The sequence below is a fragment of the Cryptomeria japonica genome, chromosome 11, assembly GCF_030272615.1.
Source record: "Cryptomeria japonica chromosome 11, Sugi_1.0, whole genome shotgun sequence".
In the NCBI taxonomy this organism is placed as follows: Eukaryota; Viridiplantae; Streptophyta; class Pinopsida; order Cupressales; family Cupressaceae; genus Cryptomeria; species Cryptomeria japonica.
The window spans coordinates 41,217,727-41,361,905 of record NC_081415.1 but is presented as its reverse complement, the minus strand read 5'-3'; the positions used below and the strand labels follow the sequence as shown (position 1 = coordinate 41,361,905).

The 144,179-nt window shown below is 36.1% G+C and overlaps 2 protein-coding genes across 5 annotated transcripts; both read right to left on the bottom strand.

Annotated features, from left to right (window-relative positions):
* Positions 1–54,548: 54,548 nt before the first annotated feature.
* On the bottom strand, positions 54,549–119,296 carry LOC131076795 (uncharacterized). 4 transcript variants are annotated; one of them, XM_058014125.2, is made up of 5 exons: positions 118,737–119,291; positions 117,989–118,057; positions 117,773–117,910; positions 63,115–63,327; positions 54,549–55,058 (listed from the first exon to the last, which is right to left on the bottom strand). In XM_058014125.2, the coding sequence occupies exons 1-5, from the start codon at positions 118,940–118,942 to the stop codon at positions 54,905–54,907; spliced, it is 780 nt and encodes a 259-aa protein (XP_057870108.2). In that variant the 5' UTR covers positions 118,943–119,291; the 3' UTR covers positions 54,549–54,904. The 4 variants fall into 4 exon arrangements, 3 of the variants coding, with proteins under 3 accessions (XP_057870108.2, XP_057870107.2, XP_057870109.2); XR_009113488.2 differs by lacking the exon at positions 54,549–55,058 and adding exons at positions 100,975–101,170; positions 101,456–101,781 and having other exon boundaries at positions 62,905–63,327; positions 117,796–118,057; positions 118,737–119,296; XM_058014124.2 differs by having other exon boundaries at positions 117,773–118,057; positions 118,737–119,290.
* Positions 119,297–129,849: 10,553 nt separating this feature from the next.
* LOC131076797 (AP-1 complex subunit mu-2) lies at positions 129,850–138,181 on the bottom strand. The gene is made up of 11 exons (XM_058014128.2): positions 137,932–138,181; positions 134,453–134,599; positions 134,091–134,153; positions 133,760–133,936; positions 133,565–133,668; positions 131,622–131,729; positions 131,376–131,472; positions 131,164–131,261; positions 130,826–130,967; positions 130,589–130,711; positions 129,850–130,138 (listed from the first exon to the last, which is right to left on the bottom strand). Exons 1-11 carry the CDS (start codon positions 138,163–138,165, stop codon positions 130,040–130,042), a joined length of 1,392 nt encoding a protein of 463 aa, XP_057870111.1. The 5' UTR covers positions 138,166–138,181; the 3' UTR covers positions 129,850–130,039.
* Positions 138,182–144,179: the final 5,998 nt, after the last annotated feature.

Sequence of the window (144,179 nt, the reverse complement as noted above, 5' to 3'; positions counted from 1 at the left end):
ATTAATTAAATAAATAAAGATTTATTTAATTAATAGAAGAAGTAGGATAATTAAATAAATAAAAATATTTATTTAATTTAGGAAAAGGATAATTTAAATAAATAAATGTATTTATTTAAATGAGAAATAAGGCTAGAAGAGGATAAATGAATTAATTAAATAAATAAAGATTTATTTAATTAATAGAAGAATTAGGCTTAGATAATTAAATAAATAAAATATTTATTTAATTAGACATGACAATTTTGGGTGTCTACATTTTGCCCCTCTTTGAGACAATGCGGCTTGTCGCGTTGTTTCAAAGAAGATAAGATGAACTGATACAGAGTTGCCCCAGTATGGGAATGATATGCCCCCTCGAGAGATTGGATGAAAATGTCTGAAAAGATTGCAGACAATCTCTCGATAAGAAAGAAAGGCTAGAATGGAATGGTCGGATAAAGTGACAAAGTCATGGGATAATGAAGACTGACTCAGGAAATGAAGGCGAGGGCTAGGGTAGGCTATAAGATAGACCGCGAGGGAAATACATCCTTATTGTCATCTACACATCCACAAGAGCATAGTGCAGAGCAAAAATAAAGCAGCAACAGTCAGCAGCGATGGCTTTTGTTCACAGATTCGACCGTGTTCGTCGATTCTAGAGGCCAGCGGAGGCAGGAGAGCCGGTGAGTACCACAAAACCTCCTCGTACTTTGATGCATTTATTGTTGTCATTAATGCATACTAGGTAATCTAATAAATGTGCGTTTATGTCAGGAAAGCGTGTTTGCATTTGAAAAGTATGAATTTGCATCTTCTAGGTCAAATTGGCAATTCTGTGATGAACATACGTTGTCGATTGGATAAGCTGCTGAGAGGATACACTCAAGCAGGTCCTCTAGGAAGACTAGGATAGATCAAGGCACTTTGTGATGAACACTGAGTACCAAGATAGAGTACTTTGTGATGAACAGGGAGTACTTAAAGTATGAGCAGCACTTTGTGATAAACAGGGAGTGCAAATGTGAGGAGCACTTTGTGATGAACAGGGAGTGCCAAACACGTAGTACTTTGTGATGAACAGGGAGTACCACTAGGATAGAAGCAACACTTTGTGATGAACAGTGAGTGTCACTAGGATAGATAGCCATATGCATTTAGATAAAAAGTAGCACTTTGTGATAAACAGTGAATGCCACTATGACTGACACGATTGATTTGCTTGACTGCAGGAGTATTTGACTATGTTGGAGTCACGGGAGAGATTCCCATCGACTCAGAGGTTGCGTCCTGAGTTGACAGCCGAGGACCAAGCTGCAATTGAGGTTATGGGTCTGTGACATATTCTGTATGTGCCTAAGTTTCAGGCGAACATGGGACTGCTAACTGCACTGGCGGAGAGATGGCACTCTGAGACTTGCACATTCCATTTGCTGATGGGGGAGATGACAGTCACCTTGGAGGATGTATACAGGATTATGCGGATACCAATTGATGGGGAGCTGATTTTGCACTACCAATAGTGTTGGCAGGAGTTATCAATGAGTTCCTCTGTATCAGTTTTGTACCATTTTGTATAATGATGTAGACACCTGCGGGTGATTGTAGCCATATGATTTTGACATCATTGTATCATGACACTTTATATATATATATATGAGATGATTCATCTTTGCGGCAGCTATATGCATGCATACCTATGTGATGTATGTTTCTATGTGATGCTTATGATATGGATGTCAATATGTATATGATGCAATGCAATATTTTTGTTCTTTTATGTTTTATATGTGTATGCATGATGCAAATGTGAATGTATGTGACGCAGATGAATATGATAATGTAAGTGTAAATTGTGCTAACAGGTGTTGTGTGCAGGATGTGATGCAATTGTGATATCTATATGTATGTGTGAAATGCTTATATGTGGTAATGCAGGTGCAGCTACATGAAATGCAAATGTTTTTGGTGTGTCATTATACTCAGTCATGTGATAGCAGGCTATGCGGACTCAAGAGAGACGATGGAAGTCAATCAAGAAAGGGGGATGAAAGATAGAAGATATGAACGTGAAAGAGCTTCTTGTGCATTATCATCATTGAGCTTTATTATGGCAAGTAGGTTATGACAATCGAGGCATATGTTTAACCCAGAAAGTCATTGTACCCGTTTGCATGGAGATAAGACAGTCACAAACAAGGAATGCCCCAGTTCACACTAGACTCACAGTGTCCTCATATCCTTGGACAAGTCATAGCATTACTAAAAGACAATCCACAGACAGCAAATACAAATAGGTGACGATACCCCATCCTCGCCTTTCTAGTCAAAGACATCCTGGAGATATAATCTCTAGTCAGAGACATCCTGGAAAAGCTAAAAGACATGTCACCAAAAAGATAAAATCAAAAGAAAACCAAGACTCAACACCAACATCCACTGTAATCCTCACGTTTAGTGTCTCTTGTCACTTGTTTAAGTCGAATTTGATTGTGGTCACAATGTTTACTTTCACAAAAAGGATAGATAGCACTGAACCATATGTTGTCTGAGTCTATTGAAAGATTTGATTTGTTGAAGCCCATTGTTGCTGCTGTGTCTCATCTGAAACTGACTGAATCTATGAAACTGATACTTTATTGTGGAGAAGATGAAACTTTATTGCGGACTGGTGATGCAGATGTTGTTTTATTGCGGATTGTGTGCGGATAGACTGAAGGAAGTTGGAAGAAACTGTACTCCTCGAAACATGTGATGTTCTTAGTTCCACACCCATCACTAGACATAGGATTTGCCTTAGCCGTGCAAATAGGATCTGATTTATTATGGATGGAAAGGGAGGTGAAAAGGGAGGTTTATTATGAATGGCTAACTAATCTTGGGTAGATCAATAACAAGCCATGGTGGGAATGGGTAAGTTTATTATGAACGAATAGGTTGTGAGTGTGTGCAAAGTGAAAGGATGAAAGAGAATCCTGAAGGAGGGAGGAGCAATGTCTCTACGCATGGCGCTGGTGATCCAGTTTTCACCACGGTACTTGCCTAGGGCGCCACCGAAGTGGTTTTCACCATTGGACGAAATTATTTCTCTTTACTTTTTTTGATTTTTCAATGTTTTTTGTGTCACAAGGCGCCTGTTTGCCAGGTTTTCACCAAGTAACAATTTTTTTTGTTTTATAATTTTTTTTTTGTATTTTTGAAATTTTTGATTTTTTTGTATTTTTGAAATTTTTTATTTTTTTTATTTTTTGAATTAGGATACTCTGAAGAGCTATGTGTAGAACCTGCGAAGGTGCATGCTGTTGATAGGATCCTCCAAAGGTTCACCCTCTGTAGTTGAGAGCTGATATGCCCCAGACCCATATGCTGCTGTAATGATGTAAGGACCAAGCCAATTTGGTTCGAACTTGCCCTTCTTCTCTCTGTCTTGCTGATTTTTGGGATTTTCTCTAAGAACCAAGTCACCTACCTCAAATGTATGAGGCTTGACTTTGTGATTGTAGCTGCATTATTCCTTGACTGAATGATGTGTAGCTTGAGTGACTGTCTTCCTTGATAAAGGAATTGAGATATAATTACTAGTGTGTGGACTACACAAGCCCGTATGCGTGTCACCTGAAGAAGTTTGGGCATCACTGATAGCAAAGTCCTTCGAGGAAGCTCCATTAAAGTTCCATGATGTATCACCAGAAGGGAAATGATATGTGGAACAAGTGGATGAGTTATGAAGTCTTATGACTGTGAAAAGAAGTGAAAGTAGGATAGCATGATGGAGACTTAGGATCAACAAGTATGCTTTTTGACTTAAAATTGGAGAACTTTTGCCCCCAGTTATTTTGATTTTAGGGGAGATCAACTCTTGCTCTTTTTCTTTCATAGGATTTTTATCCTTGACTTTGATTTTTGTAGAGTCCAATAGCTTTTGATTTTGATTTGGACTAAAGGACTTTTCTTTATTTTTGACTTTTAGATTTTTCTTTTCAAAGCTTGATTTTTGATCCCCAATGAGTAAGGGCTTTTGTAATTCTTGTTGATCCAAGTCTGGAAGTGGAGTGGAAATGGAATGAGTGGATGAAATAGTAAGGCTATGTGAGCTCTCAAGAGGGTTGGCGATATGCTCAATAGATTCTTCGTTGGAACCACTCTTAAGACTATTGATATCAAGAGTTGCTTGCACCACTGGAGGAGATTTGCATTCAGACTTAGTAGCCACAACACTAAGTGGTTCACACCCAATTCCTTGGTCTTGCATATTGCTTGTAGATTTTTTCTGTCGACAAAATGTGTTAGGAGATAGTGGGAGTTGATCAACATGAAAGATATACTCACCACATCCCATGTCTTTAAACTTGAACTTTTCTTTGATCTCTGTTTGTTTGGATGTAGAAGCTTTCAAGGATTTTGGATCCACATGTGCTGAAGATGGAACAACTTCTTGATTTACTGGGATTGTTATTTCCGATCTATGGCGCAAATTGTTGCAATATATGAATAGATTTGGGTCAGCTTTGACGGTCACTTCAACTCCATTGTGTGGAAACTTGATACATCGATGATATGTAGATGGTATTGCTCTCATCTCATGAATCCATGGACGTCCTAGCAATATGTTGTATGCGAGATCTAAATCAAGGACTTGACAAACCACATCCTTTGTAACTGGCCCAACTCTGAGAGGCAAGGTGACTATGCCCTTGGACGAACGTTCCTCATCATCATATGCTTTGATGGTAATTTTGTTTGTAGAATTCACAGCTTTGTCGAAATATCCCAATTGTTTAATAGTGCTCAATGTACAAATGTTTAGACCTGCTCCTCCATCTATCAGGACTCGTTTTATTCGATGTTTGTGTATGAAGGCTTCAATGTGTAATGGTGCATTATGTGGCTGACTTACGGAGGCGTCATTGACTTCTATGAATGTAAGGGAATGTGGAACGGACAGGTATCCCACCATGGCTTGAAATTGGTCCACGTTCAGATCAGTAGGAACGGTGGTGTTTCTCAAGATTTTGTCAAGAATAGCTTTATGAGCAGGGGATATGCGTAAGAGCTCAAGCATGGAGATGAGCGCGGGTGTCTTCCCTAACTGTTCTACAAGGTCATACTCAGGCTTGGTTGATGAAGAAGCAGTATTTTTAGTAGAGGCACCTAGCAAAGTAATTTTACCTCGACGGGTTGTAACATGACATTCAAAGGTAGGTTCAGAAGAAGATCCAACACCTTTTAGGACAATCTTGGGTCTTTGAGTAGAATTCTCAGGGTTTTGTCCTTGATGATAATAGTAGAGACATAATTGTCCATCGAGATGTGATTGATGGTTGAATCATAGTTGTAAGGTGCTCTAGTATAGTTGGTTTGATCATCTGTGGCTTTAGCTTTTCCCTTGTCATGCTTTGGGAATGGTTCCTTAAACATCTCATGTTCTTGATTGGATGAGTGTCCCTCAATCTCAATATCACCTCTATCAATAAGATCTTGTACGATGTTCTTCAGTCAATGACAATTTCCTGTCTTATGACCCTTGCTTTTATGAAATTCACAATACTCATCATCATTCCACCAATTTGGTTTGACCTTTGGTTCATATGGAGGAAAATCTGGAACTGTGATCACTTTGTTTGCCACAAGCTTTTTGAAGACTGATTCAAGTGGTTCTCCCAATGGGGTGTACTTCCTTCGTGGTCTAGAAGTTGTTTGAGTATTCACTTGATTGTTTGTAGAACTTGATCCCGAAAAGATGAATTTGGGTCTCACTGTATTGGTATCAACAACACCATCATTGACTGTGTTCTTGTTTTTATTCCAAAATCTTGGCTTGTCTTTTCCTTTAAAGTCATCTTTGTTCTCCTTGAATATCTTAATGACTCCTTGTTCAATTAGAACCTTTTCTGTTGCTAAGCCTTTTTCAATGACATCCTTGAAGGTGGACAAACAAGCTTTCCTTAGATCATAGCCAATGTCTTTGTTAACATTTTGTGTGAACATCTCTACCATTTGTTTTTGTGGAATTTCACAAGAGCATCTGCTAGCTAGATTTCTCCATCTTTGTAAAAATGATGCAAAAGATTCTCCTTCTTTTTGCTTAGTGTTGCACAAAGTAGTGATTGATATGTCTGTCTCTATATTGTGGGAGAAATGTTGAATAAACGCCTCCGCTAAGTCACCCCATGACTTAATACCAGGTGGGAGTTGGGAGAACCATTCCATAGCTTGATCGCCTAAGCTTTGTGGGAATAATCTCATCAAATATGTTTCTTCTGCCGCTACCTCAATGCAAGCTGTGAAAAATTGTCTTATGTGTGCCTTGGGGTCCCCTTTTCCTCTATACTTATCAAATTTAGGTGTCACAAAGTGTGCAGGAAATGGAGGCATTGGAATGCTCTTGTCAAATGGATAAGGACATATGTCTCTCATTGTGTATGTTGGTTTTGGTGTATTTATGTCCTCCATTTTCTTTTGTAAATCTCTGATTTGTTGCTCCAAATTGCTCTTAGGTGGAGATCGACTTCATGAACCATATCCTATGTTTGAAGCACCAATTGGAGGAGGAGCATATTGCATATATGGATGATATTGATCATACACATGTTCATATGGAGGAGGTCTATATTGATGCGGCATATATGGAGCACTTGGTATAGCTTCATGTTGAGGAACCCCATATCTATTTTGCGCATGTATACCATATTCTACAAGCATGTCATGTTCTAATGTGTTGCCCCCAAATTTGACATGGGGTTTCCTTGTGTCCAAATTTTGAGCATGCCTTATAATGTCCAATTGTTTTGGTTGATCCATAGCTTGAGCATATCAATTTGCATAAGACTTCCATAATGGTCTTCGAAGGTAAGTATCATATGTTTGAGTATGTGTATGTGGGACTTCTATTTTTTGAAGCAAAACTGATGGTGATTCAGGTACCATATGTGGTCCTCTATTTCCTCCACTATTAGGTCTCCTTTGATCCATGTTGGAGTGAGTTTGTTGCAAAGGTCGGTTTTCCATAAGTTGAGACATGTCAAAATCATGAGGTATCTTGGCTCCACTTTGTGCCATCATGTGTAAAAAGTATTGTCTATCCCTCCTCATTATTTCTTCAACCAATCTATTGAAATGGGGATTCATAATGGATTCTTCTACATCTGCTGAATGTATTGAAAAGTTGTCCACATTGTCATTGTGTGTAGCATTGTTGTTTGTAGTGTCTGCGTTTTTCACATTGGGAATGTTTCTATAAACATCCATGTAAAGCAATGTAGTGTGCTCAAGATTGAAAAATAAATCATTGTCATACTCATAAGAACTCATGTTTGCAGACTCTTGAACTTCTTTAGCTTCTCTCCTAGATTTTTGAAGACGGGTTTCAACCATGAACTAGGTATTGACCAAGATGTGAGAGACTAGATGAAAATGGAAAGAGTATGGAAGACCAAGAGTTGTATGGAGTGTAAATGAATCTGAGGTGTACTTGCAATGTCCAAAATGTAAGACCAAGTATGTATGTAGTAGAGTAGGTGTGACTTCCAAAGAGAGGATAGTTTCTCTTGATGAGGTAAGTTGACCTTGACTCTAAGTAAGACCAAATGAGACCCAAAGGTAAGAAACCTTGATGAGGGACCACTTAGCAAAGTGTAGTTGTATGTAGTGTGTTGACAAAGTATGATGAGGACAAGCAAGTGACCTTTTGACTCAAGTTTAGACAATTGTGAATGTAATGAGAGATGTAAAGCAATGATGGACTATGTGAGACCCAAAGACAGGTTGAATGCTAGATGAAACCTGAAGAAACAACCTAAGAAGCTCAAGTATTCCGAAACTGATTTCTCTTGTTTGCTGGACTGTAAAAAAAATTTCCAATTTGTGAAGTTGTGACCAAATCTGAATGTTTGACTATTTTTCGTGACAAGAGGACACAATGTTGATGAGGACTCAATGTTTGCAAGTGTTTAGACTCAAAATGACTCCAAGAAAGTGTGTTGTTTGATGTAAAATTGTTTTGCATACACTTGAAGACACAAAAGACACAATGTTTTGTTGTTTGGTCTTGAATGTTTTGAATGTTTAAAATAAGTCAAGAACAATTCTTATGGTTGGCCAAGACAATAGTTGTTGATCCCACATGGGGTTTTACCCCCGAGGCTACGCTATTCAAAGCGGATACTTAGATGCTTGACCTCACTGGCTCCACCCTCGGCACTCACTTCTCGGGTCAGCCAAACATTAGTCCCCATGGCGAACTTTGTATCTCTACTAAGAACCGTATGTGTGTGGGCCGCTACCAGAGGTCCGACCTCCTGCCCCAACAACTAGAAGGATTTGGGCTTCTAAAACAAAAAGGTGCTAATAAGGGCATCCGCTCGTGTGGCCATACATGCGGCACTTTCAGCTCTGTAAATATAGAAGGCTCCCAGTCGGTAGGAGTTACGCCCTACAAATGATCAAATAAATTTGATCAAACGGGTTTATGGGGAGACATAGTGTCGGTATGAACTAATCAGCACACGTTATCCATAGTTTTCACCATGAATACAGTTGTTTATAGTGGTTCGGAAGAGGTGGGTTTTCCTCGCTACCACTTGGGTCGTTCTCTTCTCACTAGTAGTCCTAATGACCACAGGGGAAGACAGGCCCTCTAAAGATTAAACAAAAAGAGCCTATTGCTCAAGACACAAAAGACAATGATTCAATTTTAGTGCACCAATTGAAGTGTTTGCTAGTCTATGAAAACAAGGCACACAATAAAAATCCAAAAAACCCTTGCCAAGGACCTGAAACAAAGATTTATTAGTAGTTTGGATTGTTTGAAATAATCACCCCTTCCTGCAAGCACACAAGTTAGGTAAATTTTAGATCCAAAAGACTTTGTCAAATAGGGGCCTTAGACAATGCGTTTTGTTGACCAATTCAAAGACCTGATTCATCATAAAAAAAGAACACCTGTAAAATTTCAAGATATTTCCAGAAATGTAAGAAAATCCAAAAAATTTGCTAATTTGCTCCAAAAATTAATTTTTTATGAAAAATCATAAAAAATTTATATAAAATGCAAAATCGATCCAAAAAATTTGAAATTTTTACTGGAGAGTCTTTATGGTCTTCCAAACCTGCACAATAAATTTCTTGCAACAAATCCAAGCATTTTGTGAGATATGAGTAAAATAATACAAAACCCTAATTTTCAAAGATCTGATTTTTGAGGAATGATTTTGCATCAAATTTAAAATCAAAAATAACAGATACTATGTATAAATCTGAGAGATTTCCAAAAATGTAAGAAAATCCAAAAAATTCGCTAATTTTCTCTCACAATTAATTTTTTATGAAAAATCATAAAAAATTCATATAAAATGCAAAATCAATCCAAAAAATCTGAAATTTTTACTAAATCTTTATGATACTTTTCCTGACCTGTACAAAAACTTTTATGTCAAAATTCAAAGGTGTTTGTGAGATCTGATCAAAATAAAGAAAAACCCTAATTTTTAAAGATCCAATTTTTAGGGAAATATTTTGCATCAAAATTAGATTCACAAAGAATAGATCCTGTGTATAATTATGAGAGATTTCCAAAAATGTAAGAAAATCCAAAAAATTCTCTCATTTGCTCTCAAAATTAATTTTTTATGAAAAATCATAAAAAATTCCTAGAAAATGAAAATGACTCCAAAAATTCTGAATTTTGGATTGAGAGCTTCTGATACTTTCTTCAACCTGCAAAAAACAATTGGTGCAAAATTTCCTAGCCGTTTGTGAGATATGATCGAATCTCTCCAAGATCTTGATTTTGTGTCCAAAACCCTAGCTGCACAAGGTTATTCTCCAAATTGTTTTACAAAATAGCAATATAGGGTTAGAAAAATTTGCAAAAAACACAGATCTAAGAAAAATCCATGTCCCACGGGGCGTGCCAAAATGTTTATGGTAAAAATGGATAACAATAATAACAATATTGAAAGGCTAAATGAATTCAACCACAAAACCCTAGCCTAACAATCAACAAAGATCCACCATAACATATGAAGATTACCTAAGATAATGCAAATCACATGAAATCACAAAGATTATACCATCACATGTCCAATAGGGTTTTGATCTCCATTCTTCCTATCTCCATTGATCTTGCTTGATATACTTACTCTCAGAGTTTATGTGCACAAGAGCTCAACAAAGAACGGAATGTGGTTGCAAGTAGGATCGTAGTGTAGTCAAGTCCTTAAGATTGTCGATTAGCATGAGTGATTAGAATGATTTATTAGGGTTTGATAATGAAGAAGGCATCTCCTTAAATAGAAGACACAATATGAAATGGAGGGATAAGATTGAGAGGTGTAAAAAAGGAGGTCGGCTAGGATTAGAGGGTAGGTAGAAGAAATAGTAAAATAATGAAAGGGGGAGGTAGTGTAGGAATTAAGAGATGAATGACATGTGTCATAGGTAGAAAAGGCTAATGAATTAATTAAATAAATAAAGATTTATTTAATTAATAGAAGAAGTAGGATAATTAAATAAATAAAAATATTTATTTAATTTAGGAAAAGGATAATTTAAATAAATAAATGTATTTATTTAAATGAGAAATAAGGCTAGAAGAGGATAAATGAATTAATTAAATAAATAAAGATTTATTTAATTAATAGAAGAATTAGGCTTAGATAATTAAATAAATAAAATATTTATTTAATTAGACATGACAATTTTGGGTGTCTACAGGCACGATAATCCTTTCCTACTCGTATAAGCTCATTTCTTTGTTTTACATTTGTGTTTTTGCTTTAACACGATATCAGAAGGATTGTCATACGAGTTGGTAAAGTGTGTCGTACGACTTTCTGCTTCTGTTGTTTTAAATAGACTGCATTTTAGGGTTTTCAGGTTTTAATCCGATCATTATTAATGCTAACCCTAGTTTGTTTATGAGTTTTTTGGCAGCCTAACTAGTTTTGCAAGACGACTGTCGAAGATACACTAGCCAAAGACTTATTTCAATCAAACACATCATCATTTCTAATAGATCTATTTTGCAAGTTGCCTAAAAATAATTCAACAAAACTTTGTGTATTTCTTAAATTTTTCTAAGCACACTTGTCTTTTGCTAAAGGAATGAAAAATCATGTATTTTGTGTTTTTGATGATAGGCGAGTATGCTCTCACCTTTCTTAGGTGATCAAAAAGCTAGACTCGTCTTTTATTTTCATTAGTACATATCTTTAGCAGGTCTTGCCCTCCTGAGGAGCTAATAACTCTTAGTCATTAAGGTTGGTGAGAAGGAAATGACCTAAGTGGGAACAGTTAACACCAAGTAATCCAACCCACTATAAAATAAATGTGATTTGATCAAAATCAAGCCAACGGCAATGCTCGGGAATAGCTCTCCTTCATACCTTCGAGTATAGAAAACCTTGGTTTTCAAGCTGGGAGACCTCTTAATTGATTATTATACCCTGACGTGCCAAACTGATCCTTTACTAGTTCCGGTTAAATTAGAAGCTACCCGATTCACCTCCGAAAGGGTGATAATATTTGTGCAAGAGAGATAGTAACTCTCCCAAGACACTTTTCATATCGTGCCCCCATTAGCGTTTGGATTCTAATAATACGGCGTTGAGAATCCATTGCGTGAGACTTAGCAGTCGTATTTTGATTAGCTATTGGGTGTGTACCTAAGCTTGCAAGCAAAGGTTTTCTCTCTCAACCAACTTCCTTAGGGTTTAGAATGCTTGAGGCCACTTAACACATCATGTGTTGGTTGTGTATTCATCCCTAAATCAAAAAATCAGACATCTAAAACTGGAAAACATGAGCAAAATACTAGACTTCATTGATCAAAATTCGACCAAACAAACACATTTAACCCTGTTCTATTCTCTGTCATACAAAGAATTTATCTTGTCGTATGGTTCAGAAAAGTTTTTCGTACTAACTGGTCATTTATCGTATGAGATTAATCTTTAGTCATATGGCTTAGTAGGAATTGTAGTACAAGCCTGTTCTTTTTCATATGAAAATCCTAGTTTGTCGTATCATCTTGTATCTTTTATCATTTGGGGTTGTATAATATGTCGTACGAATCTCTGTATTTGGCAGTCTAGAGTTGTATATTGCATGCCTTTTTCAAATCTGTCATTTTTGGTTGATCAATTTACAATGAGTATAAACACTTGTTCTCTGACACTTTGTGTTTGGATTGTCTCCTTTGTTCGCTTGGTCAAGTTATCATCTATCAAAATCAGACTTTAGAATATAAACACCTCAACATTTTCAAGTGCTCACCCTCAACAAGTTCAAGATCTAAACATCTCAAAGTGCATTATCACCCTCTTTGGTAAACTGATCACTCACACATAGTTTCTCATCAGGATCTATCATCCTCTATCACGAAACTGAAACGTTTGGTCTGAATAATCTTGTCCCACATCATAGGATATATCATTCCTACTGGACTTGGTTTTTATCAAATCATCATCATTGCACTCATAAACGGAAGATCAAAAAACTTGCAAACTTTTAAACACTTGAATCATCTTTTAGTGTCATATCGCTCTATCACATTTACATTGACAATTGATCACTTATCAAAACAACTTTTGGACAATCAAATTCTAGCACAATATCTAACACAAGTGTATGCCCATTCTAACTAGAGCTCAAAGACGAAAAATCATAGAGACGGAAATCGAAACATTGGAAATAACTGAAGAGACTATAACCATGGAACATGAAGATGAAATACAAATTGAAGGAGAAATAATAGAACAAAATATTAGAGACATAAAAAAAGATCCTCAATTCGATAAATTTATGCAGAAATTATTAGAAGGGGGAAAAGAAAAATATTTTCTAATGTCAGCAAAATCTAGTGCTACACTCCCCCAAGATTTTGATATAAACAAATTGACACAAAAGAAAAGTGATCCTCCCTCTAATAACGAACAATATGAAGATATTTTTGGTCTCAAAATGAATGACACATCAATTCCTAGTAACACCAAAACCAATGAAGAAACTTACATACCCAAAAGAGATGAAGTAGAAATTTTGAATAACGTTCAATCCAATGAAGATACAAGAAAGACTAGAGATGACACAAGAAGAGATCCAGATCCTCCTAGAATGCAAAATCATAGTTATGCAAGAACAAATCATGTTGATAATCCTATCACAACTCTCACACAACAAATACAAACACTGCAAACACAAATTCAAGATATGCAAAGAGGAATTGTTAGAAGATACTCACTTAAAGAAATCTGTCCTTATCCATTCGACCAAAATCTAAACATGATACCATTTCCTATAGGTTTTGAAACTCCTAGATACAAAAAAATGTGATGGAAGCATTGACCCTCAAGATCATATACGAGAATTTTGCACAATGAGTATGGAGTTTGCACATGAGGATACCTACTTGATGAGATTATTTCCGAAAAGTTTAACTGGACTAGCTATGGAATGGTTCTCCAAACTCCACCTAGAATCAGATCATTCGCAGAGTTGGTGGATAAGTTTGTTTCACAATACTCATACAACATAAAACATGAAATAGAAATGCTAGACCTATGTAATGTCAAACAAAAGAGTGGAGAACCTTTCATGACATTTTTACAATGATGGAGACGGTTAGCTTCGCGGTATCCTCGTACAGTGCCAGAGTATGAAAAAATGGACATATTCATCAACAACTTAAATGATCAAATGAGATATTATTTTAAAATGCAAGGAAATCAAAGTTTTAGAAAAACGATTGATAATGGAATCAGAATGAAGGAAGCCATGATAAATAAAGGTGAGTTGAAAATATACAAAGATGGAGTTCATCCTCCTAACAACACCAATAACAACAACCACAATAATAAGCCAAAGTTTTGGAATCAAAATCGAAATGTCATCAACGATGGAATAGTGGATAACAACAATGTGAAACCAAAGCAACCGGTTTTTAATTTATCCACTCACTCAGCAGTGGCTCAACAAAACAACCATCACCAAAAGGAAACTATTAAAAAATTCTTTCAAAGGCAATTTACAAACATTAGTGAACCCCTTGGGTTAGTACTAAAGACACTTCTCACAGACAAATTGATCACTTTGCCAAAAAAAAGGAACTACGAACCTCAAATAAAACCACCTTGGTGGAATGATAAGCATTATTGCGATTTCCATCGAAACAAGGGACATCGCACAAATAATTGTCAACAGTTGAAACATGTAATCCAAGGTTTGATTGATAATGGAGTAATAACTATGGATGGACGTACAACAAATGAATCTCATACAGCTTTTAAAACTCCACTTCCAAACTATGAGAAAGGTGAATCATCAACACCAAATAATGGTAAGGGTAAAGTGAAGGTAAACTACGCTCATACATATGATAATGTGGTAAACGTGATTGTAGCTAAAGAAAAGAAAAATCAAGAACCTACTCATGCTATCACAAGAAGCAAAGCCAATTTTTTTTTGCCGGGTCCTATGACAAACGCATCATCCACTACCAAACAATACAATCTAGTAGAACAATTACAGAAAACACCCGCACAAATATCCATCTTAGAACTTTTAAAGCTTTCACATGCACATAAAGAAATTATTGAATGAGCATTAGTAGATACAACAGTGTCCGAAGATCTTGATATCGATCAATTCCAAACCATGGTGGGACACCTCAAAACCCCTCACTACTTATCATTCACTGAAGAAGATGACATGTCCCTGCAACATCCCCATAATGCTCCCTTGCATATCAAAGGCATCATTCATAAGATGTGAGTTAAATGTGTCCTAATAGATGGAAGAGATGGTTTAAACATTTTCTCTTTGAGTCTTGTCTGTGCTCTAGGTTATTCAAAAGATGAAGTTGATCCCTGGAAAAAGATCACCATTAAAGCCTATGATGAAGAAGAACATTCCTCTAAAGGAATTGTGATGTTACCCATCAGAGTGGGACCTTTGTAGAAAGACACAACATGCCAAGTTCTAGATTTAGATTTATCATACAACATACTCTTGGGAAGACCCCGGATACATGACATACAAGTTGTTCCATCAACATACCATCAGTGCTTAAAGTTTCCCTACAGTGGGAAGGAAATCATGATCTCAGCAGATTCAAATCCATTTCAGTATTGTAGTAATCTTAAACCAATTCAATAAGTAATTGTTCCTCATAATAGGGAGGCATCATCTTCGAACACACAATCAAGGAACAATCATTTGCCTCTATCTTGTCAAGTATGGAAAAAAAATGCAGCTGAGAGATCAAGGGAACGGAGAATATTCAATATCACAATTACCACTTTCTCCTAAATCCTTTGGAACACCATCAAACTCTAAACAACCAATTGTAAAACATCTTTCGATATTTGATGGAGCATTTGTTAGTGTTGGAACCTTATCAGAGGAGACAGAAGACAAAGATGTGATATAGTGGCTATACAAGGATGAAGAATTTCAACAAAAGATTAACAATGTTTGCATACCTATAGAAAAGTATGGAAAAGGATTTAACATTCTCAGAAAAATGGGATACACTGGAATAAGCCCTATAGGAAAAAGAAAATAAGGTATCTTAGAACCTATCCAACCTTACATTCAGCAGGCTATAGACAAAACAGGCTTAGGGTACAGACAAGTTACTTTACCAGAAAACACATCTTTTAGTCAACAACAAGAGGAATATGAAAACAGACAAGAACAACTGGCAATTGAAAGAGAAGAAACATCAGCTAAGCAAAAAACACAAGCAAACATGAAATGGGAAAAGAAACAAGCTACAAATCAACAAGAGAAACAAACTAAAAGCACCTCTCAAGAAGCATTAAATCTCAATCAAAACAAGAAAGAAGCTAATACTAATCAAGGAGAGCTCATAGAAAAATTGACAGAACTCAATCTCAGTCCTGAAGAGGTTGAATATGAAAGAAGAAAAGATATAACAAGAAAATTTGAAGAAACAAATCAAATACTATATGAACAAATATGTAGATTGCAGGTTGCAAGTGATACAGATTCTAATGAATGGGAATGGGATTCCTGTCACTCTAAAGAATCATCTGAAGAAAATTACTTTGAAGGAGATGTAGGAGTCAATGTAGTTCACACATATGCAGGACAAACGTCTAGAACGAGTTCACTTGAATTAGAGTCACATTTGGCTGACTTGGACTTAACCGAGGATGATCAGGAGTTTCTTATGCGAGGTCATTCTAATGAGAGTACCATTCTAGATATCGACATACATATTGAAAACTTTGATACATCTATCGTGACCCTCGATACCCTCGAAACATCCCAACCTAATGACCTCCTACCTCTAATCCACCTTGAGCTTATTGATTGGGAAAATGAAGGACATACCACCATTGATACCTTTCTGAATGACCATGCCATATATGTATATCTTAATGCAATTGAACCTATAACAACTTTAACAAGGAATTTCAGCAACGCATCTTCCAGTCAAGTGGGTGCCAAATCTCCCATTCGCAAAAAGGAAAATAAAGAAAAGAATATCAAGTCTAATGCTGAAAACCATTTCTTGGCAACATTAGATCAAGAAAAAGTAAAAAGAAAGGATGCATCTAATGGTGAAAACCTCCTCGAGGTGTCAGAAGATGGGAGATTTGACACTTTACCTGAGCACTATCAAGAAAGGTCATCCATTTTGATCAAACCAATAGAGGCAGTTAACATTGGCACAACAGAGCAACCAAAGATTCTTCATCCAGCGACTTCTCTATCTAAGCAAGAAATGCAACAATGTGTGGAATTCTTCAAACGACGAAAAATCAATTTTTCTTGGTCATATGCAGACATGCCAGGGTTGGATCCAGAGCTTATTATGCATCACTTAAATATTAGTTCAGGAGCCAAACCAGTAAAACAAAAGTTAAGGAAAATGCATCCTCATATTGCCCTTCTAGTCAAAGCATAACTAAAAAAATTATTGGATGTCGGATTCATTAGACCTGTAGCTTATCCTCAATGGGTATCCAACATCATTCCTGTTTCAAAACTAGATAAAAGTATCAGAATATGCATAGACTTCAGAGATCTTAATAATGCATGTTGAAAGGATGATTTTAGTTTGCCTAACATCGATATCATTGTAGATTTAACTGCTGGACACTCCATGTTTTCTTTAATGGATGGTTTCTTTGGATACAATCAGATCAAAATAGCACCCGAAGATCAAGAAAAGACAGCTTTCACATGTCCATGGGGTACTTTTTGCTGGAACGTCATGCCTTTTGGATTAAAGAACACAAGTGCTACATATCAAAGAGCTATGATGACTATATTTCATGACATGATGCATACATTCATGGAAGACTATGTGGATGACATATTGGCTAAATCATACAACAGAGAAGAACATATAGGGATACTGGAAAAGATCTTTGATCGGTTAGAATAATACAAGCTACGACTAAACCCTAAGAAATGTGCCTTTGGTGTTACTTCACGCAAGCTATTGGGATACATTGTTTCGGCTAGAGGTATCGAAGTGGATCCAGCTAAGGTTAAAGCAATCATGGAAATGGCATCTCCCAATAATATCAGTCAACTAAGATCACTCCAAGGAAGACTCCAGTCAATCAGAAGATTTGTTTCTCAACTAGCAAATAAATGTCAACCATTTACTCATATGTCACACAAAAATGTGTATTTCAAGTGGGACCATCAATGTGAGGACGCATTCAACAATATCAAAGCATATCTCATGCAACCACCCATCCTACTATCACCAATTCCAGGAAAACCATTGTTACTTTATGTATCAACCACTGAAGCATCAGTAGGAGTTTTTCTTGCACAATGGGATAATGAAGGAAAAGAACGAGTTATCTACTACATCAGTAGAACACTAGTAGGATACGAGATCAACTATTCACCAACAGAAAAAGCATACTTGGTTGTAGTTTTTGCTTCTCAAAAATTATGACACTATCTACTATCTCACTCCATCAAGTTAATAGCTAAAATTGATCCTCTGAAATATTTACTCAACAAGGCAACATTAACAGGACGAATAGCAAAATGGATCATGATTCTAAGTAAGTTTGATATTGAGTATGTTGACGGAAAAGCTATAAAAGGACAAGTCATTGCAGACCAACTAGCAGAGGCACCACTTCAAGATGATCATCCTTTACAAATTGAGTTTCCCGATGTTGATATCCTAACAGTCACCACAAAAACATGGCAATTATACTTTGATGGTCCATATACACAACATGGATCAAGAGAAGGTTTTCTATTAATCACACCACAATGTCATATCCCAAAAGCATACAAATTAAGCTTTCCATGCACCAACAACACTGCAGAATGTAAAGCTTTGGTAACATGTAACAAAATGGCTATAGAATGGAACATTACACAACTTCAAGTCTTTGGAGACTCTCATCTCATCATTAATCAAATCAATGATGATTATCAAACAAAGGACAAAAAATTAATGCCTTATAAAAAGATGGTTGATAATATCAAGAAATACTTTGTAGGAAAAACTTTCCAGCAGATTCCAAGAAATGACAACAAAGAAGCAGATGCCATGGCTACACTTGCTTCTCTCCTTCAGACATAGGAAAATCAACAGCATTATGAATTCCTGGTGGAAGAGTTGTTTTACCTGGCCCATAATTGTCCTGATTCCCAAACTATTTGTCACCTTTTTGGGCATGATTCCTTCCGTTACGGACAAACTTACACATACTCGAAAGATAACACCCTACCTCCCGACTTATCAAAAAATCAAAAGAGAAACTTTATTCACCAATCCTCCCATTATACTCTTGTCGTGGATACCCTATTTAAACGAGGTCTAGACGGTACTCTTTTAAGATGTCTCAAACAAGAAGAATCTGAGAAGGCCTTACACGAAGTCCATAACGGCATTTGTGGTACTCATTCAAGTGGTCTTACCCTTTCGAAAAAACTCATACGCTTGGGCTATTATTGGCTAACTATGGAACGATATTCTTTTTAGATAGCTAGAACATGCAAACAATGTCAGATCCATGGAAATTTGATTCATGCACCAGCACAAGAACTTCATGCTTTGGCAACATCTTGGCCTTTCTGCCAATGGGGTCTTGATCTAGTAGGAAAGATAAATCCTTCTTCATCTAATGGTCAAAAATTCATTCTTGTAGCTACAAAATATTTCACAAAATGGATTGAGGTAGTACCTCTCACAAATATCACAGGAAAAAAAATTGTTGAATTTATCTTAAACTATATCATCTATCGCTATGGAATACCAATGACCATTATCACTGATAATGGGCGACCATTCAAGAATCATGATGTACAAGAGCTATGTGAGAAATTCAAGATCCAATACAAATTCTCCACACCCTAATATCCACAGGGAAATGGGCAAGCAGAAGCATGAAACAAAACATTTTTAAAAATCCTCAAAAAGACAGTGAATGATGTTGGAAGAGATTGGCATATTCAATTAAACCCTGCTCTATGGGCCTACCATGCCAGTATCCACACACCAACAGGTGCCACACCTTTCTCTCTTGTTATGGATCAGAAGTAATACTACCAATAGAAGTAGAGATACCTTCTCTATGAGTATCATTAAAAGGTCTCATCCCAGATGAAGAACATCGAGTATATAGATTACAAGAGTTAGAATTGATCCATGAACGAAGACAAAATGCCTTTGATCATTTAAAAGTATATCAGCAAAGAATGTGTCGGAGTTATAATCACAAGGTCAAACCACGAGTCTTTCAAGTTGGAGAACTAGTACTAAAGAAAAATCCATGCAACCAGACAGATCAAGAAAAGAAAGGAAAGTTTGCACCAAACTGGTTAGGTCTGTTTGTGGTCACAACAGTATTTGGATCAGGAGCATATCAGCTATCAACACAGGATAGAGATCAGCTCGAGAAACCTATCAATAGCATGCATCTGAAGAAATTCTATGTCTGAAAAACGCAGAATAGAAAAAAAAAAGTGAAAAAGCAAAAAAATCAAAAAACAATGAAAAAGAAGAAAATCCAAAACAAAAAAAATCAAATATGAGAAAAAGTGCAATAAAAATAGATGGTGAAAACTTGGCAAATAGGCGCTATATGTCCGCTAGCTCTTCCATCTATTAGTTCATGCATCTTTCTGCTTTCATTCATTATCCATCATGAAGCCTTTGTACATATGCAGGCATCCCAACTAATCTCTCGCCATGGTTTGGATCATTGAGTATATCATAACGACTTTGTTTCTAGGCTTGAGGCAAAGTCCTACACCTACCTGGGGGCAAAATTCTTGATCATTTTGAGCTTAATCAAATAGGTAGAACAACAGTTAGACAACTTTTAACAAGCGAAAACTAAGACATATCTAACATTGAACACAAGATCAAATTATCAACCATCAAACTATCACAAAGTCAATATAATCACATTCACACACCTTTTCAATGGATGATATCTTTTGGATAATGATTTTAACATGATGGTTCAACTTTTTTTTTTATCTTGATTTTTGCTATCATGATTTATGAGTGACTCCAGGATGTCTTTGACTAGAGGAACAAGGAAGGAACATGATATTTTTCTTGTCTGTTGTCTCAAAGTTAATCATTAATATGTGCAAATTTGTCTCGGGACTTGATCATCGGAGTATCATTGAAGATATTTCCGATTTGCATATTGAAATGATTAATATTGTCTGTTTTACGCAAGCAACACTTAGGTCATCTTGGTTCAATTATACCTCAATGCTTGTGCTAACTTTCTATATCAAAATCCAGGAAAATAGTGCTCAGGTCATCATGGTTTAATTATACCATTGATGTTTGCACTCACTCCCCACCTTTCAAAAGCTCAATGATGACAAAAATGCAATAATCCAGTGACTGGTCCGATCGTAGCTTTGCATTTCATTTGCATTTAGCTTCCATTTCATTCTTGCCTAGGATCCCACATGCTCCTTTTAGCCAAGGTTAAAGCTATCGCAGGAATCACTAAGGTATCATCACAAGTGTATATGCAATTAGACTAATGATTCATATCTCTCCAGATATTGTCGACCCAGCGAAAATCTTATGCTATCCCTCTCAATAGAACCAACATCAGCATATCTGAATCTTCCTGTAACTTGATATCAACAAACTGTCAATTCTTTATCTAATCAATCTTATCAATTCTATCAATCAAACCTAATCGATTCTATCATGTCTTATCCAGGATGTATCTTTCCTGAAACCAGATGTTCTGATCATGTCTTATACAGGATATATCGTTCCTGAAACTAGCCGCTTCGATCATCTTTGTCTTATGCAGGAGGTCATTCCTGAAACCAGACTGAATCTTGATTTTATCAATCTAACCAATCAAGCTTAATTAAGAACCACATCACCATGATCGTAGAACTAGCACTTTCATCAACCACGGTTGAAGGATTCATTCAATAATCTATTGGGAAATCAATTTCGTAAAGATCCAAAAACTCCAAAGATTAATTATCTCAATTGATCTTCCAAGGGGGTATCATCGTATCGCAATTTATCAATCAAGAGTTGGGGCATCCTATCGAACCAATATCATCATCAGAATGAGATTATTCTTTGAATCAACGCATCATCACACCTCGCTTCAAAGAGGGGCAAAATGTATACACCTAAAAATGGTTTTAAGATAATTAATTGAATAAGAAATTATTTAATTAATCCCCCTCCCTAATTTAATTGAATTCATCAGGAATTTGATTAAATTCTCCCTTTTCATCTACTTATTAATAAATCTAAGGATTTATTTAATAGGTTCATTTCAATAGTCCCCTTTGATTAATTAATTTAAATTAATCAATCCCTCCCAATCAAATTCATTTCTTCTAATCTTCTAATTAACTAAGACAAATCAATTTATGAGTTGTTGAAAGTTAATTAGCCTTTTCCTATTATTTGAATTTTTAAATTCAAATTACCCACATGCATCCTAACTTCCTTATCCTAACCTCCTATGGTGTGGATACTCTCCCCTTGAGACACATGGAATTCTTGGGCCACATGTCCCCTCTCTTGGAAGCCTCTTAACACTTGTCACCATAGAGATGACAAATGTTACCTTTCATTCAACCTCTCTTGGAAGCTTCTTGACACTTGTCACCATAGAGATGACAATTGTTCCCTTTCATCCAACCGCTTTTCCAACCTCCTCCAATTTCACCATTGATATCTTTAGACTCAATCTTGACCGTTGATTACTGCCACCTCACCCCTGGCCTTGGAAATCCTATAAATAGACTCCATTTTGGAGCAATAATCATTCCATCTCATTTGCATTTTAGGCATTGTTACTATAGGCATAGCATTGTTATCATACGCAATTGCATTCTTACATTTAGCTTATTTTCTAGCATAATTATTGAATCATGTAGCTTAATCATTATCTTTTCTAGCTTAAATGCATCATTATCATCTTAAATCCTCCATCTAGGTGTAGTCAAGTCACTGGAATTTTCTTATCCGGATCTGAGAGCAAATCTACATTCCCGTTTATTAGGAGGTGATAGATCGATTAGCCATGGTTTTATCTTTATTTATTCTAAATTTGCTAACCATGCTAATCTATTGAGTGTTTTGTGTTGCAGTTGTAGGTATCAAACTTCACAGGCACGATAATCTGATCTTCTGAATGATCTAACCTATCATACTTAGGAGTTTTCTGATTTTATGTTCCTCTGCTCTGATCTTCAGTTACTGCTGAAATTTCAAATACTGTCGGAGTAACTGGTTCAACATTTTGTTCCGGTGTAGGTGCTACCGGTTCAGTTATGATCATCTGTCGGTTCATCATCAAAATCAGTCACACCTTCCTCATCCGCATAGTAGCATGATTTGCCTTTGTTCCTTCTGTACTTATGCTTATTTTGATAATCATGGTTAGGCCTAAAATATCTTCTATATCTTTCCTCAAATCTTGAATTCCTTTAAGGACATCTAGATCCAAAATGACCTATCTTATTACATGTGAAACATTTAAAAGGTGATTTTCCTTCATACTTACTTCATGTCCAACCTTTAGGTACTCTTCTAGCAAATAGGGCTTCAAGTTGCTCAAACTCTTCATCTTCGTTCTTCATTTCCTCCATATCCTTACCATATAAGGCTTTCCAATCACTCTTGTCAGTAAATTATGTAGATGCATGAAAAGCGGGTTCAGATTTCGCAACTCCAGAAGGACCAAATTCCTCGAACTCAAAAGAAAATAACTTCCCAACCAAGGTATCCCTATTAACAGGGGTGTTTTCCATTATTCTCAACTCATTAATTGTTGTAGCCTTCATCTTTTAAGTCAGTGGCAAATCTCTCAATACCTTAGAAACTATGTCATCTTCGCTCAGAGATCCACCATAGCACTGAATTCTCAGAACAATTTCATTAACTCTCTCCATAAAAGCAATAATCCTTTCATCTTCTTCCATCTTTGGGTTCTCATATTGCACTAGGTAACCATCAATTTTAGCAATTTAAATAGTAGGGTCACCTTCATCCAGAGTCTCCAATTTATCCCATATAGCCTTTGTAGTTGATTTGTCAGTTAGTCCCATAACTTACTTATCAAAAAGTGCACACAAAAAGCTTCTCTAGCTCTACAATCATTTTCAATGTCCTTATCCAGGCTTGTCGGAGGAGGATTGGCAAATGCCATATTATGAGGTGTATATCCTTTCTCAGTGATCTCCCAAATCTCCTTACCAAGACATCTCAGATGAGTATCCATCTGAATCTTCCATACTCTGTAATTTATTCCATCAAGCCTAGGAATTTCTCTCCGAAAAACAGCTACAAATGAACTTGATGAATTTGAACTATTAGATGTCATAGGATCTTCCTCAAGTGGTTAAGCTTCTACGGAGAGGACCAGGCTCTGATACCAATTGTTATACAGCTTAGATAACCGGTGGAAAACTGAGAGGGGGTTGGAATTAGTTGTCAACAGATTATATAACTTCAAGTATTAAAACCTTATTACCGGAATACATAAACCAAATATTGGAATAGCAGATATAACAGTTAAGCAGAAATATAAAAAACTGAACATTTACCAACCATCCACAAAAGATAACACCAATATTTGTATGTAGAAAACCCGGTAAAGGGAAAAACCACGGTGGGAAGCCTACCCACAATCAGATAATACTTCTGCAGTAAGTATGTGACTACAAAAAGAGGGGCTTTCACATGCAAGAAGGCCAACATCCTAGAGTGCACTGCTCATCACAAAAGGAGCTTCACTGACTACAAAATAAATCCAAACTACAATCCGAAAACAAGAGTAAACTTCAAAAATAGCATCTCCTATGCCTGAGTATAGTTCCAGTTAAGCTCAATACCAGAGGTCTTAAACATCTTTCACCAACCCAATTCGATCACCTATGATGGACCAAAACCTTTGCATATGATTACAACCTTATTCGCCCACAGATAATTACATAAACCCTAAAACCATAAACCCATAACCATAACCATGACATGATATACAAAGAGATCTTACATCATATTTATACCAACCCAGGACCTAAACAATTAGGTCGGCCACGTAAAAGATAATACAATAAATTCATAATATAAACCTGCAATACAATGATCAGAAATTCGGCCTAAGACCGAAACAATATAATCCAATCAATAGATCCAACCGGTAACGCATCGGGATCATCCACCAACAAATTACATAAACTGGTCCATAACCTAGCAAAATAAGATAGCATTAGGTCCAGTCCTAAATGCAACACCACCAATCAATAGGAACACAAACAAGATAACCAACAATATCCCGAAAGCCATCTAGAAGCCGCACCAACACTACTTATCAAGTGCATCAAAAGATCTTCAACAAATCTCTGCAGGTAAAATCCTTATCGGTGACCAAAAGGCTTACTAGAACAAATGACAGCTCCTGAGTCATCAAATTTTGAACCAACTTATTGTGATATGCATCTGAATAGCACGAATGATAAATCCAAACCAATTCCACAACCCAACCCATTTTCGGGACATTAAGTTGTGGCATCTATATTATAACCTCGTCACAGATACCTTTTCGACTTCTAAAATTTGGGTACAACTACCAGACCTTCCTTTACATTTATGGGGTGCTTCATGTCTGCGTGTCATTGGTAACTTTATTGTAAAATTTATTTATGGTCAAAATTCTTCAAAAGATCATTGTATTTTTATTCTTCACTCTTCCTACACATTTGCACATATTCTTATGGAAAAGGATTTCTCCCATCCTTTCCTACTGTAGTTAATATGAAATCTGGCTCAATAATTTAGAACTACATGCTAGACTACGAAGACTTATTCTTTTTATATGTAGGTGATGTTATGAAACTAGACATATAGGAGAGGAATGCTCAATATCTTTTGTGCCCTGAATAAATTATCGTTCATGAAAACAATCTATTTGGTGGAAAGGGGTTAAACCCAACCACCAACACATCTATCCTCTTGCAGAAAAGGGTGCCAACTCTAAGCCTCAAGTACAATGCATGCCAAGACCAGTTGAGAAAGCATCGGTGGTTCCTTTTCCTAAGGAAGTCAATGTAGCTACTAATAAAATAGGAAGCATAAAGGCTCAATGTGATATGAATACATAGTTGGTAGAGAATACACCAATGGAAGAAAACAACCAAATTACAGATAGTTTTGATTTAGCAACTAAGGTCTCTCATTGCTCAATTCAAGCTAAAATATGTGGCACAACATCCTTAAGGTCTGTAGTCAATCAACCTTCATCTTTTAATTAGAGCTCCCACGCTTCTGGAGTTTTTAACACTCCTCCTAAGGCTTCACCTCATCCTATAAAGGATTCTACTGAGGGACATGGAGCTAATGCATGGCACACAATGCAGAAAAAGAAGAAGAATTTCAACAAAAGTGTGGATGCTAGCAACTGAATGCTTCTTCAGTTTCACACCAAGTCTGGGGCTTGACCTATCAACAATGTTTTTAATTGCTTGTAGTATGCTATCTTCAACAATAGGGTAGGTTTTGTTTACAATAGTGGCATCAAAAACTAGTACGTAGTCATTGGCTAATTGAATGTGTGTCGATGCAATATAACTTTCATACATTTTTAGAACATATTTAAGAAGTTATAAGTGAAAATATCTTTATTTAAATAAAATCTAGTAGTATTGAAACTTAATTTATTTGTCTTTTACCATAATCAAAAACTAATAGATAGTCGTTTGGCTAATTGAATGTATGTCGATGCAATATAACTTTCATACATTTTTAGAACATATTTAAGAAGTTATAAGTGAAAATTTCTTTATTTAAATAAAATCTAGTAATATTGAAAGTAGTATTGAAACTTAATTTATTTCTCTTTTACCATATTCTTAGGTAAGCCACATAACAAAATTTCAAATTCAACTAAAATAAAACAGCCTTTATCTACTTTTCTAAGGAGCATGTATTACAAATTATCAACTTTTTTCTTCAATCAATCTCATAATATAATAATGATCCGCAATTTTCTTTAAAATAATCTAAGAAAATTCTAGTGTAGACCCACAAATTTCATAGATTAAGTTCAACATTCTCTATAAACTCAAAAAACAATGATAGAGAGAAGATCACTCCACATTGTTTTTGTGGATATTTATATATAATTATAATTTAATAGAAACTGAAATACGTATTCATAAAAGAATAATAGAGACTTCTTCACGTCTCTGATTTATTAATACCTGCAATAAACTGTAATAAAAAAATTCACCCCATTACGCGGTTGAAGATTATTTCAGAGAAAAACAATCTAATCTAATCTAAGAACACCCCGGAGTGCAAAACCCAATTCCAGCGCCACAAAGGCCAGCTTCACAGCACACACGGACATTTGGGTATGCCTCACAATCATCAAAATTCTTGCATAGATAAAATCCGAGGGGACAAGTGTATTGCCCACTCACACCTGAAATAGTTATTGTTATTGCCACACACAAAATCAATACAAACAATACAACGCATTTCAAACCTCCCACTGTGTTGGCCATTCTTGCTTTTGGATGGAAATAGCAAGATAAAGTTGATTGAGTAATTTGCATGCAAGATGTGGATTAAATCTCTGGGCAGATGACCATTTTTGTAAGAATGAACTGTAAAGCGCCTGCAATTTGGGCCGGCAAATTATTTATTGGTTTTCCTCATCATTAGTAACGCAGAATCTTATTGCTCTGATTGCCGGTGCTTCTTATCATTACTAAAGCGTCGGACGATTCCAATTATGGTATTCTTCTGTACAAATAAACCACTCATATTTTTCATTTTTAATAGAAGGGTACCACCGGACCTTCCATGTAACTTCGTCTGCCTTAAGTTCTTAAATGCTACGCCTGATTTTGACAGTTATTTTCATGTCAGTAAGTGTTTATTGTCATTATTTGGGGTATCATTAAAATTGTACCATTATTTTAATTAAATATTTTTTTCAATTTTTCTATATAAAATAGAAAAATGTTAGTGGTTAATTTTCACACAAAATGACACTGTAAAAAAACTGGCTAATTTCCACACAAAATGGCACTGTAAAAAAAAACTCCACATCTACAGTGTGTTTTTTTTCTGATTTTTTGTTGTTTTTAAAGTAATGGGGATGCAAATCATTAAGATTTAGCAACTGAAAACTTCACAAAATTCTGTTGTGTTTTGCAGATTTTAAAAACTGTATGAAATGCTGTTTTGTGTGGAAATTAGATTGTCCACTGTACAAACAAATTTTTCAGTGGGCTTGGAACACTGATTGCAATTGGATCTTTTCCTCTATTAGCTAATCAATTTGAATTGAAATGAATAATATAAATTCTTATATAAATCAATATAAGAGACTTGTTTTTGGAGAGGTATCTATTTCACTTTAAAAAATTTATATAGATTTATTTAAGATAAGAATGATATCTTAAATAATAAACTATCATACCTACAGTAATGGGGATGCAAATCATGAAGATTTAGCTACTGAAAACTTCTCAATATTTCCTTGTGTTTTACAGATTTTAAAAACTGTAGGAGGATTGTTTTGTGTGGAAATTGGCTTGTCCAGTGTACAAATAATTTTTTCAGTGAGCTTGGAACACAGACTGCAATTGGATCTTTTCCTCTAGTTGCTAATCAATTTTAATTGAAATGAAAAATATAAAGTAATATAAGATACTTGTTTTGGAGGAGGTATCTATTTCACTTAAAAAAAATTATATAGAATTATTTAACATAAGAATGATATCTTAAATAGTCTCCGGACATGTAGTGATGTGGTTAAAACACTTTGTTGGTGAAGCAGCCACCAAAGTTCAAACCCCTGCTGAGCCATTGTGGGCTCGCAGGCAACTATTGCATGGAGAAAATAAATAAAAGTTTTTTACATTTTTCATGCATTTAAGTGTGCCAAACACATCAAATTAAATGCCTCTAATTTTTATTAACACATGTTTTTCCATTATGTGAGTAACATAAGAATGATATTTCCGAGGTATCTATTTCACTTAATTTTTTTATATAGATTTATTTAATATAAGAATGATATATTAAATAATAAATAATAGTTTGAATAAAAAATAATCATTTTATATAATATATTCAATAATATTTAATACTTATAGGCTAGCTTTCCAATGTGGATTTTCATCATGGTATTTTTTCAAGATGTCATAAAAAGGGTTTTCACTATAGAACAATTTTGCTCTTTACTCTTTTAATTATTTTTTCATTCTTTTACATTTTTTAATTTTATTTGGGTTTTGTTTCTAATTTTTTAAACTTTGGATATTACTACTTTAGGTATAAAAAAACCCATGATGGACCAACCAAAGGCATGTCGCTTTGGCTAAAGGTGGGGTGATCGCTTAAGGATAGGGGTCACATGGTAGTTTGGAATTTAGATGGATCTATATTGTTTGAATTGTAGATGTTTGAAGAAAACCCATGATTGAGATTTGTAGTAGCGTCCATTTAAGTTACTTAATGAGATTGTATTGACCATTTGGAGTAGGCAAAGGAGGCCTGGGTGATTTTATTGCTTCTTGTGGTAATAGAATTGTTAAAAGACTTCAATATGACGGTAACTATTTGATTTTTTAGATAATCAACATGGGCAATAATGGAGTCATAGAAGTGAGAAGTTTCTTTTATGAAAGATATTATTGACATGGTTATTTTGACCTTAGTTGGGTTGTGAATGATTGATTATGTTCAAACAAGGACTATGATAAATCCCTGAGTGTTTGTTTGACAACACAATTTCAATTCTTTGTATTTCAATATTTGTGCAGTCAACTAAATCTTCAGTTTATAGTTTTTCAATTGCATACATAAACGGGTAGCATGGCTTTTTATCTTATGAAATTCATAGTATTCATTATCTTGATGCTATGTTGCTTTAGATTTGTTATTATTAAAAGGTGACAGATGTCGACTAGGAGATGGCTCAATTCTGATTTGTTTGTTTCAATATTAATCTTTCACCAGCGTATTATTGCCTTGTGGTTTTGAAGGAATTTTATGTTTTTTTGAGTATTTTTTAAGTTTATGCTTTGGGATTTGACAATGCAGAAATGAATAACAATAACAACACATAAAATAATAGAGTAGAAATGAATTTCAGACCTTTGGTTTTATTTATCAACAAAGAACAAATGAATATAAATGATTATTTTCAACAACCCAAGCCAATAATGGCCTACCAGGACTCCAGCGCTGGGAATTGAAGGTGACTTATTGGCCCGAACATGTGGAAATAATGAATGAAGCACCTCAACCTACAACTAATGACTCCAATGAGCTTTATTCACCTACTGGATAATTATCTAAAACAATTTAGTGAAGAAATCATTATTCCAATGCACTTCTTGAACTTTCCCCAGGAGAAACCCCAATTTGGTGTATCTTCTACCCACTGATTTGCTCATGTAGCTCCAGTATGAGCCAAATTCATCAAATAATCAATGGATTTCTTCTTGTTTGCTTCTAATCATGAAATTTGTATAAAAACACTGATGCAAAACCCCTTAATTTATTTTATTGAAGCTTCAAGCATGCTCCAAATGGTACGATTTAGCTAGGGTGTGATTGGTTGTCCACAAATTGTCACCAAAGCCCTAGAATAACTCCAAATACCTTCTCAAATCTGATAATCAGACTGTAACCTTGCTCTAGCTGCTAACAAACTCTGATTTTTTGCCCTTATTGGCAAGATATGATCATCCCAAGCAAATCGATGGCTAAATGATGAAGGGGATTTCATCTACTCACCCAAAATCTGAAACTTTTCGTCCTCAAATCTCAATTCAAACACCTGCAATAGACATTGCAGACCTGCAAATGCAAAAATGCTCTCAAAAACAATAATCTCCAATGCTCATTTCATTGACTAATGTTCTTTTAATGAATTTCAGCCCTAATGGAACTCCTTGAGGGCATCCAAAGAATATTTCAAAGCAAAATTTTCCCTCCATGAGGTTCGCCCAACTTGAGGGTCAACCCATCATTACGTATTGACCACTTTTATTATAAAACAATCTCCTAGGGAGATGTGCACGGTAACTTTTTAAATAAAGTTACTTATTAAGATATAAGTAACTTTATAAGTTACTTTTATTAACTTTTTCTAATTTTAGAGAAAAAGTAACTTTATAACATTATATTATAAAATTTCATTATAAAAGCTCACCAAAGAAAAGATTAACTAAATATTGGTCCCCTTTGGCTAACTAATCATCCCCTACACTGTGAATTTGCATGTGGAGATGGTTAATAGGCAAATTTATTCATCTGAATAGCAACTAGAGAAGTGGGGACATTACAGTCCTCCCTTCCCGAGATTGTTTGTCCTCAAGCAACTGAAGAGCTTGATGCTACAAAATAGCTTCTCCTTCCCAAGTGGCATCCTTTATGGGCAAATTCTTCCATCTAACCAAGTATTCTCATATTACTATACCGTAAATTCCTCTCACGCTTATCCGGGATCTCAACTAGTACCATAACCAACTTTCCCTCCTCATCCAAAGGTGGTAACACTGATGAAGTCATTGTACCCTGTCCAATTGCATTCTTGAGGCAAGATACATGGAAGACATTATGAATTTTTCTCTCTAGCGGTACCTCAATCTCATATGCCACTTCCCCAACTCTCCTCAACACATGGTATGGACCATAAAATCGGGGTTTGAGGTTCTTTGCCCTACTCATCCTCAAAGTACTAAGTCGGTAAGGTTGGAGATGCGAGAACACCATGTCTCCAATCTCAAATGACCTCTCAATATTATGGTGATCAGCATATAGCTTTTGTTGATTTTGGGCTCCCTAAATGTTCTCCTTAAGTGACTTAAGAATCTCTTGGTTCTCTTCAAGCCAATCTTGTGCCAATGGTGCTCTACTATCCCCAAGTGTCCAATCCATAAATGTCATAGCATCATAACCATATAGAGCACCAAAATGATACATATGAGGTGTCGTATTGTAACAAAACTCTCCTAAATACAACCAATGAACCTACGCATGTTGATGTCCTGACACATAGTTGCGCAAGTACCCCTTTATCCATTTATTCACAATCTCAGTCTGCCCATCAGTTTGGGGATGGTAGCTAATGCTAGGAGTCAACTTTGTGCCAGTGAGTCTAAACAATTCCTACCAGAAGGAACCAAATAAATTCTTCCCTTATAGTAAATCACATCATCAATAATCGTGTATCTATCATCCTAAATGATCACATCCATGATTTCACAAGCTAGCTGAATTTTGGAATATTCTACCAAAAGTTGAGATTTCTAATCAGCTAAAATCTCACTCAATGAACAAAGGGCAACAATATATGGCTTCCTCGATAATGCATAAGCAGCAACATTCTTTTTCCCCTTGACATATTCAATGTCAAAATCATATGCTTGGATCTTACTGGCCCACTTTTGTTGCCGCTCATTAAGATACTTTTGTTCTAAAAAGTACTTAAGGCCGTTATGATCAGTTTTAACAATAAATTTCCTTCCAACCAAGTATTGTTTGAATTTTGTGAGTGCATGCATGATAGCCAACATTTCTTTGTCATATGTAGAGTATAATTTTTCGTTGTCTTTCATTTTCCTACTCTCATATGCAATAGGATGAGAATTTTGCATGAGAACTACAACCACACCCTCTCCTGAAGCATCACATTCAAGCACAAAAGGCTGGGTGAAATCAGCAAGTGCCAACACAGGACAAGTTCTCATCACCTACTTAAGTCTATCAAACACCCCTTGTGCCTCCTTTTTCCAGTGAAAAGCCCCTTCCCTGGTAAGGTCTGTCAGTGGTGCTGCAATCTACGAATATCCTCTAACAAACCTTTTGTAATAAGCACAAAGCCCAAGGAAACCACGTAACTATGAAATATTCCAGGGAGGTGGCCAGTCAAGAATGGCTTGGATCTTTTCTTGATGAACTTTGACTCCATCCACTCCAATCACATGACCCAAGTATAGAATCTCTATGAGCCCAAATTCACATTTGGACATCTTAGCATACAAAGACTGTGATTCCATAATGCTCAACACCTCATCTAAGTGCCTCAGATGTTCCTCCCATGATCTGATGTAAATTAACATATCATCAAATCATACCAAAACAAATTTACGCAGATGCTTATTGAATATGTGGTTCATGCATGACTAGAATGTAGATAGGACATTAGCAAGACCAAAAGGCATCACTAAGAACTCGTACTGACCGTAATGGCACCTGAAAGTTGTTTTGTGGATGTCTGACTCACACACCTTAATCTGATGATACCCCAATTGAAGATAAATCTTAGAGAAATAAACTGCTCCATGAAGCTCATCCAGTAGCTCATCAATGCATGGAATGGGATATCGGTTCTCAATGGTTTTGTTGTTGAGCGTACGATAGTCAATACACATGCGAAGGGTCCCATCCTCCTTCTTCACCAGCACTACTCAAGAAGCAAATGGACTAGAACTTGGTCTAATAAATCCCATATACAATAGTTCTTTGATGGTCTTCTCTATCGCATCTTTGAAAGCCTTGGGATGGCGGTACGGAGTGGTCATGACCGGCTTTTCTCCCTCTTCTATCTCTATCTCATACTCAAAGCCTCTATCAAAAGGTACTCCGGGTGGTATATCACCAAACACCACCCCATGCTTATCTAAAAGCTGATGGATATCTATATGATAAGTTTTGTCATCATGAGATGTAGGTACCTTAGATGAGATAAAGCACTATGTATCCCAAAGGATGTCTCGATGCCTGATAATAGTCTCCATCCTATGAGAAGAAACCTCCTTGGGGCCTCCATCTGACAGTGCCCTCAATATTCTCTTCTTACCATCAGCTAGAAACTCCAACTGCATCCTACGGTGGTCTATGATATATCTGCCAATTCCTTGTAACCACTGCATACCAAGAACTATATCATAATCCTCTAAAGGTAGAACATAAAAAACATCTCTCAATTTGTAGTCTCTCATCTGAATACTGAGCTGAGGAATCCTCCTGGTACATCCCAACACTGCACCATCTGCAACCTTCACTCAAAATCCTGAAAATTCCTGACTGTAACCCATGTTTCTCTACCAAGTGTTGATCAATAAAATTATGGGTTGCTCCAGTATCCACCAAACACACTACAAGATGCCCCTGAACAGTACCCTTCAATTCAAAGATGTGGAACTTAGGATAGCTCCAAAGTGTGGCCATAGTAACATTGGTTGTGTATGTGAATCCGTAGGATCAAGCTCTATCTGTGGTGGCTCATTATGTACCCCCTCATCATCAGTGTCATGTATGTGTTCATCCTCCACGTTTGAGCTCACCTCAATGAGATGGACTTTGCCTTTTCCAAGGCATCTACGACCCGATTCCTAGGCATCCTTACAAGTAATACACAACTTCTTTCTTCTCAATTCATTCCTAGATTCCTGATCAATCTTAGGAGAAGATGTGTTTCCCTTTTGTGGGGTGAATGACTTCTGGAAGGGTTTGGAGTTCTTGGTAAAGTTTTTGTTTTGTTGAAAAGTGGAGGGTGGAGGTGAGATATCCAAGTCTAATGTAATTTGTATGGCCTCCTGCAGATTCTTAGGCTTTAAAGCCTTGACTAAACCACAAAGTCTCTCATGTAGACCCTCAATGAAAAGCATCACTACCCTCCTATCGAGCATCTCTAGCACCATCACTGCTATAAACTGAAACTCATTAATATAAGACTCCACATGTCCTGACTACTTCAGTAGAGCTAAGTCCCTGTAGTATAATTCCACATCCTTACTATCAAACCTAGCAATCAGTCTCTCTATGAACTCTGCATATGAATGAATGAGAGCATGGTTCTGAGTGACCAATCCATCGTGTCACCAATCGTATGCAACTCCCTCTAAGTGTAGGACAGCAAACTGAATAGCTTCATCTTTAGCCATAGGTTTCAAAGATGGGTATATGTCCAACTTATGGACCCATGCTCATGCATTAATAGAACCACTGCCATCAAATGTGGATAAGGTAATTTTGTATGTGGCTTTCTTCAAATCATTATTCCATTGTTGTCTGGGCCATCTATCATTATGTCCCCTCATAGAATCTTTTTGTTGTATACAATATTAAAGCAAAGGGAAATCATCCCTGACGTGTGTCGAAAGTCGAGTGCACTAATTGTATCCTGAAAAGTCACTCCATTATGAGGATCAGCCAATGTTGGTTCATCTCTTGGAGTGAACCGAGCAGGCAAAGGTCTATCGGTTGTCCTAGTATGTCTCTTGTCTCTCTATGGTGAAATAGATGCACTCACCATGGAAGATGGTGTCTGAGTGCTACCACGACTCCCTGCAGCTAAAACAGATCTACTATGTCTTCTATGCCTATCCCTATGGTTTCCCAAATCCATCCTATCAAGTGTGTCATGTAATATGTCAAGAGCATGGACTCATCAGGATCAAGTCGCTCATGTCTTCCCTCATTTTTTTAATTCTCTTGATCGGCGATATTATTCTCTATAGGTTGTTCATGTTGGCAATGGGTCAGCGTCCCTCACGAGGATTCGCAACATAGTTTAACAACCTCTTGTGGATTCAATGTCTAGTGGTTGTAACAGGCATTTACAGGTCGATCTTTTGGTGCAACGGCAACCCTAGCTTGCAACAAGTGGTATCAAAGCTAGATCCTCTAATAGAAGCCTAATCGCTTGAGGAGATCCGAGATGGTAGCTCAGGGTATTCTTTTCAAGAAAGACAGTCTGAGGTTTGATGGAAGCAACTACACTGTATGGAAGAAATAGATGGAGGTGCATTTGAAATGTCTTAGAGAAGATTATTGGAAGATTACTAAAAATGCCTATGTTGTTCCTCATAATGGACTATCAACTCCTAATGAGGTTAAGGAAGTTGAATATAACTGTAATGGTGGGAAAATGATGAGTGATAGATCAAGAGGAAAACTAACCCTTTTCCCTCAAAGAGAGATAAGAGTTTCACTATTGATTATCCTTCAAGCACTTTTCACCATTACATTAGGAAGATAAGGGATAATTCACTAGATTCAATCTCCACACAAAGATGATAGATTCAATTCTGAATGAATTAAGAATGTTATGATGATCCCTTCTTCCTTTGTTTGATTTAGAAAGGAAATTGATTGAATTATGTAGTGCAAAAGTGACAACGAATTGATTATTACTTGAGATCGGAATAGGGGATGAAGTTGTGCACCTGGATTTGGCAGTAAAATGTCAAGATGAAGTCGCTCTAAAAATTTGACGAAAAGTTGCTCGGACCATGGCGAGAAAGTACACAGTCCTCCGAAAAAATTTGCGAAACGAAAAGGGTTTTTCCGCCTCTGCAAATGAAGCCTGAATCCGAAAGTATAGTTGCGCACCTGCAACCTACACACTGAAAAGAGAGGGAAATGTGTTGGGATTGGGGGTTTGCCTTTAGGTCAAACCCCAGTTTTGGAATTAACCAAGTAATGAAAGAAAGTACTTGCAAGTAAATGTAAATGAAAGACTGAATTGTAAATCACCTCAAGGGAGGTTGTAGTAGCAATGTTGATAAAGATGTTTGTATGGAATTCTATGTTGAAATCAATCTCCTCTTTATTGTTTGAGTCGTTGACTTGAATGAAACACATCGCCTTGAAGGGAGACTTGAGAATGCTCAATGTTGAAAAAGAATGCTTGAATGCTCTTGATCGTTTATGACTTTATCGAAATTCCACCTATTGAACTTATGCAAATGAGAGAGTGAATGCCCCCTTAAATACATGTTTAAAGGATTTGAATTTTGTCATGGGCCGACATCGGGGAGATTTCCCACTCACTGCACAACCCACAATGCATGCTCTAAGAAAGTCCTGCCCTAAAATAGGGCAGGGACAGGAGCGCTACGCCCCTGTCCTACCCCTGTCTCCAAGGCAAAGTGTGAACAAAGTGATGCGGAGGCCAAGGAAGAAGTTGTTTTCGCAAGCCGAGCACTCTCTGGTCTCCGATCAGGCTAGAGGATTTGAGTTCGCATGCGTGAGGACCCCTATGCAGTCGTAAATTGCTAGGGTCGCACTTTTATGACACTACAATAACATCAGAGTGAAGCATTACTCAGTGCCCTAACTAATTCTGAAATGACAAATGTTATGGAACTTCAGACCGCACATGAGATCTAGGTGAAGCTTGAGATCCTATATGAAGGTGATAGTCAAGTGAAAGTTGCTAAGTTGCAGAGTTTAAAAGGAAAGTATGAGACATTAAAGATGGGAGATGATGAGAACATACATTCATACATGGCTAAGGTGAATGAACTTCTTGTTGGTATCAGATCTACCTATGGAAAGATTGAGGAAGATGAGATTGTTTCTAATGTGTTAAGATCCTTGCCTCCTGCTTATAAACATAAGGTTGCCGCTATTGATGAGATCCAGAGTGTAACCACTTTGACAAAGGATGTATTAGTTGGAAAACTTGTTGCATTTGAGCTGAGCAAATTTGGTGAATCACATGGAAAGTCTGAGACAACATTTAAAGCATCAGCATCAATGTCTGGTAAGCAGAAATATGATCCTGATGACTGCAAGATATCCAGATATGAAAGAGAAAGGAGAGAGATAGCAAAGCAAGAAAGAGAACTTGATGATCTTGAAGCGTTGATTGCCCGAAGATTGCCCAAAGGTGTCGATAAATATGATGGCAAGTTGCCCTTAAAATGTTTTTCTTGTAATAAGATAGGACATTTTGCTTCTAGATGTCCGGAGAGAATGGCTAAGTTTGACAGGCATGATAAGTTTGATAAGTTTGATAGAAATGATAGATATGAGAAGCATAAGAAGTATGATAAGCCTTATAAGTCTAATTGGAATTTAGCAACAAGAAGAACTGTTATTATGTTGCATATGAAGGTGTTACAAATGAAGAATCGAAAAGAGATGAAGTTGTGTTCATTTCCATTAAAGAAGATAGGCATGTGCCTATTGATTCCACTAGCTGCTCTGTTGAGGAGAAAGCTTTGTCTGCTAAGGTAGAAGAAAAAGGTGAATGGGTGATTGACATCGGTTGTTCACATCATATGACCAGTGACAAAAGAAAATTTGTAAGCATGGAAAGATATGATAGTGGAATAGTTAGATTTGGAGATGACAAAGCCTATGTAATATGTGGGAGAGGTTCTATTTCTTTTGATGGTAAGCATAACATTGATGATGTCTTATATGTTAAAGGTTTGAAGCATAATCTTTTGAGTGTTGAACAGATGGTTGATAAGGGTTATGATCTACAATTCAAAAATGAAAAATGCAAGATTTTGAATGCCTCTGGTATAGAGATTGCATCTGGAACTAACATTGAAGGTAACATTTTTCATTTGAATGCTAGTGAGAAAAGTTGCTTGATTGCTAAGATAGATGAGAGTTGGTTGTGATATAGAAGGATGTGTCATGTAAACTTTGATTCATTGATCAAGATCAGTTCTACTCAAGTTGTTAGGGATATGCCTAAGATTGTCGAACTCGTTAATCTAGTATGTAAGGAATGTCAGTTGGGTAACCAAACAAGGATTTCTTTCAAGAGTAAGTGGTACACATCAAATGGATTGTTGGATCGTGTGCATACTGACCTGTGTGGACCTACAAATGTTAGAAGTGTGCAGGGTGATAGATACTTTATGTTACTAAATTATGATTATTCTAGAATGATGTGGGTTGTCTTTTTGAAGGAAAAATCAGAAGCATTTGAGAAATTCAAGATATTCAAAGCTAAAGTTGAAACTGAGTCTGGATTGAAGTTGAAGTATTTGAGATCTGATACAGGTGGAGAATTATGTTGCGATGAGTTCAATTCCTTTTGTGAGATGCATGGAATCAAAAGACAGTTATCTGTCTCCTAAGACCCCACAACAAAATGGGATTGTTGAAAGGAAGAACCGTACTATTTTAGATGATGCAAGAACCATGTTGATTGAAGGAAATGTTCCGAAGGTTTACTGGAGAGAAGCTATTAGCATTGCAATCTATACATTCAATAGAGCTCATATCAAAGGTGATACCAATAAGACTCCTTATGAGCTTTGGTTTGATCATGTTTCTACTATGAAATATTTCAAAGTTTTTGGTAGCAAATGTTATATCAAGAGAGATGAGGATATTGGGAAGTTTGATGATAGAAGTGATGAAGGTATCTTTTTGGGATATTCTATAAATAGCAAAGTCTACCGGTGCTATAACAAGAGACTGAGAAAGATAGTTGAGAGTGCAAGTGTGAAGGTGGATGAAAACCTTGGGAAGGAGATCAGACCTTATGATGAAGGTCAACATGTTGTTTTAGCTCCTATTCAACCTGAAGAACCTAAGCATAATGATCTGGTAGAGACAGGGACTGTTGCTACTGTCGTTGAACATGTTCAGGATCCTATGTCTGAAAAATCAGAACAATCAGAAGACTCTGAGGTACGTAAGATTGAATCATTCTAAGAATCAAATTATTGGTGACAAGAATAAAGGTGTGATGACTAGAAGAAGGTTAACTGCAGAAGAAATATGTTTGATTTCTAAAGTTGAACCTAAAGATGTTGTTGAAGTTTGTAAAGATGACAACTAGATTAGAGCTATGGAAGAAGATGTTAGCATTTGCATGAAGATTGCATTAATGATATGTTATGTTGTCATTGATGTCAATTAACCGGTAATGATATTGTTGTAATGTTGTTTTGTAACTGGTAGGAAGAGCTAGTGAAGGAAACTGTAACCGGTAGGTAATTTTGTGGATTGAACCGGTATTGCTAAGTATTGGAGAGTTGAACCGGTAAACCTTACCTATTGATTTGATAAACCCTAATCGATTAAGTTTGGTGAATTGGTTATATTGGTTTATGAACTGACGATGAGCGGTAATGATTATGACACGTGTGCATATTGTATAAAAAGAGTTTCAAAGTGATTTTGGCGCATTGAGGTAACGGTTTTTGTGTAAGGAATGAGCAAGTATATTGCATGTAATGCAAAGCGCATGATGAGTTACTAAGTTCGATGAAGCGATGATCAAGGAGTGGTCGAGGCTTTCTTGCATGATGTGCAGATATTGTTATGTAATCCAACGGTCATACTTGAACCGACTTGTTTGTAATCACTATAAGAGAATTAGGTTTTTGTTGTGTTACCAACCTAATTGATTTGTTTATAAAGTCGATAATTTGTTTTGTTTCAGAGTTGGCAAAGTTTTAGTTGAGTGTGTTGTTGTCGAACCGGATGATGTATCTGCAGTTTGAGTAAAGCATGAAAAGTGTAGTGTTATTCAAACAGATCAGCAAATCCCTGTTGTTTTCTAACAATTACAGCAATTAAATACCCTAACCGAGTAAGCTCTAACAAGCTTGGTGTTATTCAAATCCTCTAACCAGGTGGTCCATTAGCTTGGATTTCAAATCCTCTATCGAGGTTACTCCTCACAGGGTATTGCTTCTAACAAGGCATTATAGTCAATCCCTTAATTGGGTGGTCCCTAACGGGATCTGTTCTTAACGGGACTTTTTGTAAAGCTTTAACAGGCTTGGCTCCTAACAGGGCGAACTTCAGAAGAGTTCAGATAGTTATCTTGTGAGTCTCATCTCACCGTGGTTTTTCCCATTTGGGTTTCCACATCAAAATATTGTGTCAAGTGGTGAATGTTTTTGTGGTTATGTTTTATTATGGTTAATTTGCTTAACTACGTAATCCACTTTGATAAGTCATGATAACGGACAGCAATATGAAATAAAATTTTACTTTTGACGGTAAAAGTATTTGGATGTTTGTGAGTTTCAAATTGTTTACTATTAATCTGTTGTAACAGACAACTGGTTTAACTTGACAGTGATATTGCATTGATAGTTCTAAGTTTACTTTGAGAAGTTGATTTTGAGATTGGTGAAGTTATATCAGTTTTTCTATCTACTGATTCACCCCCCCCCCTCTAAGTACTTGACCGGATCCTTACACTTTTATCATATTATCAGAAGAGTTAGATTAGATTGAAAAGAGCAATACTTGAAAACTTGTGCCTAGACTTACGGATAAAAATGTTATTGGTACTAAATGAGTTTTTAGGAACAAATTGAATGAAGTCGGTGAAGTAGTCAAAAATAAAACCAGACTAGTCTACAAAGGATATTCACAACAAGAAGGGATTGATTATGAAGAAACTTTTGCTCCAGTTGCCAGAATTGAAGTTGTTAGATTGTTGCTAACTTATGTTGCTTATAAAGATTTCAAGGTATATCAAATGGATGTCAAATCTGCATTCTTGAATGGTGATCTAGAAGAAGAAGTTTATATTAAACAGTCTGATGGATTTTCACTGTCAGATGAGGGAGACATGGTATGTAAGTTGAAGAAAGCACTTTACAGATTAAAGCAAGCTCCTAGAGCCTAGTATGCTAGATTAGATAAATACTTGCTAAAATTGGGATTTTTCAAAGTTGTTGTTGATAGTAACATATACTTTAAAATTAAAAATGATAACATTTTGATTGTTGAAGTCTTTGTTGATGACATTATTTTTGGTGTTGATGATGATATGAGTACGAAATTTGTCGGTGATATGCAAAAAGAATTTGAGATGTCTATGATTGGTGAAATAATTTTTTTTAGGTTTGCAGATTGCACGGACAGGAAAAGGTATCTTTATATCTCAAACTAAGTATGTGAAGGAATTGCTGAAGAAGTTTGGATTAAATGATTCCAAACCGGTTGGAACTCCTATCGTGACTGGTTGTAAATTGTCTAAAATGATGAATCTCTTAAAGCTAATCAGAGTTTGTACAAATCTATGGTTGGTGGACTGTTATATCTTGTTCAGACTAGGCCAGACATTATACATGTTGTGTGTGTGGCAGGTAGATATCAAGTTGATCTGAAGAAGAGTCACGTTATTGTTGTTAAAAGAATATTCAAATATCTAAAGGGAACTGAAGATTATAGTTTATGGTATCCAAAGAATGATGATTTCATGTTATGTGCTTACACTGATGCAGATTGGGCAGGTGATGTTGACGACTAGAAGAGTACTACTAGTGGAGCATTCTTTTTAGGTAAGAAGTTGGTTTCATGGGCCAGCAAGAAACAGGATTCAATATCTTTATCTACTATTGAAGCTGAGTACATTGTTGTTGCTAGTAATTGCACTCAAATAGTTTGGATGAAACAAATGTTGAAAGATATTATAGTTATTTATGATGAGCCTAATGTTATATACTGTGATAATTCCAGTGCTATAAACATGTCCAAGAATCTGGTGCAACATTCAAAGACTAAGCATATATCAATCAAATATAATTACTTGAGAGAGAAAGTTGGTGATCAGAAAGTGAAGTTCTAATATGTATCTACAAAGGAACAAATTGTTCATATTTTTACTAAGTCTTTACCTGCAGATACATGTTGTCTATCTAAGAGACAAGTTAGGGGTCTCCACCCCTCCTGATGAGAACTAGATGCATTGAGTTGCATCAGTTCGGTGGGATTCAGAGCCTTATTCTTTTGTCGGGATTGATGAGTTGGTGTTGCTCCTCTGCTGGAGAAGTCTGGTGATTTGGTTGTGTATTCCAAGAAGAGAGATTCATGTTTCTGTGTTTTGGGGAGAGAGAATTGTGTTCAAAAAGGGAGAATGAGTTTGATTTTTTGTTTTGGTGATCTCATTTGTATCAAAGGGGGAGAGTGATCATGTGAAAAACTACTTTATCTACCTTGATCTTAGAGGGAGTTTGTTGGTGATATATTTTTTCTTTGCATTCATTGTTTTTCACATTCATATGTTGCCATCAATGACAAGGCGGGAGATTGTTGGATTTAGTTGTTCATTGTTGTTCCTAGGATATGTTGTTGTCATTTATGTCAACATATTCTTGTGACTTATTCTGGTGAGTTTGAAAAAAAATTTCGTTCCGGTTTTGTAGTTTGGTTTTGCTAATCACTGTTTTGTAGAATCTGGTATTCCCTCCATAATATTCCAGTGTGATCAGATCTTGTGCTGAGATTTTAGATTATTGTTTGGGATTATCTTGTGTATCTTCATTTTAGATAGTTCATGATTTGGTGCGCTCCAAGTTATCTTCCTTCGTGACAATTGCTGATTGGTTGTGTTCTTGAGCTTTGAGACGTTGACCGATGAAGATTTGAAAAGAGTTGTTGGTGCAACTATTCCAGATGATTCTAACATGTCTGATGGTGTTTCCTAGCCATGTCCTATTTATTTTGGTGATCTGCATTAATCGTTGAGCAATTTTTTGGTGATCTCTTTGAATCGGTGATAATTTGTGTGTTATGAAGTATTTTTGGTGGTGTAGCGTGTTGCGGTTGATCTTGGCAAGATTTCCGGTGGATGTAATCGTTTGGGAATTTGAATTAGGTCCATGCTATGTAATGTAAATCATAATATTGGTCTAGTGGTCGATCTTTGTATCGTGTAATCTAATTTTTGTAATTATGAGTTCAAGGTTGAGGGTTTAGCCAACCTTGTTATCAAGGTTGATGATTTGTATATATAGGTGATATACTTATGTAATTTTGGTATCGGTATTGTGTCTGAATTATTAAAGAGATGTAAATGTGCGAACAAGGATATATCATTCAATGAAGTGTTGTGGTGAGTTTGGTGTTGCAGGGCAGACAACTGTGCTTAACTGGAACTGTCATCGAGCATTTGTAGATGCTATTACTGTAGTTCATTCCTTTTGAATTGTAGTCTAAATCATATTGTAAGTCAATAAAACTTCCTTAAGGGTTGTAGCCTTCAAGGCATATATCTTTTGAGCAGTGAGCTCTAGGCAGTGTGCCTGAATGCATGTGCATTCCCCATTGTAATATTTTCACATACTACTACAAAGTATCATCTTATTGTGGGTAGGTTTCCACTGTGGTTTTTCCCTTAACCGAGTTTTCCTTGTCAAAATTTGTGTGTTGTGTGTTGTGTGTTGTGTGTTGTGTGTTGTGTTGTTAATTTGCTTATTTGGTATTGTTGCGGTTTATGTTTATGTTTGGAAATTTAATTTCTTGATCCGATGAAGACTGATTCACCCCCCCCCCCCATCTCAGCCTTCCCTCTTGATTAGTGCTAACAATTGGTATTAGAGCTTGGTCATAGGTTCGAATCACGCAGGTCGCAGCGAGTGACACTGGGAGGGGCATTGTTACAAAGTTCAAATCCACATGTGCTCTTTTGTGTGTGTAGAACCTTTAAGTGCCAAATCTGCCCTAATACATAGAATCACTCCAATGACCCTCAGGCTAGCAAGATCATCGATCTGATATGAATGAAAGATGTCGACTAGGAGATGGTTCAATTCTGATTTATTTGTTTAAATATTAATCTTTGACCAACGTATTAATGCCTTGAGGTTTTGAAGGAATTTTAAGCTTTTTTGAGTTTTTTTAAAGTTTATGCTTTGGGATTTGACAATGCATAAATGAATAACAATAACAATACATAAAATAATAGACTAGTAATGAATTTCAGACCTCTAATTTTATTTATCAGCAAAGAACAAATGAATATAAATTGTTTTCAACAACCCAAGCCAATAATGGCCTACCAAGAGTCCAACGCTAGGAATTGAAGGTGATTTATTGGCCTAAACATGTGGAAATAATGAGCGAAGCACCTCCAGCTGCAAGTAATGACTCCAATGAGCTTTATTCACCTACTGGATAATTATCTAAAACAATTTAGTGAAGAAATCCTTATTCCAATGCACTTCCTGAACTTTCCCCAGGAGAAACCCCAATATGGTGTGCCTTCTACCCACTGATTTGCTCTTGTAGCTCCAGTATGAGCCAAATTCATCAAATAATCAATGGATTTCTTCTCATTTGCTGCTAACCATGAAATTTGTTAATGATATTAGATTTCCACAATCCATAATTGTTTTGCTACAATATTTCTAGATAAGATTGTGTAATAGTTTTTGCATCAATGTTTTGAATCACACTCTGTGATCCATCAATGGGAACTTGCAGACTCGAACCCCATATAAAAAGAAAGAGGCTCAAGGTCCAAGAAGGAAGGACAAAACAAAAAGAAATAAAAAATTGTTAACACTCAAAAATTTAAAAGAATAAAAAAACACAAAAAAGAACAGAAAGAGAATCAAGACAAATAAGAGAGAGTACTATTGAGAAAAAAATGAAAAAATAAAAGTTAAAATTGAAAATTAAAAATGAATAATTAAATAATAAAAATAAAATAAATGAATGAATAAAAATAATAAAAATGATAAATTGAAAAAATATAAAAAAACAAAAGCAAAATAATAAATAACAAGAAAGAAAGAAAAGAAAAAAGAATAGAGGAAAAGAGAAAACCGAATAAGAAGAATAAAACAAAATAAAAGGAAGGCCAAAGAATAAGAAGAAAAGAGAAAACAAAGTAAAGAGAACAAGAGGGGGCAACAACAAGGGAACAAGGGAGGAAAGGGAATAGGACAAGGAAACTAGAAAGGTAACAATATCACAAGGGAGGATGGTCAAGAAGGGACTCACAATGTCTGAGGTTGGATAACAGAGGCTACCAGGCTTGACTGAGACACCACCCTTCATCACGATTGAGGTTCAAAGGATGATTGTTGATGACAATAGCTTCCTTAATTTTCCTCTTGAAAAAGTCCTCCTTGGATAAGATTTGAACACTTTTTAAACAAATGTGGTGCTTGGACAAAGCAGAATGCTCAGCTAACGCAGATTTGGAAACACGATCATGTCTAATGTATGCACAATGCTCTTTGATTCGGATGTTGAAGGAGTGGCCAATTTCACCTATATATAAATTTGTATAAAAACATTGATGCAAAACCCCTTAATTTATTTTATTGAAGCTCCAGGCATGCTCCAAGTGGTACAATTTAGCTAGGGTGTGATTGGATGTCCACAAATTGTCACTAAAGCCCTCGAATAACTCAAAATACCTGCTCAAATCTGATAATTAGACTGTAACCTTGCTTTAGCTACTAACAAACTCTTATTTTGGGCCCTTAATGGCAAGATATGATCATCCCAAGCAAATCGATGGCTAAATGATGAAGGGGATTTCGTCCTCTCATCCAAAATCAGAAGGTTTTCGTCCTCAGATCTCAATTCAGACACTTGCAATAGACATTGCAGACCTACAAATGCAAAAATGCTCTCAAAAACAATAATCTCCAATGCTCATTTCATCGACTAATGCTCTTTTAATGAATTCCAGCCCTAATCGAAATCCTTGAGGGCATCCAAAGAATATTCCAAAGCATAATTTTCCCTCCATGAGGTTCGCCCAACTTGAGGGTCAGCCCATCATTACTTATTGACCACTTTTATTATAAAACAATCTCCAAGGGAGATGTGCAAGGTAACTTTTTAAATAAAGTTACATTTTAACATAAAAAAAGTAACTTATAAAGTTCCTTATATTATTTTTTTCTAATTTTAGAGAAAAAATAACTTTATAACATTATATTATAAAGTTTCATTATAAAAGCTCACCAAAGAAAAAAATAACTAAGCATTGGTCCCCTTTAGCTAACCAATCATCCCCTACACTGTGAATTTGTCTGTCAAGATGGCTAACAAGCAAATCTATGCATCTAAATAGCAACTAGATAAGTGGGGACATTACAAAAGGCTTAGTGAAAGGGTAAACTGACATGTTTGCGTCAACCAAAATGTGAAAAACTACTTCCAAGAATTCCATTAAGAAGGTGTATCACCTACACTTTGTCTCGTTTAGGTGGTCCAACTAGAATAATTATATTGGATGAATTTTGCATGGCCTAGATTTTATTTTACTAACTTGGTCAGTAACTAAATTTTTGTTTCCATATTGAAAAACAAGTTCATCTGATTGATTTTTATCTTTGGAAAAGCATTCTAATTAATACTTTTGCAACTAAAACGTTAAATTTGTGTTGTGAATTGTTATATTTACCTTGTATTTTGTATTATATTTAATATTGTTTATTGCTCTATTATGTCTAAACCCTAACAACAAATTATTTTCCAAGAATGGACCATGTGAATTATCTACTTGCCAAACTTCTCCATCAGTGTAAAAAATAAAATAAGCTCACTCTCATTCTTTTGTTTTGCATTGCATAGACCCATCATAGTCCATTCTTTTGTTTTGTATTGCTTATTGTAAAAAATAAAATAAGCTCACCCCCATTCTTTTGTTTTGCATTGCATAGACCCATCATAGTCCATTTGTGCTCCAAATTCTATGAAAGAGATTTCACAAATCTTTCCACTAGTTTTGGGAATATGGTGACAAAGCCCTTAGGCAATTGTAAGAAAGAAAATAGGTGATGATCAATATAAGTGACTTCTCATCATACGATGTAGAATTATTTTACATAGTCCCATGAATTTCTCTTCCTATTTCAAAATATGGACGAAAAGGGATTTGTGTCATGGATCTATCAAAAGGATGAGGACACAACTCCTCAAGTGTGTGCTTTTGGATTTAGTTTTGGGTTCCTTCTTGTAGGTCTTTTAATTCATCATTCATTATGTGAAATTACTTTAAATGGTTTGTTAGGTAGTGGCATTGATGGTATGATAAAATTGAGTTGATTGTGTTGATTTGTTTGATTGACTTGGTTTCATTGATTGGGTTGTTGTGAAGGTTTCAATGATAGACCAGCATGTGAGACAAGGTTTTCTAATTGTTTGATTCAAATTTATAAGTGATCAATCATCCTTTGGTTTAAGTTTTGAAAACTACATTGGGCTCCTTTTCTCTCTAGGATGTTGTTAATGTTGTGTTTCCCCTAAAGCTTCATGCCATATGATATTGTTTTAGTTCTCACAATTATTATGTTTGTTTTGAAACATGCATTGGTCTATGTGATCATGTTTAGTGTTACACACATCATCATGATCATGGGAATGAACACTCTAATCTTCAAGGTTATCATTATCATATACAACCAACTTTTTAAGTTGATTTGGACAAGAGGGCTCTCCAACATAAGGATTTTAAACAAATGAGGCATTTTGTAGAAAAATGACTTTTCACTAAATTTTGCATCCATTTTATCTTGACTTCTTGTGAAAATAAGTGGCATGAGGCTTAGCTTTGTTTTTTACTTTTCATCTTAGGTTTTGGTATAGATTTTACACAAGAAAAAATAAGGAATACACAACAACCTGCACTAGTCAAATGCAATTTTTGACTCGTGAGATCATAAATATACTTGAATTGCTCATAAATACTATCAGCCCACCATCTTAAAGCACTAACTACAAAGGATTTGGATCATACCCATAGCCTAGTATCTTGTTTTTAAAAGAATGATGGAACATCCCAAGGCTAACTACTTATCGATGTATCACAAATAACAAACAATCAAAAGGAATCATTTCCTAAGTTTAGACAAGATTTACTAAGGGAGTCATTGATATACTCATTAATACACGAGACCCAACTCCGTGAAACAAGTGTGATGTCTAGTGGCTTGGCTAGAAAAAGAAACCCCCCTCCACTTGGAAAACTATAATGTGGATGTCGTTTTAACCTAAAAGGACACCTCCTTGGAATTTATATTGCCCATCAAACACAAGCTTTAGCTAATGCATGGTGATAAATTCCTAAACACTTGAGAAATAATGGAAAACTTTCTTTTGATTTTGAGATCATTCTAAAGTGCAAGGAAAGAGTATACACAAGGTCTTTGAATAAAATCAAAGAAGAATGTTTTATCCTCAAGATCACCTTGTGTTGAGAAAGAAGAGCATATGCAACCATATCATAAGCACAAAGACAAGAGAAACAATAGAGTTGCATAAGACGCAAGTAGAGAGCTTACAAAACCAACTAAAACAAACACAAAATACAAGTACTAGAAAGAAAGATTTATTCCAAGATCAAGATTTAAATGATTGAGTTTAACTAATATAACTTTCACTTACGATCCTGCACACAAGTGTTATAGTTTAATTCATTTAAATCTTTGACATAAATGATGGTTGCATGCAAAGAGGGTTGGCAATGAAAACTAAATTGTTGCAAAATCGAAAAAATAACCTTGTCAAATAGCAAAATAAATATTACTAGTAGATTCCTTGCAAATGTTTGATCAATTTGAAAACAAAATAGCTAAAATTCAATTTCTTATCCAAAAATGACTCACAAGAAAATATTCAAAAAAATAGCTTCAAATTGAAATATATGATACTTGGGATAGAAAAAAAAATCACCTAATACTCAATTAAGTGCTTAGAAACAACTTTCCAAAACCTACACGAATGCAAAAATTTGATATTGTAAGCAAAAGTTATGCTAGTTTGAAATAAAGTGCTTCACTGTGTAAGAAAAAAGGCCTATCACAGTAGTACACAAGTGGTATGTTGATGGTGAAGTGAAATAAGGCTAAGCAATGGTGGTTTACCTTGCGAAGGAGCTAAGAAACAATGGATCCAATCAAAGAGCACTGGAGTAAGCGAATACATGCTTAACGCCAACTACAAATCTAAGGGTTGGCAAGTGTTTAACAAGTTGTGCCAACCGTACTCAAATGCAGTGCAACCTGGATCTATGAGCCTCGTATTCAATGATTGATTACACAAATAATGATGCCAACAAAGAAATATGCTCAAAGGAGGTTGTTGACACTAGACGTGAATTACAACTATGCTTGAGGTACAACCATTTGAATCGTTTGATGCCCATTATACAAATTTTGAATGTCAATTTTTTTTCAAATCCCAAAAAAATAGTTTTTTGGTTCAATAACCTATCAAGTTTTATATAAATTTTTCGATTTTATAGACTCAATGGTGAAATCTATTTTACTTCAAGATACACCCAACAAACCTTTGTAATAATATATGTCCACAAAAAAATGCAAAACCCTAGAAATTCAAACTCCAAGAATCCTCCAAAACTAAAATTAGGTAGGGACAAGATCTCACCAAACATGCCAAAATATACATGACTAATCTAGAACAGAACACAGATATTAAAACAGCATTAAACCCATTTATTCTAAATCAAGCATTAACTTCTAGTTGATCATAAAGGAGGCCAAATGAAATAATTCCATTTCGCATACCAAAGCAAGAGCTTTTTGAAGTAGATTTGCTCATAAGATGTGATTGATGTAATTGCTAGTAGGCTTGTGCAAGATTTCTACATGTACCTAACAAAATCAAAAAGATGATCATGGATGATTTAACAAAGGATGAGAATAGATATATAAAAAACAATGATAATATTAATGGCCTAAATTTAAAGATTAGAATGCATGTGGATGGCTAAGAGACACTATTTTCTAGAACAAGGATAGAGATGAATAGTCAAGATTAAATGGATGGATGAGATTGATTGAAATGATATTGACTTTTATTGTTGTTTTTAAATTATGTTTATGTTGATGGTTAATGGTTGAGATTAAAGATATAGTATAGAAATGAATGGTTCACATTTATGAGTTGACTGACTTTTAATTAGTCATGTGACTAGTTAAATACTTTTATTTCTTTATTTGTGATTGGTGAATGGAAATGGATTTGTTTATTTATTTTAAACAAATAAGAAAACTTAATCTAACCAAATAATGAAAATTATTTAATTAATTAGCAATGTGTCAATAACTTAGTGACAAAAATGGTGTTTAAAGAACAAAAAATCAAGTGTATATTTTGTCCTTTTTGAAACAACATTTCAACTACAAAAGTAACAATGTTTCAAAGTAATAATGACGTTGGGAATGTGGGTTTGGACGCAAAGCTTGCTGCGGCCGCCCCCATTTCGAAGGGGATTTCTTCCCATTCTGCTCCACCTCTTGGGGGCAACCGCCCATATGTTGGGGTCTTGAAGAAGGTTGCTTCGGCTGCTAAGCCTTTTCCTCTTTGTAGGTCCATTGCCCTTTCTCTAGAGGAGGATACTGTGGCTGAGATTGATCGTGTTGCTTCTGTTTTTGCTGCTCATAGACTCATTTGTAGATTCAGGGGTTTTTGGCCCAACCTTCTGAAACTTCATGTGTGGATTTCCAAGCACTGGGAGCCCCTCATTTCTAGTACAGTTCATATTTTCCCTTTAGCTAAACGGTTTTTCATAGCAAAATTTGACATTGTTGAGGACAGAAATTGTATTCAGTGTGATCATTTCTTCAGTTGGGATGATCGTTTTGTGTTAATGGTTAAGCCTTGGCACAAAGATTTCAATCCCTCTTCTGAAACTTTCAATAAGATGCCTCTATGGGTTAGAATCCCTAACCTTCTACTACATCTTTGGGTGGATTCTCTTCTTGAGGAAGTGGGTGAGGCTCTTGGGGACTTCATGATGTTTGATTCTGATTCCTTTAATATACGCCATTCTACATATGCTCGCATCTTGGTGGACATTAATGTGTCTAAGGGATTGCATCCAGAGATTAAACTTATGTCTCCTAAGGACCGTTGGATTTAGCCTTTAGACTATGAAGGGATTCCCTTCAAGTGCAGAAGGTGCTTTAAAACGGGTCATGTTGCTGCCAAATGTGATCTTGGTGTTACTAAGAAACGCTTTGTGTCTTGGTGGAACGGTGCTTCAGCTCGGCATTATTTTGTTGTGAAGAATTCTTCACAGCGAAGTTTTTCCCAGGTGGTTACTCAGGACAACCCGGCTACCACAACGGTCTCATTGACGGATGGGGAGGCTTCCCCCATGGTGGGTGGCTTTGTTTCCTCACGACCTGAGGTGGTTGTTGGGGGTTGTGGGTTGTCGACTGGTGTTTCTTTTGTTGAGGTTGTCCCTCTCGTTGTTGTTAGGAAGGAAGGTGAAGTTGTTGGTTCTTTGGTTACTAGATTTGCCCCAGTTGCAGGATCTGACCAATCTGTTGGGGTTGTCCCTGTCTCTGGAGAGATTGCTAGTGCAGTCCCAGTTACCAGGGTTGTTTCTGGCTCTAGCCCTGCTAGTCTTTCTGGAGTTGTGTTGTATGTTGGTCACTCCATGGTTCTTGGGTTTCCAGGGTAGATTCGTTGGAGTGGCAAGATGAGGCTACTAAAGTTGAAGATGGTTGGATCAAGGTCAAAAGCAAACATTCTAAGTAGTCCTCGCCTTCTTTTGACATGACCCTTCGATCCCACAAGAAGGGTTCCATAGGGAAATTCTAAGTTTGGGGGGTTGTCTTTACCCCTATGAGCAGTTGGAACTTTCTTTACTTTATTCTCTCTGCTGCCCGTTGTTTGTTTTGGTCTGCCTGTAGTTGGGTTTTTCTTTTCAAGCAACTTTTCTCTTGGGGTCTCTACCCTTTCTTTGTTTTGTTTCGTCTTGTTTTGGTTCTGTTCTGTTTTGTGAACTTGATTAAATATCTCATGTGATGGGGTTGCAAGAGCCCCTTGTAAAACACGTTTTGTATAGGGTTTCGGGTCCCTTAAAAACCTGTTTTTGCTTAATCAAAAACAATGTTCCCAAGAAAATAAATATAGGCACTCGATGGGATGGCATTGGTGATAATATTAGCCCAAGCATTGAGATTTTTATTTTAGAATTTGATAATTTGACTTGATTAAAATTAATGGAATGGATTGATTAGATGATAATTGACAATTGAATTGAATTAATTGAATGGTGATTAAAAATTAGATTGAATGATTTCAACACTTTGATGAATTTGGGATCCTAAATATCAATCTTTTACATGATCTAATTTAGACATTGTAATACCATGCAATATTTTGCTATGAAAATAACCACCTAAGATATAGGAGCATCAATGAAAGCACAAAAGACCTAACATGAAAGAACAATTAAGATTACATTGATAAACCCCCATACATATGAACAAGGGTTAAATAGGATAGCATAGTATTATGGCATGTCTTAATCTTGTTAATTGAGACATAAGTAAAAATGCCTTAAGTAAACATGGGTAGAGAAGTGTGAAAAGGACCTTAAAGGGAAACCAATTAAGTAATATATCTCACTCACACCAACACCCCACTTAACTGCAACTTGAGGAGAATGACAAAACATGCAACAATACAATGATGGATCTCAACTACAAGACTTAATGAGGTGATGATGCACAAAAGAACCTATCACAAACAAAGAAAAAAAGAAACCCTTATAGGAAGGAGAAAAAGCCTTTGAAAGAGAACATCAAATGCCCTCAAGAGTATGAGGAAAAAAGGAGAAAATGTCACGTGAAGAAAAAGTTCCCCCCCAAAGAGAGGAGAGCCCATGCTAATCACCCCTGCCCACCCCACCCCCATGCCTCCATGTATAACCTCTTGAGCCAATGATGGATGGTGAGCAATGAATGCTAAAGATGATCCAAGATTTTCAAACAACAATTCTCTCTTGAGCAAGAAACAAAGCCAAGGATGTGTGTAGTATTCCTTCACACTTTTGAAAGAAATATGAGGGAAGAGAACACAAGATGTATGATGTCTCTAAACTCTACTCAAGTGCCCCCATGTTAGAGTCTTAAGGTGTAACAATCAAATCAAGAGTATCTAGCCTAACTAAGAAAGGTGGCAATTCAAAATCTAGTAGAGACAATTGTAGAACAAGATCCATATAAGATGCCTCCTCCAAATGTGATTATCGTCGATGTATAAAGCTGTCTTTTTCTCTATGTATTTACTCTATTTTTTATTTTGTTCATCATTTGATCAGATCTAAATGTTTGTTACTTAGGTCTTAGGGTTAAGGCTACATGGTTGAATAATTTATCGTTAGACCTTCCATCAATGACGATATCAGTTGTTTAGCCAAACACTCTTGTTGTTGTCTCATCCGTTGTTAATTTTCCTTGATACCTTTCATGCGGCCTTCATATAAAATTCCTCTAGCATTTAATTTCCCCATGGCTATCTTTTGAGCTCTACTGTCACTATCATAGAAACCTTCCAGATGCCCACAAGAATCAAATTGCTATAATACCAAAATGAGTCATAAACTCTTAAGATTGAAATTCAAGAATCACAAAATTGTTTCAAATACTTGCTACTTGTTAATGCAAATGAAGTTTACTTAAGGGTAGAGAATATTGGGATCAAAAACAATAATATAAACTTGCCATAACTCAGCACACAAATTTTAACCTAAAAAACCCCAATGTGGAGGAAAGACATGTTTGCTACCTTCTGTGTTATCAGAAGATAATTACAAGTGACTTCTATTCTGCCCTCTTTTGTTATCTCCTTCTATGAACATGTGAACTTTCCGTACAATATTTCTCCTTTCCTCTCAATCTCCAAAGCATGCTTTCAAGTTTCAAATCAAGTCACAATCCCCTTTCATAGATTTCTATGAACAATAAGGTTCTCCCTAGCCCTAGAAGGATTCCCATGCACGCAAGAAGCTGAAATAGAGATTGTACAGTTCACATTTGCAAAGTGCTCGCTATCAGTGGACAGTAACAGAGTTGTAGCCCAGACCATGTCTCTACCACAAATCAAGTTAGAGTCCCCTTTTATAGATTTCTGTAAACAGCAGGATTCTCCCCAGCCCTAGAATTGCTGCACACACAGGAAGCTGAAATGGCAATCGTACAGTTCACATTCCAAAACTGAAGTGCTCACTATTAGTGGATTGCAATGTGGTTGTAGTCCATACCATGTCTCTGCCACGATTGTGGTCCTGTCCAACTGCATTTCACTATATGTTTTCTGTTTTGTTCATATTTTTTGTCTAAAATTTAAATTCATTTTACTATTCAAATACATTTTCCAAATCCAATATGGATCACAAAATAGAAATAATGCTTACACTAGCATCACCAGAGGACCAGTAGGGCTCAATATAGAGGAAAATTAGCGCTCAAATTTAGGAGGTTTTTGACTCAAAGGAGGGTTACACCATCAGGTTAGTAAATGAGTAGGCCTCAATATAGAGGAAAATAAGCGCTTAAATTTAGGTGGTGTTTGACTCAAAGGAGGGTTAAACCATCAGATTAGTAAACGTGCGCTCAGTATATACATATGCAGTGGTAAAAGAGTCAAAAAAATCCCCTAGCATGTGATGAAACAGTTTCTTTGTTCCAGGACTTTTCCTTTGAAGAAAGCCCTATATTCACTTGCAATATGATCCAGGTAAAAGAGGAAAGAGTAGGACAAAGTATGTAACTCTGGAAAGGTTTGTCCCTTAACAAGCAAAAACCAGTTATAGATTATAAATAATTGGTGTCTCAATATTGCCGTGAAAACTTCCAGACATCATTCATGTTAAACTAAAATTCTTAAACTTCCTACTTTAAGAAACTAAGACATGTAACTTGCAAATGATTTTCAAAGATTTACTACGGAATCTTGCGTCAGCTATGATTTTACAAACAGATTTTGACAATGACCCAGAAGGTTGTCTGTCTCTTCTCAAATAGATGGCCTTATCTTGTATCTCAAGATATTCTTCATTTCAAAGAATAAAAAGTCAATGAATGTGAACACGGGAGATTTTTTGGGAATTCTTTTCCAAGCAAGGCATGCTCCTAAATGTACCTGTCATGGTTGAGGCTGTACATCCAATCTAGTCAAGCAGTGCAGTTCATTGTCATTAGGAAAATGATCCAACAATAAAACATCTGAATGATCATTAAGCTCATCGATGAATCCAAACCAGTAAATCACCAATCCCGGGCCAAATCTATTTACATACCTACATCAAAGAAACAACTGATGACAAACTATAAAATAAAAAGTAAATAAAGGTGAAAAAATATATAAATAGTACAGGCAAAGTTATGTCTTCGAACTTGGTCACATCAAAAGATTAGCTTACCTCTTTCATACCAATAGAAAACATGAAAAAGTCATTATGAATCTAGCAATCTTTCTAACATACACATTGTAACACAGAAAAATTCAGGAAAAACATGACAATATAACAATATAAGTAAAACCGAAAATTAGCAAAAAATAATGATAATAAACCTGTATTTTATTAATGTTTTCCTGTTTTAGTCAACCGATGTCTCAGTTGCCTGTTTGATTTCCCATTATATTTTTTTCATTTGAAGACAAGTTTGACTCAGTTTTGTCAGTTTACCTGGTGTGCCAAATGGCATGCTAAAAGGCATAGCAATGAGCTGGGATGGTTTAAAGGGGCTTAAATTCTAGAACACACCCTAAAAAAAATTCTGATTCTACACCTCTGAGCTTTTCGTCATAACAAATGAGGTGGCATCAAAGTGCAGCATGCATGCACCTTTGCAAAGCTAATATCTAATTAAGGTTTCTGCACCGAGATCTAGAAATTTAATTAATGAGAAAAATGATGGAAATAAATTTGCTACATTTAAGCATTTAGTTGATTGGAGTAAAACGCATTCAGTTCTTTTTGTGTTTTGGGGTTTATTCTCCTTTTTGCACGTGTGCCAAGTTATTAGATTTATCTTCAATATAGGCTCTCACAAAATCTCTTAGCAAAATTAGCAAATATAAAGTCCTAAATACATACTATATCACATAATTAGAGCAGCCTGCAAAAAACATTGACAATCTCCTAAAAGTTAAATTTATCTAGATGTTATTGTCTGCTCATGTAAGTCAACCATCCAGCATGGAGGAATTAGATTGTGTGGAGGTATGGATCCCTGGGAATTAAACATTTACTGTCATCATGCTACAAAGAATTATATAAATCTCACACAAAGAACTGTAATCCTGAGGTAGGCTACAAGCAAAGTTTCATGCCAAAAAGTGTCACAAATTCACATGTAAGTTTAACCAAAAGTCTGACATACTAAAGGCCTCAATTCCAAGACCAGTTTCTAGCAAATTATGAGTTCATGTAATTTTGGTTAGTATTGTTTCCCTTAATAGCTTATTTCATGAACCTAATGCTCAGCCAAGTTGTGACCTATAAGAGCCTCCAATCAGGTTTCATGACAACTCTTCCCCTTACGAGACTTACTATCATCAATGGCTTTAATACTATTCAATTCTAAAGATTTTTTCATCTGACATACATATATGAAGATATAAAAGTACCATGCAATGCATCCTGTTCAAGCTCTATTAGTATATTATGGTTACCTTATAGTTATTGCTGATCTCCAAAGGAACACAAGTGATAGGACTACAGTTCATACAATTTCAAGGCTGTAAACCTATCCGGCTATCCTCTTTCAAACATTAGTTCAGCACAATCTCATTGTGTTTGGAAGCCACAACCCATCATTGTATTTGTATCTCCATGACACATAAATATAACCATAAATACCTAGAATTATAAAAATGGACTCCCAATCAGAACACATGTGAAGATTGATAAGATCTTAATCACAAGACCGACAAGAAAATCCCCTTAACTTACTCCATTCCTCCAAGTCAGTCATCCTACCTAAAGGGTTTAATCATAAAAAACACATAATGTTCATGGTCTTTGCACCTAGTTAACCTCCCTAAGTGGCTTTCATTTTGTATTTATGGAGCCCTTTAAAGTGAAATCCAGTCAAAATGTTTTGTTGTTTCTTATAACACGTGCATATTTGGCATTCTAAGGTCAACCTACAATAATAAAAGAGTGATTATAAATGAGTTCATGCAGAAATGATATCTGAGATTAACCTAGAAGTAAGTTCCCAGTGTGAAATATTAGACTAGTCAAGACAAGCAGATAAATGTTGTTCCCATATCAACTTTTAGCACATCATGTGCAAATGCATGTCAACATGTACTCCCACAATTGTTCATTTTCAATGATTTGTTATAGGCCAGGCCAGATTATGTAGCTCAATCTTCTTGAAATGATATGTTAATTCACCAATACTTGCATTTGCTTTGGCTATGTTACAAATGGTTTCTAGACATTTTTTAATGATTCTTCCGTAATCTTGAAGACGGTTCTAGCTCCTACAATGTTTACAAAATTCATAGCAACCAAATAAACCCCACTCTAGTGTTGGTTGTGAATGAAATATTATTCTTATCTAGATAACGTTAAAAAATTATTACTTCATTGTTAGAATCTTTGGACAACTTTCTCATCTCCCTCAAAAAGGGAAAATACCACCATCAATAACCATCAATCAGAAATATTTCATATTAAGGACAGGAAGATTTATCTTTTGTGTTACTGTTGTGATTTCATGCCCCCCTTGAATTGCCCATTGATTACAATGGATCTGAGAGATCTAAATGGGCCAGTCATGCTCAAAACATGCCTCTAGTTGTTATTGTTTCCCCCTTTTATGTTTTAGTCAATTACCCATGTTACAAATCCCAAAATTGGCTGTGTAAAAGTTGTCAGAGATTTGGCAAGTTTTCAGAACCACATCAAACCCTAATAAGGTTCTCAAAACCCCATGGAAGCCCGACATACATTTTCCAACTTTTTTAGGGAAGCAAGTTTTCTGTTAATTGGCAAGTTTATAAGGCTCACAAACCTCCCTAGGTTGCCAAAATCGGTTCAAGTGCTGCAGATTCCACCAACAGCAAAAAGGGAAATCAAGAGAGTCAAGATTTGAGTTGTCTCAGAGAATTCTACAAATTCCGAAACCTTCATTGGCCCTTGACAAGGTTCTAGAAACCATCCAAAAGGGTGACAACTTGAAGAAAAGGAACAAGAAAGCAACAAAGTAAGTAAAAGTCAAGGTTACCAAGAGACAACGGTACTTGGAGAATTCGGAGACTGGTACCGGTACTGGTACAACTAATTTTCAAAAATAGGAGACGGGGTACTTGGAGATGCCAATCTTTTTAAAATATAATTTAATAATTTCCAAAAAATATAATGACAAAGAACTTTGAAAACAAGAATAGTGGTAAAGTTTAACATTAACTTTAAAATTGAACAAATATTGAAATTAAAATTGTGTATACTGTTGATACCATAGCCAATCTAAATTGTTTAGTGAGAGTAAGGTAATATAGATGTTGAGCACACTCAATATTGTCAGCTAAATAGTAAAGGCAATTTCTCTTTATACTATTACAATGATAAGAAATCAGTCTTCTCAAAAAGTCTACTGTGTCAATAGATCCAATCAACTATAACTTTGCATGGATTTTTGTCTTCCTGTGAAACGGTTTCCTTATTAGTCATTTCCCTACCACTTTGCTTTGCTGCAAGCTTATCTTATTTATTTGCTTAATTTTGGCCTAAGTTTTCTAGCAAGAGACATCAATTGTTGGTTGCAAAAATTTGGAGACGGCAGCCAAAAGCACCCTATGCATCAAGAAGTTTCCGGAGACATATCTCCGTCTCCAATACATGTCTCCAGGGATAGGAGACGGGTCTCCTGGTAACTATGATAAAAGTTTAAGCTTTTCACAATTTCATGAGTTTCTAAAACCTTTGTCTAAAGTTGATGAGGTTCTCACAACCTCGGTGCATGCCGACAAGCTTCTCTAAACTAGTTCACTTATTGATAGCTTTGCCGAAATGTTCAAATTGGTGTGAACAAAAAGAGAGAGAAATGAAAGTTAAATTTTTGGCAATTTTAAGAGTGACAAGGTTCTGAAAACCTGCACTCTTATCGACACCGACTGCAAGTAGGAAAAAGGGACGATTCTAAGGCTTCCTTTTTCCACCTACCACTCTACAACGCCATTAACACCTACAACAACTAGACTTCAATCCAAGGAAGCTCCAAAGGGGCTTTAAATGCATTCTAGCAGGGAACTAGGAGAGAAAGGACAATACATGTGCCTTATTCAATGATGCAAACTTTCTTTTGTCATAACTCCATCTCCAAATCACGATTTTCAAAGGATTTCATCGGATATCTTCACCTTCCTTGCACTCAAGCCTACGATTCATCAATGTTAGGGCATGGTTAGGGGCAGCGAATGTTTTTTTTACACCTCCCAAACAATCAGATTGGATTTGCAGAGGACATTTGTAGATAGAGCATTGATGGCGTTTGCGGCTGAGGGATTCCTATGCAGCCATGTTGTCTCTTCCTAATGACTATTTAGGGGCCAATCCTCTATTTGTTAAGAGTTCCTCATTCATTTCTCTATTAGAAAGTCGTATATTTTTGCATTTATTTGATACTATAAATAGGCTCATGCCTTGGAATCAATAAGATTGTTGTTTTACCTCTTCTCTCCTTTTGATGTGTTGTGTGAATCTTTCTCATCTTCATATCTAGATGTGTTATTGGCCCTTTTAGACATATATGTTGTGTATAATCCTCATCTTACCTCCATTCTTGTTTAAGAGAGTTGATGAAAAGAGACCTATGCGAAGTTTGGTAATCTTCATTGGTTTGTTGTGCTATTATGAGCAAGAGGAATCAACTTAAATCTAGGTGCATCAGCACCCTTTCCCTTTCAGGCATCCCTTCTTCCCCTTTTCTTTGGAAAATCAATAGAAGAGGATTAGAATCTTAGTTTTGTTCTATGTTAAGTTGGATCAACACCCTAATCTAGGTTTAGGAAATCAGCCTTCTCCAAAGGTTTGATCTCAATTGTAAGGTCCCACACCTTGAGATCATTCCCATGTTTCCTTGAAATGTTGCATTGTGCTTAGCAAGGGTGCAATTTCATGTGAGAAGAGTTACATATATTTCAATGAACTTAGGGTACCCTGAAGTCTTTAAGAGACTATTGAATTGAATTTTTCCATATTTTCTCAAAAAGTGTACACATTTCCTAAATGTTTCATATCATGGCTGCCAAGCATATTCTGAAGAATATGTCCTTTTCATTTTACTAGTAATCTTAAGATTATCAAATTGTAATCCCTATGGAATCAACTAAAGTGCACAATTTTGGAGCCTAGTCAAATCCAATGATGACATGGCATTTCCAAGCAGATCTCAAAATGATTCAAAGTTGGGTCCAAGTTTTGCACTTTTTTTTTACTATTTCACATGGATAAAACCCTCAATGCCAAATATTGTTTTAAAAAGCATAACATGTTCATTTCACTTCTCAATGTGCCTATAATAACAAACAAAGTGTTATAAGTTAAAATGGAAAATCCTATTCGGAAGCATAACAATGCACAATTGTTGCTCCTCTATCCTCAACTAGTCTAGAATTTTCTATCCTCAACCTATCACCAAGTATGGCACAATTTAATTTTATCACTTTAAAAAAATTATTATTAAATTGTATGCATGCTTTTGGTTTTAACTGTATATTTTCAATCTACATGGACTCTCGAAAACTCATGCCAACTATTATTGAACCATATATCCTAAATTCAATAGTTTTTTAATTTATGTATATTAATAACTTAAAATGTTTAATGATATATATACAATAAAGTAGTATAATAGTTTAATTTCTTTTATTATTTTATACTTCAATTTATAAATATAAACATTTAATACTACATATACAATATAACAATGTGGTGATTTAACAACATATCTTGCCAAGAATTTTAATACTGTGATATTTTGAATTTAATTCAAGTTTTTAGGCTGCAAATATGTATATATTTATGATTTTAACTTTTTTATGTCCATATGCACCCAGCCCCAAAAAAATAATCATACCAATACCTTACCCAATTCCAATTCAGCAACTTAGAATGGGACACGTGAAAAGCCCTTACACTTACAACTATACCATTAAGTGGAATTATAGGGCCAAATAAACATGTTTAGCTTGCATTCATGTAAGGTATTTGTAGAAGAGGTGAAGTATAGTGGTGTTATTACAAATCAAAATATTCCAACTATTTAGCATTATTCTCGACACTTTGTGGCCTGCAATAGTCAATTTCCTCCAGATCCCTATCAACAAATTCAATTTGAAATTTAACTATTTCATTTCTTTGCAATCTTGAATAAGCCTTGAGAAACCTATTGCTGAAGGCACTAATTGGTTCATGCTCTTCTTATCACCTCAATAAATTGTCTATACAAATTAGTCGGATTGATTGGAATCTTGAATTTTGCCAAGAACGTCCTTCAATTCTTGCCAATTATGGATTGAGTCGGCTGGCAAATTGATGAACCAGTAAAATGCTTCTTCACCTAGCGAGAAAGGAAATACCCTGCAAGCCACATCCTCGTACTCAATCCTCCTATTTTGAAGAGTATCCTCAAAAATCTTAATATGCTCATCCGTTGTCCGATTTGCATCATTGACCTGAAACTTGGGGCAAAAATGCTCCAGATTCTTGGGCATGTCACAATAATCCGTAAATGTAGTAAGAGGAGAGGCATTAGCGTGGTGCCAAGCCATTGCCACATTTGTTTGATTTGGTATGACCACTTGAACTGGATTTTGTTGAAATGACTGCTTGAACTGGATTTTGTTGAATGCTTGATTGGACAACTACTTGAATTGAACTTTGCTGATTGCTTGGTTGAACGATTCCTTGAACTTGATTTTGAGATGGTAGAGTTTGGAACAAACTCGAAATATCTTCTCCTTCTCCACTTGGTGATCCTTCACTTGATGAAATTGTTTTCTTGTTATGGCTTGACTTGGAAGGAAACTCCAATTCCAGAAGCTCCTTTGATGATCCTGGGGTAGATCTTAGAATTCTTTGATACTTTTCCAGCAAATATGAAATGCTTCGATCCAACATGCCCCTCCCTCTAACACCAATTCTGTTGATGTGTTCTTTTTATGACACCTCGAACACAAAATAAAATACTAAGTATTTTATCCTCTCTTGAACAAGAACACTTCAAATGCTAAACAATGTGATCAAGTAAGGCTACCCCAAGGTTTCTATAGTCAGGTCTTGACATGCAAATTGGATAGACTCAATGAAATGATGTGATATGCTGGTATCACAAAGGGACTTGCGCTTCTAGACTTGGATATTAGACTAACTCAAACTTCAAATAAACGGCAAAAGATAAGGGTTTACAGAAATCTAGTCTAAGAATCTAACAATGTAAGAATTGATTGGTGACTTTGTGAAACCAAACCTAGCTTTGCTTCGCCATGAGGAAACAACTACAAAAAAATGGTGGAATCTCCAAAGGGTACGCAAAAGATTTTCAAATCACTTATGCATGTCAACACCATAAGCATGTGAATCAATAAGCATAAAACAATTGAAATTAAGCTTTTGAAATAAGTTCAGACTAACCATACACTGCAATTTGCAATCAACAAATTACAAATGGTATGAACATATATGTTTCACCATAAATCAACAACAATATCTTCCATTCAACTATTCAACACGATGTAAACAAATCTAGGCTAATTGAGAAATAGGAAACCATGCTAACATACCAAAACAACACAAATTGTCACCAAGCTTCAATGAGTTTGCATTTATTCTAGTAGTGTTTTAGCAACAATTTCACCAAGAAGTCTCTCTTACAAATGAAATGAGCGAGCCTCATATAGAGATCTCAATTACAATCAAGGGCCCAAATTGATTTGAAATCAATGGCCAAGATTAAGACAACAAAACCCTAGACAAAACCTAAAACCCTAAAGCAAAGCCACTAAGGAAAGCAAAACCAAAGGGGTCCTCATTTGCAATGGGGCGATGTCTGAAAACGTCACAACAATACCTAAAAGATTTTATTAAAGTAACTCAGAGTACATGCCACAAGTTCCTCACTCCAAGATAGACCAAAACCTATTCTATTAAAAACTGCCCAATTTCCCCAATATAGATAAAAAAATTGATCATGTGTAAAGATGAGTAGATAAACAATGTCATAATATCCGTCTGGTACTATGTGGATACAAGAGTGATGTATCAAAAGCTTGTTCTAATATAATACAAAATTCAAATTCTTATTCAAGAAAAAACTGATAGAAGGCAAGAATATTACATCTGGAATTGTTGAACTCCCTGGGTCTTGTGACTGTACTCATCTCCAAAGGAAGCCTTGCTGTCGATCCAATTAACTATGCGACCACACACACCAATAGGAACCTCCAATTTGATATCTGGAGTTTTGCTAAATCCTGCTGCACGTAAAGCTTCTTCTGATTGGAATGGAATCTCCAATTTCTGTAGCCTTCTCCTTAGCAAATGCTCATACCTTCAAATTAACATTGTAGAACTCAGCCAAAACATCATTGAACTGATTAAATGACTGGAGAGAGATTATTTTTCAAGGAAAAGAGGCATTAACGTTGAATCCACAATATCAGCAAAGTTTAATGTAAAAAAAATATAAAGCAAGGTAAAACCTCAGAAATCGTGAAAAACTGGAAAAACTTAAATCCAGTCAAGACAAGTTCATACAGTAAATAGAACACAAAATAATAAATTATGGCTAGAAATAGTAAATATAGAATACAAAAGAAAAATTTTAAATAAGATGAACAAGGTGAAAAGAATATGAAAATAGAGCAAAACTGACATTTAAAATAAAAATTAAAAAAGAAGGAAAAATCAAGTCCTAGTCATACTTTGATTTGATGATGGGGTTGTTGCCAGCTTGATGGCATTATTGTAACATTAATGATAAATTTATAATGTAAACCAGACAAAACTGAGAAGATGGACATTAGGATTGAACAAGAAACAATGTTTTAGGTTTGGTAAAGGATTTTGATATAGCCTAGCATGCACATCACAAATAATATGCAACAAACCTTAGCAAAGTGGTAGGTCTTCCTGGATGGAAATAATGAAAAAATATGATGGTTTAACAATTAGAGATTAAAAATTATAAGACAATGATTCAAAAGTATTTTGGATTGAAAAAAATGAAACAGATAAAGATAGTGCTAAATAATAATCATTCCGTTTATGCTAAATGGTAACACCATTTAAAATTCCAGATCGTGTCCTCTTGGCTTAGTTAACTATGCATTTCTTGAAAAGGTTAAAGGCAAAGCATTGTGCTGTAACATGATGAAGGATATACTGGCATCCTAAGTTTGTTAACTATGTCAATTTGGAGGGACATCCCTAAAGGATTGCAATGACAACTAAAATGGGCATGTTTATGCCATTGTTGCAATGCTTGATAGCCCTTCAGCAACAACTAGGAAGATTATGCATCTAATAAGGCAAAATTACCACTACTTAAGACGATTTGACATCAACATTCCCTCTGTGTTGCAGGCTATATACGGCCACTGACATTGTAATTTTTGACACCTAAACTTTTGCCATACAAACATATTGGAAGGGTGTGACATATTATACCTTATTCCATTTTCTTTGCTAGAAATAAAAAAGCCAGTGCAAAATATGGTACTCGATGTAAAACATTCTGTACTAGAAATATTGGAAAAGGTTCTGCAAAGACCGAGAACGAAAAACAGAATAAATAATAATGTCAAGAAGTAACCATGTACATTAACGAGGCTTTGATAGCACATTCATTTTTTATATGAAAGTGCTCAGATGCAAAGAAACCTAGGTTCTGAAAAAATGCTTAGTACCATAAAAGCTTGATTAGAGGTGGTAAATCTAAAGTAGTTAGACCTCAAACCCTATGATGTAAAAACAAGTACCCTTCAACAAAATGTAACAAATGCTGGAGAATACGAACAATGGTAGATATCAAATAATGAAAATGGCCTTCAACCACAGGGACACACTCCCCCCCTCCCCCAAAAAATCCCCGCATTTTTGGGACAGGGACTTTTCTGGGATGTCTGGACTTGGAGTTTTTATAGATATTATTGCAGAGTTTTGCAGAGTAAACCCAAGAAAACTATCCAAATAAAAGTTAAAAAAAAACTGATTGTGGTTGGAATCAGAGTTGTACACAAGTTACCGAGAAAGTAGTACTATCTCTGATTTATTTAAAAATAATAAGCCTGATTTATTCTGAGTTTGGGTGCTTTTTTAAGAAAATGAGGCACGCCCAAGGGGGATGGCCAGCCATCCCTGGGACAGTCAAGGGATGTCTTGGACGTTCCCAGCCATCCCCCTGGGTGTGCCCACCATTTCCGCGTTTTGGAAACGTTTCCAGAAAAAAAATCTTTTTTTGGAGACGGCAAGGGGATGTTTCCCACCATCCCCCTGTCCCTAGGCTGTCCCCTTTTCTGAAACGGCTGCAAATCTAGGGGAAACGCGTCCCTGGGTTAAACTAGTTTTATTGCTTTGAATTTGGTGAAATTTAGAGTTGAAAAGCGGGCATGGGGGTGGATTCGAACAGAAACAATGCAATTGTCAAGGACGACTAACAAAAGCTTTCATAATGCCATATTTTTACCTCACTTTCATAGTTCTGAGCAAGAAAAGCATCTCTTCAAGTTTTGTCATTGTACCAACAGAAGACATGCTTGATGTAGGGTGCATTTTTGGGGCTTTGCACAATATTGTTTTGATTTATATTTAGTGCCCAAATTTTGAGGGTCTAAAGCCTTGCTATCATTTTATACAATTGTTCTCCCATCTTAGGTTATGGATTATACTAGAGCATGCAAAAAGCCTGAATATAAATCTGCTCACTCATCACTTGGAAAAGAAACATTACTAGGGAAAAAGGTGCGAATATAAATCTGCTCAATCATTCCCTAAGAAACAATTTGAATTAACTATATCAGTATGTGGTTGCATGAAAGCAGGAGACTTGTAACAGTTTACAGATATTTATCAAGGATAATGAAATGGATTTTCGTAATGCTTCTCCACTATTGTTGTTGCTCAATGTAGTTCTGATAAAAGTTGAGTCTCTAATTTATACGGATTGTTTAAGTTTAAGAAAGCTTTTAGTCAAACAATATGCTACCCTATGCATTCTTTATATTTCTTTAAGGTATCTTATTAAACAGTTGGTGTGTCTTCTCTATGCTTCAAAATTTTGTATAAATGTCTACAAAAGGCATTGCAATATCCTTTTTGTTTCAATGGATGGCCATTCTATTATATAAAACTAGGGTAATAGGCTTGTGAGAATTAAGTGGTGATTGTGTCTACAATAGGCATTGCAATATCCTTTATGTTTTGATGGATGGCCATACTCTTTTATAAAACTAGGGAAATAGGCTTATGTTGAATTAGGTGGTGATTGTTAGTTGATATAGGTAAATAATGTTGAAATCAATAGCTAGAATCGGATTATTTAAATTAACATTTTAAATAACATATTGTAATAATTTAATGTAACTTGTGGCCATATGAGATTGGTCCTACTTGGGCACATAAACTAAGTGTAACGTGCTAGGGCAATAATAATGTAGCGTGTAATGGCATGATAGGTCAAGACCTATTCATGTAACTTGCAATGTAATCCGCACTTATTGCATTGTTTGGCGCCAAGGTTGCTATAGCCGACTAAGACAAAATCAATCAGTTGTATCGCCTATATAATCAAGACAATGTAGTTCATTACCTCTGCACATTACCAGCGAGCTGGCAAATCATCCTCAGCAAAGTATATCTGCTATTCAAGATAGCGATCCACCTCAGGTCTCTAATCAGCAACATTAGCATGTGAATTGGTGTTTCCTTCAAGTTAATTCTGTCTAAGACTGGCAATTCATCTTCCAGACTAAGCGAACATTATACATGACTGCATAAACATCATTCAGGGACAGCGAACACCTTTCAGTGCTATTGAATAAAGTTACAGTGACAGCGACCTGCATTTGAAGGATTATCAAAGTTGTAGCACTTCAGATAAGTCTGCTCTAGCATAAGAATATTGTAAGTGGGCTACTGTGATTGACCTAATTGAGATAATTATTGTTGGGTTTTTCACCTCCAGGAGGGAGGTTTTCCCAAGGTATATGTGTGTCATGTGTTGATTTTGTGGTTGTTTATCTTGCATCTTGATTTTTCGTTCCTTAATGCTTATTTGATTACTAAAAATTAACATGGCATCAGAGCTTTAGGTTCATTCTAAGTAATCAGATTAACAGTAAGCTTTCACCTTCAGTTTGTGGTTTTATTTTTCAAGATGGTGACAGGTCTGAAAGTAGAAGACAGACTTGATGGGGCTCTTAATTTTACCTCTTGGAAGGTTTGTGTTCTCCTTGCCCTTGAGAAAATTGATTTGCTGCAGTTTGTAGAAGATAAGGATCTGCCTGAGCTTTCAGATCCAGAAGAGTTAAAACAGTTCAAGAAGAATGCTCTTAAGGCCAAGAAGTTCCTAATTGATTCTGTAAAGGATCATCTTGTCCCAATCATCTCCAAGCTACCTTCAACCAGGGAGATGTTCAAACACTTAGAGGGAATGTATGAGATCAACAATATCAGCTGGGCACTTACCCTAAGGCAGCAACTACTTCAAGTCAAGATGGGTAAGGGAGATTCAAGAATGTCTTTCTTCATGAAAATTTAAGAATTGAAGGATCAACTCAGCTCCATTGGAAATGAAGTTGTGGACAAGGACATTGTCATGATTACACTAAATGGACTTCCTGATTCCTGGGATCCATTCATTCAAAGCATAAGCGGAAGATCTGAATTTCCCACATTTCATCACCTTTGTTCTGATTGCATTCAAGAAGAATCACGCTTAGCTGCAAGAGGAATGCTCAAGGGCACTCATGGAGGTGACCATCACATGCTTGCATCTCCATGTGTCAAAAGGAAGGGTGGTCATTGGAAGAAGAACTTCAAAAGAAATGGAGATTTCAGACCTCCTGTTGTTCAGGATTCAAGGAAGAAGCCAAGGGATCTTTCACAAATCTGTTGCTTCAGATGTGATAAGTTTGGACACTATGCTAAAGAATGTCAGAATCTGTCCAAGCAAAGAGAAGCGAACCTAAATGAAGTTGCAGATTCAAAGGATAACGAAGACTTCCTCTTCATTTCTGCCTTATCCAGCAATGTGCCAACTAACAACAACACTTGGTTGATAGACAGTGGTGCATCCAGGCATATCACGGGATACCGGGAGCACCTCTCAGACTTAATGGAGAAAGAGTCCAACCTTCATGTGGTAATTGGTGATGATGCTCAGTATTCGGTAAGAGGTTTTGGCAATACTTCTTTAAATTTAGAATCCGGTATCTCCTTGTATCTTAGTGATATTTTATTTGTTCCTGGAATTAAAAGAAATTTAATCTCCATTCCTACCCTAGAAGATAAAGGTTATCAAGTAGCATTTTCTGAGCATAGAGTACTTGCATGGCCTAAGAAATCTAGTTTTAAATTTTCTCGTGTTATTGGAAATAGATATGATAGTTTGAATAAGCTTTCAATTCACCCTATTCAATCACTCATTCATGAGGCTCCCGAATCTAGCGAGCTATGGCACAGAAGGTTTGGTCACCTTCACTTCCAAGCACTTCCCTCACTTGAAAAGATGGTTAAAGGTATGCCTAAACTTAGTCATTTTCATGATGATACTTGCAAAGGTTGTGCATTAGGTAAGAACACTAAAAGTCCATTTCATAAAAGTGAAAGTAGAGCCAAGGAAAAATTAGCACTTGTTCATTCTGACTTATGTGGACCTATGTCAGTTCCTTCTCCCAGTGGATTTCTATACTATGTTACATTTATAGATGATTTTTCTAGAAAAACTTGGATTTACTTTCTAAGATCTAAAGAATCCGATGAAGTACTAAGTAGGTTCAAAGAATTTAAGGCTCTAGTTGAAAATATATCTGGTAAAAGGATTAAAGTGTTAAGGTTTGATAATGGAGGTGAATACACCTCAAATAGTTTTCATGACTTTTGTGTAGAGACATGAATTAAGAGGGAGTTCTGCATCCCCTACAATCCTCAACAAAATGGTGTGGCTGAAAGGAAGAATAGAGCCATTGCTAAAGCAGCTAAAACTATGATTCATGATCAGGACCTGCAGACTTTCCTATGGGCTGAAGCATCTAAGACTACAATGTATATTCAGAACAGATGCCCTCATCGTGTCCTGAAGAACATGACTCCCGAAGAAACCTTCACTGGAGTCAAACCTGATATCAGTCACCTAAGGATTTTTGGAAGTCTTGTCTATGTTCATGTGCCAAAAGAAAAGAGATCTAAGCTAGAGCCATCCAGGAAGAAAGGTATCCTTGTTGGATACAATGAGTCCTCCAAAGCATTTCGTGTGTACATTCCAGGAGAAAGGTACATTGAGGTTAGTAGGGATGTTACGTTTAAAGAAAATATTGCTTTTAAGAAATCTAAAGGTTCCCTTGTCAATAATGATGGAGAAGTTAATGATAATCAAGATATGGATATTGATACTAACCCTGAGATTCGGAGGGAGTCTATTGAGCCTCCCGAACCTATTGAGCATGGTGATCCTCCTGAGCCTCTGGATCCAATTGATGGACCTAGAGATATTGCAGTTAGCAAGAAAAGACCACTTTGGGTTAGGAGCACAATTCAAGAAGCAAAAAAGTTTGCAGCTCCCCAAGGAACATTTAGAGAAAGCCGAAGATCTCAAAAATTCTCAAACTATGTTGCAATGATGTGCAATATAATTGAGACTAAACCATCAAGCATAGAAGAAGCTATGAACCAACAAGCATGGAAACTAGCTATGGACGAAGAGTATCAATCCATCATCAAGAATGATGTCTGTGATATTGTGCCTGGACCTAAAGGTAAGTCTGTTGTTTCTTCTAAATGGTTGTTTAAAATTAAACATGCTGCTGATAGTAGTATTCAGAAATATAAAGCTAGATTTGTAGCTCATAGTTTTTCTCAAAAGGAAGGCATAGATTATGACGAAACATTTGCTCATGTTGCTAGATATACTTCTATTAGAACAATTATAGCTATTACTACAGCTAAAGGTTGGAAGTTACATCAAATGGATGTAAAGACTGCTTTCCTTAATGGTGTCATTGACGAAGAAGTCTATATTGAGCAACCAGAAGGATATGAGATTCATAATAGAGAATCTCATGTATGCAGATTGAAGAAAGCTCTTTACGGCCTCAAGCAAGCTCCTCGACCTTGATGTGAAAGAATTGATAAGTATTTGGTCAGTTTAGGGTTTTGTAAGAATATGGTTGATTCTAACCTTTACTTTAAAGTATTTAATGGTGAAATGTTAATTCTGGTTTTATACGTGGATGATTTATTTCTAACTGGTGAAGATAGTCTCATCATTAGATGTAAGAAACAATTAGCCACTGAATTTGTAATGAAAGATCTAGGTTTAATGCATTACTTTCTAGGGTTAGAAGTATGGCAAAGATCTAATGAAAATATCCTTAGTCAAGGAAAATATACCATTGATATATTGAAAAGATTTGGTATGCTGGATTGTAAACCTATGCTTACTCCTATGGAAACTAACTTGAAGAAATTGAGTTTATCTGCAACTAACTCTAATTTTGCAGACACATCGGAGTACGGGCAGTTGATTGGATCCTTGATGTATCTAGTTAACACCAGACCGAATATTTGTTATGCAGTGAGTGCCCTCAGCCAGTTCATGAACAAACCAAAGCATGTTCATCTTGTTGCAGCCAAGCATATCCTAAGATATTTGCGAAGCACAGTTGGCTATGGGTTGAAGTATCCAATCAACACTATCATCACCTTGGAGGGCTACTCTGATTCTGATTGGGCTAGAAGTGTAACTAATGGAAAGAGCACTTCAGGAATCTGTTTCAGTTTGGATTCTGTCGTGATCTCCTGGGCCAGCAGGAAACAGTCCTCAGTTGCATTGAGTACTGCAAAAGTTGAGTACATTGCATCAAGTGTGGCATCAAGAGAAGCAGTGTCGCTTCGCAAGCTTCTTACTGGGTTGTTTGGACAACCTTGGGAACACACAGTCATTCATTGTGACAATCAAAATTGTATTAAAATGTCTGCTTCCAATGTTTCATGACAGGTCAAAACATGTGGAAACTCATTATCCCCATATTCGTGATATGGTACAGAAAGGTGCCATTCAGCTAAAATATGTCAGCACTGATGAGCAGATTGCAGATGTTCTCACCAAGCCTCTAGCTTGTGTGAAGTTTGAATACTTCAAAGAGAGACTTGGAGTTTTTGAAAACACAACTCTTGCTGAGAGGGAGTCTCAGTCTCAGTGATGCACTAAGTTGCATCTACCACCCTCTGCGGGCAATGCAAGGTAACATTGAATCCTTCTCAGGGAGAAAGGTTGAGGTGAAAGACCTCCTCCACCCTCTGCGAGCAATGCAAGATGTATTTCATGGAAAGTCCATGATGTGTTACTACAATATGTGGTTGCTTGCTATAATCCTCTCTAGCTAAGAGGGAGTGTTGAGATCAATAGCTAGAATCGGATTATTTAAATTACATTTTAAATAACATATTGTAATAATTTAATGTAGCTTGTGGCCATATGAGATTGGTCCTACTTGGGCACATAAACTAAGGGTAACGTGCTAGGGCAATCCTAATGTAGCGTATAATGGCATGATAGGTCAAGACCTATTCATGTAACTGTTGTGACCTTTTCACACATCGTCCCATTAGAATGGGGACCCCCTCTTTTTCTTAGGGTTTTTGCTTTCCCTTAGTTGGGTTTTCTCTCTACTTGCTAGGTTTGGAGTGAGTGAATGGTCGCCTGGGCTGGGTAGATTAGGGTTTCTTCCGAGAGCTCGTCTTAGGGTTTCTTTCAAGCTGAGTCTAGCCTGGTTTTGGGAGGTCATTAGTTGTCTGCCTGGAACCTTAGGTTTGCCTTAGTGGAGCTTTTCCTTTTAGGAAAATGACGATGGATAGACTGAGTGAAAGAGATGGTAGGTCTCAGGTCAGGGTAGGTCTGGAATGATGGTTTTCCTGTCAGAGTATTGTTTTTCCTCCAGGTCCGAGTCGATTAAGTGGAGTCAATGGTCACGGAGTGATGGAAGTAGCGATTTCAAAAATGGATGAGCAAATGCACCTAATGATGATTGAAGGAGTTTTGAAAGGATATCCAAGGTTTGAAGTATCAGAATAATGGAAGTTAGCCTGGAAGAGGAAATTAGCTCCTAACCCTTCCAAAGGGTCCAGAGCGAAATTCCTTACAAGCCTATTTTTTGACCTTGCTTAGGCTTAAAACTTTGTTCCTTGGATGAGAAATGATGAAATTTATCTTGTAAGGAGGAATGAGATTGAAGAGATGAAAGATCAAGTCAAGAATGAGAAATTCGCTCCTGACCCTTCCAAAGGGTCCAGGGTGAAATTTCACTAAACCACCTTTTTTCCTCAATTTTATGCCAAGGCAATTGCAGAATAGAGTGAATTGAGATGCGAGAGGTCCTTAGGAGTGGCTTCAAGTTGCTAGAAATCATTGAAATTGAAGGAATTGAGCTAAACCAAAAATTTTGCTCCTGACCCTTCCAAAGGGTCCAAAGCGAAAATTCTACAATCACTTGCTTTCCTTGCAAGACTAGTCAAATTTTAGGTTTTTATAGCTTGGATGGGAGCGAGGAGACATGTTCTTGCCTTTTGAAGTTAATTGATGTTGAAAGAATGGAGGAAGAAGCCTAAAATAGGATTTTCGCTCCTGACCCTTCCAAAGGGTCCAGAGCGAAATTCTATTTTAGGCTTCTTCCTCCATTCTTTCAACATCAATTAACTTCAAAAGGCAAGAACATGTCTCCTCGCACCCATCCAAGCTATAAAAACCTAAAATTTGACTAGTCTTGCAAGGAAAGCAAGTGATTGTAGAATAATCCACCTATTTCTTTCATATTTGTGCCAAGCTAGGCCTAGACAAAGATGGTAGAAGCCCTTTGGATTGCCTTTGAATGATTTTTGATCACCAAAAATGCAAGTTTTTGAGCGAAAACATGAATTTCGCTCCTGACCCTTCCAAAGGGTCCAGGGTGAAATTCATTATAGGTCCTGTCCCTGGCCATGATTTCTAGCGAAATTCTCTTTTCTAGTCATTTTGAGGTCAAACAAAATGTTGTAGGCATGGGAGAGGGATCCAAGGATGAGATTCCAAGTATAGAAAGTGAAAAAGATGGACCTTGGTGAAGGAAAACAAGCAAAGAGAGAAATTCGCTCCTGACCTTTCCAAAGGGTCTAGGGCGAAATTCTCCAAATCAACTATTTTCCCCTTGAGTGAAGCTAAAACTTTGATACCTATGGCATGGTTGAAGGTGGAGTGAGGTATTCTTGCCTTGTAGGGTGAATTGAGGTAAAGGAAGTGTAAGATCAAGCCTAAAACTTGAATTTCGCTCCTGACCCTTCCAAAGGGTCCAGAGCGAAATTCCCAATTTCACCTAAATTGCTCATGATGAAGATCAGGAGATGGATTCCTAGACCTTGGTGGAAAGAAGGCTAGTGTATGCTTGCCTTGGAAGGCATTTTGGATTAGAGGCATGATAGATTTTGTCCTAGAATATAAATTTCGCTCCTGACCCTTCCAAAGGGTCCAGAGCAAAATTCTTAAAACCTCTCTTTTGCCCCAAATTTACATCAAACTTGGTATTGGTTGAGAATATAGAGATCCTTAGGCATGCATCTAAGCAAGCGTAGTCGCAAAGTGAGGTCTAAATGAGCCAGGAATGCAAAATTCGCTCCTGACCCTTCCAAAGGGTCCAGGGTGAAATTCTTATAGAGCCTGTCCCTAGAAAGAATCTTGAGCAAACTTCATTTTGATATCTTCTTGTTGATGATTTAAGGTAGAAAATGCTATGTTGAAATGAATTCGTTATATGACCCTAATCATCTTTTGGTTTGTCTTGCAAATGAAAGAAGACCGGGCCAGATCAAGGACGACCTCCTCCAGTCCAGCATCATCAAGGACGACCTCCTCCAGTCCAGCATCATCAAGGATGACCTTTTCCAGTCCAGCATCATCAGGGACGACCTTTTCCAATCCAGTATCATCAAGGACGACCTCTTCCAGTCTAGTATTTCAAGGAAAGGTGCACCATCAATCCTGCACATCAAAGACAAAGGAGGTTAAAGAAAGGGTCCGTTGAAGAAGCCAATAGTTTCGGAAGAGTTAATTAAAGTTATCTTCTCAGCATCATCAAATTGAAACATCAACCAAGTTAAAAGTGTCAGACAAGGTGGCATCCTAGACGTCATTCCTCCAGTCAGATTGGTCCACCTTAGCGTGTCCAAATTCAATGTACCCGCCTCATCAAAGATGACACTAACTTCGATGTACCTACCCCAGTTATCCATTGGTCGAATATTCCAAAGAAGACATGTGTCCAAATAATGCAATTATTTCATTGGCCAGAATTAAGTTTGTTGTAACAAACCCTAATTAGGGTTTTCATTGTAAAATCTTGACCATTGATCTCAAATTGATCTGAGCCATTGAATTGTATTGAGAGCATTATAAAAGGCTCAAGCTCTTCATTTTGTAGAGGTTAATAGATAATAGCTAGAAGGTTAATGGTTAGTTCATAGAGGTTAGAATAGCTAATGATCAATAGTGAATAGAATAGAAACTAGAGTAAAGTAGGAAGAGAAGGCAAGAAATTGTTGCCTTGATTGTAAATGAACCCCCTTTTCATTGAAGATATGGTGAAATGTGTCGTTTCTTTGCAATACGCATGGTCTCTTGTTGAATCTTCATTGTAGATGATAAATAATTAGATTGAATGAAAGAATTTATTGAATGTACTCGTGTGGAATCTACCTAGTCCAAACCACTAGCCTTTTGTTGACTGTAAGAGCGCCTTGCGTGGTCAACTGGCATAGAACGAGCTTAATCCCAAGTCATAACACCTCTATTGTTCACACATTATCTTGAATGGTGATCAGTATCTGATGGTGTACGATTTGGATATATTTGAAACATCCCTTAGAAGATCGCACTGAGTTGGTGTTGAATTGTTCAACCTAATGGTGAGACCCAGCCCAGTAGGACTCCACCTAGTCATTCATCCATCTTCTCGCATTCTAGTTAGTAGAGTAGACTTCCTGAACCCTGTATCTTTTGCCATTTGTTTGTCTTCCAGTTAGTAAATAGGACTTGTGATTCCAGCAAATCAAACGTTCAGGTCATCGAATGTAAGTCCCCTTGTGATTCCAGCAAAATCGCATCATACAACGAAGAGTTTATCCACGAGTAGAGATCCTACATAACAGAACCTTGAAGTTTCTCCGATTGATCCTTCTGCAATATCTTCAGCATTCGGGAGCTTTATTCAAGAGAGGATAAGGTACCTTTAGGTATTTTATTCTATGTTTAGTCGTGTACAAAATACACATCAATAGTAACTTGCAATGTAATCCGAACTTATTGTATTGTTTGGCACCAAGGTTGTGTTGATGTGTCTTTTGTACACAACCAAACATAGAATAAAATACCTAAAGGTACCTTACCCTCTCTTGAACAAAGTTTCCCAACTGCTGAAGATCTCGTCGAAGGATCAGTCGAAGTAACTCCAAGGTTCTGATATGTAGGTTCTCTACGTGTGGATAAGCTCTTTGCGGTACGATGTGATTTTGCTGGAATCACAAGGGGACTTACTTTCGACGACCTGAACGTCTGATTTGCTTTGGATATTACTGGAATGTGGAATTTCACCGGCCCTTGATTTTGAAAAAAGGAAAAAGGATGAAGGTTGGAATGGGATCTATTTCTAACGGTAAGAACGTAAGAGCAATGAATGACCTTTGATGAAATTCTAACTAAGTCTTGCTTTGACATCCTAGGATCATCTCCACAAGATTAGTGTGATCTTATAAGGAAAGCTTTATGATGTTTAGATAACTGCTACAAGCATGGACACCGTCAGGTTGATGCATATCAATGAAAAAGCAATAATTGAAGTTAAGCTTAAGCTGAATGATTTTAGTTGACTACGCAAGGCAAGTATGCAATCAACAAACCGCTAGTAGTATGGATATACGAATTTCATTGTTGATCATACAAATTTCTTCCATTCACCTAAAAACATGAAATCAAATTTGAGAAGTATAGAGACCATGCAAATTGTTGAATCAACCCATAGAATTCATCATTTCTTCAATGAAGTTTACAAGTCTTTTGCAAAAATATCTTGGCAACAATCTTTGCCTTCTCTTTCTACTCTACTCTAACTATTTCCTACTCTCTAACTATTCACTATTTACTCACTATTAACCATTACGAATGAGGAGCCAGGGCTTTATATAGAGAACCCTTTACAAACAGACGGCTTTGATTGTCTTAGAATCAATGGCTAGGATTACAAGATAGAAACCCTAATTAGGGTTTGTTACAACAAACTTCCTCTAGCCAATGAGAAAATTACATTCCAAGAGTGAGGACCAATAGGAAGCATGGGTAGGTACACCGAAGTTTGTGCCGCCTCCGATAGATTAGATACATTGAATTTGGTCCTGCTAAGGTGGACCAATCCGACCAAAGGAATGATGATTGGGATGCCACCTTGCCTAATGCTTGTGACTTGGTTGATCCTCCTTTGTCTTAGATATGATGAATGATGTACTTCCTTTACTTGACCAGGCTTCCTTATTGTCAAGTCTTCCTTCTCCAGTAGCATATCTCGCCCTGAAGTGTTGGCAAAGCCTTTCTTTGTTATCTTGTGGTTCATTAGTGTGGCAAAGCGAAGGTTTTGGCAACTTCTTGAACACCTATAGTTTTCCAACGTTTCAAAACACCTTGAGTCCATCTTTGTGCCTTTGGAATGTCCTTGATGAGGATGGACCGAAATAGGTCATCCTTGTCCTAGCTTGGTCTCCTCCTATCTGCAAAATAAATCAAAGGATGATTAAGTACATATGACATATTCATTTCAACATAGCATTTTCCACCTTAAATCATTAATGAGAAGACATCAAAATGGAATTTCGCACAATATCCTCTCCAAGGACAGGCCCTATAAGAATTTTGCCCTGGACCCTTTGGAAGGGTCAGGAACGAAATTTGCATTTTAGCTCAAATTTCATCATCTCCTTGCCTTGAACTTCCCTTGACCTTTGAATTGCTTTCTCCTGAAGACATCATTGATTTGACCTCCTAAAAGACCAAAAGAGAGGATTTCGCTTTGGACCTTAGCCAAGGACAGGACCTATAAGGAATTTTGCTATGGACCCTTTGGAAGGGTCAGGAGCGAAATTCTTGTTTAGGCTCAAGTTCTATCACTTCTCCACTCCAAAATGTCTTCCAAGGCAAGCATACACTAGTCTTCTCTCCACCAAGGCCTAGGAATCCATCTCTTGACCTTCATCATGAGCAAATTAGGTGAAATTGAGAATTTCGCTCTGGACCCTTTGGAAGGGTCAAGAGCGAAATTCTTGACTTGCTTGTTATCCTTCACCTAAGTCTACTCTTTTCACTTTTCATACCTGGACTTTCATTTTTGGATCCCTCTCTCAACATGACAAAACTTGCTTGACCATCAAAATCGCTGGAAAGGAGAATTTCGCTAAGAATCAAGGCCAGGGACAGGACCTATTTAGGATTTCGCCCTGGACCCTTTGGAAGGGTCAGGAACAAAATCCTTGTCCTAGCTCAAAATCTTGGTCATTGCTGACCATAATCCATTCAACAGCAATCCTAGGGGCCTTTCCAAACTTAATCTACCTTGATCCACACTTAGCTTGACACAAAAATGGAAGGAAAAGAGGGATTTTGGGAATTTCGCTCTGGACCCTTTGGAAGGGTCAGGAGCAAAATTCTAGTTTTGAGCACACTTCTTCATTTTTTCAACCCCAATCCACCTCAAAGGGCAAGGACACATCATCTCACTACCATCCACGCCATAAAAACCAAGGATTTGACCTTCTCCAAGGGAAAAACAGGTGTTTGCAAGAATTTCACTCTGGACCCTTTGGAAGGGTCAAGAGCGAAATTCAAGATTTAGGCTTGATTCTTCATTCCCTTCGCCCTCATTCACTTCCTAAGGCAAAAAACATGTTGATTTACTTCCAAATACGCCCAAGGGAATAAGATCTTGGTCCAAACAAGGAAGAAATGGGTGTCTTCTTGGAATTTCGCTCTGGACCCTTTTGAAAGGTCAGGAGCGAAATTTGCATTTTAGGATAAATTCTATCATGTCTCTCACTTCAACTCACCTTGAAGGTCAAGGAAATGTTGCTCCATTCTTCCCTAAGCCATAAAAACCAAAAGTTTGACTTGATTTGCAAGGGAAACAGGTGATCTTAGGAATTTCGCTCTGGACCCTTTGGAAGGGTCAGAAGCGAAATCCTAGTTTTTGCTCAATTCCTTCAAATTTATTGATCACTAGCAACTCAAAGTCATTCCTAAGGACATATCCAATCCTATCTCACCCTGACCCACACTTGACTTGGCAGAAAACTGGGAGAAAAGAGTGGTTTTGTGGAATTTCGCTCTGGACCCTTTGGAAGGGTCAAGAGCGAAATTCACATTTGGGCTCAAATCTTGACTTCATTTCTCACATTTCTTCATCCAAACAAGTGTTTTGCCCTCAATAATGCCTGGGAATGAGTTAGTTCTAAGTTTGGGTCAAAGTAGAATGTTTTATGGAGAATTTCGCTCTGGACCCTTTGGAAGGGTCAGGAGCGAAATTGAAATTCGCTCTGGACCCTTTGGAAGGGTCAAGAGCAAAATTTGACATTTTGGTCTCTCTGTCACGATTCATATATGGAATATAACATTTAAGTATAAGTGATGATTGAGAGTGGTTTTGGACCTCCAGGTGTTATAATGCAAAATCTAGTTTTTGGAGGATTCTTCAATTTTCCAGACTTGGTCAAATTTCAGGATCAGGATGACATTCCAGACTTAGCCAAATTTCAGAACATTTGAAGATCAGGATGACATTCCAAACTTCATCACTCACCAATTTGACCTAACTTGGATCTTCAAAGATGATATTCACTCACCAAGCTTCATTGACCTCCTCAAACTCAAACAAGACACAATTAGCAACAAGAGCAAAACTTTGTCCTAAGGAAGACTTACAAAGATGACCCTAACCCGGAGCATCCACTAACTCACCTTTAGCTAAAAAAGAGCCTTCTCTCTTAGTGATCCCTCTGGCAACACTCAGCATGCAAAGGCTAATAGACAAAACCCTAAAAGATCTAGAAACAAACCCCAGAAAGCAAAAAAGTAGAGGTCCCCATTTGCAATGGGGCGATGTGTGAATACGTCACAACAGGTTGCTATAGCCAACTAAAACAAAATCAATCATTTGTATCGCCTATATAATCAAGACAATGTAATTCATTTCACACAATCATTCTTTAGTGGATTATCTATCCTTTAATATGCGAGTTACCTCTGCACATTACCAACGAGCTGGCGAATCATCCTCAACAAAGTATATCTTCTATTCAAGATAGCGATCCACCTCAGGTCTCTAATCAGCAACATTAGCATGTGAACTGGTGTTTCCTTCAAGCGAATTCTGTCTAAGACTGGCAATTCATCTTCCAGACTAAGCGAACATTATACATGACTGCATAAACATCATTCGGAGACAGCAAACACCTTTCAGTGCTATTGAATGAAGTTACAGTGACAGCGACCTGCATTTGAAGGATTATCAAAGTTGTAGCACTTCAGATAAGTCTGCTCTAGCATAAGAATATTGTAATTGGGATACTGTGATTGATCTAATTGAGATAATTATTGCTGGGTTTTTCGCCTCCAGGAGGGAGGTTTTCCCGGGGTATATGTGTGTCATGTGTTGATTTTGAGGTTGTTTATCTTGCATCTTGATTTTTTGTTCCTTAATGTTTATCTGATTACTAAAAATTAACAAATAATTGCTGTGCCCCACTAGGGTAGTATTACCGAGTGCTAGCAAAATATTTTTTTCTTAGTCAAACAAGTTCCCATACCTGTTATATGGTGTTATTGTTAATTTTAGTGATCAGAAATAACAAAACTCAGAAATAAAGAGATGCAAGAACACATAACACAGATAACACACAGTTCTTGGAGGAAAAACCTCCCTCTTGGAGGAAAAACCTAGCATTAATGATCAGATCAAAAGCTTTTAATGTTAGGTGCAGATTACATGTGAGTTTATCAGATATACTTATCTGATTAATGACTGTCCACAGTCATGATTGAAGTGCAGATCGAGATTAACCTTCTGCTAGACAGGCTTCACACACAGACTGGTTTACTGATCAGAATGTCAGATTTGCTTGAGTCTGCCCTCTGCCTTTCTACCTTTACTTCACAGCCAATGATCAGAATCTTCTGACAGAATTTGCATGACGGGAGATGTAATTCGCAAGGCAGCAGTAGTTCGCACAACCATGACCTTTCGCATGAAGATGTAATGCACACAGTAGTTTGTATGAGTGTCCAATCACAGCCTTAGGATTCACGTGACTGTCTTAGCTTGGAGTTCGCATGAATGTAGATGATAGTTCGCATGATAAGTATTTCGCATCAAATGTCTTCACTTAGAATTCGCATGAAGAGAGATCACATAAGGTAATTTGCATGATGTGTTGTATCTAATGCCATGCAATTGACTTGATTATATACTTGACTTGAGGTGTCAAGTTAGCAAGTCGGCTTGCTTATATGTTTTTGTTGTTTTGTAACTATGAAAGAAAATAGGGCTGGGAGAACACACCTCACCTTATCAAACAGCAAACAAATATAACGTGTGGCCCCAAAAAGATTATCGGCAAAATAATAAAAGGGTTTTTGGCACCAAAGTTTATGAGGCCGACCCCATATTGCATCCCCAGCAGCTCATATAAATAAAGAACATTTTGGTTGCAAATGAAATCAATTCAGTTTGATCTGCTCTTCAAAAGAAAGGTGTGAACCTGCTCAAACAAGTGCAAATTATCTCCAGAAGGGTGCGAATTGTTTGAAGTCTCTACTTCCAAGGTGATGGTTGATGAATCATCTTTAGGCATGTATGCTAGTGAAGAAGAAGATCTGTAGACTTTTTTGTATCAGATCTGAACATTTCTGTTTGAATTCTACATAAAACTGAAGGTGATAGGTGCTGCTGTAAATGATATTCAAATTTGTGTTCAAGTCTGAAGTTGTATAATATTGTTATTCTTTTACTGATATTTTATGTTGCTTCTTATGTCACAGGTTGCTGAAGATAACATTAATTATTTTCTATGCCTCTACAGCATTTCATTGCAATATACTTATAGACAATGCCCACCGATCAAGGCATGCCTTGACCGGTCATGTCTTTTGACATGCCCGATCAAGACATGTCTTGATCGGTGCATAGGCACCGCTTCACTTAAGTGTTATACCGATAACTATCGGTCACATCATTTAACATATTAAACCTATTACCAATCGAGTCACGTCCAATAGTATAATTAACCGATTAACAATCGGTCACGTCAAGTAATATAATCACCCGATAAAAAATCGGGTTATGTCAAATAATATAATCATCAGATAACCGATCGGTATAATGTGAGATTAGGATGATAACTATTATAGTTATCATATGATATCATCAATCGATGCTATGATATGATAGCTATGATAGTTATCATAAATCTGGTCTGATCTTATTACAATCACAGCATGAGTAATATGATTATAGTATGATCGATTATGCATATAAGATGATTATAACAAGTTCATTTATTTAATCATGAGGTATACATTTAGATTGTAGTTATATCAATAAGGTAGATGATTGAATGAGAGATAAATGAGATCTCTCATTCAATCATTTATCTTACCGAAGCTACTAAGTTTCAACACTCCCTCTTAGCTAGGGAAGATAACTGGAAACCTATGTAAAAATAAGCATCATATTTCTCATACTAAAATGTATTACACGACTTCGTAATACAAAGGATCATATCACATATGCTCGTGACATTATGCATCACGTAATGAGTGACACGGGAATATATCACATCATCTCGTGATATAGATATCACATATCACGTGATATAGATATCACATATCACGTGATATCAGTATCGCATAACACGCGATACCTTGGATATAAAATACTTGAGAATGTTGAGTTCCCTTATATCCAGGTTATGGTATGTGCACTGACATTACGTCACATAATGTCTACCATAACATATCATGGCACATCCATGAGTCAGAGTAATATCAAATCAGCATGATACCAACATTACAAGATCGTCACCTCATAATGTTTAACACAAGTGCTCAGAGTCTAAAAGATCGTCACCTTTTACAATTGTACACAGGGGATGGAGCCCATAAAGTCATAACACGACAAAAGAAGTTTACACATTAAACATCTCATATATTAGTACAGATTACAAAACTGATTATAACTCAATCATATACCAAGACCTTTTTTGAAGTGTTCAACTTTCACTCTGGCTAGAGGTTTGGTCAGTATGTCTGTCGTCTAGTCTCCTATACTGATATACTGCAGCCGAATCACATTCCTATCCACCATATCTCTCACATAGTGATAAGGGATCTCAATGTGTTTGGATCTATCATGAAATACAGGGTTCACGGAGAGTTTTATACAACTCTGATTGTCACAATGAATTATAGTAGGCTTCATTGGTTCTTCGAATAATCCCACAAGTAGCTTCCGTAGCCATACTGCTTCTCGTGCAGCCATGGAAGCTGCGATATATCCGGCCTCTATAGAGCTCTGAGCTACTGAAGATTGTTTCCTGCTAATCCAAGATATCATGGCTGAACCCAAGCTAAAGCAACACCTTGAGGTGCTTTTCCTGTTAGTCACACTTACAACCCAAACTGAATCAGCGAACCCGTGAAGATTCAAATCAATATTCTCATGCTTGAGTCCACAGTTGAGAGTGCCTTGAAGGTATCTCATTATATGTTTTACTACCATAAGATGAATCTCCTTAGGTTCACACATGAATTGACTCAAGGCATTTACTGGATAACAGATATTAGGTCTAGTATTGACCAAGTACATTAATGATCCAATCATCTGTCTGTAGAGCGTAGGATCTACCAATGGGGAATCCGTTGTTGCCTCCTTCAATTTGTGAAGATTAGTTTCCATGGGAGAAGTCATGGGTCTGCAGTTCATCATACCAACTCTCTTCGATATGTCTAGGGTGTATTTTCCTTGATTAAGTATAATGCTGTTAGAGTTTTGCCAAACTTCTAATCCAAGGAAGTAATGCAGAAGGCATAAATCCTTCATATCAAACTCCTTTTCAAGGTCTTTCTTAAATTGACCAATAAGGTGATTTCTCTTGTAATCAAGAGATCATCAACATATAAGATCAATATTAGCATGTCACTTTTGACTTTCTTGAAGTAAAGATTCGGATCTGCATCATTCTTTAAGAATCCCAATCCCAACAAATAGCTGTCAGTTCTTTCATACCAGACCCTGGGAGCCTATTTTAGACCATATAGAGCTTTCTTTAATCTGCACACATGTGTCTCTGTATTGTGGATCTCAAACCCTTCTGGTTGTTCTAAGTAGACTTCCTCCTCAATTTAACCATTCAAGAAAGCAGTTTTCACATCCATTTGATGGACTTTCCAACCTTTGGCTGTTGCAATGGCCAGTACTGTTCTGACAGAGGTGTATCTAGCAACTGGAGCAAATGTCTCATCATTGTCTATTCCTTCTTTCTGTGAGAACCCCCGAGCAACAAATTTGGCTTTATGTTTCTCTATGCTACCATCTGCAGCATGTTTGATTTTGAATAGCCACTTGGATGAGACAATGGATTTCCCTTTTTGGCCTAGGAACAATTTCCCATACATCATTGTTGAGGATGGATTTATATTCTTCTGACATCGCATCTTTCCAAACTTGATGTTTAAGAGCTTCTGGTACACTAGAAGGTTCTGATTTAGAGAGATCATTCATTAGGGCTACATAGCTAGTGAATCTTCGAGGCCTCTTACTTTCTCTAAAAGCCCCTGAAGGAGCTATAGAATCCCTTGCATCTTCCATTGCTTTGTGAACCCACAGAGGTCTTTTCTTAGCGATTTCTTGGGAAGGAATTTGTTCTTCATTTTCTTTTGAGCACTCCCTCTGAATCTCAGGAGTGGAATCCTCTTCTATGTCTGAAGATGGAACATAGATTTCTGACTCAATAGAGTATTTGGCTCTTTTGAAGGCTATGTCTTCTTCAAATATTACATCTCTACTAAGTTCAATATTGTTATGTCCAGGCACAAATATTTTGTAGGCTTTAGAGGTTTCACTATATCCAACAAAGATTCATTTTCTTCCAGAGGGTTCTAGTTTTGTTCTTTTCTCTTTAGGTATATGAAAGTAGACAAGGCATCCAAATATCCTAAAGTGAGTGATATCAGGTTTTATACCTGTGAAAACTTCTTCAGGAGTTTTATCTTCAATGTGGGAGTGAGGGCATCTATTTTGTATGTATACAGCAATGTTGGAGGCTTCTGCCCAAAGATGAGTTTCTAAGTTTTGATCAAGAAGCATGGCTTTGGCTGCCTCTACAATGGTTCTATTTTTCCTCTCAGCAACCCCATTTTGTTGGGGGTTGTAAGGGACAGTGAACACCCTCTTAATCCTAGCATCTTTACAAAATTCCCTAAAAATGTCTGAGGCGTATTCCCTCCCATTATCAGTCCTTAAGGTTTTCTTTTCCGTCCAGAAGAGTTTTTAGAGAGAGATTTGAATTCCTTAAATCTCTTGAGAATCTCTTCAGATTCTTTACGTTTAAGAAAATAGATCTACGTCTTCCTGGAGAAGTCATCAATGAATATTACATAGTAAAGGAACCCCCCTAATGATGGTACAGACATTGTCCCACATAGGTCAAAGTGAACTAGTTCTAAAACATTGCTTGTTTTCCTAGAACTATTCTGAAAGGAACTCTTAGTATTTTTGCCTAGGGCACACCCCTTACATGTACCAGGAATGGTATTGTTTTAACTTAGGCAAACCAATTACTAATTTTTCCATTAAACATAAAGCACAAAAGTTTAAATGACCTAATCTTCTATGCCAAATTTCATTTGAATATGTAATCTCATGAAGTAGGGCTAGGTTAGATTTAGTACATACCTCGTATAAATAGCCTTTTCTATGTCCTAGGGTTGTAGCCTTCTTGATGGAAGAGTTTTGTGGCCATACTAGGACTTTACCATTCATGAATGTTATTTTGTACCCATCATCTTCAAGTGCAGATATGGAGATTAAGTTCCTCTTGATGCCAAAAACGAATAGAACTCCGGTGAGTTGAAGAGACATGCTTGTCTTCAGCTTAATAGTGCAGGTACCGACGCCTTTCACTAGATGTGTAGAGTCATCACCAATGGTTACTTCCTCATCAATTTCTTCTAACATGGAATCCAACAATTCTCTATACCCAGTGATGTGTCTTGAAGACCCACTGTCAATGATCCAGGTGTTAGATTTATTGGATACTTGACTGGAGAGGACAAAGTAGAATACATGCTTCTCGGAGTCATATTCTTCCCTTTTAACTTTTGCAAATGTAGCTTGTTGTTTGATTCTATCCGGACATCTTGTTGCATAGTGTCCATATTGATCACACCTAAAGCACTGAATGTGAGAGTTGTCTCTTTTAGATGACCTTTTCTCATGTCGGTTCTTTCTCTTCTTGAAATGTTTCTTCTTGTTTTTCTTGTTGGAGTTGGTATTTAGAACATGGAGATCTTCATCAATGTTCTTTTGTTTGATCCCCTTCTTATTTAACCTTGACTCCTCTTGAAGACAATCTGCTCTTAGCCTATCAAATTTCGGATATTTAGCTCTTGCACTAATGCCTTGGACAAATGTTTCCCATGTACTAGGCAGCCCATCTATAGCAATGAGTAACGCTCATTGCTCTGGATCTCATAACCAAGCGTTGCCAGTTCATCCCTTAGGGCTGATATCTGCATAAAGTATGCATTGATTGACTCTCCTTTGTTCATGCTTATATGATTTATTTCCCTTTTTAGAGCCAGGGTTCTACTTGCATTGTTTATCTCAAATGCACTTTCGAGTGCTTTGAATATATGGTAGGCAGTCTCATGCTTTGTTATTATTGGCATGATGTGATTTCTCACTCCATCGACTATGATCTTCATGGCCTTTTCATTTCCCTCAATCCATGTTGATTTGTCAGGTTCATTCTCTGGTTCTTTAGATTCAACTCTTACAAATGATTCAACTTTATTTTCTTTTAGAATCATTTTAATTTTGAACTTCCATGCTGAGAAATTGTCGCCTCCTTCAAGTTTGTCCTCAAATCTGATAGCATTAGCCATGGGAAATATGATGTTTATATCTTCGGTTTGAACTTCTCAAATTTGAATGCCTCAGGTTCGATCAACATGGCTCTGATACCATGTAAATGATATTCAAATTTATGTTCAAGTCTGAAGTTGTATAATATTGTTATTCTTTTACTGATATTTTATGTTGCTTCTTATGTCACAAGTTGCTGAAGATAACATTAATTATTTTCTATGCCTCTACAGCGTTTCATTGACATATGCTTATAGACAATGCCCACCGATCAAGGCATGCCTTGACCGGTCATGTCTTTTGACATGCCCGATCAAGACATGTCTTGTTCAGTGCATAGGCACCGCTTCACTTAAGTGTTATACCGATAACTATCGGTCACGTCATTTAACATATTAAACCGATTACCAATCGGGTCACGTCAAATAGTATAATTAACCGATTAACAATCGGTCACGTCAAGTAATATAATCACCCGATAAATAATCGGGTTATGTCAAATAATATAATCATCAGATAATCGATCGGTATAATGTGAGATTAGGATGATAACTATTATAGTTATCATATGATATCATCAATTGATGCTATCATATGATAGCTATGATAGTTATCATAAATGTGGTCTGATCTTATTACAATCACAGCATGAGTAATATGATTATAGTATGATCAATTATCCATATAAGATGATTATAACAAGTTCATTTATTTAATCATGAGGTCTACATTTAGATTGTAGTTATATCGATAAGGTAGATGATTGAATGAGAGATAAATGAAGTCTCTCATTCAATCATTTATCTTACCGAAGCTACTAAGTTTCAACGGCTGCTCTTATCTGTTCTTAAGGTGTTGTAACAAAAGCCCTATCTATGCATTGTATTGTTACAATTTAAAGTGAATACATAGTCAAATCTGTGGGTCTTTATAGTTGGGTTTTTCCTCATCAGAGGTTTTCCCAGGGTAAATGTTTTGAGTCTCTTGTGCACTTGCTTTGTTTTCATGCCTACTTGTTTCAACTTAATCTGAAATTCATTTTATTAATTCTGATTTATGATCTGAGACACAAAATTCCACATGGTATCAAAGCCAGGTTATACTAACATCAGATTTCAATAAGGTCATTTTTGTTGCATCTAGTTGCTGCTTGTTTTCAGATTAAAATGTCAGGTTTGAAGGGTGAAGACAAACTTGACGGAGCCCTTGATTTTGCTGCTTGGAAATGTTCGCATTCAGCTCATACTTGAGGAGAATGAGCTTCTCAAATTTATTGAAGAAGAAAAGTTGTCCCCTCCTGAAGATGCAAAGGAACTAAAACAGTTCAAGAAGGATTCAGCCAAAGCTAGGAAGATCGTTATTGAATCCGTCAGAAATCATCTTGTTACTGTCATATCGAAGTTTGCTTCAGCCAAGGAAATAATCAAACACTTGGAAGGAATGTTTGAAGTCAACAATCTCAGTAGAGCCCTTGCTCTAAGGCAGTAGCTACTTCATATCAAAATGAAAGAAGAGGACTCAATAATGGCCTACTTTATGAAGATCAATGAACTGAACGATAAACTAAGTACTCTTGATTGTGAAGTTCCAGACAAAGATCTTGTTCTAATTGCATTAAATGGTCTACCTGATGAATGGGATCCCTTCATTCATAGCATTGGCGGGAGAGCTAAACGTCCCAACTATGAGCATCTTCAAGCTGATTGCATTGAAGAGGAATCCCGCATTGAAGTGAGGGAAAAACACAAGAACTCTCACAAAGATGATAATCATGTTCTTACAGCTAAGAAGCAAGGATTTCAGACCTCCTTCCTACGATCCAAGAAAGAAGTCAAGAGATTCCTCTCATATTCATTGTTTCAGATGTGACAAGTATGGTCACTATGCTAGAGACTGTCAGAATGAACCTAAGGAAAGGGAAGCAAATTTAAACGAAGTCTCTAAACAAAATGAGGACTATCTTCTTATCTCTGTCTTATCAAGCAATGTTCCTACAAACAATAATACTTGGATAATTGACAGTGGAGCCTCCAGACACATCTCAGGTTACCGTGAACATCTTTCAGATCTGATAGAAAAGGACACCAATCTTCATGTGGTAATTGGTGATGATGCTCGATACTCCGTAAAAGGTTCTGGTACTACTTCTTTAAAACTAGATTCTGGTATTTCCTTACAACTCAGTGATATTCTTTTTGTACCTGGAATTAAAACAAATCTTATTTCGATTTTTGCTTTAGAAGATAAGGGTTTGCAAGTAGCATTTTCTAAAGGTAAAGTACTTGCTTGGTCTAAGAAATCTAATTTCAAATCTGCTCGTGTTATTGGAAATAGATATGATAGTTTGTATAAGCTTGCAGCTAACCCAGTTCAAGCCCTCATTCATGAGGCTCTTGAATCATGCGAGCTATGGCATAGAAGACTTGGACATCTGCACTTCCAGGCTCTCCCCACTCTTGCTAAAATGGTTAAAGGTATGCCTAAACTCAGTTTATCCCCTGATGATGCATGTAAAGGTTGTGCAATGGGTAAGAATGTGAAGAGTCCATTTCATAAAAGTGATAGTAGGGCTAAAGAAAAGTTAGAGTTTATCCATTCAGATCTATGTGGTCCTATGTTTGTAGCCTCTCCTAGCGGTTTCCTTTATTATGTTATCTTCATAGATGATTTTTCTAGGAAAACATGGATTTACTTTCTTGAAAATATTTTTGGAAAACGAATTAAATGTTTAAGGTCTGACAATGGAGGTGAGTACACCTCAGGTAGTTTTCATGATTTCTATGCTGAGACAAGAATTAAAGAGTTATGTGTTCCCTACAATCCTCAGCAAAATGGAGTTGTTGAAAGAAAAAACAGGTCCATCGTTGAAGCTACAAGAGCTATGATTCATGAGTAAGACTTGCAACCCTTCCTATGGGCGGAGGCATCCAAAACAACAGTTTACATTCAGAATAGATGTCCTCATCGTGCTCTAAAAAATGTAACTCCTGAAGAAGCCTTTACAGGAATCAAACCTAACATCAACCACTTAAGGATTTTCGGGAGCCCTGTGTATGTTCATGTGCCTAAGGAAAAGCGAACCAAGTTGGATCCCTCTGGAATGAAAGGTATCTTGGTAGGATATAGTGAATCTTCCAAAGCCTTCAGAATCTACATTTCAGATCAAAGGTATGTTGAAGTAAGTAGAGATGTAACTTTTGCAGAAGATATTGCATTCAAAAGATCTAAAGGTTCAATATCTGATGATGATAATATTGTGACTGAAAATCAAGAATCAAATGTTGATACTAACCCTAAGATACAAAAAGAGTCTATTGACCCCCAAAACAGGAAGTTCAAGATGATCCAGCTAAACCCATGGATTCTATAGATATACCTAAGGATATTGTGGTCAGCAAGAAGAGGCCACTTTGGGTTAGAAACACCATTCAAGATGCTGAAAGATTTGTTGTTCCCAGAGGAACCTTCAAAGAAAGCAAGAGACCTCAAAATCATGCCAACTACATTTCAGTAATGTGCAACATCATTGAGTCTGAACCTCACAATGTCGAAGAAGCTATGAATCACCATGTTTGGAAGTTAGCCATGGATGAAGGGTATGAGTCTATCATCAAGAATGATGTTTGGGACATTGTACCTAGACCCAAAGGTAAGTCTATTGTTTCCTCTAAATGGTTATTTAAAATTAAGCATAATGTTGATGGTAGTATTGAGAAATATAAAGCTAGATTTGTAGCTCATAGTTTTTCTCAAAAGGAAGGAATAGATTATGAGGAAACATTCGCTCTTGTTGCTAGATATACTTCTATTAGATCTATAATAGTTATTGTTGCAGCTAAAGGTTGGAAACTACATCAAATGGATGTTAAGACAGCTTTTCTAAATAGTGTTATTGAGGAAGAAGTCTACATTGGGCAACCAGAAGGTTATGTAATAAATAGAAGAGACTCTCATGTTTGCAAATTGAAGAAAGCCTTATATGGACTCAAACAGGCTCCTCGTGCTTGGTATGAAAGAATTGATAAATACTTACTAAGCTTAGGGTTTTGTAAGAATGATGCTGATGCTAATCTTTACTTTAAAATATACAATAATGATATGCTTATTCTGGTTTTATATGTGAATGATTTATTTCTCACTGGTGAAGATAAACTGATTATGAGATGTAAGAAAGAATTAGCCTCAAAATTTGAAATGAAGGATTTAGGGTTAATGCATTACTTCCTAGTGTTCGAAGTATGGCAGAAATCCAATGAAATTATTCTAAGTCAAGGAAAGTACACTATTGATATTTTGAAAAGATTTAGAATGATGGATTGTAAACCTATGTCTACTCCTATGGAATCTAACTTAAAGAAGTTGAGCATCTCTACAGCTAACTCTGATTTTGCAAATCCATCTGAGTACAGGCAATTGATCGGATCTTTGATGTATCTAGTTAACACTAGACCAAATATCTGATATGCAGTGAATGCTCTCAGTCAGTTCATGAGCATGCCTAAGCATTTTCACCTTGTTGCAGCTAAACATATACTGAGATATCTACAAGGCACTATTAGTTATGGACTGAAGTATTCACTCAATACTTCAATCTCCTTGGAAGGCTATTCAAACTCAGACTGGCCAGTAAGTGTCAAAGACAAGAAAAGTACTTCGGGTATCTGCTTTAGCTTGGGATTTGCAGTAATATCTTGGGACTGTAGAAAACAATCTTCTGTAGCATTAAGTACTGCAGAAGTTGAGTACATTGCAGCATCTGTTGCATCCAAAGAAGCAGTATGGCTCCGCAAACTTCTTGTTGGATTGTTTGAACATCCTAGTGGTCCTACTACCATTCATTGTGATAATCAGAGTTGCATAAATATGTTTGTTAACCCAGTATTTCATGATAGGTCAAAACATGTGGAAACTCATTATCACTACATTCGGGATATGGTTCAAAGAGGCGCCATTCAGCTAAAGTATATCAACACAGATGAACAGGTTGCGGATATTCTTACCAAGCCCTTGTCCAGAGTGAAGTTTGAATACTTAAGAGACAGACTCGGTATTGTGGAAAATGAAGTCCAGGTTGAGAGGGAGCCTCAACCTCAATAATTCACTATGTATCAAGAATGGTCCATTCTTCGCTTGTGTGCAAGAATGGAAGGTTCCAATCTACGCTTGTGTGCTAGATGGAAGGTTGTAATTGTATAAAGACCCACTTGTGTATTACACTTTCTATGCTTGTGTGCTACAACCATCCTATGCTTGTGTGCTAGGTGGAAGATGTAATTCTATGCTTGTGTGCTAGGTCCATTCTATGCTTGTGTGCTAGATGGAACTCTAAAGGTTCTGATTATGTATTCATTTTCTTCCTAGTTAAGAGGGAGTGTTGTTTTGTAACTATGAAAGAAAATAGGGTTGGGCCCTCACGCTACAAGAGGTAGTGTGTCCCTTTAGGGTCGACCCTAAAGGGAGAACACGCCTCCCCTTATCAAACAGCAAACAAATATAACGTGTGGCCCCAAAAAGATTATCGAAAAAAATAATAAAAGGGTTTTTGGCACCAAAGTTTATGAGGCCGACCCCATATTGCATCCCCAGCAGCGCATATAAATAAAGAACATTTTGGCTGCAAATGAAATCAATTCAGTTTGATCTGCTCTTCAAAAGAAAGGTGTGAACATGCTCAAACAAGTGCGAATTATCTCTAGAAGCGTGCGAATTGTTTGAAGTCTCTCCTTCCAAGGTGATGGTTGATGAATCATCTTTAGGCCTGTAGGCTGGTGAAGATCTGTAGACTTTGTTGTATCAGATCTGAACATTGTTGTTTGAATTCTACACAAAACTGAAGGTGATAGGTGTTGCTCTTATCTATTGTTAAGGTGTTGTAACAAAAGCCCTATCTATGCATTGTATTGTTACAATTTAAAGTGAATACATAGTCAGACCTGTGGGTCTTTATAGCTGGGTTTTTCCTCATCAGAGGTTTTCCCAAGGTAAATGTTTTGAGTCTCTTGTGCACTTGCTTTGTTTTCATGCCTACTTGTTTCAACTTAATCTATAATTCATTTTATTAATTCTGATTTCTGATCTGAGACACAAAATTCCACAGTTTTATATTTTACAATAATATTGTAAGACCGCTTAATTGGTCCTGCCTTAATTTGCCTTTTATCGCCTATTTTGGGGCTCACATTAAATTGCATTTTACAAGTTATGTTTGGGTCCTAGCCCAATTACAATAAAGGAGAATAAATCGCACAAGTTGTTTACAATTTTAATTGCCATTTGGCAACATTGAAATTTAATTTAATCCGAGCTAGCTATTATTTCAACATTTATCAAAATTTAATTAACTTGTGTTCTGGGTACGTTGAAGGTATATGTTATTATTGATAACCAAGGATTTAAATTGATATAGGATAGGCTGTCATCCTCTACTCATAATGTGACTAGGATTCTTTATCTCTGTATGCGCTCAAAATTAAATTGTACCATATGTGGTGATCTTGTTGTAGTGTCCCCGTTTTCCATGTGATCATTCAGTGAGTTTCCTAGCCTATTTTATTTCTCGTAGGCTAAGGTAGGGAATTGCAAGGGCATAAATTAAATTAATTATTCTAAAGTTGTCCCCAATAAAGTAAATTAATAAGGATTCATATCAGGATTCACAAATGCACTTCAACAATCAGATTGTGAAGATTTTAGAAATTTGGAAAGTCTCTCCAAAAAGAAAAATTCGATGGTTTGATGCTATAGATAAGATTGCACACCAGTTTTATGTGTTGAAGGATAAATTTAGCAAGGCAAATAGTGGATTTCAGGCAGATAAGAGAAATAAATATTATTTTTACATATTTGGAGGAGAAGGCAAAGGGTTGCAAGCTACAGTACAGCTACAATACCCACTACAGTACCTACCACCATTGTTATCTTATTGCAGTCATTGAGAAAGGAGTACAATCTACAAACCTTGAGTGAAGGCATCCGGATGTTTACAGGGGAGTTGCAGTCATTTCATGAAAGATTCATAGGCCAAACCCTAGCCACTCCATTATATGGGTTATTGGGTATTTCACCCCTAGGTGCAACATGTATGGTGTTGCTAATAAGAGAATTTCGAGTTGATGATGTGTTGTGACCTTTTCACACATCACCCCATTGCTAACGGGGACCCCCTCTTTTCCTACTTTCTACATTGTTAGGTTATGGTTTTGGCTGCTTAGTGGGCAATTTTGTGTTTTCCGTGCTCGAGTCTCGGAGTTTTGATCACACCTAGTGCCGTTTAGGATTTTGAAGTTATAGGATCAAGCACGTAAAATTGAGATTTTTAATGATCCTAGTTTTGTCTAAGTGTTGACCTTCTAGAGCGTTAACGTGTTTTTAAATGTCCTCATCAGTGATTTTAAGTGCTAAGGTGTTTTCAAACCTTTTGGAGTTTTTTTCTCACTCCTAGGGAGTTATTCAAGTTGATTTCGCACTTTATCCCAATAGATTTCCTTATGTCACGCTCTAATTTTTGATGAATTTGCCTAAGTCCAGTTGAATTTTATTGAGTTTCGAAGTTTCTAAGTGATTCTCTCATCATTTTCTGGATGAAAATCCATATTTTAAGGGTTAAAAGGTCAAAATTCCATACTAGAGGTGCTTTTCCCCTCATATTCTTGACTACCCATGGTTTTCCCCTCTCAAAATCCAAACTGGACATGGATTTCCCTTGAAATCCATACTTGCCTCATTTTTCCACCACTGTGAATCCATACTAGGGTCGTTTTTCCCCTAGAAGCATTAAATTTTGACTAAGTGTCAGGATTTATCTTGACTACCCACGTTTTCCCACCGGGGAGGTATGGATGGGATTGCGGATGACATTTGTCTTGATTCCACACCTGGGTCAATTTTCCACCAAGTCTTTTGTGACAAGTTTTTAATGATTTTAAGTCTGGATTTTCATCCAGACTGAGGTCGATTTTTCACCAAGGGGTAATTTGAGTGAATGAAGTGATTTTTAAATCCGGATTTTCATCCCAACTAAGGTCGATTTTCTCCTAGACCCATTTTGTGTGCATTTTGATAGATTTTGTTGGGCAATTTTTATTAGAGTATTTAATTATATTTTAGTCACCTATATTTAGTTCCTTGTTTAATGGTCATTTAGCTTTTTAGTTGATTAGCTTTTAAGCTTTATTTAGCATTTAGCTTTTTCTTTTTAGTTAATTAGCTTTCAAGCTTAATTTAGCTTTTAGCTCTTTAATCTTTTACTTTAACATTATGTTCTAATTATAGAACATCGTCTTGTAACCTCTATATATACGTGTGTGTATCGTTCAATGTAATCATCCGATTATTGAATCATTCATTCAATTTATTTTTCATGGTATCAGAGCATGGAAATTAAAAATTTTGAAAATTATTGTTATTAAAATTTTTCGAAGTTTTTATTGAAGAGATTTTTTTAAAACTGTTTTTTTTTTTTAAAAACAGATTTTTTTCTCTTCCTGGGCTGTTTTTTTTTGCAGGTTGAAAATTTTCCTAGGATTTCTACAATTTTCGACTAGAGTTTTGACCCTTTTGTTCAAGTCAAAATTTTATTTTGGTTGCAGATTCTTGGTGGGTTTTTCGAGAGCTCAACTAGGTCATCGTCAGATTTTTTTGGGTGCATCGTTTTTCGTGCCTCGATTTTTGAGCCGTCAAATTTGCATTCTGTTTTCAGATTCTTGGTGGGTTTTTCGAGAGCTTTTCTGGGTTGGTCTCAGATTTTTATGGGTGCCTCGTTTTTCATGTCTCGATTTTCGTGCCAACAAATTTGCCTTGGAATTTAAAAACAGTTCACAATTTCTGCTATTTCTGTGGACGTTGGGATTTTTGCTTTTTTTTTGCACCATTTATGCTGTTTTAAGTGCAGAAAATTTTAATTTTTGGGTTTCTTCCAAACCTCGAAATTCGTGCCTTGGAATTTGTGCCAAAATTCTCCTATAGGGTTTCAATTTTTTCAACAACTGTTTATATTTTGATTTTTTTTAAATCAGATTCTTTTGTCTCTTGCTTTCACTTAGTTGACCTCGATCAACCTCGATTTCCGTGATGGTATCATTAACCAACATCATGTTGGAACACAGTCAAAAGTTCAACGGCCGCAACTACAACACCTGGAAACAGCGTATGGGTGTTCGTCTTCCCTTAGCTCCACTTGATGGGAGGGATTTAGTTGACTCTGAAGTTGTGGGGTCTCCCAGACATGACATTGCACCCCCTGACTTTCCTCAAGATCTTCTCGATCCACATCCAGAGGAGCTTGCTCCAGATATTCCAAGCACTCTTCATCCTACAGCAGATGTTGGTACTTCTACTCTCCGGCCTAAGTGGTGGGCCAAGACCATTGGTGATCTTCATGATGATGAGCTCATTGAGGGTAGATCCGTTAGAGGTAAGAGCCAACAACACACAATTAATTTTGCTCTTATGGCCAACATTCACAATATTTATGAGCCTCAAACATATACAGAGGCTAAAGGTGTACCTGAATGGGAAAAGGCTATGGCAGCGGAGCAACATAGTCTTCTGACAAACAACACTTGGGTATTGTCTGATCTTCCTCCAGGAAAGAAGCCCATTGGCTGCAAATGGGTGTTTAAAGTCAACTATAAAGCTGATGGAAGTCTTGATAAGTACAAGGCTCGGTTGGTGGCAAAAAGATTTTCACAAAAGGAGGGCATCAACTATGAAGAGACATTTGCTCCCATAGCCAAGATGAGTACCATTAGGCTTGTCCTCGCTCTCTCAGCTCAATTTGGATGGAAAGTCCATCAAATGGATGTCAAGAGTGCCTTTCTCAATGGTGATTTGCAGGAAGAAGTCTACATGACACAGCCTCCAAGTTTCAAGGTTGCAGGTAAGGAACACCAAGTATGTAGACTAGTCAAAGCACTCTATGGCCTCAAACAGGCTCCTCGTGCATGGTACATCAAAATTGATAAGTACTTGATTGATCAAGGCTTTCAGAGGAGTCCTTCAGATCCCAGTTTGTATGTCATACATACTAGTGATGATATTCTATTTATAGTAGTCTATGTTGATGATCTCATCATTACTGGCAATGCAACACATCTGATCATGCAGGTCAAACAGAATTTGTGTCAGCATTTTGATATGACAGATTTGGGACTTCTCCATTATTGTCTCAGTGTAGAGGTTTGGCAGACTGATAGCCACATATTCATTTCTCAGTCAAAGTATGCCAAGAGCCTACTAGATAAGTTTTGAATGCAAGATTGTAAACTTGCATCTACACCTATGGAGATAGGGCTCAAATTATCAGCCAAATCAGATTCACCTGTAGTGGATGAGTCTTCATTCAGGCAACTAGTGGGCAGCCTCATCTATCTCACCGCCACTAGACCTGACATCAGTTATGCTGTGAGCTATATTTCTCGCTTCATGTCAGCCCCAAAAGTTGAACATTGGATTGCAGCGAAGCGTGTGCTTAGATATGTGAAGGGCACTCCTGATTTTGGCATTCTGTACAGTAGAAGCAAAGATCCTAGGCTGGTTGGTTTTACAGACTCAGATTGGGCAGGTTGTGTTGATGACAGAAAGTCAACTTCTGGGTATGTTTTCAGCTTGGGTACAGGTGCAGTCACATGGACCAGCAAGAAGCAACAGGGAATAGTTCTTTCCTCGACCGAAGCAGAGTATCGGGGAACTGTTAAGGCAGCATGTGAGGCAATTTGGCTACGTAGGATGCTTGCAGACATGCAAATGTCTCAACCAAGACCTACTCCCTTGTTTTGTGATAATCAAGGGGTTCTAAAATTAGCCAAAAATTCAGTCTTCCATGTGCAAACAAAGCATGTGGAGCTTCATTGTCATTTCATCCGCCAGCATGTTGAAGATGGATCAGTGATACTGCAGTACATTCCTACAGAAGATCAGACTGCAGATATCCTTACCAAGTCCTTGAGCCCGGCAAAGTTTCTCAAATTTAGAGGGCAGCTTGGTGTGATAGATAGCATGACCATTAAGGGAGGGTATTAGAGTATTTAATTATATTTTAGTCACCTATATTTAGTTCCTTATTTAATGGTCATTTAGCTTTTTAGTTAATTAGCTTTTAAGCTTTATTTAGCATTTAGCTTCTCCTTTTTAGTTAATTAGCTTTTAAGCTTAATTTAGCTTTTAACTCTTTAATCTTTTACTTTAACGTTATGTTCTAATTATAAAACATCGTCTTGTAACCTCTATATATACGTGTGTATATCGTTCAATGTAATCATCTGATTATTGAATCATTCATTCAATTTATTTTTCAATTTTGTCCATACTAAGATTGATTTTCCCTTATGGGGAATATTTTGACGTTTTAAATGATTTTGATGGGATTTTTAAATCCCTACTTGGATCGATTTTCCCAAGTGGCTCAAATTTTGATTTAAATTGCAATAATTTAATAAAGTGGGCCTTGTTTTAATTGTTTTTTAATAAAGCAACAATTATTTAATAAATTTAAAAAACAATTAAATGACTTGCAATAAGCATTTAATGTTTTAACCTTCTAGAAGCAAATCGGTTTCACCAAAGCAAGTATAAGAACAAGTGTTTTATCCCACATTGCTTGTGTGGTGAGATTTGATGATAAAAGTGAGTTCAAATAGAGAGAAGTCCAGCATTATTTTGTTGCTAAGTTTGCCAGGTGTCTCCATGCAAGGGCGATTTTCTCTCTTATTGGAGATTTTTGATTAAGTGTTTTGGTGGAGTGGTTGAAGACTTCTTTTATTCCTCCATTTTTCCAGCTTAGCGATTCACTCCATTGCTGCCATTGAAGTTCCTTCACTCCATTGTTTCAGATTTTCGATTTTTTGGGAGTTAGTGATTTTTCCTAGTTTGGCAACTTTGATGATTTTAGAGGACTCTTACCTCTAAGTTGGCGATTTTCTTTGGGTCTGCCATTTTTGCATGCTGTTATCAGACTGATTTGCTGCCATTGAAGACCCCTCATGCCACGATTTTGGTCAAAGTTCGCCATTTTTGGAGAAATCCACGATTTTGGTGAAAGGGTGATTTGTTGTGATGGGGTTTTGACTCCAAACTTTGATGATTTTCCTTGATGCCGCCATCCTCACTTGCTGTTCTCAGACCATTGTTGGCAGATTTTATGCAGATTGAAGACATTTTCCAGATTTAAAGGTGACGCCATAGTTGGGAAAATTCAATTTTTATTTGGCAAGTGTTTTGGGGGCATATTTTGATGAATTCCATGCATGCTTGATACTCCCACTGCTCCTTACTTGCTGTCATTCCTCAGATCTGAACTTTGACGCCATTGTTGCAGCAAGGGTGACCTCCATTGTTGGCTGTCCATCTATTTTCAGACTTAAACTTTCATTGCCAGCCAATTGTAAACTTAACGATTTACCTTTGGGAGAGTTTTCAAGTCATTTTCAGTCAATCACTTGACCATTTGAGGGCTGTTACAGGTCTGCAACTTCGCCATGGCTGCTTGTCCTCGGAAAATTTAACTCTTACCAGCCATACCATATTTTCCAGATTTGATTTGCTTTCACTGTCTAAGTTGTTTTCCATCAAATTTATGCACGTTTGAGTGATTGCAACTTGTTTTGAAAGGTTAATTTGTACAGTTGCAGGTTGTCTTCGGACTTTGTTGACCTCCATTGTTGACTTCGGAAGGTGTCGTCGGACATAATTTTGTGTGAAAACACAGTCTTCCACGCCTTTCCTTAGTCACTCTTGATCCGGTATACCCCTTTGCACTATAATTTGCACAAAATTTCTAAGTATAAGGAGGTGTTGATTTCATGAGGGTTTTGTACCCTAATCTTGTCACATTTTGTATTTAAATTGTTAAAATCTACCTAGAGTGTGGACTATTTTCCTGATTTCCATACCCTAATTGATCTAAATCATTAAGAAGACAAGAATTTTATTAAGAATGTTGTATTTTTTCCTAAGTTCTAACTTCAAGCTTCGTATAGGTGCGATGTCTAAGTCTAGATTTAAGGAAAGAAGAGAACAACAAAGAATTGTGGAGACTAGATTCTATCCAGAATCCAAGATCTCATCCAGATGGAAGGAGATTACGGATACGAACATGCATTTCCTGAGCCTGAACCTGATGCGACAACGGATGTTCAAAGTTGGAAATCAAATTCCTTCCCTAGCGTATGTAAACATTATGAAGAGTGGCATTTTTCAAGCCGCTGGATTCCCACAGTCCATACAATACAGTGAGCTTATCCTGGAATGTGCACGATGTTATGATCCTCGCTTGTCAATGATCAAGACTCCTAAGGGCGTTGTCATTGCCTACTTTGTTGAGGATGCGATTGCTGAAGTGTTTGGAATTCCACGTGGAGCAGATATGAAGAATGTAACTAAGGATGAATATGAAGATCGATACACGAAGAAAATCTCTGTGTGTAAAAATGTGGTAAATAAAGAGTGGATGATCGAGCCTAGAGGCTCCCAAGACACTCATGTAATGGTACACAGCCTAACACAGAATAAAATACCCAAGGGTACCTTATCCTCTCTTGAATAAAGTTTCCGAATGCTGAAGATATCGCGAAAAGGATCAATCGGAGAAACTTCAAGGTTCTTGTATGTAGGATCTCTACGTGTGGATAAGCTCTCTGTGGTATGATGTGATTTGCTGGAATCACAAGGGGACTTACATTTGATGATTGAACTTCTGATTTGCCTTTGAATATTGCTGGAACACAGGATCTTACTGCCTTAGATTTGAAAAAAGGAAAAAAGATGAGGGCGAGGAAAAGATCTAATCCTAACATTAAGAATGTAAGAGCAATGAATGATCTTTGATGAAATTCTAACTAAGTCTTGTTTTGACATCCCAGGACCATCTCCACAAGGTTAGTGCGATCTTCGAAGGAAAGCTTTATGATGTTCAAATCATCACTGCAGGCATAGACACCATCAGGTTGATGCATATCGATGAAGAAGCGACAATTGAAGTTAAGCTTAAGCTGAATGATTCCAGTTGACTACGCAAGGCACGTCTGCAATCAACAAACTGCTAGTAGTATGGATATACGAATTTCACCATCAATCAAGCACATTTCTTCCACTCATCTAATAACATGAAATCAAATATGAGAAGTATAGAGACCATGCAAATTGTCGAATCGACCCATAGATTTCACCATTTCTTCAATGAAGTTACAAGTCTTTTACAACAACATCTTGGCAACAATCTTTGCCTTCTCTCTCTACTCTACTGTAATTGCTATTCTATCAACTTCTAACTACTCTCTATCTACTAACTGCTTCCAACTATTTCCAACTCTCTAACTACCTTTACAAAATGAAATGCCAGGGCTTATATAGTGCCCACAATACAATTCGATGGCTCAAATCAATTTGAGATCAATGGCTAGGATTCAATAATAAAAACCCTAATTAGGGTTTGTTACAACCATTACATAACATTTAATGCTTGACCAATGATAAAATTGTATTGCTTGGACACATGTCCTCTCTAGAAAATTCCACCAATGGATAGCTAGGGTAGGTACATCGGAGTTTGTGCCACCTTCCATGAGTTAGGTACATTGAATCTGGAAATGCTGAGGTGGACCACACTGATTGGAGAAGTGATGACTAGGATGCCACCTCGTCTGACACTTGTAACTTGGTAAATATTCAACTTGATGTTGTTGAGAAGCTAGCTTTAATTAATTCATTTGGAACTATCTGCTTCTTCAACGAACCCTTGTTCTAACTTCTTGTGTCCTTGATGTGCAAGATGATTGATGTACCTCGCCTTGGAATACTGGATTGGAGAAGTCGCCCTTGATGACGTTAGTCCAAAGAAGGCCGTCCTTGTCGATGCTAGACTGGATCGAAGAAGGTCGTCTTTGTCCTTGCTTGATCGTCCTTGATCTGGCTTGATTTTCCTTGAGGAGAGTCTTCCGACTTGTAGATCTTTCGAGCTTGGAATCGCCATCTTCATACCTACACAACATTTCAAAATTAGTAATATATCTTGAAATCTAAAAATTAAACTTTAAAAGGAAGATTCAAGATTTTAATTTAGGAAACCTCATGATAAATCTTGAGTTATCATTTCCTAATTAACCATGTAATACTTAGATTTTTCCAAAAAATGTCTAAAAAAAAATCAAACCTTGAATAAGGGTGTCAAGATGATTTTGCCATACCTCTTCTTGAGAATTAACTCTAAGAAATGATGTAAAAATAGATGAATTTTGCTAGGCAAAGTGTAGATCAAAGCTCTACCTTGGATAAAATGCACCTCCTTTAGCTTGGAAAAGAACTCCACCTTCCTCTTCAAAAATCTGGAAATTTGCCTTCAAATGTCTTCAAAAAATCTGGAAATTATCCTCCAAACTAGCAAGAAATACGCCTCTCCAATAGCCTTCAAGATGAATTTCGCCCTCCAATAGCTTCTCCACACTTAGTAGAAATTCGCTCCACTCCTCTGGATTTCGCTCCTCAAATTGCTCTCCAATTTCACACTTGAAAGGATGATTGAATGATTTGAATTGTGAAACAACACCTCCAATATATAGAGCGCTCACCTTCCACCTACCCATGAGGCCGACCTTGCAAAAATAAGCCAAAAAATAAAATTTAATAGGAGAGGCCGACCTTTATAAAATATTAAAATAATACCCCAAGCACTCTCTTTTTAAATTTAATTTAATAATAATTAATTTAAAATGCCTTTACAATTAAAAATTTCGATTTTTTAAAGGCTTAAATTAATTATTAAATACCAACGCACATTTATTAAATGCAAATTTAATTAAAATATTTCAAGGATTTGGCGAATTTTGGCATTTAATACAAGTTGAAGGATATTGGCGCCTAAGCATGATGAAAATATCACTCTGTTAAGAATCTCACCTTGGTCCCTGGGAGAGGGACAGGAGCGAATACTGCAACTTGGATTGATTTTCTCCTTGGTGACTCATTCAAGTTATATTCAACGGGCAAAACATACTTCTTTTGACCTCTTCAAATCACGAAATCAGTTAAATCTTGCGAGGATAATGCAAATTCGGAATTCAAGCTCCGGTCCTTCAGTGAGGGACGGGAGCACTTTTTCATTTTTAAGCCAATTCGTCCTTTGCTAGTCTTCCAAATTATCTTCAATGGATGAATCTTGCCATCTTTCATTCATTTCAATCACACAACTTGCCTTGCCTTTGCAAGAAATTTGTATTTTTAGAAAAGAGGGACGGTCCTTCAGTGAGGGACGGAGCACTTTTGGAAAAGTGGGACGGTCCTTCAATGAGGGACGGGAGCACTTTTGACATCTTGGCGTACCCTTTTGTTCTTTAAATCTCTCAATTGCGTCCAAGGCATAAAACATCCTTCGTCCTTCCCATCCAAGTCAAGTTTTGCCATAAAATATCAAACAAATAGGAGAAACTTGAAAAAGTGGCACGGTCCTTCAGTGAGGGACGGGAGCACTTTTTGTCATTTGGGTTGATTTACTCCTTTGTAGACTGCTTAAATTATATTCAATGGACAAAACATGCCCTCCTTGATCTCTTCCAATCATAAAATTGTCTTGATCCTGCAAGAACAGTGCAAATTTGAAAATCAAGCTCCGGTCCTTCAGTGAGGGACAGGAGCGATTTTTGTCCTCAAGGCCAAATCACTACAATTTTCATCTCAAATTCCCTTTGCTAGGGAAGATTTCACCTTACTTCATGCTATGAATAAAAGTTAATGTCCAAAAAAAGGTCTAAAATCGTGCATATAATGAAAATCGCTCTGGTCCCTTGGTGAGGGACAGGAGCGCTTTCATCTTTTGTCCTTGGTCTTGACTTGGATTCGTTCGAATTTGGAGAGGAAGGTTTGCTAATGTGTTTTTCACCCTGGTCCCTGGGAGAGGGACAGGAGCGATTTTGCATTTATAAGCTCACATGTGTTTTGCTAGCTTCGAAAATTATCTTCAACGGATCGATTGCGTCTTCCTTCACCCACCTCAAACGCGAAACTTGCCTTCCTTTTACCAAAAACTTGTCTTGAGGGAAAATCACTCTGGTCCCTTGGAGAGGGACAGGAGCGGCCTGGCCTTTATGAGCTCATTTATACCTTGTTAATTTTCAAAACTATCTTCAATGGGTTGATTACGTCCTCCTTCATGCCTTTGATGTCTCAATTTGTCCAAACAAGGTCAGGAATGACTCCACTAAGCTTTTTCGCTCTGGACCCTTGGTGAGGGACATGAGCGATTCGCCTTGGATACTTGGAGAGGGACAGGAGCGCTTTTCGCTCTGGATCCTCAGTGAAGGACAGGAGCGAAATTTGACTTTTTGAACTCTCAATCAGGACAATTTTAATGGAATATAACATTAAAGTATAAGTGACATTTCCTTCTATGTTTCTTCTTTCTTATACTTTAAGTTATATTCCATATATACTTTCAGGATGTTTGAGAGTGGTTTCAGACCTCCAGGACTTATATTGCAAAATCTAGTTTTTTGAGGTTTTTCAGTTTCCAGACTTAGTCAAATTTCAAGATCAGGACATTCCAGACTTAGCCAAATTTCAGGATCAAGACATTCCAGACTTAGCCAAATTTCAAGATCAGGACTTTACTCAAGCAGGACTTGCTATCCTATTGATCTCCCCGACAGCACTCAAAAATGCAAAGGCTAACTAACAAAACCCTAAAAGACCAAAAACAAACCCTAAAAAAGCAAAAAGCAAGGGTCCCCATTTGCAATGGGGCGATGTGTGAAAACGTCACAACACGTATGTAAACATTATGAAGAGTGGTATTTTTCAAGCCGTTGGATTCCCAAAGTCCATACAATACAGTGAGCTTATCCTGGAATGTGCACGATGTTATGATCCTCGCTTGTCAATGATCAAGACTCCTAAGGGCGTTGTCATTGCCTACTTTGTTGAGGATGCGATTGCTGAAGTGTTTGGAATTCCACGTGGAGCAGATATGAAGAATGTAACTAAGGATGAATATGAAGATCGATACACGAAGAAAATCTCTGTGTGTAAAAATGTGGTAAATAAAGAGTAGATGATCGAGCCTAGAGGCTCCCAAGACACTCATGTGCACAGACTTCAAAGAGGAATATAGCGACTTAGTATTCCTACTTAACCGAGTGATGGGGATGCCACAGGGTACAATATACGATGGATGGATGTTTTATTTCATCTAGGATTGTCTTAGAGGGACATTGATAAATTGGTCTAGAATCATAAGTGACAATCTGGACTTTCAACTGAGGAATGTAGAACGGTCTAAGTCATTCGCCATGATTTCCTATTTGGTGTACCTGCTTGCACGGTTTGTTACATACGAAGGATTGATATGCAGAGGTGAAGTCGGGAATGGACAAGGACAATTCAAGAGTTATGAGTGCTATCCCTAGCTGAGCATGTACATCACGCGGATGCTGCAAGGCGAAATCCACAGGAGGTTGTCCGAGGAGGCAATAGAGTTGATAGAGAAATATGGATCGTGGTATATTCAGTTTCCCACTTTCACTTACCTTAAGATTCATGGGTTTCAATCCAAACCCTACAAGCTTCCTAGGTATCCTTCCGATAGAATGATCTTGTTGGAAGTGGTGAGACTTCCTAGCTATCCTTCCATTCAAAAAGAGAAGTATAGGACAAGCATGACATTCCCTTCAAGAAAAGAGAAAGATTTGATCCAGATAAGAAAGTTAGAAGGATCAGGGGAGAGAAGTTCATCCACAAGGTAGACATAGAAGATTATTGGGCCAACCTGATGGACAAGCAGGCAGTGAAGAGACGAACGTAGTCCAAAATGTCAGTGGATTTCATAAGTGTGGACTTTTCCTCATTCCTAATCAAGTGTTAGATGACGAGGATCATACGCATCCATAGTATGAAAATGAAATGAAGAAGGCAATCTTATTGCCTAATTGATCAGAATCAGAAGGGATAGATTTAAAGATATTGATGAGAGAGGTCTTGAGTTTCTCCCATACATGGGTGGTTATTCAAATGAATAAGTTAGTTGACATGGGCGTTTCCTTCACTTATGAAAAGATGAAACCGGAAGAGTCTACTTCTGAAGATGATCAGAGGACTATCAGTGATGTCTGGATTCATGCAGATGAAGAGAGTCAAGCTCCCAATAGAAAGAAAAACACGCCAGGAGAAGTCAACGCCAGAGGGAAGAAGATTGAGGAGGTCAAGACGAAGAAACAAAAGACTATCATTCATTCGCCTGCCATTCCTTCACCCCCTCTCACTGTCTCATCAATTAAGGAAGTTGAAATAACATAACAAAATAAGGAGACCCAGCACTGTTCCAACACAGTGATACTACCAGAGAATATTCAAGATTTACATGCCACTGTTGGCTTGATGAAGATTGTAATGATTAAACTTCATCATTAGTTGTCATTGATGAAACACATACACACACATATGTTCATACTGTCTACCGGTGTGACTTCAAAGGTGTTTATATTACAACCGGTATACTAGAGGTTTATATCTAGCCGATACATAGTGACAACCGGTATATGCATTGAGATAACCAGTGATTATACTTAACTCAGCATCAACATGAAGATCCAACGGAGATTATCAAAGGAGCATCAAAGGATAAACGGCTTATATGTTTAACTCCAACCGGTATTGATTGTTCTAACCGGTATTCATTGATTATGTGATGAGTTATCACTAGTCGTGATGAGTTATCCTTACCGACAAGTTTTGGCAGTATTTTTGTGATGCATTATGATTGTTTGACCAAATACACTACACCTAGGTAATTGTGATATGATTTCTAGAGGCCGACATGAAATCTAAATGTCTATATATTGACATCACAATGAATTATTTTGTATGAGCGAAGGAGATATGTTATGTGCAAAAGCAGAAATATTAAGTTGCAGAGTATGATGGTAAAGAAGTGTTGAGTGCGCAGAAGAGGATCTATCCAAGCAAGATTGTGCTATTACTAGATCACACTACCTATTGTTTTCTAATCATTGCAACAGTCAAATCCCCTAACCGAGTAAGCTCTAACAAGCTTCATTGTACAAATCCTCCAACCAGGTGATCCATTAGTTTGGATTCAAAAATCCTCCAACCAGGTGATCCATTAGTTTGGATTCAAAAATCCTCCACTGAGGTTACTCCTTACAAGGTACTACCTTTTACAGGGTATAGCTTTCAACTAAGCTTTGGGATCTTTAACAAGATTCGCTCCTAGCAGAGCACTTTGTAGACCTTAACCAGTCAGTTATCTATTACTGCAGATAGTTAACTTATGAGTCCCATCTCACTGTGGTTTTTACCTATTTGGGTTTTCCACGTATAAACACTTGTGTTATGGTGGATGTTATACTTATTGTGGATGTTGTTATATCATTTTGGATTGCATGCATATTGTTTAACAAACTTGTTAAGTATTTCTACCGGTCAGTGTTTAAAGTAGTTTTGTTTTTGGTGTCACTGATAGTCCTATTTCCTACCGGGAATAGGTGATCTTGAATGGTCTAAGGATCTACCGATATCTGCCCAGATTAAGAACGGCATCAAAGCCGTGAAGAACACCTTCTCTGCTGCCATGAATAATATTTCAATGAATTTCAGAAGAAAATGAGTATGAGAGTAAGATTGCCTGGGGATGTGGTAAAACACTTCGCTAAGGACATTATTTTCACAGTTACCATTGATTTCTGTTTGATGGAGGCTATTGAACCTAGAGAAGAAGAAATGGAAGACATGAGTTATGAGGTCAACTATGACTTATTGATCGGTTATGCCAATAACCTGTTGGCATCTCCAATGGACAAAAAGAAGGCAAGATTGGATACAGTTGAAGTTCAAACTACAACAGTTGAAACCAGTATTGTTCCATCCATAAGTGGTAAAGGTAAAGGTAAGAAGAAGAAGGTTGAGCAAGCATCTCCGGTAATAAAAAGTACAAGAGTGACACGAAGTGTCCAAACCAAAAAGGAACCCATGCTGCATCAAAGAAAAGAGGTCGGAAATTAATTCTCCAAGCAAAATCTGAAGGAACTGATATTGAGGAGGAACCCAAGAAAATGAACGCAACCGGTAAAGCAGCTAATCAAGTGAAAGAAGTGCCAAAGGCAACTGTGCCCTTTGATATCTCAACTTACAAGCCTAACACTACCTTTGAGAGGACAATGAAGACATTAGGAAGAAACAGATTTGATAATGTCAAAGATCATTTTGATTCGTTCAATGAAGATGAAAAGGAACAAATTATTCAACAGGTAATCAATTATTTGTGCCATTATAATAGATTACCTCATGATCTTGAAAAGGATATCTCTAATTCCTTGTATACTATTCTTTTGAATAAATGGGAGGAAGCAATAAAGAAAGAAAAAGAAATCATAGATGATGTATTTGTACAATATTTTCTTGAGTTGTCAAAGGATGAGCTGAATGAATTGGTTGATAAGTACAAAGTTCATTTTGCTTACAAAACAAGAAGATTGAAGTTGATTAGTGGAAAGGTGCAACCTATTGAGACTGAGACTCATCAGATTGCTCGTAATATCCAACAAATGGAAGATCTTATACATTCCTCTAAGGATGAGCAAGATACTGTTGATCAACCTGAAATGGATGAGGAAGAAATTGTACAAGTTGATGTTGTCTATCTTGTCAAGAAGAAGGATGACACTATTGTCCAACGAGTCATGCTTGTTGATGAGATTGAGGATGCTATAGATCTATCTGGAGACATTACTGCACCAGATATGCAACAACCTGAAATCACTGAATCATAGGTTACTTCAGTTGAGAAACCGGCAACTCAACCAAGAGTGGATATTCCACCAGCAAAGGAACCACCAGTGAAACCCCAACTGCCATCGATTTCACAAGACATCCAAAAGAAATCCGATGAAAAAGTTGATACACAGATTTCTGAATAGGAAACGGAGAAAGAACAAGAAAAAAAAGAGATTGTTAAGGTAACATCTTCTGAACCGGTAACATCATTAGTTTTACAGCAAACTGATGAAGATGATGATGACTCATTAGGCATCTCAGGGCCTATAATTGTTGATAATATGAGTGCATCTGAAATGTTGAAGATGGCAACTGTCGTGCAATCTAGGGCACATAAGAAGACACTCAAAGCATAGAGAATGGAAGCTGAAACCATTCAGAATGATGTGGATATTCTGACAAGTCTACTACCGGAAACTGCTACATGGCATTTGACAACACCTATTAGCAAACTTGGTCAATTAGTTGCTGATGCATCTGACCAAATTAAGTCCCTAGAAGAAGTAATGCAAACATATGCTGAGAAGAGTTACAGGAAGAAGCGTGGAGAGCAACTTATGAAAGAAATTGATACAAGAAAAATTGTTGCATCTTTTAATAAAGATTTATTAAGAAAAGCTATTGAAAAAGGAGGGAAATATCTTGCTTCTACTTCTAATGTTACATTCTTTTATTCTGATATCAATACCAGGCGAACTGAAACAGAGCAAGAGTTAGAGAAGATATGCAATGCATATGTACCACTTCAAGATTCTATTTTTGCTTTTAGCAAATCTATGGATGATTTGCAAAACAGGTTAGATACCTATAATCTTGAAAAAGAAAAAAGACTTTGGTCACTGAAGGAATTGAATAGTCTACTCACATCCCAAGTGGACATACTGCAAAGAACCTACAAGAATGCAGAAGCTATGTTGGCTACTCTGGAAACCTGTACACTTGATTCAATGGAAGAGTTCCATATTCAGATTATGTCTACACTTGAGTTCACTGAGAACTTGTTGGAGACATGGGAACAGGCTTTATCTCAATTGAAAAGAAACTTTAATGCTATTTTTATGAGACTAGCAATGCATGAATCTTGATTCAGTTTTTCAAGTTTTTGTATATGTAAAACATTTTGATACAAACTTTTCTATATATATATATATATATTTTGCTTTTCAATTTGGCATTGTTGTCAAAGGGGGAGTAGAAATATGTATGTGTTGTGAAAATTTTGTATGATGTATGTAGTAAGGGGGAGTATATGTATATGTATATGTATATGTATATGTGTATAAAAAAAAAATTGTAAGCACACTTAGCGGTACTACTATAAAATTTTCTAACTATTGCCATCAATGCCAAAGGGAGACTGTTGGCTTGATGATGATTGTAATGATTGAACTTCGTCATATGTTGTCATTGATGAAACACATACACACATATGTTCATATTGTCTATCGGTGTGACTTCAAAGGTGTTTATATTACAACCGGTATAGTAGAGGTTTATGTCTAACCGGTACATGGTGACAACCGGTATATGCATGGAGATAACCAATGATTATACTTAACTCGGCATCAACATGAAGATCCAGCGGAGATTATCAAAGGAGCATCAAAGGAGAAACGGCTTATATGTTTAACTCCAACCGGTATTGACTGTTCCAACCGGTATTCATTGATTATGTGATGAGTTATCCTTACCGACAAGTTTTGGCGATATTTTGTGATGTGTTATGATTGTTTGACCAGATACACTACACCTAGGTAATTGTGATATGATTTCTAGAGGTCGACATGAAATCTAAATGTCTATATATTGACATCACGATGAATTATTTTGTATGAGCGAAGGAGATATGTCATGTGCAAAGGAAGAAGTATTAAGTTATAGAGTATGATGGTAAAGAAGTGTTGAGTGCGCAGAAGAGGATCTATCCAAGCAAGATTGTGCTAATACTAGATCACACTACTTGTTGTTTTCTAATCATTGCAATAGTCAAATCCCCTAACCGGGTAAGCTCTAACAAGCTTCATTGTACAAATCCTCCAACCAGGTGATCCATTAGTTTGGATTCAGAAATCCTCCACCGAGGTTACTCCTTACAGGGTACTACCTTTTACAGGGTATAGCTTTCAACTAAGCTTTGGGATCTTTAACATGATTCGCTCCTAGCAGAGCACTTTGTAGACCTTAACCAGTCAGTTATCTATTACTGCAGATAGTTAACTTGTGAGTCCCATCTCACCGTGGTTTTTACCTATTTGGGTTTTCCACATATAAACACTTGTGTTATGGTGGATGTTATACTTATTGTGGATGTTGTTATATCATTTTGGATTACATGCATATTGTTTAACAAACTTGTTAAGTATTTCTACCGGTCAGTGTTTAAAGTAATTTTGTTTTTGGTGTCAATGATTCACCCCCCCTCTCAGTGCTTTACAAGTCCATTAGCCACAGCGACATCTGCCCCACCAAATGAGAATGATGATCAGTCGGGATCCCCTACTGTCCTTTTGGAAGTAAGTTTGGGAAATGAGATATATGATTTGACCAGGAATAATCCTGATGATGATGATGATGATGTTATCTCGGCATTGAGAGGACTTCATCGATATATGTGTCTCGATGATGGTATGGAGATGGTCGCTATTCCTGATTGGCTGATGAAAAGTATGGAAAAGAGTAAGAAGATGATAGAGGTACAGCTTATTGATAACATTGATGACTACCTAGCTAGAAGCAATAAGGAGAAAGAACCCAAGAGAGATGAGACAAGAATGCGGATTGCGAAAGTGGTTGTTCCTATTGGAGGTGTGACGGCGGACATTGCTACTCCTATGGATTTCCAAATTACTTCAATTGCCCTCGATCGTACTATAAGAGAGCAAGAGTTTCAAGAGGTTGGTGATAACCTTAGAGCGATCAGTGCAAGATTGGATAGAGAGATTGAAGAGAAGGAGAAGTACGGAGAAGAGAATATCAAACTTAGAGAGTATATTAGGGAGATAAGGCGTAAGAATCCCACCCTTATTTCCCCTATTGCAGTTGATCAAGGACTACATTCACACTATGAGGCAGCGAAAGATACACTCTCAGAGGTGGAGAAGTGGATTGAAAGTGCAAGAAAACAGTCAAATGATTTCCTTACTCAGTTTGTCCAGGCATATGATAGGACAACAAGGCTCATGTTTAGAATCCAGTATTTGGAGGGAGTTTGGGAAGATTTTCGGCCTATCTAGGAGAAGGCTATTCCACGCCTCAAAGCTTTGAAGAAGATTCCCAAGTCTGCGTTGATCAATGAGAGCATTATGTATAGTGGAGATAGGTACGATTTCCGTGGCTGGTATTGTTTATTGGTCGTGAAGAAATCAACTTATGAGAACGCCCAGCTGAGTTGTAAAGAGATGGAAGGATTGATTCAAGACATTCAAATGAAAATCCTTGCCTCAATTGAGGAGTTATTGGGTGTTGATGTTAGTGATGCTAGTGGTTTACACTTAGCCGAATTAAGAGAAAAAATGAAACTTATGTATTTTTGTCAACTGGACTCTTTGAAGAAGAGTCAAATGGATGATTTGGTCTCTTTGTTGATTCATGTTCATAGTTCGCAAAAGCTCATACCAGATTGGGAGAACGCTTTGGACGCTTGCTCGGATTCATTGGATGTGATTGATTTGCAACAAGATACCTTAACTAGCATTTCCATGGAGGAGTTAGATTTTGTATTGGCTAGATTCTTGGAGTATGCTAGGAGAGAGAGAGAGAGATGCAGGGAGGAATCTTCTAGAAGATCCCCTATTTGATGATTAGGTATCTTTCTATTGGGCCATATGTTGGTGGCGCCATTTTTTATGTAAACCCTAATTAGGGCAATTCTAGGGTTTTGTTGGCATGATCTTGGCCCTTGATTTAGTTTTAATCTTGGCCATCCATTTTGTATGAGACTCTATATATACCTCCTTGTCTCTCATTTGTAAGAGAGTTTTTGTAGAATTGTTGGTATATACTGCAGCTATTTGAATCTAAATCATTGCTCAATTGTTGGTGATTTTGCTCTTCAAATGTTGTCTTTGCATTCATGGTTCTCAATTCCTCCAAGTTAGATTAGAATTTTAGATTAGAATTTATTTTTCATATTTATTAGGTTGAGTGAAAGATTTGTTGAATATATTTGTGTGGAATCCTTAATCCATACCACTAGCCTCTTGCCGCTGGTAAGTGCGCCTTGTGTGGTCAACTAGAAATTTGAGTAAGCTTAACTTTATTACGCGTCCCTTGACACGCATCAACTTGGATGGTGTCAACATTTGATGGTAATAGTCTAAAAATCCTTGAGTATACCTTACACGATTGCACTAAGCTTGTGTCAATACCTGTTTGTGAGACCCTACTTGGTTTGGTTCCGCTACACTTGTTCATCATTTCCTACATTCCTAGGCCTAGAATAGATTTCCTAAACCCTATTCCTTTTGCCCATTTTTTAGTAAGAATTAAGTCCAGAACTACATTGCTAAATCCTAAGTTGTCAGCACACCTATTCCACATATTTCATGATCAAAGAAGATAATCCTAACATTTGTGTAAGTCCCCAAGTGAACACAGCAATTCACGTCAACCATTGAGTTACCCACTCGTCAAGACCTAACATGTAGAAACCTTGGAATCATTTTAGGTGATCTTACCCTTAGCATCTGAGGTGATTTTGTTAAAGAGAGGGTAAATTACTTTGGTATTTTATTCTGAAATGTTATGTGTGTAAAACACACATCAACATGGTGCAAACAGATATATTCAGTTCCAGATTCCATAATATTCTGATTTAGTATTATTACAAGTAATTGCATTTGTTTAAGGCGCCCAGCTGGAGATATTGATGTGTGAAGAAATGCAGATTTAGAACAGTCATTGGTTATGTTCAGAAATCTATTTAAAGGTGCAAAAATCAAGGCAGATTTACCTTCAGTTCTGCCCTAATTTGCAAGAGGTCAAAATTGTCCCAGTTAAATGGCAGGAATTCTATTTAGTTTGCAAACCATGTGTGAAATCTAAGTTTAACAGTAATGCCCTGTGTATGAATGATCCACTTTTTTGAAGCACTGTGGCTGATGACAAAAATGCAGATTTAGAGACATCTATACTCTCTTTATATTCAGAATCATTCGCAGACTTCTATACTGTATGGCAGCCTTTCATGACAATAAACAAGGTCAGATTTGGATTGTTTAAACAACTTTGTTTCAGAATTATAGTTGCAGATTTCAATCTCAGAATTTTATCTTGTCTCTCATTAATGAATGTATGTCATTAATACCAAAATTGCAAAAGAAAACCTCTTAACCTAAGGAAGCATGCAAAGTGTTTGACAAAATGGGTATGGGGAAGAATGCATGATCTTTTGGTGATAGTTTAGAGGTTCTTACACTTGTGTAATATGATTACATATAAGAATCATTATTATCTATAAAATTATGATAAAGATCACATCTTTGTATGGGTATGGATGACATTACTTTACCATACACGGTGAAAGATAAATGTTTATAATGCCAACTAACACGATATAGTCCATATATCACTTAAACTTGACATAGTCAAGGAATGATTCCATTAAGGAAGCTATGGTGATAAAACTTTGATTCCATCCAACGCAATCCTAGATCCTCTTGGTTAAACTGTAAAATGGTTACCAATAAGATAGAATTATGACCTCAAATTGATTAGTGCTGTACTCTATATGTTTTTGTAAACTGTGTGATCATTATGATATGCCATTACATGATTGAAAAAGTCGTAGACTGAAATATAACAATCATATTTAGCAGCAATATAGTTGGTTTATAACTTGCATAAATTAATTGTTTCTATTTCTATTGATAATAGTTTATTCTGATGATGAAATTTGTTCCAATGGAATGTCCTTGTACATGATTGTTGAAGGGCATTTTGATTAACAAATTTTTGGGGGTCCTAATATCATGAAGCAATATGATTATGATATTTTAGTATCGCTAAATCGTGTTGTTGTATGATATCATATTCTAAGCCTAAATAAACTCTATGCTGGCAACAATATGATGTACCTAGATTTTGACTATGTGAAAGCTATTGGATCATTACCTTCACAAGAATGCATACTATTACTGGATAGTTATTTGTCGATGCATCAATTATAACAATTCTAGTAGATTGTGGTGAAAAATATTGTTTTGAGTTCCTCGAATGTCGACTATTGCATATGGGACCTATTAACTATTTTATATGTATTACATTTATTAAGAATACTTATAAGTTACTACCATTATATCAAGCTGTGACTGAATTTGTTTTTTGAAATGAGTTGTTTAAATTCTCATTGATTTGTTAGGGTTAACCAATATGCTTGGTCTCAAGGCCTTGTCAAGGAAGCAAGGTTGCCAGTTCTGTTTCGGGCTCGGGCTTGGGTTCGATGGTTCAGTTCTTGGGTTCGAGCAAAAAAAATTTGTGAGGTTGGGTTTGTCATAAAAACACATATAAAAATTATATATATATTGAAGGGCACACAATATACCGAGAGGTGGACAAGTGAATCAATATATCTAATTTTCACTTAATGCTCAACATTAATTACCATAAATGACTTATCAATTCAAATCTCTAAATTAGATTCACTTAAGCATCCCAGTAACACAGCAAGCACATGTAAAACAATGCACATTCACACAATGGACACCACATATATGTGGAAACCCGGTATGGGAAAAAACACAATGAGAATAGCTGCTTGGATCTACTATCAAAATCCAGCCTCACAAATAATGAATCACTTACATAGATAGAGTAGGCACCAACCTACTAGAGACAACAATCCCTTTATGTATTGTGAGCACCAACCTACTAGAGACACCAATCTCAAATGCCTAGATCTGAGCAACAACTCAATAGCTAGGACCTCAATCTCAACAATATGAATGATATAGTTTTAGGACCTTCAGCATGCTACAACTTGCCTCTGATCAGCTTCAACTCCCTCACCTCTAATACTTAAGATATTCTGATAATGGTGCACTTGAATCAGTAACTCATACTCTGTCTCATTCTTCAACTCGCATAATATGAACTTGTATCCCCATAAATACATTGAAATCATCACAAATACACATGAAATGAATTTTAGACACTCATATATGTGTCACAACTACAATTTACAATTACAAGCCAGCCACACAACTTTCCTTCATCAAACGTGTAATAGGCCAGGTCCTGATTAGCCAATACACATATCAATACACAAGAACATGCCACACGCTTCTCAAGGAAGCTTAAGTAAGTCCTAAAGATTGTACACGTGCAATCTCTAACAGAAGCACACACTACATTCCATCCGCAAGTTGGCCAAAATAGATGTGTAATAGGTCTGACCCAAAAGCTTATACACAATTCCACTTAAGGAAGCACATCGTGCAGATCCTACTGAGGATCAATCTGATCATAAGGATCATTGACCCTAAATTTCCGGCAACATATACTCAAAACACTTGCCACACCATTCTGGTACACAAACAGGGTCTGTCAGCAACACAATAACAGACTAGTGAAACAAACACTATCTTCCACCACAGCATAATAAATGAATCCAGATATTATTTTTATTTTCTTGTTGCTTAAGGATGGGTGTGAGAATGTTTTATGGCAGGGGCATGACTTTCATCAATAATATGTCAATAGGCTTTCATTGCCTTCCTTATCACCCAACCCCATAAGGCTTGCAAACTTTCTTTCTACTCTTTAGTAATTGCAACAAGAGCTTATGAGTCTAGATGTGCAATTTCTTTACTAAGTGCAGCTTATAACATGGTAGTTGAAGCAACTGAGTCTATAGGGCCCACAAGAGGATTCACATAAGAAGTGTGCCACTTGAGCTTTCAGCTCTTCCTTAGTGTTCTCATCCTTCTACATTCACTTCAAAATTGCAGTGACAGCTTGTTGTAGGGATTGCTTCTCTCCTTGTCTTATTAGCTTCCCAAGTCCACATTTTGGAATTGATAATCTTCAGGCTGCATATGCCTCACGCTTGTCAACTGTAGGTATAGCTATCTGCGCTATTTGATGGCCTTGTTCATCCATAGGTAATGAAGAGAGCCTTCTGGCTCTTTTTCTCCTACTATTAGGAGTCTTGAATGCTTCAGTTATGATTGTGAAATCTTCTCCCTCTGTTTGGACATATGTCCTTTTCCATTTTTGGTGTCTAATTTCTCATGCATATTCAAGTTTGTCCTACTCACCTCTAACTTTATTTTTTGCCACTTGCAAAGCTGCTACAAGTAATCTTCACCACTACCAATTATGTAACCTTCTAATTGGCTGCAACAAGCAAGTCATCACATGAGTTGGTCGCCGCTTGCTCAACAACACAATCGGGTTCGTCCCAGAGGGCAAGACAAATTCCCATGACTGGCCCTTGCCATTTCACCATGGAGAAATGTTTCTCAAACTTAGACTTCACTTGATGTCCTAGATACACAACCTTAGGAAGAAGACAATGTTCTCACTAGTGAGGATCCATCTCATGGAAAAGGCTTGCCTAGAAGACGATGGGGTGAATTGAATAAGCAAGAACCACCCTTGCTCAAACTTCATAGCTTTAGATACTTAGATTTTTATCATACATGTTATTTGATTTTGTGAAATTGTGAATGGTTGTTTCCTTTTGGAGGCTGCATTTCTTAGTGGTGCTTGTTTCCTTTTTGGGGCTATGTGATACTTTATTTCACAAATTGACCCTACATGACTTTGGGACATCAATATTTTTTGAAGATGGATTGTACTTACAACCTATGATTTATATATGGTTCTATTTATCCAAAAAAAATAACAATAATAAATACTAAGATAGAAGAATTACAAGACAAACAAATAAGTAGATAAGCACACATGTTGACAGTTTGAAAAGGAAATGGTAAAGCAAGTTCACTATCTTGGTGAGCCGTAGGTTCATGTACCCAAGAAATTCTATGTAAATGGACTGACCTGCACACAAGCTTGTCTTTATATGTGGGTTCCCACCCTAAAAAAAAACTACATGCAGATGTCAAGATAATCATTCAAACTCGGAACCCAAGAGCATACTTCTCATATTAAAGTGTTCCTAATCAAACGGCCAACCTTGAGTCCAAGTTCAACTGAATTTGGTGAGATTGTATTTATTTGACTAATTTGACAAGAGTTTTGAACTTAATTGTGATCAACTAAATGGTTTAATTTAGATTTAGATTTTAATATCTGCAAGTGGCAAGAATAGTCAATGGAACAGAAGGAAACTAGATTGATCATCTAATACATCACTAGTAAAATGAAGTACAATTATGGGAGAACAACATAAAGTAGATTTGAACTCTAAAGAAACAAAATTTTGAGGTAACGAATACGATGACTTAAGTACCAATCCATCAATACAGTAGCCTTCATCCTTGTCATTTGAAGTTTGGGGGAAAAAACACTATAGATAAAATTGGCAGTCATTTATTATTGGGGTTGACAAGTAAATAAATATATTGAGGCCGAAAAAAATCTAAATAAAAAACCAGATTGTCATATGGGATAAGCTTAAGAGGAAAAAGCATAAAAGACTTCAAACACGGAGTCTAATTTCAAATCAATGAGGCATCTTATAGAATTGGATAAAACAGCATACCCAACTTGCTGCGTCTAGTTTACCCAACAGATGAAGAATTGACCAACCAAAAACAAGGAAATATCAATTTCATTAGGCACATGAAAGAAACACATGCTTAAAAAACAAACATGTAGTAGAAAAAGTTCCAGTGTCTTTACTCTAGTCCTGTAACTCTTCGTACCATCTCTACACAAGGTGAAACAACCTGATCACACTCCACACATTTCTGCACATCCTCAATAACTCTGGCAGTTGAAACCACGCCATTCTCCTCTGCATTTGAATTTATCTGAAACCTGTTCAAAATCACAGGATCTTTAAGGCACTGTGTGATCTGCTGCTTGTTCAACCCAAATAAATTCTCCAACAGAAACCTGCAGAGAAGACAGGGAGGTAACCCGGAGTCGTTACTTAGGTTCAAAATCTCATCCCCTGCAATGTACCTGGCCATAAAAAACACGGACAGAATTCTGGAAATTAGAAACTCTGACACTGATCTCAGAAGCGTGCAATCGAAACTAAAAAACTTTGAAAGCAAAAAGCTTTCAATTAGGTTAAATAATTTTTAATAGAAGAGGGTTAAGGTTTTGTGTTGATTGTTGTTAACAAGTGTCGGGGTACTTTTAAGGGCTACTATTTTAGCTAATAAGCCATTTCATGTAGATTTTCTAAATCGTCTGCATAGAATTTAACTTTACAGGCGTTTGGCGTCTCTAGAACCCATCGTCAAGATTTAAGACAAAGTATGTGCTTAATGCGATCTGCAGAGAGCAGATAATTTCAAAGATCCTACATGAAACAGTACACAGCAAACTTTCATTCTAAATAAATTTTTCAAATAGGTAATAGCTGTAACCATTCATTCCCCAAACAAAAAGACATTTTAAAAATATAATTGATTGGTCTTTTAGAAAAACCTAAATTGGTTGATAGAAATATTGCAAAGAAGAAGAAAACTAATTGCCATATTTGTCCTTTAAAGTATATATAAAGTTGTTCCAAAATATACATTGTTACTCCTCAAAATTCATATACATTTATTTTAACTGAAGAAGGTCTGTTACAGTTAAATAAATGGAAAAAATCCAGTTCCTTAAAAAAAATCTTCTGAGAGACGCTTACCTCGAAATGTATTGACGGATAAGATGGGATCTGGTAAACCTGGGAATGTCAGATCGGAGCTGGCGGGATTTTTCCTGCGAGGAAATTGCGATGAGGGTGTCAAAGGGGATGGAGGGGAATTCGGCTTGTGCAAGGGAAAGGAGTCCGGAATTGGCTTCATTTTGGAGGAGGAATGTTCGAAACTCTTCGAATTCTGAGGCTTTCATTTTTCTCCGTTGGGAGGGTTAGAACAATCTGTAATTATCCCTTTATATAGGGGTTTTTAGTTCGTTAAAAGATTTGAGAAGTAATTCTTTAACCAAAATCTGTATAAAATGTTTATTAGGATGGATTTACGTTAATCTGCAGATGGATTTTGGAAACTCTCAGTCGAAAAATCTAGTTATCAATCCGCCACATTACCAATCAGGAGTTACATCCCCGCCTGATAACTTGTGCACCAAATTTTGGGCTCAAAACCATGGCCATTCGAAATGAGGGTTCCGTTGTAAAACCGGGAGGGATTTTAAAACTCGAATTACTTTACTGTGAAAAAAGCGGGACCGAGTTAGCCGTATGAGTTGCAAAATTAGAGCATTAAATAATAATTGTGAAAGTCGTATACGTTTTAAGGTTGAAAACTGTAAAGCAGCAAAGGGATTAATTAAAAATTTTAGGAGAAGGAAAAGGAAAATAGGTATTTTTTTCTATATAAAATAGTATCTGATTGTAAACACAAATTTGCATAATACAATTGTTTTTTATTATATTTTTTTCATTTTTACAGCATTAAGAAAGAAGATTAAGAGGATCAAACTAGTAGAAACTGTATAAAAATCTGTTGTGATTTTGTGTTTTTTAGTAGGTGTTGTTTTGTATGGAGAATAGGTGGCTCATTTTCTCAATTCTTCTTTTTTTTTCCTAATGAAGGTTCAGACTTGTGAGCAAAGAGGTATCCATTTTTTGATGGAGGCTCACATTTGATTCATCGCGGCCTCATCCTTTATGATGTCAAAGGCTTACATTCAATAAGACTTGATCATTCAACTTCACCAAGACCAAGGGTCCATTGGCACTTGTATTTTTTTTAGGTGGAATTATACAAGAAAAAAAGGAGGAATCATTGTTCGACAAGCATAATGTTAGAGATTTTTAAGGGAATTATAATAAAATAGAATAATCAAGATAAATAATATCAATACTATCAATGGTTAAACACAAAATTGTATGAGAGATTAAAATAAAGGTATTTCTCTAATAACAAAATGGCTAAAACCCTTCTCTCCAAAAGATATAAAGGAATTAAAAAGCTAGTAGTGGATAAAGTGTGTGACATATACAGTTTGTAGGCAAAATACCTTAAATGGGGCTCGGAAGGCCTCACACTACACATCAAAGGGATATTTAATGAGGTCAATCAAAATGGCTTTCGAATAAATTTGACAATCGATGTCATTATTCTTCTTCTCAAAAGTGGAGGTGTCAACCCATCAAACAATTGCACTATAATGATTAATCCTCTTACTTCAAAAACACTTTGAGAGTATGATTGAGCGTAGAATTAATATTTACACTATAAAGGAAGGAAACGGGGAAAGGGGCAAGCAATTTTAGTCTAAAACACTCCATAGTTGATCATTTCATTACTTTTGACATCTAACTGAGAAAGTTTAGGTTTAAACAAGTGGAAATTTTTTGTTGTTTTGTTAACTTTGAGAAGGCATTTGATGTCATGCCTAGAAGCAAATTTTGGGGTAGAATGGAAGAGTTAGGAATTTTGTATATGTATGGGGTGGTTGTTCATAGGTTGTATGATCAAATTTGAGGTATAATTAGGATAAAGAAAGAATTGTCAAAACGTTTTAAAATCAATGTTGGGATCAAACAAGGATGTGTATTATTCAGTGCTCTATTTGGACTATATATTGACAAGTTAGAGGAGTGGGATAGACAAGTTTAGTGGTGAAGGGGTGAAGGGGTGCATTAGGTCAACTACGTAATAAAGGTGCTTCTATATGTGGATAACGTTATTTGATGAAAAAAATAGGACATGATTTGAGAGAGTATGTGAGGGCTCAAAATTGTTTTGTTAGGAAGTAGGGATACAAGTGATTATTAGTAAAATCAAGGTCATAATCTTTACCTTGAGAACAAAGAAGAAACAAATAGACTGTTTTTTAGTGCAACCCCTTGTAAGTGGAAAATGAATATAGATATCTTGGCCTTGAATTTTATAACAAACTCAACTAAGAGACTTGTAAGAAATAAAAAGAAAACAAGGAGGTTGGAAAGCTCTATATCTATTGCAAAATAGATGTAGAAAGGCTGAATTGTGGGATTAACAAGCTAACAAGAATTTTTTAGGGTTGCTTGTCCATCAATGATGTTATATAGGTGTGAAATTTGGGGTAGTAATGACGACACAGAGGTAGATACAATTTGCTACAAAACATCTAATAACAAGTAATTTCAAAATCGGAACATTGGTTCTATTTGAGATCATAATAGTTGAAGTGGGTATCTTTCCTTTTAAGGCAATAATGATTATCCAAATATTAAGTTATTTAAAGAGAACAAAGACCATGGAGTTGTATCATTGGTCCAAGATGGTAATAGAGGAAAATTTAAATAGAAGGAATGGCTCATGGATGAAAAAATGGTCAACTTGATGAGTGTGGGATATTAACTTGGAAGATTATCCAAATGTCAACATTGAAATAAAATTATATGTGAAAGAAAAAATTAGGGCAACTAGACATGTACAAATTAAGTTGGGAGTAAAAGATAATACTATGTTAAACATTTCAATCATACATGGGACCACGAAAAAAATATATAGAAGTATAAATAAAGTAGAAATAAAAAATGTTAATAGTTCAACTAAGGACTACCTCATGTCATCTTGGGTGCAAAATCAAAAGGTGGACAAAGCTAAAGGAAAAGTGGGCAAATAGATTTTATTGCTTTTATATGTTTGGGTTAGTGGAAATACAATGGCACTACATCACTAAGTGTCTAGCTTACAAGGATATGAAAATCAATTACATTAATGCTTTAAGTTTTGGATCCATGATTACCTTGCTTGAAGAGGAAAGGCTAGCAAAAATAAGAGTTTATTCAATTAAGATTCATAGTAGAAGATTGAAGATCAAAAAAGAAATAGATGTCAACCAAACGGAATTCAAGTTACCTATTAGTTGAAGCTTATGTGCATAGTTAATTTGTTTAGTATCTTGGGGTCCTATAAGTTGCTTGTGTTGAGAAAATGTGTGTTGTAAACCTTGAATAATTTTTTAATGAAAAATTAATATTATACATGGTGTACTTAGGGGATCTAGGGATGTGTAAATCACATGGGTTTGACATTATGGGGTTAACATGTGATATGATTTTGCACACTATATATTGGAAAAACTTAGTACCAAAAAGAAAATGAGGGGAAAAGGGTTTTATAAGCTCATGGTATTATTTAGAAATTTTGTAATAGCACTTGTTGGTTTTATATAGGCTTATTTATAATAAAGCAAGCACATGAGTTATTGTTGGGGTTGGTTGCTATTGATCGTCTCTTGTAGGTTGGACATGTGAGGAGAGGAAGCATGGATTAGGATGTTTAGTTGCATTATTCTCATTTTCTTGTTCACAGAGAGGGCATGTACAAAGCTCGATGCTTCAAAGGTATTCATGGAGACTTTGCAATTGTGTTGTAATATTTTTTATGATATAATACCTGAGGATGGATTATTCTGGATGATGATTTTCTCCTTTTTGAGGGTTTTGCCAAGGTATATCATGTGCCCTCTTGATGGTATGTTTGTCTATTCTTTTGCATGTTGATTTTCAATATTTTATGGGAATTTTGGGGGCACTAGCCACTATAGGTCGGTCATTGTGTGACTACAAATGGGGTTCTGCGTAGAGGCTATGAAATCTACCAAAATCATCAAAGTCGTTTACATAAATTTATTTCTTTGGGTTATGCGTAAATAGTCATATGTGGATGCAAAATTCCTTTTGCTTGGTCTCATCGACATTAAATTAACAACTTTTGTTTCCTAACTTTTGTTTTATTTTCTCTTATATTTTCAATATATTTTGATTAGAGTTGTTAGTGTAGGTTTTTTATTTTCAAGCACATCTTTTTATACATTTTTATTGAGCTTTCTTAGGTTAATAAAGTGAGTATCAATGTTAGTGGAGTGTATGTTATCAACATCTTCCGTGGGAGATACATTTTCTTATTTTTAGAGACTTCTTGTGTATTCCTCTCATTATTCATAACTATCACCTCCTACCTCTCACTTAGCCTGTTTATACTCACTCTCCTAACTTGTTTTTAAGCACTTTTATATTTATATAGCTTCATGTTTTTGAGCTATCTCCATGCTATTTTGCTTCTTTAACACTAACATTAATTTCTCAAAGACAAACTCTATAATGTTATTTTAATTTCAAGAATTATTTATATTTACAACTATTGTGCTTACTAATTTCTAGGTTTTTGTCATTTTTATAGATTTCAAAATGGTATCTAAATTTTTTTTGGTTCAAGGGTAGATCTTTAGTTTCCATATTTGAGAGGTTTGGGAGGGCTAATATTTTGCAGGATATCAAAGTGTTTTGCTACAAGAGTAGATTTTTAGCTTTCATGTTCGAGAGATATGAGAGGGACAATCTTTTACATGATATCAAAGTTTTTTGGTACTATTACTTACATTTCACCTTCAGATCAAAAATAACGTCATACAAGGTCCTAAGTCTAGTTAGGAAGTTTCATTCAACCATAGGAGCTTTAAAAGATATAAAATTTGTATCAAGAGAGAAATGCTAAATCAAGATATCTAATTATTTCAACAAGAATAAATAACATTTAACACATAATAGAACATACACAACAAGGTATACATTTAAAAAATCCTTTCAAAAATTTTGACATCAAATGAGTACTAAACGTATTATCACAAACACATGGATTACACTGCACTTTAAGACTTTCAACCCTTTCAACCTTGTTTGGAGAAAGTTGATACCATAACCAATGTAAATATAAGTGCGTACTAAAAATTCCATACTAGGTAGGTATATCATATTTGGGCAAACCCATAATTGAAAACCATAGAATGGCTTCCAAAAGCATGCACCAAAGTCATGAGCCCAAAGAGGGAATCCAAATTGAGGGTAAGAATTCCAACGCCCAAGTTCATAGAGAGTCAACAATCTCAATATGGAATGTAACTCCTAATGTCATAGTATCCACCTTCCAAATGAGGTGTTCCATTTTAAATTTATTCATGTTAAAAAATGATCTTATGCATCATTAACTAGTAAAAAAGTCCCTCATGCATTCTAGATTCACTTTATAAATCTCTCTTAGACACTCTTACACAACATAGGATCTCTTACGCATCTTAAATGACACATTCTATTAAAACACATCACATAACATGAGAAAGTGTCACTCTAAATGGGCTTCCCATTTTCCATATCGACACATTATTATAGAAAATAATATATAAAAGATGAGAATACAACCTCACAGAACCTAGTGAACACCTGTATGCAAATAACTTGTCACAACAATGGAAGATTCACAAAACACAAAGATTGCTTTGAAAACCTAGAGCAAAAGAATGCAATAATAATAATCAGATTGGTTAGGATTACAAAGGGATCAATCCTTATAAAAGGAGATCAAAACCTAAAAACCTAAACCCTAAAAGCAATTAATAATTAATAATTAATTAATTATTAATATTCCTAAGTTTAGCTTAAGTGAAATAGAGAAAAGGTGACTTGATTATTAAATCAATATGATTTAATTAATTAAGTAAACTAATACCTTTTACTCTAACACCCCCCCCTTAAAATGAAGTTAGGGAGAAGCTAAAAAAACTAAGGACTAGATGCTAGAAAGCTAAAAATGGGTCCCAACAACAAGGTTTGATGAGGTACCCAAGTACAATGAAATATCTGTAAAGTGGAGAAAAAGGAGAAAACCCAGTGGGAACAAAACTCATCTCCAAGAAGAGATGAAAGCTCAAGTGAAGGACTAAGAAACCTCCAAACAATAATGTTCCAAAAGATAGGAACAAAAGACGAGCATGAAGAATCACTGAAGCATGAAGAAGCTACAAACTTTGTCATAGAATTACTGCTAAGATGTTGTAGCTAGAGCCTCCTCTGAAATAAAAGATGATCAGGATCAAGAAGACATGAATATGCATGAGTGCCCTTAATGACACTACTCGAATCCAAATCAGATGGCAAACACAGGCAAAACATCTGGAATTCGAAGATACAAATGACACGAGTACCAATAGTCTAAAGAACTGATCAAATGAAAAATGAAAGGTTGCCTCCAAAAAAGGAATGCAAGAGTGTCCATATGGTAAGTATTTCATCTCACCGAAATGCATGGGTAACCAGCCGCTGCATCCGCCTAGTACATAGAAACATATACTGAATACATAGCTCACTCCAACACGAATCCAAGGAAGCATTAACACCAACAGTAGAAACCCCCCCATAATGCTGAGAAGGGAGAGGTATGACAAGTACATTGAATCTAAAAGCCATAATGTTGTGTATGAAGAAGAACCAAGAACATCTAACCGTGCATACATGAAAGTACAAGCAAATACAAAGGGTGTGCATACTAAGGCACACACGCATGAGAAAGGTATGAAGGCAAACAAAGGTAAACATCAAACCCCCATGTCACTTTATATCATAGTGTGAGTGTAATAAGGCACAAAACTGACGTGCAAGATCCCATAATACATGTGCAATACAGAGGCATTTTATCTCAGTGCATTTACAAAATCATAAGTGCCTACAATGAAAGCTCGGAATGTCAAAAAAAGACATAAGATTGGAAATACATGAAGAGCAACCAAAAAAGGAGGCATCCCACGCAAACCAGAAGTTTCCACGAGCTCATATGTCCAAGTAATTCACTAGAGTGTGAAAAAACAAAAAACAAAATAAAATATACCTAGAGTAAAATCTGGAAAAAGTGCATGGATGGTTGTGAAGAGTTCCGAAACACCGTCCCAATGTCGTTGGAATCGCGAAAAACAAAGAAACTAGTGAAAAGATACGAGCTCAGGACTAAAAACAACACCTTTGACTTTAAATGGCTATAGAATGTACCAGCAAAAAAAACCAGGTGATGAAACTCACATATCTGGAAAGTAGACAAAACCATCTTTTCGACAATATCTCGTTTGCTAAAAAACGATATCGTATGCACAAAAGAAAAGAAAAAACCTTCTTTTAGGGCACAAAGAGGGTCACAGCGGCCATGCAAGTTGTCTGTACTACTGACTGTACCTCTAACGTTAGCACGATGTCATGTTGATTTCAGCGCTGATGCAATGTACTTTTGTTGCTAAGGGTTGACTTTTTTTTTAATTAAAAATCTTTTAACAACATGCACCAACTTGATTTTCTTTTTTTTTAGCAAAAAAAATTAAAAACTCAACAATCAAATTTTATTTTTTTACCACCAATTGATTTTATTTTTTAAATATTTTTGACGCAAGTGCAGGTACGGTCATATGGATTTTCGTGTCTCGAAAAACATGCCAATAAAAAATCATGTCCCAAATGCCCCTATCATTGAAAATAGGCAAATTATATAAAAAAATCATGGAATCGGCCTCTAGAAGCCAGCTGTGACGTCCTTTTTTGCCCAAATTGCTCCAAAAAACAAGTGCCCCCTGGATCACAAAAAAAGTTGAATTTTCGAACCCTCACAGATCTAGTAGTGTGAATCAAAAATTGACAAACAAAAGGTCAATCTTGACTATTTGACACATGTCGAATTCAAAGGTGAGATTCAAATCAACCCAAATTGCACAAAAGACCTGCTATAGGTAGAATCTCCCAATCTGAAGAACATGAAAGCCTTAGGTTTGAAGCTTTGATACCATGTAAAAGTTGAGAATACAACCTCACAGAACCCAATGAACACCTGTATGCAAATAACCTGTCACAACAATGGAAGATTCACAAAACACAAAGATTGTTTTGAAAACCTAGAGCAAAAGAATGCAATAATAATACTTAGATTGGTTAGGATTACAAAGGGATCAATCCTTGTAAAAGGAGACCAAAACCTAAAAACATAAACCCTAAAAGCAATTAATAATTAATATTTCTAAGTTTAGCTTCCTAAATTTAACTTAAGTGAAATAGAGAAAAGGTGACTTGATTATTAAATCAGTATGATTTAATTAATTAAGTAAACTAATACCTTTTACTTTAGCATAATAAATAAATAAAAACATTAAAAACTGCTGGGCATTTGAGACTTAATCCTATCAAATTTTGCAAAAGGTGAACTCAGTTTTAAGACAAAAAAAATAAAGGACAACAACTAGCTAGAAGTTCAATTTGAATTTTAAGTAGGGATCAAGTTCGTGACCAAGGTCAACTCTTCAACTACAAAAATGATCCTAAATGTTATAAACTATCAAATCTAAGTGGATAACAACTATGTTGGGTTGAGTATACAAACAAATGTAATAACTGCAAGTTCACAACAACACTATCTTAATAAGACAATAACTACTCTTGCTTGAAATTGTGGTACAAGAGTTCTAACAATAGTGTACCTTGACAATGATTGGTTTAAATGATATGCATTAGAGCAATTCGAAATGTTCAAACAATTTGTATAACGAAACAAAATTCATAATTTCCCTATCAAGTCTTGTATTCTTAATTGAGACCTCTATTTTAAATCCTTAATTTAAATTTATTTACATAAATTAGACAAAAAGTATTAAATTGGATTATGTTTGCCAACTTTTAATCTATTCATTATCATAATACTATAACAGTGAAAATTGTATACTTCGCACTTTTTTTCTTTTTGTTATCCCTTATGCAATTGTATGCGTGTAATTGAGATTATTTCTATTGAAAATTGTTACATAGCTTGACCCTTAATTTCATTTGCAATCACTCCTAAAGACTTGTTGATCCTCAATTTGTCCACTTCTTACCTAATGTTTAATCTACAATTTGTACAAGTGGCACAAGTTGATTGATTTACGAAATTGACCCCAAAACTTTTAAATTTCAAATTCAAGCCTTGGGGTGTAGCTATTTCGTGTCATCTTTGTTGAAAAACATTTTATTTACCACCTTTGGAGTTATATTTAAGGATTACCTCTACTTTAGTTTCAAGAAGCTAACACCTAAATATCTTGAGCACATTTAAAACATTCATCCATATTATCATTGCATTACCTACTTACATCAAGATTTAGGACATTCTCCACATGATACCTTATTGAATTTGAACTTTTTAAAGAGTCAATCGATTTAATAATGTAAGGTCTTATTAAAACAAGATCCTCACCTAATAAGTTCTCTAAAGGTGTTCTTGAACACAACGAAACAATAATATAACTATCATAAAAATAAACCCAACGAAACATTAAAGTTTGTAAAGATTAAATCTACACAACAACATTTCAATCTACAAAGTTAGATCAAATTCACAATTCACGCATATTACTTTTTCAAATTCATACTACTATTTTATTCTTTTAATTTAACGAATTACTCCATGTAATACTAACTATCAATCTTAAATTTTATATATATTTGTTGTTATTATTATTTAATCATGCTTCCCTAGTTAAAAAAAATTAATCTCTTTAAATAAATAAATATCAAAATGCCACTGCTTTATAAATTGTTCTATAATCCTCCTTAATTCACATAAAAAAATTATGATGCAATATTAAGACCTGGTGCATAAACCTTAATGCTTTTATATAAAGCTAAAAAAAAAAAAATTAATGATGACATTTTATACACTTATGACAATGGATTTGTCACAAGTATTAACCAATTATAAATCATTAAAAATATACAACATACTTCCAACAAAATACTCTATCTATTCCACTATAAACACAAGCAATGCCAAGTTTGAATCCATGCTGTAAAAGAAGCATTGAAGACTAAAAAATTAAAATAAAAATAATAATAATAATAATACTTAATACTTAAGGTAGAAAATCTCAACGAAAATTTAATTGAACTAAACGAATATATTGAATGGGATAATATTACTGGGAAAAATGGATTTTCTATTAAATATTTGAATCAACTCATTCTCAAACACAGGTTTATCATACTTCTTTAACTGTCTCTATAAATAATTGTTTGAAACAAAAAAAAATCATTTGATCCCAGAGGTCAAGTTTAACCTAAATGTCAGGTTCTCATTAATTTTAGTTATTATTTCGTTAATATATTTATGATTTGTAGATCCTATCTATGTCACTCCATGCCAAGCACCTCAGAGCACAAGGAAAAGGAGAAAGAGACTGAATGCAAATTTTCTGGGATTAAACTATGGATAAATTTTTAATCGACGTTTTGAATCACACCCAGTGATTATTTCCTCATCCTGATAATGAATCACTGGGTGTGATACGTTGATTAAAAATTTATACACAGTTTAATCCCAGAATATTTACATTCGTAATTATGGAGAAAGAGAATGTTGATAAAAGAGAAAACACAAAACAATCTCGAGACAACTATTTTGTCTACACACTTTCATAGGTCCCGGGGCTTGATTTAGTCAAAAGAATAATGAAACTATCAATTGCAAAAACTGAACACAAAACACTTGATTCATCAAATGTGCACTGCCACTAACCAATACGAGAGTTAACATGCCATTTATATTGCTAGTTGAGAAAGCATTAATATTTTCGGGAAAGAATATCAGTTTCAGTTACCCATTTTGGAGAAAGCTAACAAGTTTTTGGGACAAGCCAGTGCTTTTTATTTAAAACAATCCTCCTTCCAATGTCCTATTTAGAGAAAGTTGTGCACTGCATAATGAAAATGGATTAATACATTGCTTTTTTATTCTTTATCTATTCTAAATCAAGCTTTCAGCTAAAAGGAAGATACAAATGGAATGCCACTAAATTAAATTTGTTTAATTTGGATTTTAATTAAAATATAATATTTTTTGCAAAATATTGTAATGCAACATTTAAGAATGTAGATTAAATAAAGTTATATTATAGGCAAAACCTCTTAAATTAGGTGGGATTGAGAAACTACAGTTGAAAACAATATATAGAAGAAAGAATGATGAACACAGCAAAACCAAATTTGTGATGGATTTTTAACAAGACTATTACACTCAACTGTTAGGTGGATAGTAAAATAACATCCTCCTGCTTGATCCTTCATTTAGAAACGGAAAACAACTTAATAAGCCATCAGAATGACCAAACACAACCTCCTCTCTCGTTTACAACATTTATCAGGTATCACTTAGTCTAGATCATCCTTAGTTCATATTCACCTGCCGTTGTAATGTACCTAACCCATGGCAATGCTTGATATCCACTCTTTTCAATGATTTTCAGGTACCTGACCTGTAGTAAAGAATTGCAGAAACAGAAAGTTGTTATAAAGTAGCAGCGTACATCTAAATGAGCCAAATGTAAATCCCCAACCATTTATTCAATGCATCAAGTTACTTGTGGAGCGAAATATTTGATGCTTGTATATAAAAAGCATAATGATTTTCCCTGAGGTCAACGTAAATATAAGCAATGAACTCGTTCTCATCAAAAATGTGCAAGTGACCACACAAAAGGGTCCCAACACTGTAGTGAATTAAATGGAGTCTAGAACCTCCCCAAACAACAAAAAGTAGTTCAGTCAGAAGTTTCTGCTCTATAAATTTACCTTGTGAGGACATCTATAGGTGTCAGTCCAAAAAGAACTGGACTACCTTAGGATTTCAAAGAAATCGTTCTAATGAGCTTATAATATTACCAAAAGCAATAATTTATATTTGTGAACTAAAGTTAAAAAATGACCTGGATTCCTGATACAGTAAAATATGGTATCTCAAATTTGACACGAATAGGTGCCCGCTTTTCTGGGGTTGCTTCTTCAGCAGTTATGCTAGAAAGGCTAAACTCGGCCCTCAATATGTATTCCTGAAACAAGATCCACATAATAAGTCAATCAAGAAACCAAAACATCAGGTTCCAGAACCATAGCATTTTTAACAGTCCTAGAACAAGAAAACCAATGAAACCTGTAAGATATACCTTTCCACCAGGAAATGATTTGATTTTCCAAAGCAAAGCATCCCTCTCTGGGGAATATGCAGAAGAACCCATTGATGTACGTACATGAGGTGTAGATGCATCAGCTGGGACTGGCAATTCAATTTCAACATTTGTTGCTGTACTGCAAAGTTAAAGAAAATCACAAAACAAATTAGCACAAAAACAAAAATATCAATCATACTCAAACCATCCCCTGAAGCCAACATGTTAGAAAGATCTATCTGAACTGCAGATAAATGAGATCTAACAATCAAAACTCCAGGATCAAACAGAGAATAAAATAATGGCATACATAAGCCAGAGAGATAACTTGAAACCTGCGATCTTTGTATTGACTGCGTGCTCTCACCAAATATTCTACCCGACTTCTTGAATGCTTTTCTACTTGAGCTTCAACCCATATCAATGGCTTTACCTGCAAATTAATAAAAAAACATAACCTGAAACCTACTTCTAAAAGAAATTTATCCACATCCTTCATAACAGACTTCCAAAGATTTGACAACAACTGCATTACTCTTGAACAAACCTGCGTGCTAAGTCTATAGTTCATAAGATCAAAAGTCCCATCAGGAGGTATGAAGGATATAGTTCTATCATTTTCAAAACGAGCAAGACGAACACACCTGACAGAAGAAATAGAATTTAGCATGTACCTTTTCAAGGGAGAAAAGTACAACATCGAAGGAATTTGCAAGAACTTTTAAAATAAAATAAAATAATGACAGTTTTAACTTTTAAGGAATTGAATATGAAAATGAGCTTGATTGCATACTGATGAAACTTGATGTCATCCAAATCAATTGCTTTTCCCTTTGACGCTTTGCCTTGAGCTTCTAGTAGCACCCTGTCATTAAGTCCAAGCTTGCATTCTGGCATTCCACTGAAAAAAAGTGAATCAGCATACACTTGTCATTAACAGCTAGCTATGTAATGTTTCAGTAGTCATGTGGAAAAAACAAAATGTAAAAAATACTAACACCATATTTTGCACAAAGCATACTAAATTAACCATGAAACACAATAAATTATTCAATGCCAAATATTAAATCAAAAGTTATAAAGCTCTAGTACTTATGGCATATGTCCAAAACAGAGCAATCGTTAGTGGTCAAATAACATCAAAAACTCAATAGAATTAGTATTTTTTTCCCTTTGTATATTTTCATTATGATTTTTTTTGAAGATGGGCTATGGGGATCCAGGTTCAGCCTTGGTACGGCAAGGGCACAGGTGTTGCAACCAAATTCATCCCGGATCCATCTATTACAAACCCAGACAAGGCCCACAAACCATAGGATTGGGATCTGGCCTGGGTATGGGACCCAGTGCAGCATAATCCAGCTTCACGGCTTATAAATAGTTCTCAGGAAAAGGACAAAGAACCTATGTTACCCCGAGTTTCCGGGACGGGGACGGCAAGGGACGGGGGTACGTGTTTCCGGGAAGATGATTTTTTTTGCCAATTTAGGGGATGGCTATATAAAAATAGGGAAATTTAAAATATTCATATGAAAACATGGATAAAACATGCACATATACATTATAGAACCTTAACATATAAGAACTAGCAGAGTTCTTATGGCAAATTTGTGTTAAATTGAGAGTCAAAGTCAAATTGCTTATAGAATTCATTGTCAAAATTCACTGTCTATATGCAGAAATTATGGGTACATCCTCTAGAAGTCCCCTGTCCCCAGGTAGCATAGCAAAGAACACTATCTATCGAGTTTTAGCATTACTTTAAAACAAAACTTCCTTGCAAGGAAGTTGTACTAATTTTAAACTTATATTAGGATTGGAAGCTATTATTGATAAACAATCTAAATTAGAAAAAAGAGGGAAAATTACATCTGCGTATTTTCTTCAGCAAACAGGTTGATTCCTATGTTGACAGAAACAAAACAGATAGAGGGCATCATATCCAAAAAGATAATTTCTGACGAATAGATGTTTCTTATGTCATTTCTGGCCTGTGACAGATGGCTCATCTGCATCATATCAGCAATATAACATTTAAAAAAGAAAATTCTAATTTCCAGTAAAATTTCAACATTTGCCCATTATAATTTTGTCTTTTGATCTGCCACTCTAAGCTCTCCATTGAGATTGGATTCTGTTCAACCACTCACCACAGTTCCTTATTCTTCTATATTGTTTTTTACTCTCGCTGAAGCATGTTATCTGTTGAAATGGAAGCATGCAGCAAGTAAGTTGGTTGTCTCATGAACTAAGTTTGTTATATATTAAATCTTAACAACGAATATCAATATGATATTTGTACTTGTAAAGAGTTGAATAATTTGTAAATTCTTTGTATGATAGTACTTATAAATTAATAATTCTCCCATGTACGAATAAACACAAAATGCTTATTAACCATAAAATCTGAGAACTCCCACTTGCCAATGCCAACCCATTTACATTTCATTTCTCATAAGATATGTCTTCTTGTTCAGCTGTGTATAGCATACATGGGCCTTCAGGCTTAGTCAATGTGGTTTAACCTATTTCCAGGCCTTCTGCAAGTGAGGTGCGTATTGGAGAAAAGTGGTGTGCAGAAACATTATAATGTTCTCCACGAACCTGGCTGAAGTTGACAGTGTATTTACCTAACAGAAATTAAGGGAAGAAGTTCCATGTTTCCTCTCTGTAGTTTATTATTTTTAGTTCTAAAAGGACTCATGATAAGATTATGCATAGGGTAGAGAAAACTACCTCAGGTAAGCTCTCATCTTCAGCGCTCCAACTACATCAGATCGCACTATTTGCCCATTGCTATTCACAAGAATATTTACACTTTCTACTACATCCAAAAAGACCTTTAAGAACAAATTAAAAGCACAAAGTTAGTGAAATATCAATTGCCATATTCAAGCAAAGCACAAAATCAAATCCAGATTAGCCTTCAACCTCATTTTTCTTGTATCGTATTCCTTCACTTCGCCAGGAAACTGCATTAGTAACAGCCATTGGAGGTCGCTGAGTGACTTCCATCCTGTAAGCATCTGTTTTGATGAATTCACTAAGAATCTTTGCCTCTGTATATTGAGGGTACCCGAAGTCCATTATTTCATCCAATAGTTCATACTGCAGGCAGGGAAATACAAGTAGTGAAATGATATACAAATATTTCAAATTTTAAGTTCATGATAAAATAGTCTCAAAACAGTTAGTTCATTAAAAGGAATTCTTAACCCTGAACCCTCTGTGACTCAGATGAAAAATCGATGTGTACACTCACAACAACAACAAAATTGTCTCTCAAAGACTCTTCTTCTAGCTCTTCAAAATAGTGCTTGAATACCTGCCGAAATAACACATGAAAATCCAAAACTCAACCTAAATTTGACATATGAATCAGTTACTGAAACACAGTAATCATAGCAGAAAACAAAGATAAACATTAACAAATCTTGTTTACTGTAATAAACGGCTAAATATATATGCAACAGTTGCAAACGGAAGCATTAGGTGCATACGCTAGAAACCCCAGGTCTACAGTCTCAGAAAATTCCCTAAAGGTAATGTCTCATTTGATAATTAAAAATAGAGCCTAGAACAAGAAATCAATTGTGAATGAGAAGCACAGATTGTTGAACTTACATCCACAAGTCGATGTAAAAATAATAGCGAGCTCGCTGCATTAGAGTTCTGTCTCGATGCTGTCATAAGGTAAATATTGTTGTGCTGAATGAACATGTAAGTCACCCCATTGTCGTAAACCACAGGATTTTGTAAAGCAGGATCACCCTGTCCATGTAATTCCATCAAAAACCTTGTCAAGCACATAAGTTGAAAACCATGCTCTTACACATTTCCAGTTCAGCCTTATAAGAGATGAGACATAATAACACAGGATAGTGTATTTTAATAAATACATTCAATGAGACAATGCAATTTATTAAATGTCGTACACAGTGACATGGGCCTACTAAACATTCTTAAATAATGTGCATATCTCTGTAAATATTCCATATCTGAGAAGCTTCCTTGTAAATCCTTTGGAGTTTTTAAGTGCACATTGTGCATAGCACAGATGAGTCAACAGCAAGTACAGCTTCGTGTGTTCTTTCCACTGTTGAATAGAGTTCTTATCAATAGATCCATGTAAACAATTTCCCTCTTGAAATGGTTAAAACTTTATTACCAATTTTAAAGAAAGTGGACACAGAATCTAACTAAAGAGTTCTCAATCACCCAGGACTGGATTTAACACAGTTATATAGATTCAAATGAAGGATTTTTAAAACATAGACAGCAATTGACAAAAACTAACAGTAATACCACCTTAAATACTTAGTAAAATTAAAAGAACTTGCCTTTGCATATAAAATGTGATTCCTATATTTTTGCATATAGAAATTATACTTTTTTTTTTCACTGTAAGGGCATCTTCTTTTACAAGCCTTCTGGAGAGAATATAAATATAGGATGTTCATCCAATTCCTCAAACAATTATAAAAATTGTCATGACTCAACTACACACAAATCATCAAATAAAATGATGTGTACAAAGCCATTCACTAAATCTGCAAGTACATGTCTGGACTAGTCTGTTGCATAAAACTATTATTTTTATTTTTATTGCTAATTCAAAATGTATTTGCTAATGCCACTAATTCCACCCTATAAACCATCTAATAAGCATAGTCAAGGGCAATTTGTAATTGTATTATGGCCATTTTCTTGTTTCTTATTTTTTATTTATATTGTTTAGGTACCAACCAATACAGTTAAACAATAAATATGGTCCAAAGCCAAGCATAAAAAGACCAAGAAGAGAACCCAAAGACCCAAAAAGGTCATATTATTAGGATGCTAATCCAGGTTGATCAAGTGCTATGCTAGTTTATTTTTCCATTCCTTTAAATTGTTTTCATTTTAAAATCCAATGAAAGAATTAAACTGTAAGGGCGTGTATCTATGGAGGGGCATATCCTCTGGTTTTTCCCTGTATTAGTGATTTCAACGAATATTCTGAATAGTAAGAAAAGTGAGTGCTTTATGGCCAGATAATTTGAGCAGGCACTACAAGTGAGAGAAGAAAGTTTGCTGTACCAAGCTCAAATTTTTTTGAGAAGGTAGCCTGATAATCCTTTGTCCCTCCTTGAGCGCACATATAACCGTATCTGAAACGGATATGTATTTGATACAGCCTGGATACACGTCGGATACCATACCCATGCATGCCCAAAAAAAACTAGAGTTTCCAACCATGCTGGATACTATGTGATTTGATTTTTGATTTTTTAAAAATTTGACGTACATCTTCCTAAATTTAAATTTAAAAAAAAAATCAACCAAATTTTTAAAAAAATTGGTATAAGCAAAATCTACACCAAATGAGAAAGATAAATGAAAAGGTTTCTATTTCAGCAACACAATTTTTTGGTTATCTTCCAATGCAACTCTACTATTTTTGCATATTGTAAATTGTTAAATTAACTTATAATTATTTATGTAGCAATTATGTGTCTATAATATATATTGCTTTTGAAGAAATGAAAATCTCTTCTAATAAATTAGAAAATTGTGTTAAATATATGTGCATATATTTTTTATGAATGTTGTATCCAGCCATATCCATATTGGGGGTCCTAAAAAATGGCTGTATCCATGTCCGATACCTTATCCGTATTTGTATCCGTACCTGTGTCCATGAAACTTTGGTTTTGGTAGATGGAAGCCTACATATAGGAACTTTTCTAAGAAATATAATACTGATGGTTTTCTATGCAAAGTTTGAAATAATTGTAGTATAGAGTTGAATGTATAATGTTGGGTGGGACCACGTTTTCTGCTAATGACTCCGAAATCTTATCAGCAATGCATATGGAAACAATTATGATCTCAACCTTACAGGACCATTAACTAAATATTAACAAAACTAAGGTAACATTTACCTGCACAAATCTTCTATCATAATTAATTTATCTTCAGTGATTGAAAGCTTGCAAGGATTTTTTTTGTTGTATTTATTAATTTTGTGGTAATTACAATAAATTTCAAACCCTAGCTTCCCAAAAACTCAGCTTAAAAATGTCATTCGTTATATACTTTATATTGTCTACACTATTTAGGGTAATATCTTGATATTTTCTGTACCGTTCAACCAAAAAATCTTCAGTAATATACCTTCTGCACAAAACTTCTCCTCAAATTAATTTATTTCAAGAAACTTAAAAGCTTCCACGGGTTTTGGTTAGTTTAACTATTTTACTTTTGTAGGGATTTTTAGATTTCAAACCCTAACATTCCAAGACATTAATTAAAAATTAACTGTTGTTACATAATTGATCTTGTCTAAGCTTTTCCGGACTAATGCTTGAAAGTTTCAATGCAGTTCATCTAAAAGGTTTTGACAATATGCCTTCAGGCATAGATCTGTTGCTTTTAATATGCACTCTTATGTAATTGATTTATTTATTGTCTACTGATAAAGTGGATCTGTTTGGGTTCAAGGCCTAGTGTGCAGCTGTAATACAATAGACCTGAGAAAAAGAGCTCCCTGATTTGAATCTCAAACGTATTCACTCGCACCCAACTGTGGAATAAATGGAGGGACCACTTGACCAGAATACAAATTGGTCAGTGGTTAGAAATGGTAATATTGTATAATTGTAATATATAAGAATGAATTCTGTCACCCGCCCTAGGTGAAAAATGAAGGTAATTAATATAAAATTATTGCAGATTCATAACTCCTGGACTAAACTACATTCAACAACAAATATATTTGATAAAATGAGATTCATAGCTCCTAGATGAAAAAGCGTTTGCCATTTCAAAGCAAAAAGAAAAGGGGATCTGCTCTAGTTGCGATCTATTAAAATTCCAAGTGACTATCATAAATTTCATTGATTTCACATCCGTTTTCTTTTTTCTATTGCCCTCTTTCCATAATCTATCCTTCCATCAAACCCTAGGAAAGCCAACTGTAATTCAGATGTCCTCATGTACCTAAAAGATCATGGTCTCCACTCCAAAAATCCACTTATACTTCTCTAAACTTTTATTGGCCTAACTAAATGAACATCTGAAAAACAACATGAGATAAAATGAGATCCGTTCAAATTGAGTACCTCCTTTTCGATGAGCTTTGAGAAAAAACGTTCTGCTTGAGCTGAAGAGACATCGCCACGATAATCTCGCCAGATGAGGACACGACCCTTCATATCCAGAAGGAACAAGGCGGATGCAGCACCCGCCATTGCCAATATGCTGAATTTGGCCGCAGTATTTTGTCGAACGATTCGCAGGCTCAACTCCTCATGACGTTCATTGTGACAGAGAGGAAAATGAAAAATACAAAACATAAAATGGGCTCGTTTTAAAAGAAAAATGAATTAAGTACTGTGTTGTAAGCTAAGGACTAGAAAGCAAAGGCTTGTGTTGGCTTATTAATCTAAATAATGTAAATGATAATAAAACCTTTATTAAATTTAGAATATGAAAGTTATAATGCTACATAGTTTTTATGTTGAAAAATGAATGAAAATTGTGGAGTTAATTTATATATTGTTGTTGATTTGGAAATGTTATTCTATTTTAAATTTCATCATAATTACATATTCATCTTATGTGTGGGGATCTAACCCTAACTAATGTGTATTTCTCTTTATGATTTTGCTAAGTGATTTATATTTGCTCTATTTTTACTATATGGAGGTTGTAGTTTAACTAGCAATTGCACCTTGGCCGAAGAGGTATGAAAGGTCAATTAGGATAAATTTTGGTCTATTAGTTGTATATATGTGTGCAATACATAAGGTCAATTGGTAGACTATTAGAAAATGATGTTGTTTGCGCAAGAATGGCTCAATGGAGAAGTGATAGATACAAATAAACTATGCATTCACTTAGAAGGATCCAAACATGAATGAAATAAAACCTTTTGAATCAAAGAGGTGGTCAGACTTCATTAATAAAAATCTCACTTTATGTTTGCAATAGGAAGAGGGGGAGAGAGGGAGAGATAAAGGAGGGAAGAGAGAGGGGGAGGAGGGGTAAGGAGATAGACACAGATGCATATGGATATGGAAATGGAGGAGAGGGAGAGAAAAGAGGGATACATAGATATGAGAGAGGTAAGTATTGTATGAGAGGGAAAATTGAGGGAAGGAGAGAGGGAAAGATAAAGATGGAGATGTGTAATGATATATAAAGAGAGGTAGAGAGAGGGAGAGATATAGGGGTGGGGAGAGATGGAGAGATAACATGAGATAGAAATAGAGATAGAGAGGGAAATGGAAAAAGAAATATGGAGAGATAGACATAGAGAGGCAAAGAGATATAAGTATAGAGGTATATGAAGAGGGAGATGAAGAGAGATGGATGGATAGAGAGAGGGAGACATGTAGAGATAGAGGAGAAGATATGAAGATAGGGTTGAGATGAAGATAGAGGGAGATAAGAAGTGGGAGGGAGAGAGGGAGAGAGAGAGAGAGAGAGAGAGAGAGAGAGAGAGAGAGAGAGAGAGAGAGAGAGAGAGAGAGAGAGAGAGAGAGAGAGAGAGAGAGAGTATCAATAGCATACTTTTTATATATGTAATATTAAATGTAATAATAAACATAATAATATTATATAAAATGTATATTATATATTGTATTATATTTATATGTTAATTTAATTTGTACTATATAAAACTATAATTGTTGTTAATAATAAAAAATTTATACTTATATTTAATAGCAATAAAGAGAGAAATGGAGTGAATAATAGATAGGTGAAGATAATAGACATAGAGGGGGTAGGAGATAAAGGGAGATAGATATAAAATGAGCGAGAGTTAGAGATAAAAGGTGATAAAATACAAGTAATGGAGAGGTATGGAGAGAGATAGAGAAGTGAAAAGATAAAGAGATAAAGATAGAGATGGGGTAAGGAGGGAGAAACAGGGAGTGTGTGTATGAGTGAGAGAGATTTAGACAAAAATAGAGAGAGGGGGAGAGAAAGAGAGAGGTCCTAGGTACAATATAATTTGTATATTATTAAAGATTATATTTATAGATAATAATTTATGCTATAAAATATAATATGTATTAATAAATATAACTATAATATTATTAATACAATATCTATTATATCCAAAGGTGACTAATGATGAAACTTGGGTCAAGAAAATCATTACCAAAATTCAAAAGTCTTGAGAAGAGTTTTTTGGATCGATAGAAATATCAAGCTCATAATATTATTTAAAAAATAATAATAATTTAACATTATGTAAAATATAATATATAATAATACAATTTAATTTATAATTAATTATAAATTATAATAACATTTTTTAAAATTTAATATAAAAATGATTTAAGCAAATTATCAAAATTTTATAAAATTAATCTTATATAATTAATTTCTATACATATACTAAATATTAAGAGAACAAATTTAGGCCTACTATGGGTACGTTAAAAAATAAAAGCTAACTTAATTACTGTATTTATATGTTAACACATTTACAGGGTTGTTATTATGTTGCAATGGGACATGTTCACCAAGATCAACATTATAAATGTGTGTAAGAGATTGAAGATAATCAACAAGTGCGCAAGAATGATGCATGCAAATATCTTACTACTTTTAATGCACCAAATTAAGATGTTTTTCTACTAATTACTCCTTGAATGATTCTAGGATGATAGAGAATGTGTGAGAGATGAGAGGCATGGAATGGATTGAATGTTATTAAATACAAGAAAATAGCATCTAATTGCACATATATGCAATTGGTTGGCTTACAACTATTAGTGGAATGGGTGAGAGTTGGCTAAATTTTAATTTTAAATGTGACAAGGCGAGGGTTGAATCCATGATCATGGAGTCAACCCCATGCATGAAAAAATGACTTTGAAACAATAAAGTGGTATATGGTGGGAAATGAATGTCTAGTTATTTGTGGTGAAATAAATGAAGATCACATGTGAAGTTGTGTAGAGATGGATAAGGTATGTGCATAGGGATAGGTAAAGGCTAGGGAATTGAGCCCAACTTCACACAAAATTGTGTATTTTGTTAATATGAACGGGAAATAGCATGGGATATGCGAATTTTACCATTGCATTTCTATTTGACTTTAAGGCGCATGTGAATCCTAAAGTGATCATGTATCTCAAAGTATGTAACAATCACAAACGTGCATGCAAAGAAAATATTTACATATAGAATGACAACATAGGGGTCCATTTAAATGTATTTTTTTTTGTAGTTTTTTTCTCACATGAATAAGTCTTGAGTTATGGGTTTTTTGAGGACTAGGTTGAGATGCACATGGTATGGTTTCATTTTCCTTTGTCTTCTCAGGAATGAATCTCAAGATGTGGATGCTAGCTTTGAGCACTAGTTTGAAGAGTACAAGGAAAGTTTGTGGCTTTGGGCATATTCTTGGATAGTGGAATAGTTATTACTTTAATATTACTTCAATTGAGAAACTTACATCTTTTTTATTTGTTGTATCAATAAAATTGATGAACAATCATGGTGAAAGTTTAAACTTAAAGAGTGTAAATTCAATCAACCCAATCAAAGGTACATGTGATTAACCATTAAAACTAAAATAAAACATGAATAATAATGTATAACAATAGTAAGAAATATGAATAGTTTTTGAAATGACGAAGTGCATGCGCGGAGATGAAGGTGTGTCTAGGGCTTCGCAAGGAGTTGCAAAAGTCGGGGATGATAGTGAGTTGGATAAAGATGATGATTGGCTTCCTTCGATGGAGGCAAGTTTGACTCTTCCTTTTCGGTTTGGATTTGATTTATTTGGATGCAGGAGTGGGAACCACATGAGGGTTGCATCTAGTTGGTTTTTTGTTGGTGATGGAGTTGTCTTAGATGACACAAATGGCAATGGGGAGGCTGATCTCCTGTCTTCTGAGAGCGGGAGCAGGCATGGTTCAAGGGTGAGGGTTTTTGTCGAGGAAGAAGGTGTTGAGGATGTGGATGAGGAGGAATATGGTGGCTTGGGGATTAAGGTGGGCGTGGCTTGCACCCTCTTAGTTTGATTATGTGATTTGGTGTTGGCCGAGGCTTCTCAAATGCACAGAGTTGGAGATGTGTTGGGGCTGCTCTGTGTACCCTATTTAGTGTGATCTAGTGTGGGGTTATGGGCCATCATTTTTCTCCTGACGGTGGTTCATTTTGATCATGTGAACAAGTGTTGGGGGAGATTGGGATCCAAGTGGAGTATCCGAAAGCAGTCAACTTTGCAATCCCAGTTAGTATTTCTGGTGTCTAGCTTCCCCTTGAGCTCATGGGCTTTTCTCTCCCCTCGGGATGACCTTTGGTTGGTGATTCTCTACTCAAGAATAGGACTTTGGTGTTGCAGGAGGTTTTTAACCAATTTCTTTACTTCCGACGAACTTTGTTTGTTGGGTTGGGGGTTTGCTTGGCCCTCTTTTTTCATTTTTTGGGGGGTCCTCTTGAGAGATGTTTCTAGAGGAGTGTGGACCATGTGTGTTTGTTGGTTCTATTTTCTCAAGAGGATCTATGTTGTGGATCTATCTTTCATATTTCTTTTCTTCTCAGCCTATTCTATAGAGGTGAATCACTCTTCTATTAAGGGGAAGAGTGGTTGGCATGGTGAATTTGGATGGATTTTTTATTTTTTTTTGTGGGGGGGGGTTTATTACCCTGCTTTTTGAGGCCATTTGTCTTAATGCTTTCATCTCCATGTTGTTGGGGCTCTATCACTTTACTCTTATGGAGGTGGAGACTTTGGTGGAGCATGCGTGCTTGGAGTTTGATGGATTTTTGCCTCTACTCTTGTTTAAGGTTTTGAGAGCCTCTGTTAAACCCAATTGTCCAACAAATCAATGTGGTCTTGTTCCTTTACTGTTGGATTTTGTGTGGTTGATTGGTGCTTGTATTTTTCAACTAGTGGTATGTGTCTTTTCAGCTCCTATTGAGGTGGGTCCTTGTCCTATTGAGGTGGAGAGGAGATGTGCTAGAAGGGTGCTAACTTTTAGATGGATTGTTTTTGTTGGCTTCAACCTGATGGTTTTGGGAGGCATTTCAAAACCCAAAATGAAGGTTTGGGGAGCCTTTAAAAACCCTCAGGTTCCAGATTATTCCTTAACGCTTTTATTCATGAATCTGGATGTTATGGAGTTGAGATCTTTGCCTGCAAATGCTCAGGTTATAGGTGTCTAGAAAAACCCTTGGTATTTGCTGAAGGTTAAGGGAGCCTTGATAAAACCCTTCAAATTTCTTGTTTAGTCATCCTTTAGTGCGTATGGCTTTGGCCTATTTTCTCTTTCAACCATCTCTTCAATGAGTTTTCTTTGGTGATTTGGCTGAGGTTGGGCTGTTGATTTTCTATGTTTAATCTTTTGGTAATGTTGTATTGTGGGTTCCGGATCCTTGTAAAATCCAAGGGTTTCGAGTCCCCTCAAAACCTATTTTTTCTTTAATAAAAAGCAATAGTAAGAAATTAACAAACACATGTATGAAACTCTAGTTTTGGAGAAACCCTTTAAGAAAAAAACTCCACCTATAAAGAGGTACCAAGATTGTACTAGTTAAGTAGAAATAATTACATTAGAACATCTCATACGATCTTCTTTAGTTTGACAACATACTAGTAGCATTAGAGTACTTGTATAATAACAATATCTTCTTCATGGTAAGTGTAATATTTGGCTAAGGCGATAGTCACCCAAGATCTATAGGCCTAATGGAAAGCACAATAACAAGAGAGAATCAATATGATGAGAATAAAATATATTCTCATGTAATGCCCCCTTCTCAGTGATGTGCATTCACTTGTCCATTGGCCTATTCCAGAGACCTGTAGGCTATTTGGAAAGGAGAATTAGGGTTTCCAACTTTTGTGGAGTTCTGCACGATCTTTTTAGGGTTTGTCAGGAGGGAATTCTTCAGTCCTTCTTATGGTTTCCTTATGATTTTTCCATGAACTCCAGGGTGGCATAACATGCATTTGATTCTTTGGTGAAGTGAGAACTTACTATTTTTAGTAAGTTAGGGTTTGGTTGTTTGGATGATGCAATTTTACTGACCTTTCTAAGCTCTTTCTCTAGGTACAAAGATCATGTTTTTCGGAGTAGTATTTCTTGACTTACTATTTTTAGTAAGTAGTTGTGTTGAGCATTTCTATTTTTAGTAGTCTTGGATAGGGTCTTGATTTAGCACAGTTCAGTGGTCTTGAGCGCACAACTTCATCCTTGATTTTGGTGTTGATCAGTATTGGAGTTTATAAGTTATTTAATTAAATATTGTTTCCTTATCCTAAGGTTTAATATTTAGTTATTTTTATTACTAATTATTTGTATTGTGGGCGACTTAGGGGAAAATATTTATCTGTCATCTA

What these genes read in the sequence shown, in the direction of transcription:
- LOC131076795 (XM_058014124.2), bottom strand. Translation starts at nt 118,942, where the DNA reads ATGAAAGCCTCAGAATTCGAAGAGTTTCGAACATTCCTCCTCCAAAAT. An exon ending in ATCCGTCAATACATTTCGAG is followed by an intron (nt 118,058 to 118,736) that starts GTAAGCGTCTCT and finishes TTTTATGGCCAG; the next exon opens with GTACATTGCAGGGGATGAGA. An exon ending in CGAAGAGTTACAGGACTAGA is followed by an intron (nt 63,328 to 117,772) that starts GTAAAGACACTG and finishes GTTAATTTGAAG; the next exon opens with GTATGAGCATTTGCTAAGGA.
- LOC131076797 (XM_058014128.2), bottom strand. Translation starts at nt 138,165, where the DNA reads ATGTTTTGTATTTTTCATTTTCCTCTCTGTCACAATGAACGTCATGAG. An exon ending in CAAAGCTCATCGAAAAGGAG is followed by an intron (nt 134,600 to 137,931) that starts GTACTCAATTTG and finishes TTACATGGACAG; the next exon opens with GGTGATCCTGCTTTACAAAA. An exon ending in TTTTACATCGACTTGTGGAT is followed by an intron (nt 134,154 to 134,452) that starts GTAAGTTCAACA and finishes TTATTTCGGCAG; the next exon opens with GTATTCAAGCACTATTTTGA.